The following is a 133,910-nucleotide window of genomic DNA, read 5'->3' on the forward strand; positions in this document are numbered from 1 at the left end:
CCTTAGGCAGTTAAAGGAAAGGAGTGATAAATATTCATTACTGAGGAACAGCCATTATTAAATTCTATTCTATTCTATTCCATTCCATCCTATGCCATTCCATGCCACTCCATTCCATTCTAAACTACCTTATCTTAGTAGTTCTTTTTAGCTCAAATTCCTCTTAGGCTTCCCAAAAGGAAAATTGAACTCTCTCTAGTATGAAGTATGTATTGTTACATCATAAGGCTTCATCTCATTTTTTAATGACAAGGTTTATTGCAGTGGTTTGATGAACTGAAACAAAAGACACTTATCTCTTTTTCGGCCACAACCTTTGTTCACAAATAAATTCAGTTGCGTCGTCTGAAACTTGAATATAACCTGGAATTGGTGGGTTAAGGAGTATGAGGAGGAATAGTTTATTTTCATTTTGAAAAATATGTTTGTAAAGAGAAAAGTTCTTATATATGCATGAACACACTCTTTTGCTGGGTGTATAAAGCACAATTTTTTTATAGAATTGTCAGAAATACAGTTTTCTTACCAAATTCAGCAATTATATGACAAATAATAAGAACCCATTTCATGTCTACAGATCCAGCTCAAAGCCACCTACCCCCAGCAGTGGTAACACTGCCAGACCACCAGCAGAGCTGTGAAAACTACCATACTGGGGAATTTTCCATTATTAATTTACCCTGAAGCAGCTGGATGAAGGCTATTGTTTCAGCATCCTTCCTGCTCCACGTGCGTAGATTTCAAGCTTCCCCCAGCCAAAAACCTAGCACTTTTTGTTACATCATGTCTAGACATAAGCCAGACCATGCCCAGTCCCCACAGGCAGGTACACATCCCAGTTCTCAGGCCCAGATGTCCCAGCTTCTCATCTGGGTGGGTGTGTCCCTGTCTACACTGCTCATCCTCCCACGTTTATCTTGCAAAAGGAGCCCATGCACCTGCCCTGGACAGGCACCATGCAGCCTCCACCAGCTGCTGAAGATGCATGACTCAGAGACCAGGACTCAGGGGACAGATGATGTTGTCAAAGTCAAGGTTATCAAATCAGATAGATTCATGAGATGCAGGGAAAAAGCAAGCCAAGCTGATTCAGTTGTCTGAACACCGGTATCTAGTGTCATTTCCAGTTACTTTTACAGTTGTGGATGACCCATGGGCCTAAGGAAAGGCATCTGGAGCCCAGGCAGTGTACGTTAAGGCCTCTGACATGCGGCTAGACACCCCAGCTAAATCCCTCAGAGTCATATCATAAAGGGAGGAAGGTGAAATGCCATCTTATTTTTTTTTTTTTGGAAGGCTAGCTAAAGTGTTTGCAAAATAAACAGTGAGTGCAGAAGGCATATCTGAAAGTAGTTGATCCCCTCTAGCTTGAGTTCACTTCCATATCTTGTTCTCGGTTCCTCCAACAAACGTACCTCAAACTCATCAGAGTAATTTTTATCCCTTACTTTACCATAACTAATGTGCACATAATATGCCACACATACACTTTTTTTTTCATTCAGTAAGTCTATACATATCTGTTGATGTCCCAGTGGCTCTGTGGACCAGCAAAGGCACACCAGTTCTTTACACTCAGCTATATGCACACAAAGAGCAAAGCAGCCAGCACCACATGTACTCACTTCCAGTCAAAATGGCTAAGCATCAATGCCCAGCTTAAACGTGGTGAGGTACATGTAAAGCACAGCATCTATGATGAGTAAAGTTAAAATTCTGTAACAAGACAGCCTTATCATTTTTCAGAGTTGTTTGCATAAATAGGGCTAAATTCACAGATCAACCCCAGGTGCTTTCCGCTACTCCACTATAGTAAAGAGACCAAAACTGTCTTAGCTGTCAATTACCTGCACTAGATCAGATCAATCAAATGTTACTAATCAGAGTTACTAATCAAATGTTACTAATGGCAGAGTCCGGCACAAAGTGTGCAGTGAGGTAACAGACATTTACATCAGGCTTCTTCTGCCCGAGCCAGGCATCTACTCTTCTTCTTTCATATTGTCAGAGCATGAGCGTTTCAGTTCATTCCTTGCTGTTGATCATTTATGTCTTGGGACTATGTAATGCCTTAGCAAAATATATATGCTTTTTAAGCAAAATTTGAAATGACTGAATCTCAGCCTGAGGTTACACTGCAGATATTTAGAGCAGGGTGTTGTTTATTTTAATTAACTGTATCTCAGCTTTTTTCAATATAAAACAAAAGTTCAAAATATAATAAAATACATACTGTTTTCTTTATCTTATTAATGACAATTTTTTATTAGAAATGTTTTCTACATGAAATACATACAAAGAAATAAACAGTAGAATCCTCCAGGTAAAACCAACATTTTAAAATTACATTTCGTTGACACACAACCTTAAATTTTTTATTGATTACTTAAAGATGAGAAAATCAAAGCTGAAGAGTAAACAATATGTTTCAAATCATCTGCATTATTTCGTTAGTCCCATCCAGCAGTGATGTGATGTGATGTGAATGCCCACATCTCACATCCCCACATCAGGCCACACATAGGAATTCAGTTCCTATTTGTTTCCCCAGACTGGGTCTAACATTATGGCTGTGAGCACAGGCTGAAGCTAGAGACAAGTAAACATTTTCCATCCACCCCACAGACCTATTCCTTTTTTCTAGTGTAGGAGGAGCAGGAAACACACTATGATGGCACACAGCTGTTAGGAGACTGTGTCAGCTGCCAACACAGCAGCAGGAGAGCTGGGGAAGGTTCAGACAGGGGCAAAAGACATCTTACACCTGTAGTAGACTCACATCTGTTTCCAGCACTTTTAATGAATTTACAGTTTGGTTCACTGTTTTGAGGTGAGATCTCCATCATAGAACATATGTAGCACTGTAATCCACTGTAAGGATCACAGGACTTTGAGAGATAGCAATGAAGAAGTGAAGGTACAGAGATACTGCCGTAGCGCTCCAGCACAAACCCTTTCCATAGCAGTGTCCATGAGGCAGTAAGAGATAAGGTGTTAAATGAGCTCCAGCTGACAATTCACTGTTCTAAAAAATGTGACTACCCTCTGTGAAAGTTATTGTAAAATAACATCACATGGTTCATGCTTATTGGGCCAAGTGCATTGACTGCATACTGAATGTATGTATTTTTTTCCTATCGCAAGTGCAGACAACTTGCAACTGTTAGCCAGGCTGCGTTAATTCAGGTTTATGTAGCATGGCTAGAAATGATGAGGGTAGAAGGAACTTAAGAATTCTGTGGCTAGCTCATGAGCTTCTGCAGGCTCCAGTTCTCCCTCCAAGAGATATCAGGTGTTCAGAAGGAGCCAAATCTAAGGAAAATGTCTCCTCAGAGGAAGCTGATATGATGCAGATCAATGTTTTTCTTTTCATGTTCCAGCAGTGAAGTGTATACTTACATCCTCAGAGTAGAGTCATTTGGCATCACGTTAAGTCGTTTTACTTGACTATCTGGCCAGGTAATATGAAGACCATTCTTTCTACAACCAGGACTGGAAAAGTAAAATGGATTCTGTATTTATTTCACAATACAAAATCTGGAGATATATACTCATGAACAACATTGTAAGAATGTAAAAACAGCTCATGAGTTGCCAGAAATAAAAGTAAAATGGCATAAAGAAGTATTGCATTTGCATTTTGGGTCTACAGTGGAGTTCCAAAACTCTCTGTTTAGTTTTGCTTAGAGGGGAAGGGAGGAAGGGAGGAAGGGAGGAAGGAAAAAAAGCTGTCACTTTCACTGACTGAACATGGTGTAATATGATTTGTTTTGGTGTAAACTCTGACATCTGTCCTGGTTTATATTTACTCTCCTATGTAATTATTACAGTATAATCTGAGCTACTTTCATTTGGACAGAAAGGAGAGCATAAGACTATGCACTGTGGTGTACTTTCCTCACCAGCTCTCCAGGACTAGAAAAAAGAGCCCGAAACAAGGCAGCTTTGTCCTGTTACAATTCAGATGTTATTTGGTTTGATGTTTGAGTTTTCTGAGGGGTTGTTTATTTTCACACTACGTTACGTTATTCTTTGAAGTACATAGTCACATGTATTCTTCTCAGAAAAAGCCAGTCTGAAAGAAAAAAAATATGTTGAGATTTATAATGATCCTTAGTTCCCCAATGACTTATTTCCAAATCCTCAGACTTTGCCAGGAAAGTCTTTAGTAAGTATTGCTTTGTGCAGGGAAGAAAATCATCAACCTAGAGATTTAGGGCAGCTTTTAGATATCCCTGGCCTGAGTCACTGAGTATTTTGATGAGCTCTTGAAACTGATGAAAAGTGCCATAGGAAGCCAGAGTTTGTCTGAAGGGCAAGTTTGATGTTGGCACCTGTGTAACTGAGAAGACATGCAATAGTGAACTGCATCATTTCAAATATCCTAAAAGCAAAAAGACTCATGCCCAGCTACTTTACATTACTGTAGTGAATACAAAATATTTTGAAGGCATGATTAACTACCTTAACATTCAAGTACCTTAACATTATTACACTATGTAACAAATATGTCTGATGCACAGAGATTTTTTCCCCTGGCATATCTTTCCAGCTCCTGACAGACAATGGGAGTCCCTGAACCAAAAGTCACATCTAGATTATGAAGTTTACTTGTCATCTGTGGATTTATCCTCCACAAAGTAGTTGAAGTATTTTTTGCTACTTTGACTTAGGCTTCTGCTGCCACAAAGGTTTCATGATTTAGCTGTTCATTATGTAAAAGGTACTTTGTTCTGTTTAGCTTATCTTCAGTTTATCAGCAACTATCTCTTTTAAAAAAAAAATCATTAATGAAATTAACTGTAGCAAGTTGTTAATAATCATACTTTATTCGTCTCTTTTACAGTCAGACTATGGATTGCTATCAAATCCTCCTAGTTATATTTTTCAACACTGCGAGTTCTAGTCTTCTATCTTTGCATGGATGCAGTTTCATATCTTTCATCTTTATTCTTCTCTGTACTTTTACCTGTTATAGTTGATAGGGTGACCTATCTTAACATGACAGAAGAACCACGGCTATGTCTAAACCACAAACTAAATTGACCAACCAAAGCTATATATCTTCAGACACATAAAAATAATTACTGTGATTCTTCCAGTGGTCTTGGCCTCCCATTCATTCCTGACTTGTTTTCCCTCAGCTTCAACCTGTCAGGTGCACCAACAGGTTCTGCAGCTTCTTCCCTCCTCCAGCTTTGGCTGTGGGAGCTCAAGACCAGCTCTGGCACGGCATGGCTATAAGCTTGGGTGCAGCTGCTGGGAAAGAGCTGTGGAAAAAAGAGGCAGAAGAAGCCTCGTTGCCTCCTGCCCACATCACCAGCTCAGGAGCTGCTTTTGGATTCAATCCTGGCCCATGGTTAGTCTGAGCTGCATCGTAGGGAAGCTTGTGCCCAGACTTGTGCTATGCTCATCTGTTGACTTGCCTTCCCAGCTTGGCTTCAGATCCAGTCCATCAGTACAACCCTGTCTAGCAACCAGGGCCGTTGCTAGACGGCCAGACCTACTCCGCTCCTCTTGTTTGGGTACCATGGGACAGGGCTGTTGTCTAGGGTCTCTGCCCTTCACTCCAGGCTCTCTTTCCCTTGCAGATCAGCCCCACAACCACTGCTCCCTGACAGGCCTGAAAATGTTGAAAGATAAAAGATAACACTACAAGTTCAAGATCAAATGTTGGAGCTGCAGGCCTCTTTTGCTGCTCAGAAGATATATCCCTCAAGGAATTACTGTAGTACACTACCCTGGATATTACTTCTCCTTCAGGCAAGATACCTCCTCATGAATACTGTTGAAAGCTTCTGAGAGACCTGACAGATTAGCACGGGTATCTGTCCACTGGTCGTTGTTAGGAAATTGCATCCTAAATTTAATGACAAAAAAGATGGAATAAATTCCATGAGATAAATTGATAATGAAAAAAATATTTTAAAAATTACATGGACATGTAAATGGCATTTAGCCAGCTACTTTATAAATTTACTGAAAAACAAAGGATGTTACAGGGGTTGTCACATGGCTAGAACCTATATAAGATTGGTTTCCCCAGCATTTTTTAGAGAATTCCTAGTCTTGCAACTTTTTAATCTTTCAGCAGCGGAACCTTACTAATAGAAGAGATTCTGAAGGAGTATTTACACAAAGTTAAAGGAAATCCTCTTGCCAGAATAGCTAAATCATCACAAATTCAAGACCCTTCCTCCCGGTATGGAACCTCACCTTAGTGAATAGTCCCACAATAGTATAAAAAAACAGTGTAAGACCAGGAAAATTGTCTGTCTTTTCTGGTAACCCATCTATAATTCAGGTGGACTATAGTAGATGCAAAACAACACCTAAATATTCTAAGCCATTCAAGAATCAGTCTAAATGTATACAGCGCATCATGTGTTCTAAGCCAGGAAGAAAGGACTGCTTTCAAATCGAAATACAGCATATCTGTTACCAAAGCTCCATACTCCCTGGTACACCATGAAAAGTACGGAGAGAGGAGAGGGGGGGTGTCTGTCTCTTCTGAAGGCAAGTTTCCATTATTATTCTTAGCAGCACAGAAGCAGAAAAAGAGCATTGTTGGGGGCGGGGGGGGGGGGGGGGGGGAGGGGAACTAGAGGGAAAAATCACATAACAATGTTCCCATTCACATTACCTTGGATGTCTAGACAGAAAATGTGATAAGTTATCAGCAGCACATTAACTTAACACATGGCCTTTAAAGATTCATATGCAAGCACTGAACTTGTTTTATATTTGTCCCTGGCACTACTTACTATAATTCTAAGCCAATAACTGAAGATAGACATCAGGTTTGCAAATATCTTTAGCATTTTTATTTTACTTTTATTGCTTGTCTTTTTTACCCTGCTTTTCCCTTTAGGAATTCTTTGTGCTTGTGGAAACTGAGAACTTTCTCCATGAATTCTTGCCTTAATACTGAACTAAGTATAATTTAAAAAGCTACAGACTAGACTTTTCAGGTTAGACTTAGTGGAGATTGTACAGCTCCTGGACATCTGAAATAGAAGGAAGCTTGCCTAAATTTGGATTTGGAGATTTTCTGTTGGAAAACTGTCCATTGACAGAATTTATGTATTATAGCTTCCCTGGGTCCAGAAGAGATAAATTAGTAAAAAATTACCCAGAAGGAATTTTATGTGTAAACAAGATAGAGTATGCTGAGCTGGAAATAGCTGTTATAGTGATATGGGGTGAATACTGCAATAAAGGCTCTTTCCATTACATGAACACACACAACAAACATGGTTATGCAAAAAAAATAGGGAAGTAGTTCCCTTATAATAAAGCTAAAACTTTACATAAAAGTACACAAATACATCAGGGATAAAGGAAATAAATTACTTGCTGTAATTGTCCCTTAAATTTATATGAAAGTAGTATTTTCTTCTGTGTAGCAGAATAAACTTAAATCTTTCAAACAGAAGCACATACTTGGAGACTGTCAGACAAAGCAGATCACCATATATATATATATATAATCTTCTGCTCACACAATGAAAGCAAACCAGAAAAGGAAAGTGCATAAATTACAGCTCCTGTTCATATTAATGACTATGCCTGAAGTGTGGGACAGGACAACAAAGCTTCTCCTTCTGACTTTCTTTGACCTCAAGACAAGATACTTAAACTCATACACAGGGACTTGCATACATGCCTTCATTTTCAAGGAAGCTGAAACATGGCTACCCATTTGAAGACTTACTTAAACTTCAGCACCCAAACAGGTTCTGCATTTCTCCTTATTTCATTTACTCACACAATAAATTGTTGTTAAAAATATACTTACGTGAGTCAGTAAAACATCAGTTTTATTTTAAATAAAAAATATGAAGTTTTACTATTACAGATTCTGTCTGCATATTTTCTAAGCTTTTATAGTAGATTATCTTAGTGGTGTTCTAAATGTCTTAAGCAAAGTGGTAGTCCAGATGCCTTAGTAGAAGGTTAACTGCTTTTGGATTCACTGCTGTTGTCTGGCTCGGCTCCAAAGTAGCTTATGTAATACGAAAGGAGACAGCCAGTAACTTCATAATTAGGAATCAAACTTCTTAGTCACAGCTTCATGTTTTACTGGAAAATGTGGGTTTCAGTTCATAAGAACTGGAATCTGGATTGATTCTGACATCTAACTAACAATGACCAATTCTCATGTAAGTAGTTCACTCCCACCTTCCTTCCCCACCTCACCCTCTTCTCTGATGTCTGAACTAGTCATGCAGTCAGATTGATGTCTTGCCACTGCAAGTAAGCAAAGTTTTAAGCTGTAAAAAAGAACAATTAAAATGATGGGGGCAGATTATGTTTCCCTTTTTTCCCCCCTACAGTTTACTTAGACACATGAATATTGTAAGAATGCAGACATATGCTGGGATTATTTTCAAGGCCATAGAATGCAAAAGAAAACATGCAAAAAAACCCACACCATAATCAGGATGACTCACATTAAATTGGAAAGGTCTAGGAAGTCATCAAACCTCACTATTCCCCACTGATAAATATTTTGTAGTATACTTCACACTCATCTGTCATATTAAGGTCAAAATATTGTATTTATTAACCAAAATCCTTTCTTAGTTACAACTTATTTAAGCTGGAATTAGTCAGAACTGGAGAAAAATTACTTGCTGCAAATGTCCCTTAAATTTATATAAAACTAACATTTTCTTCTTGAGAGAATAAACATAAATCCTTCAAACAGACACACATACTGGTAGACTGTCAGAAAAAAACTGATCACAGCATATATAAGCCTTTGCTCATGTGATGAAAACAAACTGCAAAAAGAAACATATAAATTAAAGCTTTTATTCATATCAATCCTTATACCTGGTATCTAGCTCCCACTGCATGATATGCAAATATGCAGCTGTATTGTCTGCTGCTTTAACACCACTTTTCCCAAAATGGGAAACATCACACCCCCTCAATGGGTCTTCTGGGGATGACCAAAACAAGGTGACATTGTCTACAATGGGCTGTATCCAAAGCCACATCATTCCACTCTGTCCACAGCTGGAAGCTGAGCATTTGGAAGACATCCCACCATTAGGGCATAAACCCAGCTCAAATTTTGATGGTGAAAGTACTCAGATGTGAGTCAGCTTCACAGAGCAGGGATACTCCCAAACCCAGCACTTCTGCTTATTCTGAAAATAGGCTAATGAAATCTCTTACCGACTACCCAGTTACATATTGCCTTTTCATAACTGCGTGCAGATGTTCACTAGCTTGTTATGATTTGTATTATCATAGTGATTAGAAGTTCCAGGCAACATGAAGGGCTTCTCATGGTAGATGACACACTAAAATGCACTATGAGTCAAAATCCCTGCTCTGAAGAGCTAAATTAGGATAGAAATGCTCTGGTTCCTGAGTGGAGACATCACAAAACAGGATTGCTGATGAAACTTCCACCCCAGAAGTCCACCTTGTCTCCAGCAGAGGGAAAAAAAGTGTTTAAACCACTTACAAATCACCCTCGGAACTGCTCCATTAAAGACTGTGGTATGTAAGGTAGATGAAAACTAGTGATAGTGACAGTTTAAATCATGACACTGCAATTTTACTGCCTCATCAGTTGATATATAGCAGGTTCAGCTGTCCTCACATGAGACACGGTGAAAGGAAAAGGAAGGCAGCCTCATTAGCCATCTTGCTTTTTTCTCCTTTCCTCATTAATTTAGGCTCAAAGCAGAACAGACTGACAAGCAATGGGAAGTAAGGTGGTTTTCCTGCAAACTCACAACAGTTAAAGACAATATTCTGAACCCAGATTTTTACAGTGACATCTCAGCTTTGTAGTAGAGAATCCTCCTAGAGCATACGGTGTACTCATAAATCTATTGATGGAAATAAAAGTTCTGCTCTGGTTAGAACTATGAATAATATGAGGAAGTGATGTGCATTGTTTCAAACTACTGAGTATACTTGTACCAGCTTTGGCTGAATAGGGTTAATTTTCATCATGTACCTGGTATGGGGTTACGTTTTGGATTTGTGCAGAAAACCAAGCAGCGCTTACACAGCATCAAGGCATTTTCTGCTCCTCATACCACCCCACCAGCGAGTGGGCTGGGGGTGCACAAGAAGTTGGGAGGGGACACAGCTGGGACAGGAGACCTGAACTGGCCAAAGGGATATTCCATACCATATGACGTTGTGCTGAGTATATAAACAGGGGGAAAAAGCGGCAGGGGGGTGGGATGTTCAGAGTGGTGGTGTTTGTCTTCCCGATTAACCGTTACGTGTGACGGAGCCCGGCTGTCCTGGGTATGGCTGAGCACCTGCCTGCCCATGGGAAGTGGTGAATGAATTCCTTGTTTTGCTTTGCTTGTGTGTGTGGCTTTTGCTTTACCTATTAAACTGTCTTTATCTCAATCCACGAGTTTTCTCACTTCTACTCTTCCGATTCTCTCCCCCATCCCACTGGGAAGGAGTGAGTGAGCAGCTGTGTGGAACTGAGCTACCTATCAGTGTATACCACAAAATACTGTTAACTACACTCCTCAGCTCAATGTTATATTGCCTTCTCCTCAGAAAACTACCAAAGACCCCAGACAAACTAAACAAGAGCAGTAGGAGAAAACATAATGGGTTACATAATTGGTTAAAGTAATCTCTGTGTCTCAGGAAGGGGTATCACTGTGGTTACAACAATATAAATTTTTTTTTCCGATAAATGTTGAAAATATTTTAATCAATTTTTTTGTTCAACAATATGAAATGCAAAGTCCTACACCTGGGGAGGAAAAACACCAGGCACCAATATATGCTGGGGGCCACCCAGCTAGAAAGCAGCTTGGCAGAAAATGACCCAGGTGTCCTGGTGGACACCAAGTTGAACATGAGCCAGCAACTTGCCCTTGCTGCAAAGAAAGTCAATGTTTTCCTGGGTTGCATTAGGCAAAGTATTGCCAGCAGGTTGAGGGAGGTGATCCTTCTCCTTTATTCAACACTGGTGAGGCCACACCTGGAGTGCTTTGTCCAGCTGTGGGCTTCCCAGTACAAGAGAGACATGGACATGCTGGAGACAGTCCAGCGAAGGGCCATAAAGATGATGAAGGGACCAAAACATCTCTCACGTGAAGAGAAGCTGAGAGGGCTGGGACAATTCAGGCTTCAGAAAAAAAAGCTCAGGGGGATCTTATCCATGTGTATAAACACCTGAAGGGAGGGTTTAAAGAGGACGGAGCCAGGCTCTTCAGTGGTGCCCAGTGACATGACAGGAGACAATGGGCACAAACTGAAACACAGGAGGTGTCGTCTGATCAGGAAACACTTTTTTTTTACTGTGAGGTTGACCAAGCACTGGCACAGTTTGCCCAGGGTGGTTGTGAAGCCCCCATCCTTAAAGATATTCAAAATGCAACTGGACATGGTCCTGAGCAACCTCAACAATTCTATGCTTCAGTGAAAATAAGCAAGTATATCAATAATTACAAGTGCATGCTCATCTGTAACTTATTTAATCTTTTCTTGTTCTATATTTTATAAAGTGGTTGTAAAGGATGAAGTGCAGCAGAGACTTATCACACCACACTGTCATACAGCCTGTCATGTAGATACTTCAAAACTTTCACTTTTTGTTAACTGTGAGTCTTTAGTACACTAAGACCAGGATTCATCGTACTTAACTCTATTTCTCTAGGTAACTAAGTAAATTAGTTTTCTGGGCTGCTGCTAAAGGCAGTAAACTCCATTCCATGCTTTGTCAATTGTGGTTAAATGGTACTTTCATGCAACAGCAACCTGAACTGCCCCCGGAATGGATGTTCCCACATTCCCCATGCTCCTGCATCCCTCCATGGAGACAGGTAGTATGCTGCACCCTGACCCTGCACATTCCAGCAGCTGCTAAAAGACACAGAAGGAGCAATGGGATGAATGGAGCATGAGAGGACACCTCCTGCAGCAGCAGCCCGGAGGCATGCTAACTCGAAGTGGCTCTCTGACCATGACCTCAGTCTACTTCACTCCATTGGCTGTAGAGGAATTTTAAAAAGTAGCTCAGACTAGGCTGTCTGCTAGACAGAAATTAATCTCTTCAGCTGTAATTAAATGCATTTCATATTAAATCTGATCAACTCAGCTGTGCCCCAGCCAGTGACAAAACCCTACAGTCTTCAGTGTTCAAAATCAAGCCTTGTGTATCTGCATGCAGTTCCCAGTGATGGAAATAAATGCACAAAAGAAAGGTAGAATTTTATTTTTGTTACTTCAGTCAGACACCTTTAGGTCAGCTGTTGGTATCTTAAATTTACTGAGAGTATGAATTAAAACCCCTGTTACTGGGATCTACACCTATCTAGTGTTATATCCAAATAAAAGTGAAAGTCAATGATAAATCTTCAGAAAGTACCAGCCTAAAAGTTCCAGTTAGGCACAGAAAAATAATTTCATGCATAGCATGATAATAATGAACAATGTGCTAATTACCAGGAATTCTACTAAAACTGAAACACACTGTCTTTTTGATAATAATGTGATTCACAAAAACTCTCCCAGAAGGAATGAGATCAGATTCCAGTAATTTTTCATCTGTTCATTAATCTAATTGCTTCATCATTTACAATTACATTTACATTAAAGATCTGCACATTTAACTCATTGGACATCTGTCTGTTGCTTTCAGTCTAGCTTGTCTGACAGAGTCATATAAACGTTCCCATATGTCAATGACTTCATTCTAGTAAACACAGAAAAGGGATGAGGGTGCCAATGAATATTGCTAAGCTTCTTCCAGAACTGAATCACCGTGGCACAAAAAAATCAAAGACTATAAAAGAATTACTAGGAATCAGTCATGAGAAACAGCTGCATTGTTCCCCAGACTGGATTAAAGCAACATAGCTAATGTTGGAACCTCTGGAGCTATAACTCAAAGCAGAAACAGACTGTTTGTGAATATTCAGGCTACTTCTGTCTTTGCTTTCACTGTTACACAGCAATACCCTGCCATCCTACTGCTCCAAGAATGACCTACTACTGACTGTTGTATGTCCAGAAATCCTAGAGAAGAGCCAGCTGCACATGTGCAAAGCTGTTGTACATACAGTCTGACTAATGCAGGGGACACAGGAAACTAAGCATCTCCACGTTTCTTCAGCTTTCTATCTAAAGTTCATTCCTGTTCAAAGAGCAGGCAAAAAGTGAGGTTAAAACAATCCTACCAGAAATATTAATACTTATCTGCCAGAAATATAAACATTTGCATTCATATAAGTGAACAAAGCTGCAGAAGCTGTGCAATACCTTTTTGAATACTGAAATCGCTGATTCATTACAGTATTTGGCCATGTTCTCAACTTATGTAAGCCACCGTGGATTTCAGTCTCTCCTGCTTACTCTAGTTCTTCTTATTGAATGTTGATTTTGTAATAAATATGACCATCAGAACCAGAAGATAGACATATCGCATACAGATCACATAACTTTAGACCACTATACAGAAACACTGTCATGGTTACAAAACAGATACTTCCATGTCATGGTCTATCTGTCTTTGATGAACACTCCAAGATGAGATAAATCACTTGAACCCTTTTAGGATTGATTGTTTCATACCATCGAGCAGAGATTTATCTCATTGTCTTTCAGCTACCTGAAAATTTGGAAACCCGAACCGAACAGCAAGGCCCCCCTAAGCAGTCACTGGTGAGAGAAAGGAATCTCCAGAGGGTAATACCACCCTGATATGGACACCTAAGTTATGAACAATGGCAAGCCACGGAGGAAAGTCACATCATTTCTTATCGTCATCATTCCTCCTAAGAGCATAGCAGCCTAGTGTGGTAACATCTTTCCATAATTATATATGAAGTCAGATGAAAATCAAATTATCCCACTATTTATATCAAAGGTGAGCAGTTCTGTCTCTTTAAGGGTTTTCCTCTAAACATAAAGAGAAGATAAACATGAATACCTAATTAATTTATATAAGCAATTAAATAAAAGAAGAACCAAGTTTTACTGTTGGGAAGAGTGGTTTCTTCTGTGAGACTTTTTTTTTTTACTATATTGGACTGTAATTCCACATGCAACATTGAGTAATCCATGGTACTAATGTTCAGAAAGCATCAACTCCACTGTTCTGCCTATCAGTCCTACCGGTGCTATCAGATTCCTCCTCTAAAACCACTCAGTCCCAGAAATGCATACTGAGCAGAAGCGCCAACTGAACAGTTCCCACAGGCAGGCCCAGGAGGCTCAGTGCTTGCTCTTCCCTTCACACAGGAATCTGAGTATGATCAGATAGTCTCTGAAATTCCAACAGGTCAAAAAATGAAAATAATATTAAATGATAAGTCTCTTGCTTAAGTTATAAAGGTTCATCCATTATCCATGTGCCTCAGTTCCTGGAGAAAATAACAAATGGATGGAAACAAGCTGCCTTGAATATAAACTAGGAAAAAGATGTCTGACAGTGATATATAAAAATAATTACCCCCAGTATCTTGTGGCCACACCAGTCTCAGCCTCAGTCAGGGACTGTAATTTCCTATAAGCAAGGCAGCAGAAAATCCAGGACTCATACAGATTCTTCACTACTACACAACCTATAGAGCGACAAAGAATGTCTTGTTTCTGTGGCTCATCAAAAGAATTAAAAAAAAAAAAATATCTGTGACACAGTGACTCATTCTGCAACCTCTGCCATTATGTTTTGCTGCTTTGAATCGTTGAACCTACAGTCATGTGCGGCTACTGCATAAACAGCCCATCCAAGTTGCTGGGGTCAGCTTAATTAATGACAGAACTAAGCACTGATACACCACCTCCATGCAGACAACTTCTTCACCTTCCTGTTTGCTTCTGCCTCAAAGCCAAAGCAGTAACATTAATTTAAGGTCCTTAGAGTGCTAGGACCTGATAGATGCAGACTGTTTAGCAGCTACCTAGATAATCTGCAGAAACTGCAGAGAAATGCCTGCAGGTAGGCTGCAGGACAAAGGTTTCTCAGTAATAAGCTGCCACATATTAATACAAGCCCAAATTTTCAGACGGTTTGCTAAAAATACAAAGCCCTATCATTTGCTAAAAAATCCCTCAGAATGAAAAAAAGAAGAGAGAAGAGGAACTCAGGCACTGAAGTGGAAAGCCTGGAACTGAAAGGAAGGGGGAATGATGCATCATTCTGTAAGTCTGTAACAATTCCCTTCCAACAAGAGGCCAAGCATGCTTCCATCAATAAAAAATTAGGCCTGTTTTAAACCTATTTAACTTTATTAATTATTAGCCTTTGTACCATTATTCTAGCAGTGCAAATGTATGCCGAATCATCTGCATGAACATAAAAATATATGTCCATGTAAGTTTATATGGCCTGATTTCATTTCTCCATTTAATTTGGCTGAGTTATGCCAGCAGCCCATTTTAGACATGCAACTGTGAAGAAGGTAGAAGCAGAGAAAAACCATGAAAAGGAACATATTTTTTTTTAGTACAATCCATATTTGTTATATAAAGTTCTTCATCTCAACACCTAGTTTGTCATCCAGGTTTTCAGTTGGCAGATTTGTTGCAGGTAGTCTTGGTGATACAGGAGAGTTTCAAGTACAGACCTAACGTGGCGAGCATGGGGATCTCCTCTGTTCAAACGACAACCTGCAGATTGACTTCCCTGATCCAGCTGCTACAACATGCGCCTCATCAATGGCAGGAAGACTAGTTTACAGTTTTACCTTAATTTTTAAATAAAAGATTCGTTTCATTCAAAAAAGACTTTCTTGTGATCATCCCATGGCTGTTTTTCCCAGTTTTTCACATCAAATTTCTTCAGCATATGTAATACATGGAAATACGGAAAAGTATAGCCTGCACCCAAAACAATTTCCCACTCAAACATGAAAACACTAAAACATGAAAAGTCAGTGAGAAAGCCATACAGTGACTCAGCAGGAAGCATGTAAGACACCGATGAATGTGAGTCAGAGACAGAGAGTTTATTGACAGTGTGGACTGCTATGTATCTTTCCAGGAGAAATATGTGAAATAATGGGCTCTGAAACATCCTGCTCTCAAACTGGAAATCTAAAATGAAGAACAATGCTTCATTCATAAGGCAATCTGCATGGATTTGTAAAGAAAAGCACAATGTTAGTTCAAATGTTATTATTAAATGTTATTAATACTCTAAAAGTGATGACACTGTGCGAAACTAAGAATGAAAGAAATGCCCTTCCAGCTTCAAAAACAGGTTCATTTGATTCCAGCAGTGGCCACTAGCACCTGATGTAAGGAAAAGAGCAGGAAAATCGAAGTATAGCGGGATCTTCTTTTAAAAATGTTTTCTTCATTCCCCAGTTTGTATCTAGACCACCATTTCTAACAGTTACGCAGACCATCTTTCATCCATTTGACTAATCAGAAATGCCCATTTTTGCTCTTTTTCTATGATAAGAAATCGTGCAAAGTCATTTTTTTACTCACCTTCTCTACCAAAATGTACTCAGAAAGCATAAAGATTAATGACTGGAAATGTCCTTTCCTCTTTTTACCACTGAATAAAAATGAGTTAGTAAAGTTCAAAGTTTTCTGCCACATATGGACATATTTTGTCTTTCTTCCTTTTCTTTTTTTTACCATTTAATCATTTTTTCCAATGAAGAGGTTCTAAAATTTACAGAGGACTAGAAAGGAAAAAAAAAATAGAGAAAAAAAAAAGCAACCAAAGAAAATAGCACAAATCTTACACGTTGCTCTGTTTCATTCTAATACAAAAAGGAACAAAGGAAAAAAGTAGTGGTGAAAAAAGAAACCTAAACCATTTAGTCCACCTCTTGCTGGGTTTTCAAGATAATTCCAGCTGGAAACCCTAGCTAGACTACATTCCAAGCTCTGTGGTTTTATCATTTATCTGTCCAAAGTATATCCACTATATCTAGTATGCAAGCCACACACTATTTGCACTGTGCTTTTTTTTTTTTTTTTTTTTTTTTGGGGGGGGGGGAGGGCAGCGGGTAGCAGGCAGAGGCAGGAAAGGAAAATCTATCAGCATCAAATCACGACATATAACAAAAGAGCGACATAATCTGGTTTTTTACTGAAACCTCTGCCATTCTTTCATGCAATTTTGAGCTTTCCATTTAAGTGCTTGGCTAACTTGCTTCACTTTTATAAGGGCTGCTCTTTTTCTTGAAGTGGGACGGATTGGAAAGAGTAGTTGTTTTTTTAAAAAATAACAACTGGAAATATGAAACAATTCTCTCTCGCTGGGTATATTTTCAACAGCTTTTTCTTTGGATAATTAGAACAACTCCGAAGCAGTGAAATGAAGAGGCAAAGCTTACTGGTCAATTCAATTTAATTATGTGTTTTATGTGTCATCAATCAGTTGCGATAATCACATTTCTTTTACCTTGTATTTCAGAACAGTCATTTCAGTACCACTCAGCTGTAAAAATAGAATACCTCGAGCTAATAAAAAAAGCTCCTCTCTATGCAATACTTTTGTTATACAGGGCTAGCTATGTCAAGACTAGGTGGACAATCTGTGTGAGGAACAGCATGTGACAATGATCAAAAAGGGGCAGAAGGAAAAATTAGCCTGAGAAACCCCAAAGAAGGGTTAGTTAAAATACTTTTTCTCAGTCACACAGGCAATTCTTCCTGACTGTAAAAATTAATACTGATAAAATTAATAGAGTACCAAATTACTGAAAGTGTGAGGAAATCTGAAAACAAAACATGCAATATTCATCAAACAATACAAAAAGCATACAAACTTTTCAAAAAACTTCTGTGGAAAACATCTGTGCAAAAAAGTGCATTGGTTACACAAGAGAAATCTGGTGCATGTGTGATGCTGGTTTGCTGACATCTGGAGAGCAGGCTGGCAGCAGCCAGAACTGCCATGTTGCAGGAGCAACACTGAGATAAAAACACAATTAGTGCGGCCGTGAAGACACCTCAGTTACAACACAATTCCTGATTACCAGATCATGCAACCATTCATTTTCTATCAAATCCTTTGTCACTCACTCCACACACACGCCACTAATGTGTCAGTGACCAACTGTGTAACGTTTTGTTTACTCTGTGTTCACTCCCATGCATTATTCTTTGTAGGCTATTCAACACTGCTCGGAAGACAAACCTGTATGTTTCTGGGTAATTTTTCATGGTTATTTATGGTAACTGAAATAGTACCTGTCTCGTGAGTGTATTGAGTGTCACGTGATAATTCAGAGAACAGGTCCCATTGACTTCCATGCAGCTGTGAGTCCTTAGCACTTCTACAAATGTAACCATAAGATCTCAGACTGCACAGCCATTTGTTGATGACTTATTGGCTACCAGAAATTTACTTTTCCAGTGATGTACCACAGCCACGAGAGATACACAGGATTCCCCAGGGCTGCAGTCATACATATAACTAATAAAACTAACTTTCTTCTTACAAATATTTTCTAAGAGAAACCTTCCTATTTCAGTAACAAGTTGTAGGTCCTGCAGGTTCTTGCAAATAAACCTCATTTGTGTCCAAAGTAAGTGTATTTGGTTAATGTGGCAAGGTTTTGGTACCAGGGGGCTGCGGGGGCAGCTTCTTTGAAAAAGACACTAGAAGCTGCTCCCACATCAGACAGTCACTTCTAGCCAGCTCCAAGACAGAAGCACCCCTGGCCAAAGCTGAGCCCATCAGGGGTGTTGGCAGTGCCTCTGTGATAACATATTTAAGAAAGGGTAAAAAATGCTGCACAGCAGCAGCTGGGAGAGAGGAGCTGGAAAATGTGAGAGAAACAACTCTGCAGACACCTGGGTCAGTGAAGAGGGAGGGGCAGGAGATGCTCCAGGCACTGTAGCAGAGATCCCCCGGTAGCCTGTGATGAAGACCATGGTGATGCAGGTTGTTCTCCTGAAGCCTATGAAGGACAACAGTGGAACAGATATCCAACCAGAAGCCTGTCGAGGACCCCACACCAGAGCAGATGGATGTGCCCTGAAGGAAGCTGCAGCTCACGGAGAGCCCACACCACTGCAAACTCCTGGTAGAAGCTGCAGCCTGTGAAGAGGAGCCTATGCTGAAGCAGGTTTTCTGGTGGGACCTGTGACACCATGGAGGACCCACGCTGGAGCAGTCTATTCTTGAGGGACTGCACCCTGTGGAAAGGACCCATGCTGGAGCAGTTCTTGAAGAACTGCAACCCATGGGAAGGGCTCACACCAAAGAAGGTCACGAAGGACTGTGTCCCATGGGTAGAGACCCCACACTGGAATAGGGGAAGAGCATGGGAAGGAAGGAGCAGCAGAGACAAAGTGTAATGAACTGATGACAATCTCCATTCCCTGTCCTCCCGTGCTACTTGGGGTGAGAAGGTAGAGAAGTTGGCAGTGAAGTTGAGCCCAGGGAGAAAGGAGGGGTAGGGGGAAGGTGGTTTTAGACTTGTTGTTATTTATCATTATCATACTCTGTTTAATTGGAAATAAATTAAATTAATTTCACCAAGTCCAGTCTGGTTTGCCCATGATGGTAATTGATGTGATCTTCCTGTCCTTAGCTCAACCTATGAGCTTTCTATTGTACTTTCTCTCCCTGTCCTGTTGATGGAGAGGGAGTGACAGAGTGGCTTGGTGGGCACCTTGCAGCCAGGCAAGGTTGACCCACCACAGTAAGACAGGAAAGCACTGCAGGACCGGATGTAAAGTCCCACAGCTGGTGAATAAACCTTTATTTCTTGTGACTTAGCTATGAGAGCACTGTCTCCTCAGTCTTCTTGTTTGCACTATCAAGATTCTTCCTACAACATCTTGGACTGTGAATGATACAGCACTGAGACATTGTTTGAGCGCTACCTGATATGGGTCAATTAGTACTGAACTAAATCTTCATCCAAACATTAATATAAAACCTGAATCTAAAGGTGTCTCTTCTTTATAAAGAAACCCAAACCTAGGCCCCCACATACTCTGACCACTCTTTATAAGTCTCTGAAGTCCAGGAAGGCAACCTTAATACCTGGATAAACTCAAACCAAAGCATTTCTTCTTACTCCTTACAATGCATTCTCACTCATTTATTGTCATGAAATGTGTCATTTTTTATATGATATGTGGTAAACGTTGCATTTGAAAGAGCTGTCTGAAATTGTATAAAACTCAGTTATTGTAGAAGACATTAGTTTCACGCAGAAATAGCAAAAGGCAATGCCAGAGGTTTCTCCAGCTTACAGCTGGACCAGCTTCAGAAACTGATTTCTTGTCTAGCAATTCAGAATATTCTTTGCTGAGGAGAAAAGTGAGGTTTTATAATTGAGCCTGTTCATAGCATCTGCAGAGCTGGATAGTTGCCGTCTACATCGGAAGAATGCTGGAGCGGCTTAAAAGATGAGGTTATGAAGTCAAGAGAAAGGACATCCATTATTTATTAACCCACATCATTAGATAAATTGCATTGGTGGTAGAACTCTTATTTAAAGCAAACAACTACACAAATGACACTAATTCAGAAGTCAATTGCAATCCCAAAATTGCAGTTAAGAATCACTTCACATAACTGAAATACAACACAGAGTTATACTTGGAAAATTACGTTACACTATTCGTAGGGCTTTTTGTCAAGAACATACAGTTACACAATCTGATTCAAATTTCTAATTAAAAAGTTTATCAATATGTTTAACTGTCTGAGTAGCATTGTGAAGTTAAAACAGTATTGATTACAGGACATAAAGTTTAAAACATATGTGCAAGACAAGTGCCCAACACTTTGGTCATGACAAAAAAAATCTGAGATTGATTAACAGAGAGGTGATTAGCAGGACAATGAAAGGCTGGAATCATTTTCAGTTTTCAAAGATGACATTTTGATGTTCCCTTACCAGATCTAGGGTGGGATTCAGTGGTCTTAAGAGAAATTTCCAGCAGCATGGACAGTCAAAAACACCCGCACGGCTATGTCACAGGACTTGCAGGAAAAAGTGGAGCAGCAAAGTCCAGGAATGCACCACTACCACTGAAAAGGACATTAAATTCACAATGCTTAGGAAACTAAATCTTCTTCCAACCTATATAATCAATTAAGCTTATAGAGTGATCCAGTTTATCTGAAAAGAGACAGCTGAATAGTCTTCTAAGATTGTTGGGCTGAATTCAGGCAACTGAATCCCACCCTGTTCCTGGTATTCATCTCTCATTGCTGTATCAGCATCTAAGGCATCTTGTGTGGATGTGGAAATTTCTGCTGAGACACAGAACCTTAGGTGTCTATATCCTGGACATTATTCCTATCTTGGGTTCTTGAAAATACAAATATTTGAATTATACATGCAAATATGTATAAGAATTTAAAATAGAAGTAACATATCCTATCTGGAACTCCAAGAACAAGTGCACAGAAATATAGGAACAGATGGGATGTCCTCAAATATCAAGTCCACTTTTCCACAGCTATAGAATGACATGCCCTAAGTAAGAAATATCCATTCCTTGCCCTTACACACAGCAGAAGCCATGACACACTTCCCGTTTCCAATATTAAATCTAATAGAATTAATGGAAAAGACCAGAAGCACCAAAAACAGCCCTTGACATATCAAGAGTTAGACAATAATTTAAAGCACCATTGAGTTGAGAATATACAAACTTGTATGATCTGCAAAGTCAAAAAGTGTGTTATTCCCCAGGCAGCAGTTTGTCCTGGACATAGTAGTTAACATTTCTAGCAAAACAAAACAAAGACAAAACAAAAGAGCCCTCACACTGTGGAGGGCCCAGTTTAGTGCAAGTTGCACTATGCTTATTTTAAGGTCACAGGCCTTGGGCTGGCCAGTCTCTTCAGTTAGCCTACTGGGCTGCACACTCTTTCAGGACTGAAATGGACTTCATAGGAAAAAGTCCTTAGAATGATGAGGAGTAGGTGTTAGTATTGATAAAACATTTTTTTTAACACATAAACAGAAATTACAAACCCATTTTTCATTACCATATGGAACAAATCGGCTTTGTTCATGTAAGAAAGGGCCAAATACTCTTGTTTTCAATATCAGTTCAAAGTTTTGGATTTATGTATCATTTACGGCATACTGTACAACAATAATAATGCATGAAAAAAAGAAAATAAAAAGCCAAAATGAAAAGGAAGCAAATTCCCATAGGAAAGCTTCCTGGATTCTCTACATAAAAAGAAGATGCATTGACTATTCTATCTGGAAAGCAACAAAAAGAAAATGGCTTTGAGTCAATGTTCTTCTTAACAGACACTCTTGAGGCTCATAAAGCTGCAAAGTAGAGGCTGCCAATAGCTGGAAAGAAGCATATATTCTCAAACAAAATTATAACCTGATATATAAGACAAAGTTACATCATAAGGATACTTGGCCTTCTCACCAGGTGATTTTTTCCATGCTGTGTCAGTTTAGCAATGTTTAATCTGACTTCTTTTCAGAACTACTGCTGCATAAAAATAATACTATCTATGTTGAATAGCATTTTAAATTGACTTCAGAGGCATATTGAAAAATTTTAAATTTTGAGGCATGCAAAGAGAAGTATAACATAATAGCTTTCTTTCTGGGCTTGAGAAAAAATGGAGGGCCTTGTTTTCAGCTATGTAATTGATCAATTATTAATTTTACTACGTTGAAATTAGTATTAAAAAACTTAATCCAGATTTCCCATAAGTGCCTGAGTCTCACTGTAGATGAGTCCCAACTGCCATTTCAGGTGTGTTAATACAAAGTCCAGCCCATCAGAGTCACCATTGGTATCTGTTCAATCTGGAGGGACAGAACTGTGCAGCTGGCCAAGTTTCTGATACCAGAGTTCACCTGTTGCCTAGAGTGCTGCACCTGGGAATTCTCAGAAGAAATGTACACCTGTCAGCTCTGAGAAGCTCAACGCCTGTTTCATGCATAAACCAGATTCAGTGTTCTTCCAGTCCCAGGCCTGTTACCTTCATGAGGTATGTTCAGAGCATGTGCAGTGGGTCAGTCTCTCTGTAAAGGAGAATGACCTGTCCCTCTTTTCATCATTAGTGGTTACACAATGGTTAGTGCAATTACCAAAGATGCAGATGATGGGCATTTAAGTCCACTCCTTGCTTGGGTGATTAAAGATACAGTTCTTGTTTTCCTGGGGAATTCCCTCCCCACAGCTTTAGGATGTTCAGAAAAATGTGCATTTGTAGCACAACACAGTGTGAGGGAGGTGGAGAAAGTTGGAGCTATTTCTCATAGCTCCGTTCAAATTGGACCAGTTTTCATGTACTAGAAAATGTTCCTCAACCTAGACATGAGAAAAGAACATAGAAGAAAGTGAGGAAAAACTCCAGAGAAAGGACAATAAAATTTGGATCTAACCTCTAATCATCTTTTGAGAGAGAGGACTGATGTCTCCTCAGTTTTGTTACAATGGCTGTACCTTCAAATGAATTGCTGGGTAGTGATTCTGCTGCAGAGAAAGGTGGGAAAAGTTATGGTTAACAACATTGCTGTTTTCAACAGTTTCAACAATGTAGCATATATGATTTCGCAGTCGGCACGTTGGCATTCATGAAACATCCATAGGTACTTATCTCTGCCTAATTTGGATATTACAGTATGTTTCTACTAGTAAAATGAACACGTCAAAGCACTTGCTCTGGCCCCCTGGCAAGTTGGCATAGCATGGCATGTATCCAGGCTAGTAAACTCAACACCTTCCAAAACAGTGGCCTTTTGCCAAATGCCAGGTAGGTAGCAGAGACCTGGGCACAAAATGTACCTCTCAGAGCTTTGAAGTTACCTACACACCTGTCTAGCATGTCATATAGGCCACACACACCCTCCAGACCCACAGATGTTCTCACACGAGCAGTTACTGAGCACAGTGTCTTAACAAGCTGCCTCTGGATGATCATGTTCCAAAGCTCCTATTGCTTTGAGGTTTTGTTACTTATATGCATATCACACAGCCTTCGTGCTTTCTCAGGCTTGCTTTCTTGGTTGGGGCCAACAAAACTGTGTAGTCAGCAGAGACTCCACAATACACGCATCCCACACCTGGTTCTGGGACTCGGCAACGCACCAAGGAAAACTGCTGTTGAGGCCCAGACCTTCCTGCCAAGGCAAATAGCAACATGGAGGGTCAAATCTGCTACACACTACCTCTCAAGAAAGAGGAGGTCTAAGGCCTGAAACACTACCACCCACTGACAAGACTGCATTGTGCTACAAGTGGGTTGAAGAACTTCCCCGTACAGAGGGCCACTTCTGAAACTCTCCATTGGAGAACTGGCCCTGGATATCCAGCCTAAGACCATCACAATCTGTCAGCCCATCCCAATGGAGAAAAGGACTGCCTCTCTAGAGCCTCACTACCCCAACTCTTGCCAGATACGGGGTAACCAAATTAGTTTCAGAAAGCTTCCGACATGCAGGAAGGTGTATGAGATTGCTAAGGCTATCAGCTACGTGATCTACACATGACTATGTAACAGCAATGCTTGGTATTCATTTACTTTGCCATTTATTTTGGCATAAGTAGTAGGACAAAGATGCACTGAACAGGTAGCTCTTCTTAAATTGGATGTCCTGAAAGACAGTATCATGGGAAAAGTGAAATGTGAGAGTCAAAAGGCTTAAAACAACTGTGGTTTCAGAATGGCAGTTTGGTCATACCGAGATACAGGGCAGGCCAGCCAGGCCTGGCAAAAAAAAACCCGAAAGAGATGACCCTGGACTGCCAATGTGTTATAGCAGAAGTTGATTAAAGTCTACAATAAAAAATAATCAATTTTTCAGTGACTCTCTTACAAATCACCTCACTGATTTATTTGTCTTCCCTGTCTACTGGAACGGCAAAACTGTCTTCCAGAAACAATGCTGCATCATGAGGCTGTTTCACCTTTGTGGGAACTGGTAGTGAACAAGCTCCACATACAGCACACTAAACTATACATTTAAGAAAGTGAAATTCAAGCTATGAGAAATTTACAGGTCATTTTAAAGTGTTCCTCTCAAACATGTTACAGAAAAAGGTCTCTGCCTTTTCTTGTCACAATATGTGTATCACCTGTCATGCTGATAGGGATAGATAAGTTTGTTCTGTACCATCTTCAAGCATTGTGAAGAATTTAGAAGAGTTCACATGCTTTTCCCAACTTCAGTTTACCAAGACAGGTTTAAAATGGAAAGCTGACAAATCCCAGCACATACTCGAAAGGATTTCCTTTGCTAGAGAGTACTGACAAATGTGTAAACCCATTACATTGCATTCTCCTGCGAATACTCGTATCAGAGATGCTCAGAAAAATAACAACTTCCGTTGTCCAAATTTAATCAAGTTCTACAAGTGTGATATTTCTAAAAGAATAATTGAGCCAAATATCATGGAAAGAATCTTAGTTCTTCTGGATAAATACACAACTGCATATGTGACATTTTAGATTTTTTACTTTTTTAAAAAATTAGGGAAGGAGTGAGATTTCACTCTATGAAAAAATGTTAAAAAAAAAATACTACCAGACCTGTCAAACCTCTCACACTCAATCTTCTGGCTCTGCCATGGTCTCTTCAGTCTGTTTTTGTGGCTTCACTGCTCCAGAGCCCCACATGTCCCATGTTACATGTCACCCTGATCTAGGATTTGTTGACTACTGGTTGGGCAAAAAATGGCTACTGTACTGGTGGAATGGCAGGAAAGCTAGGACCACAATCCCACTGCATGGCCCAACAAAGCCAGGAGCACAGCTCCACTCTGCATTACCAGCCCATTCCTGCGCACCCCAAGCACACATACCATAGAGCACACCTACTCCAAATGCCGGCGTGCATCCCTCCTGCACAGCAAGGGGCTGGTACTGCTGCCGTTCACCCCCACTTGCAGGCACACATCCGTCCAACAAGCAGACATCAATCTGACAAATGAATCCTGTGTGTCTGAAGTCTGGTCACTTGGGAGAAATGTTTTAGGTATTTTAGACGCTTATCTCATAGCAAACAATGCTAAAGGTCTGAGTGTCACTACTAGTGTCAGGACGAACACTAAACTCTCATCTGTTCCGGTTTCCTTTTTTTGTCACAAGGTGGAGTTAGCGATCTCAGGCTCATAGTCAAGATGGGAAAAAGAATGTCTCCTTTCATACATCAGAAGCAAGACCAAGCTCCCCTGTCTGCCTTCACTTGGCTTTGATATATACGGATTAAGTCAGTGTAAGTACCCCTTTTGTATAGGTTTGCCATGAGCTTTGTGGCTCTCTTTTCCTTTATCATGCATGCATTCAACAAAAAGGACACAATTAAAGAGCAGAATAAAATAATGTTAACAAAGTACCGATCATTTTATTCATTCATAACAAGACAAAATAAGTTCTTATAACCAGCAAGTGAAGAGCAAAAGTTCCCAACTGGGTGTCAAGCTATGAAATATTCTGTCAAAGACCTTGCCTATCCTTTGGATTACAAACAATTAATATAGCAACCTATTCCTTCAAAATGCAGCTAAGAAGGTTACATGACTAGAATTAACCCTTGTTCTACAAAACTAATGCAAAACTTATACCTGTCTCTGATCTTCTTTAAGTAGACACTTAAACAACCAGTGTATAAAATATAATTGCAAAGCTAGAAATAAAGCTTCAATAGCAATTACATAGAAATTTAGGGTTATATGGATTTTTAAATATTTGGTTAATTTTTTTTGTCATTGCTAAATCAAGCTATATGATTTTATCATAACCATGGGTCTGCCAAATAGGCCTACTTCACCAGTATAAAATACAATGGATTATTTATTAGTAACTGAATAACATATATAAAAATCATCTTTTAAATCTCTACAATTGAAAAGCCTCTGACAAAATTTTCACTTCTGGCAACATCTTAAGATTTCTTCCCAGCTGATTTTTAACCATCTACCTTAGCAGTACAGCCCTGACCTCTAGTGGGTTGAATGAAACAGTTGTTGCAGGCAGGATAACACGTTAACGTGGTTTCATAAATAATTTCATTTAAAGCTGGAAAATGTAGAAATTCCAGCAGAACCATACAATCAGACAATGACTAGCCATTTTTTTAAAACACATGAAAATTAATTACAGGCCAACAGCAGTACTGTTTGTCTGATGCCAACATTCATCTGATTGATGAGGTGTTTATGACACTCAGCAGATCAATGCTCATTCCCATTGGGAGCTCTGTATTAAGTAAACCCCATTATTAGTCTCTTAGCTATCTGCATAGTTTGGTTCACTTATCTTTTTTTGGCTAACATACCTTTTGCCCAAGAGATATCTAACAGTGGTTTCAGAAAAACAAATAAGTCGGGTTAGGAAAAGTACATTGCAATGTTTTTATAATCTAAGAATACCTGATTGATGCAAAGACTTATGAACCCCTATTACATTCAGTGAAAACTTAACACTTCCATGATGCGCTCCAGGCTTCAAAAATTAAGGATCTTAGGTTTCCTGTTATTTTGGTCCCACAGTGAAAATTAAATCCAGAGCTCTGAAAAGATTGCTGCAATGATTTTCCAACAAAATATGGGAGGCTTCCATATGAAGACTGCAGAAAATGTGCAAGACACAACATTGAGTTTAGCTGTCTTCATCCAGAAGGCCAAAGAAGGACACAAAGTGATGGGAATGAGGGCTGTCTTTCAGATTCCTGACACAGGGCAAATGATATACGGACAGTCTTAATAGCAGTGTAGCCATAGTTACTCTGCTGATCTCCTCCCTACATATCCTACAGTCTCCAATACAGAAGTGCTAATGAAAGCACCCATATAGCTGATTCTCTTGTATTATGTAACTACATTAATGTAAATATTGTTGTTCTGATTAACCATGAACTAAGCAAAAGGGAATCAGCTCAAACTGGACAGACAGAAATAACAAGGGCATCATTATTGGAATAAAAAATAATTCAAAAATGAAACAAAGTTATCTCTTCCAAAGAGTCACAAATGTGCTGCACTGTCACATCGTCTGTGTATGTTAAAAATGCAAATATGCAGATATGTTTTCCAGACCATGAGTACTGTGAAGTGAGGCCAACAAATCTGTTGTTTGTGAAGTCTGGAAAACTCGGCCAAAGCAGGTCATCCAAAAATTAATTATGTAGAAATGGTACATTTCTTTGCTTATTTATTACAGAAGCAGCTCAGTAGAAGATGTATTTTTTAATCTTTGAAGGAGAAGAAAACATCCTTTTTTTATCATCATTATTCTAGATTAATTAACTCAATATTTGTATCAACTTTGTTCATAACAGAAGTACATATATATTTTGCCAAATGAAGAAATGAAGAAGAGAGAGAAATTTGACAAAAATTTCTCGTGATTCCTGAGGCTGTCCTAAATTTTGTTGAGATTCTTGCATTCAGACATCATTGCCTTAATTAGAGGGCACCATTTTATTGTTCCAGCATGGTTTGCCATGGTAACCTCACTGTTTAGTAAAGCAAATTGACTACTACGATCTCTCATGTTGTACCAACTGGCACTAGACAAATTCTCTCCCTTGAAATACTCAGAATGTAAGAGATTGTTTAAAGGTGATACTCTCTTTATATGCTAACATATACTACAGTGCATTACATAAGCTTGGCATCATAGACTCACACTTACATTTCCAGCTCTATCTATATTGCCCTAAGTTCTCCTCAAAGTGCCCTCAGCATCAAACTCCTCTAACCACAGGTTCCCTGGTTTGTGGAAAGAGAATTACAGCTATCCCAACTCCAAACATAAGTGACATATTGATCTAACATCATGCCAGAATCCTGCAACATTATTTATTAAAAGCATGTTTTGGCATTCTCATAACAGTTTGTATGTAAGCACAGGGCAGAAAAAAGACAAGCCAGAATGGCTTTTCTATATAAAGTATAACCTGGACTGCACAGCCTCCTCTGACCCTAGCTCACCCTGAATGCCTGCCGGCAGATCATCAGGGAGCTGACCTACTCTGACTGTTGTCCATCTCCCCAGTTCTCACTTTCTTCTCCCTCCCTTTTCAAGGAAACAGAAAAAATGCATCCAAAAATCACTCCTAGTAACCTCAGCCTCTGGGTTGCTCTCTGTGGCCCATGACATTTTAGAGTTACCATCGGTCTGCTACTAAATCTTCTTGCTTTATTTGCTATCCTGAGGAGAATGTTGGTTCCTAAATTCAGTCTCGTATCTCCACATTTCTGTGTACAGAAATCCTAGCAAGTCTTCACCCACTTCATCTCCTATTGACCAGTTTGTGCTGGCCCCAGTAGGAGCTGTCAAGTTCAAGCAAGGGGGAAGCAATGAAGAAGAGATGGAAACTGAGTATTCCAGGCCAGGTTGCCCATCCTGCTCCTCCTTTGTGTCTGTAAGATGCTGGTAGGAGTGAGGCAGCCTTTTATGTAAGACTAGGAAGTAAAGTGTTAGAGGTGGAACTAAGTTCAGGGTAGAGCAAGATGGAGATGTTGAAGAAGTTGAAATGGTCTGCGAAACAGAGGTTGTCTCCAGGTGTCCCATACATCTACTATGTGAATGTTCATCCTCCTAAGGCTTCATAATGTCCTGCAATGTCGACAAGGCGGTCCAGCTTTAGGTAGCCTCAATGCAACTGCATTCAGAAGAGAAAATTCAAAATAAGGTTGGAACTGAGTAGCTCCAACTGTTGTATTTTTCTGATAGAAACCATAAATAATTTGCAATGATAAATCAATTTCTTTAGCTGTCAAACCAGAAACCCAACAAAGATGCCTAAATCACTGAGTGTAAGTCAGAACATTCTGAAAATCAAGGCTGTTTTTAAGGTGTCTCTGGGTGAGCATCCCAGAATTGAGGCACGACAGCTCTTTCAAAAAGACTGTTTGAGATGGAGACACATAATTTTAGGTGTCTACATGTGTTAATGTTCCCATAGTCAGAGGAGCTCATCAATGCAGCCAAGAAGTCCAAGAGAGTGACTCAGCTGACTGGCCACGGGCTGGCTAAAGACAGGGGTGTAGTACCATTTTAGACTCCATTAGGTAACCTCTCCAGCTGAAGAATACAGATCTCCCTCAAGTGCTGTGTCATATTTGTCAGTCTTGAAAAGTGTCTAAGAAACCCCAGGGGTATCACAAAAGGAACTAGATACTTATCTTCAAGCAACTGAAGCTTACCCAAGATACCTACTTTAGAGAGAGCTGAATTGATTTCTAGGCTTTACTGAGTATAACAAAGACCTATGCTCCTAGCTCACTTAGTTACTTCATGTGTCTTAATTATGTACTGAAACCTACCCCACGTCACTTCAAAACATTTACTCCACAGTATTTCATGTTTTCTTGACCTCTACTGCCTGAAAATAAATGAATGGGTTTCTCTGTAACTTTCTGTGTGTGCTTTCATGAAGGAAAAACAAATGTTCAGGCAACAAATTGAACATGAATAAGAATATTGTTCATGTCTATTCACCAACTGTAAAATTCTATTTAAACAGTCAAATTAGAAATATCTGCCTACAAAAGAATGGATGGTTGTACTTGAAAAGGTGTATCTGACCTTAAAAATAAGTAGAGGCTGTGCATCTTCAGCATGTGTGCAAATCATTTCAGTCCCAAATACAGATGTGCATACCCAAGGTAGGAAATGTTAGCCACAGGGATTTACAGCTGCCCACCCAGAAAGTCAATGACATAACTGAGCTAGAATTCAGGAGTTCATGGCTCTTTGCCCTAAGTTTTATTCACATGCCCACAGTCTGTCTGACTTGAACAAAGAGCTTTCTACTCATAGCATGCTGTCATTTTTTTTTCATCTGTACTCAAACAAGAGGGACATACTTGAATCACTGTCTCTGCCTAAGCATATAAATCTGACTCAGATTCATATGCCTGCATGCCACTTAATTTTGAAACAGCACAGGAAAATGAAAAACAGCTTTGCAATTTTGTATTGGCACAAGTGTATCACCATGGCTACAGAACTCTGGTAACTCTGTTCCCATGACTGCATCAAGCACACTAATCATGTAAATCTGTTTATAGACAGCTAGACATTACGAATGAAGGTTTGTTATTGTTAAAGAGTTAGATCCAATTTAGATAGATTAACAATGAGACTGACTTCTCACCTACACAGAAATTTATAAAGCTAGAAAACCCACATCCCGTCACAACACTTGGATCTGAAAATTCTTGCACTGTCCTTTCTGGCTTGTATTTTTATCACTAGATACAATCAGCAAAGTGAAACTTATGTGTAGCAAAAGTTGGTTTCTGTCTAAGAAATCTGGGGGAAAAAACACCCACATTTTTTAAAAATATAATAATAGATATCACAGATTCACAATCTTTGACCGATCTTATTATAGGCAACTGAGCTCACTGTTCTTTGTAATGTATTCAGTTTATAAACCAGGACATCAAAAGGCATAGCAGGTTTCACAGTGACTGCTCTTATGTAAAAGCCATTGGCTCATCAGATAATGCAGGACCTGAAGAATCCAACCTCCTGTTCATAGCAAGATCAGTTGTGCAGGCAGACCAGGTTGCTCAGGGTTTTGTCTAGTCAGGACAACAGGTAGCTAAGAAACGTAAGAAACTGAGAGAGCTTTGGCTCTTATCCCAAGAAGGTACCTGTGGCTGCATGTGCAGGAAAGTACCTTTACGAGCTAATGGATTAATTTTCTCTCAGTCTCAGAAGGGAAAAAAAGAGGTATTGCAAATACTTGTATCATAGTTTATCCTCTTATAGATCCCTCCAGCAGCAGAGCTCTTCCCTATTCTTCTGTGGGGCTGTGAGTGTAGGATCAACTAATTTCAAAGCTTAATTCAGTGAAGAAACAATGCTGAGAGAATTAAGAAGTATTCTCAAGTGTTGTTCTGCCAGTAGTACAGAACAAAACCAACTTTGCAGACTCGAGGCAGAAGAGCCACCCCACACTACAATTGAAAGGGACTAGGAAGGGATGGACCTTAAGGGGAAGTCTGTCTAAATGTAAGAACTCAAATGCAGTTACCAACAAACCTGGGTTATCGTTCTAGATTCACCTAAAGTCAAGCGCAGATCCATCTAACTGATGTATTTCCACCGCAGAGCCCTTCATGTAATAAAGCAAATTAGCCTGTAGAAGCATGGGGTATGAAGAGCTGAATCATAGAATCATATAATTGTTTACATTGGAAAAGACCTTTAAGATCATTGAGACCAACCATTAACCTAGCACTGCTGAGTCCACCACTAAACCATGTCCCTAAGTACTAACTTAGATGTATTATTGTCATATATGTGATTTTTTTGCCAGTCAGCTCCAGTGACAATCTGCAGTGAAAAGACTAATTTTCAGTAACATACATATGACTAATATATGCCAAGTAAAGCAGAAGAAGGTAGAATGACCATAACAGACTTAGGACAGACAATGGCAAGCATTCAAGATGCCATAATTACAATACTTTTTATCATTGCTTAAAATTTGGCTGTATGTTCATCATTTATTCCATCCGCATACAGTAAGGAATACAAAATTAATTTGTTTCTGATAAGGGGACAAAGAGGGCATAAAGAAACAATATGTTTAGAGAATACGCAAAACCATCTGTGATTCTAAGACATCTAGTTCTTCTTTTGAGAAGAAAGCCCATTTCCAAATCCAGCACTGAGATGCCTTTGTAAACTCAGGCTCACACTGAAGTAATAGCAATAAGCTGCTTCTCACCCACCACCGTGTTGTGTCAGGCAAGCTGGAACCCCCACACAAATAGGTGGACTGTGGCCAGATTCTCCAAACCAGACATAACTTGGAGGCAGCTCTGGAGGAAGGCTGCAGGCCCTCCAGAAGGCCGAGCATAACATAGGTTACTGCCTAGGTCTGAGAAGGCTTTTCTGCCTTGGATACAAGGTATTCTGGGGAGTCCTCAGGCAGGTGATGACTGTGCATCACACAACCCTTGAGAGGTTAGATCTCCTCATTCCAGCGTGATGGCACTCAAAGTGTAAGCCCTGGTGGTACAGGCTAAGAATATAGCTCAAGGCTCTGTCTTTCGTTTTTTATAACAAGACAGTGGATAGTTGAGAGCAAAGCAGGAATCTCTTTCACATAATAATAATATTTTTAGATGAACAGATGGGAAAATGTGATACTGGCTATATTAACTAAGCCTTTGGATAGGACGTCTTATGAAATGTGTAGCTCTCCTGCAGCTACGCAGGTCACCGTGTCTCCCTGTGGGACTTTGTGGTATTTGGCACATTGGCACAGAGCTGCTCTCAAATGCAACACCGCACGAGCCAGCCAAAGGCCTGCTCCGATGGGCACAGAGCAGTGACAGAATGTGCAGTCAGCTAAGGGTTGGCATCATGGTCACCAGGCTAGACCATGGCAACAAGAACATGTCAGTGTGTAGGTCCCTCAAAGAGGATAATGATGTTGCTGGGCAGAAAGAGGTTGCCTGCCTATTCCAAGTGAAATGTAAGGGAGTTTAGAAACACAAGAACTTTCCCCAGATTGCCAATGCTCCACAGCGTTGCTCTAGGCACCAGATTAAACTGAGATGAAATGAGATTTAATCCATGCCTGTATTTTGCCATGTTCAATTCTGACTAATCATATTAAAATACAGAAAATTAGAGACTTAAGCAGAAATAAAAAAAAAATATAATTAATCCTTTCAAAACAAAGCCTAGATAACAATTTAGCACTCTCACACTCCCAGTGTAATTCAGTTCACAGAAAAAAGTGACGAAAATGTCTTTCATAATGACAATTGCTTTCTGATAACTTCTGTACTTACTGGGTAATGTGAAGCAGATGGCACATAGCACAGAACTATACAAAGAATTAGGTTGAAAGGTAGTCCAACTGCCTGCTCAAAGGTGGGCCAGCTTCAAAGTTGGATCAAATGCAGCTGCAGAACTGCTGCACCAGGCATCTATTTGGTGCCTGGACAAGTCCAGGAAAAACTGTCACCTGCTCCTGGACCAGGATGGAGTCCTGGTCATCTTTTCTCTGGTGTCCAGGAACAATGTGGCCCCTAACAAACCATTAAAGTAGCTTTTCACATGCTGAAATTAAGTGCCCATCCTGTTTATCCCCACAGCTGAAGAACACTGATCCTATCAGAGGTTTTTGTTGCATGTACTGAGAACGTCTGAGAGACTGTAGGCATCATCAGCAATTTTGACTTCCAACATTCTGGCTATGCTCTGAGCATGAGACACAGAAGAGCTAAGAAGAATCCAGTGCTGAAGTCAAAACGGCGTCAACAAGAGTACCTGGGCCATCCTACAGAAAGCACTCCACTCTTCCTGGAGCTCCCCACGTCTAAATTTCCTTGAGTTTTCAAGTCACCCCTTGTCAGGACGTGTTGCAAGGTTAACAAAGGCATTGAAGGGCAGTGTTAGGCGTGGTCTTTCATATAGGACTGGTTGCTGAATCACGGAGTAGCCACATTTTCTCATTGCTACAAACAACTAAATTGTGACTCAGCCAGAAGTGCTAGAAAGGTCTGGGAACAACAGGTAACAAGTCGGGTAAGTGCTGTGCCCAGGGACAGTATGTGCCATGTATAGTGTAGATGTGCCTGTTAACGGATACAGGGAGTACAGCCCAACCAGGAACCAACCCCACAGGATGCCCATAGAAGCCGCCTAACAAGGCACTGTAGGTATCTCATGTGAACCCTGGAATAGTTAATTTTAATCACATTCTTTGACTTTCCTGTCCACGCTGAGGAATGATGAATTTAAATATTTTTTTCTCAATTCTTATTCTTCTAGGAATACCTAAATCAAACCTCTCCTAACATGATGATGTTTCAATCCTTTATCACATTTTGTCACATAACTCTGATGTTTGTTAATCTGTAACAACATATTATTTAACTTTGCTTGCAGACAGATCTGATCATTGTTAGACATCTGCCAAAAGCAACGCAGGCATCATTTAACTTCTCTGGAGGTAGAGGTGACAGTAAATTTCTTCTCAGTCTGCCTCCAATCCCTTTGTTGCTTACTATGTAATTCAAATAATTTTCTGATATGTACATGAACACACATATTCTAAATCTGCTGTGCAGTTGTGCCTTATCTATTTTGTCTGATTTTACAGAAATTTGAACATTGCAGAAAACCAAACAAACCCCAAAAAACAGGCAGTCATTTTTTCACTTTACAAACAGCAGGCTTTTAATGCAATTTTGAAATTAGCTTTTATCACTTCAAACTGATGGTTGTTTGCATAATGATCTGATGAATTACCTAGCAGCCCTAGTAAATTACCCAGAAGCAGCTGCTAAAACACTCAACAATAATCTGTTACAGATAAGAGAGGCTTAAATAGTCCCAGTATCATTCTTTAGAATAATTCCTGTGTGCCTCAAACGGGTATGTATGAAAATACAGGGCATTATGATTAAAATTTACATTCAGGTGCTGAGTTTGTACTAAGCAAAGCTCCCCAGCCATGTGACCACCACACCTTTCCCAAATAATCCTTCTCTATCTTTGAATTGCTGTCACTCGACCCACCACCCAACCTTTCCTCTCTGCCCTCAGAGAAACCAGTTTCCAAAACGTGCTGCTGCCTGGGAGTTACACATCAAAATTCTTCATATACCCTTACGGCATCCCAGACACACAAGGAAACCTATTCAGATCCTCACAAGGGCATTAAACCTCTGGCCTGCAGAGGTATCCAGGCGCCTTACTACCTCCAAACCCTAGGGCCTTGTCGGCCTCTGATCACCTCCCTCCCCAGAGACCGCCCGCCTCAGCCGCCCTCAGCGCCTCCGCGCAGGGGCGAGGCTTAGGAGCCCGCCTCTCCCGTCTCCATGGCGACGCCGCGAGTCGCTTCCCGCCCTCAACCTAACCCACCTTGTCGCCATGGCTACTGCCCCGCCCCTTCCGGGAGCGACTCGGAAGCGGCGGGGCGGAAGCGGCCGGGGGCGCTGCGGTGGGCTGAGGCGGGGGCGGATGAGCGGGCGGCGGGGGCCGCTGTGCGGGGGCAGGTCCCCGCGGGAGGCCGGCAAGGTAACGGCGTTCGGCGTCACGGGTCTCCCCCGCCCGCGCCGGGGAGGGGGCTGTGGGTCGGATGGCGGCGGTCCCCTGCGCCTGGGCGGGCCGCGGGAACCGGGGGCCTGGCCTGCGCTCTTTGGCCCGGCCGCAGCGCGGCCTCGCGGCTCGGCCCGGCCCGTTCCGGCCGGCTGCTGCGGCCGGTGGCTCCGTGCAGTCGCTCTCCGCCCTCGCAGGTAGGCCCGTGTCCGCGGGGGCGGCGGCAGCCCCGACGGGCGCGGAGGTGCGGTTGCCCCGGGCGCCTGCCTGGCGGGGCTCGGCGGGACGGTTACGGCAGGGCCCGGGCGGAGCGGGCTGCGGGACTTGCACCTGCCGCCTCGCTGGCAGGCACACGGGGGCTCCCGGTCTCTTGTTCCTGGGAGCTGGCTCTAGCGGGAGCTGGGCGGAGAGGCTGCTCGGGGAGCAGCTGGGCTGCGGGACGGCACGCATGGACACCCCCCGGCAGTCCGTGCAGGCTCCTTTTCGCCCACCTTGCAGGGAGCTCCGAGCCATTCTCTGCGGGTTGGTTGGTTGTTTTGTTTTGTTGGGTTTTTTTCCCCTCACTGAAATTGATTTCACGCTGAAATAGTTGAGTAAGGTTTAGGCGTGTGAGGTAGCAGGCCTATGTAATCTGAAATCTACGAAGGTGTTTGCCAAAGCCAAGGCTGCTGTGGAATATAGCTGCAACAGAAATATTTCTACAAATGAAAATTATGTGCGGTGGAATTTCTGAACTGAACGTTTCAAGCGTAGTGAGGCACTGTAATATTCAAATGTAAAAGTAAAAAATTGAATTTTCACATCTTTTCATTGGGAATGGTATGACCAACAGGACTTAAAGACTGTTTTTTTTAGCTGTTTTTTTCTTCATAAAACTGTAGCTGAATTTAAGAATGAAATGGCGTGGGGACATAGTATCTGAAGGCAAGGACATCTAAGGAACGTGGTAGTGCTGTACAAACTTCATTCAGTTCATAATTGACAGACTGCTGTGAGTCAGTATTACACTAACATCTCAAAATAGTGCTAGAAGGCACCGCTGGTGGAGGTGTTGTCTATGCAATAATACCTTAAGAAAAGCAAAATGAGAAACCTAATGGGGTATGTTAAATATTCTGGTTGCTTGCCGTTAAATGTTTTAGCCTTCTTCGCATCTGTGGACATGATATTTAGGGTGTCAAGGTAGACTGCTGCAATAGAGAGAAGCACTTGGCTATATAATGTTATTTATATGCTTATTGTTAGTTTACTGTTTAATATAACTAATGTAAAATGATTGTCCAAAATGGTAGTAGTAGTCATTAGAACAGGAACCTCTGCACTTAAACTGAATGGAACTTTTTTGTTTCTGTTTTGGGAGAAAAGGTTAGTATGCAAATGAGATTCAAGTAAAATTAACCACTGAAAATGTTGTATTTACATAAAATGCTTATTTAGTTTTAGTGACGCTTTTCCTCTCTGATTTTTTTCAGTACCCCAAGTGTGACCATAAAATATGATTGTTTGCCTGCTGCACCGAACTTAAAGTACTACTTTTGCCATTTCATCACCTGGCTTCAACTACAATGGTAAGTTCTGATTCAGACAATACATTTTCAGATCCTTTTGCTCCAGTCTGCTAGTTGGCTGGCTGATGAGGAGAATGCTATTCATGTTTCACATTTGCTTAAAAAAAAATTACTTTGCTTGTCGCTCCTCAGTTCTGATACTTCTTTTTTCAGCAATGTCTTCCTTCATAGCTTGTGAGTATTTATAAACATTTAGTCACTGTCTGGTGCATCATAGGAATTATCGTATAAAACTAATGGCATGTTTTCAGTCAGGACTGGTGTTAGATAGTTGAGTATGTATAGATCCAGCCTCCACATAGTATTCTTCTATTCACAGGTGATAATACAGTCATGGACTTTTACCTCATGTCAAGCATTCAGTGAATTGAATGTCTGAAATCATGCAGTTATCCACTAGACTTATATAGAAACCATGAGTATTTGACATTTTCTTATAAAATCCTAGACACCTGAAAATGTAAATGTTCTGTGGTGGCAGGTTCTAATGAGCAACAGCACATAATTAAGTGCTTTCCTTCCCCCCACCACCCCCTGAGAACAAGTAAGAAGTTTTGTATTGGAGACACTGTAGTTGAATGGTAAAAGGCCTGAGGTTTTTGGTGTGTATTTCTTTGTTGTTACTGTAATATGTTTTTCATCCCTGAATTCTATTCTAATGTATGAAATAAATGGTACTGCCACGTATTGGACATGGCTCACATGCCTTCTGTTCCTCAAGGTTTGAATAAAGGTATTTACTTTCACAGACAGCTGATAGGGACGGGTTAAACTGAGGAAACCACACAAACATATAAGTGGGAAGAAGTACCTATTACAAATGTTTCTAAGCTTTTCAGAAGGGTGGAGGATTCTCCATAACACTCCTCTGTGTCTTTTGAATAGCATAGCCCATTTAAAAGGTCTAGCTGTGTGGGTTATGTGTACATTGTTTTTTTAAGTAATTTTTTCTTACTGTTGTTAAGAGCTTGTCACCAATACAGTCTTAAGGAATTTATCCATCTGCCACTGAAGTAAATGCATTGCATCTCCTGACTTACCTGGAGCTGAATCAAGCCCTAAGCATTCTCCTACGAGCTTTGGTTCTTAGTATTGTCCTGTCTCTCCTCCCTGCTCCAAATCAGTTTCATTGTCTGGTTCATTTAGCAGCTGCACATTATTCCTGTATAAAGTAGGTGTCAGAGCTAAAGTGCCAGAGAAGGAACGTTAGGGGCCAAGGGAGACATGGTCTTTTTTTGACACTGGTGTTTGTTTATTCTGATTTGAAATACATGTCAAGTTTTAGTCTAAGAACTCATTGTTATCTATGAAGTTAGTTGTTCTTCTTGAAATAATGAAAATGTCTTCTTGAAGTGAAGGACATTCCAAAGGAGCAAAATCCGTTAAAGTAAATGTTACTGAGTATACTGTGCTATGGGATATAGATGAGCTTTTGCAGATTTTGGTATGTTGTCCTAGGTTTTGGCATACTTTTTTACCTGCATCGGAGGAAATCCGGAGTGGAGGCTGTATTTGTTTCTTAGCTGCATAAGGTGTTAGGTGTAGAAACAGTAAGAAAACCTTCTCAGGTTGTGCACAGAAGTTACATACTGAGCACAAAATGTTCAGTTCCATTTTGTAGAAAAATAAGTGTACTGATACTTAGGCACCAGTGTCTGAAAACCAAATGTTTTCTTCCTGGACAACCATTCAGGGATACTTTGGCTAGTCTTTCTGTTGAATTAGTAGCCAGCTTAAGAAATGAGAACAGATTTTCTACTTGTTATCTCTAATTGTTTGGGTTACTATTTATTATTAATTTTATTACATGTGATTTCTATTCCTACTTTTCTAATTGCCTTTTGTTGTTCTAAGACTTCCTAATTTAGGCAAAACCTTGCAAGTGTAGACACAGTAGTGGGATTAATTACTGTTGATGCAATTAAATGAATTAAGTTTAGTATGTGCTGAAGAATGTTTGAGCCCATCTTCTAACTATAAATTCATATCAGTAGTAATAGTTGTTGTGGTGGTTTTTATGTATGAGAATGTTACACAGTTAATAGACTTTCTGAAAGAAAACCTTTGTAATTCTTGCAGCAACAAGCTTTGGAACTGGCATTGGATCGTGCAGAGGTAAGGAGTAACTAAGTTATTTATTTGCACGTAGTATATTCGTCTCACAGAGTTAAGAAAATAACTGTTTTTATTTCTCCTGAAAAGCAGTGGAGAGGCATGTTGTGTAAATGCATATACGTGTATATAAATAATCACCCATACATGTAGCACTGACTTTGCAAAATTCTCACCAAAATTGCTGTGTCATGTATTTGTCTTTTATCTGTTGTACTGAGAACATCATCAGGTGCAATGATGATAGAGTATGCAGGACTTTGGTTTTCCTTTCAAACCAGCAAATCTGTGTGCTGTGAAATAAGCAGAGCTGTACAGAGACAGCTGGCAGAAATATATGGCAAAATCCTGGGGTTTTTTTTAAGAGTAGCCCAGTTAGAACGAAGAGGCAATGTCCTTCCTGTTCATGTTCTTTCATGCTGACATCTGATAACAATGGTCACCTTGAACCCTATTATGGGGAATATGTGTTTCTGAGGGAGAACCTCTCCATTGAAATTCTGAACTAAGCTGTTAATAAAAAGACATGAGAGAGTTGAAAAAAACTTGTTAGAATATAAGCTACGTTCAAGGTAGGATGGTATCTTTCTTCTTTTTTAATTGTAGCTTTAAATGTACATGAGTTTTCTTCTGTATAGAACTGTGTATTATAAATACAAGTGTAAATGCAAGAGCCAAGAGGGAAAATTAAACTTCCTGAAGCTGGTTTTATTGAGTACTTGATTTGTAAATGTTGTTGTACCAGTACACACGAATTTGATTGTATGTTACCATGTTAACTTCAGTAGCATTAAGTAGTACTACTTAGATAATGCTACTACAGTAGTGTTATCTACTACTGTAATTACAAAATAAGAATGTAAAATCAAGATTTTGTGTGAAATTCATATCATAGCCATGAAATGCAGTGTTTCACAGCTAAATTGAGCTGTCTTCTTGTTGATGACTGTAACATACACCAGATCATGTTAAGTAAACTTTTGAAAAGTTTTTTTTAAATAATTTTCTGTATACATAGAACACTGGTAATGATCAAAAGTTGCATGGTAGCTAGCATTAAATTTCTTTGTAATATATGTTATTTTTTGGTTTACTTTTCTCTTCTAGTATATCATTGAAAGTGCCCGTCAGAGACCTCCCAAAAGAAAGTATTTATCCGGTGGAAGGTAGTAAGAGTTTCAGTATGTAGTTTTTAAATAGCATTTCATTGGTTTAATTTTGGTTACATTTTAAGCTTTTTTCATTTCAGAAAATCTGTATTTCAAAAACTCTATGATTTATATATAGAAGAATGTGAAAAAGAGCCTGAGATAAAGGTAAGTGGAAATTGCCAAGAAGCTTTCTGAACTTGCCTGTTTAGACAGCAATGAAAAATACTTTTCTCAATTTCACTTAGTTCCTTTGTGGGGGGGAAAAAAAATAAACTCTAGTTACTGTAATAGTTACCTAAGGCTAAGACTACAGGAGTAATTATTATAACATTTGTGAACTAAATTGTGTTATTTAATGGCATCATTTAGTTCAGCTTGAAATAAAAACAGGGTGATGGGAGGGCCAATGACTACCTGGTAACTGTAAATCTGTTTTTAAAGGTAATGAAGTAGAATGCTGGCAGAGGGTTTTAAAGATTGTGCTCTTGAGATGCTTTTCTATGCATGAAAAGGAGAATTTCAACAGAATGAGAGGTGTATCTAACAGGATTATCGTTACTATTAAAATAGCGAGTGATAGAATATGAATAGTGAAGCCCAGACTGGCTTGAGTGACGTCCATTTTGACTTAAGCCTATGTCACTGAACTCAGTTGTGGTCAACCTCAGGGCCAGTGTTCATGCCACATGCATTGCTGTCAGTACTACTGTTTCAGAATCAATTGCTTAGTGTGACTGCCATGTGAAAAAATGTGGAGAACTTTTTATAATTTGTACTTTATTGTAAATTTAGACTTCTTTCTTGGATAACTAATGAACTACTAAGCCGTTTTCTGACATTTTTTCATAATGTTAGCAAAGAAGCTCAGACAGACTTGGCCGCAAATTAAGTTGTAAAAGGCACGAGCTACTGTGCTAAACTGTGAATATCAAATGGAATGAGAAGAGGAAGCTGTGGAATCTGCTGTATTGCTGCTTCCCAAGGAAGTAAAAACCAATGAGAAGACAAATGAGAATGAGAGAGCAGTTACTGAGCACCTGTAATTATTTTTTGTGATTCTGCTGTAGTTGGTTTTGTTTAGCATATGATGCTGATTCAAATCGCAAATGTAAGGTATGTTGTGGTTTAACCCCAGCTAGCAACTAAGTATCATGCAGCCACTTGCTCATTTCTCCCTCTCCCGGTGGAATGGGGAGAATTGGAAAAAAAAAAAAGTAAGACCTGTGGGTTGAGGTAAGAACAGTTTAATCATTGAAAAAAAGGAAAATATAGTAACAGTAATTGTAATGAAAAGGGAGACAAAAACAAGAGAGAGGAATAAAACCCTAGAAAACCAAGTGATGCACAATATAATTGCTCGCCACCCCACTGACTGATGCCCAGCCAGACTGATCCTTCAGCAGTGATCGGGGCCCACCCTGCAGCCATCCTTCCCTGGTTTATATACTGAGCATGATGTTCTATGGCATGGAATATCCCTTTGGGCAGTTTGGGTCAGCTGTCCTCTCTCTGCTCCCTCCTGACTTGTGCACCTGCTCACTGGCAGAGCATGAGAAACTGAAAGGTCGTTGATTTAGCTTAAGCACTACTTAGCAACAACTAAAACATCAGTGTGTTATCAACATTATTCTGGTACTAAATGCAAAACGCAGCACTGTACCAGCTACTAAGAAGAAAATTTACTCTATCCCAGCTGAAACCAGGACAGGTATTAGGTAAATTACAGGCTTGAAAATGTGTAACATGAATAGTGCGTGGCTAACAAAATATTTGAGCAGCAGGGAGAAGACTGGGCTTGCTAGACTGGAATCTAGAAAACCACAGGATTTTAATGTGATAATTGTTGCTAAACTAGAAGGCACTCGGCAAACTTACCCAACTATAATAAAACTAGTAATGACAGTTGCAATACCACAGTAGATTAAGGGAGTTATTGCTATCTAAATTTGAGTAAAAGTTTAAATTATTCTTTATTGAAGGATTGGAAGCTTATTATGAGCTTATCATGAGTGATTAAGAGCCCTTAATCACTGAACTAAGATGTGGATAGTTAGTAGATCTTTTGGTCTTATGTTATGGATTGTAATTATTGGAAATAAGAGAAGCTCAAAGACTGAGGTGTAAAGGTTAACAATAATAGTATTCTGAAACTTCATCCATGAATGTAGGACTGTTTATTTGTCTCTTAATTTGCACAAAAATACCAAAGAAGGAAATAATATTCTGACTAGAATTTGGCCAATGGCTTGAATGTAGCTTAAAGGTTTTAGTGTATAGAACTGTCAAAGTTTCTATTCCAGTATTGCACTGCTTTGATAGTACAGTTTGTAATTGTTATCCATTCAGAAGCAATTTGGAAATTGACACTGAATATTATTTTTGACTCATAACTTTCACCCTTCATCTTAGCTCTTGTAATACTGTATGTTCCTGTCTGTTTTCTACCCTGCAGTTGACTTGGTCACTCATATCATTTTTCTTGGTGTTCTCACAGGGGAGACCAGATTTTCCACAGTAATTCATGAAGTACTAATTAATTATTCATCCTCTCTTAATCTAGCCTTCCCAGCTTTATTAATTCTCAGTCTCTTGTATTTTTGCATATGCACACTACAGGAAGAACTGTGTTGAGGTGATTATCTAGTGCACTTTGTTTCATTTGGGCTCTAGTGTGCAGCATTCCTGTTGAAAGAAATAAAAATCAAAACAATAATTTTGGATGCAGTGTTAAACACAAATGTGGAAATAGACCTGGTGTGTGGGCTGGAAGGATCTATGCTAGACAGGTAAATCTGAGGAGCTCCACTACAAAACAAACAAAAACCAAAAACACCGATCAGTTGCCTCTTCTTAGTTGGTGAATTCTGACAGGTGCAGAATGCAGCTAGCGTCAGTGTGCAAGCGTGAAAACATCTCAGAGTCATCAGAGTTTCAGAACACTTAACAAAAGTCACTTGAGTTTCATGTTGGACTAGTGCAACATTAATAAAGCACAGAGGAGCACTTTTACAGCAAAGTAGCGGATGAGAGGTACACTGGCAGCTGTGGAGAATTAATAATTATGATACATGAATAAACCGAATGGTGCCAGATAACAGTGAGGTTTTTTTTGTTTGCTTTGGTGGGGTTTTTTAGTACTTGATTAATCTTTAATGGTCATGAATGATATGCAGGGTTGGATATATTTGGGAAATTGTGTAAAACGTATTGCATGTGTCATTCTGTTCTTGGAGAAAATGACTTGCATGTGTAAGGGGAGGAAACAACTGACTATAAGAATGCACTTTAAAGCAAAGCCCTCATAAGGGCGAAACAAGCAGACTTCCTTCAGACTACTGTATTTCTGAAGCTTGATCTGCAAAAACTTACCTTAGGTGTTACTTATGAAACTGAAATGTTTTCTTGCCTCCACTACAGCAGCTGCATGGCCCTTGTCTTTGAGCTGCATTAATGCTAGTCTCTATTGGAATGGTGGCCTGAAGATTGACACAGCCAGTTACATCCTAGTGAAAGTATACTTTGAGTTGCAGTCTTCTCAGGATCTGATTTCAGTTCAGCTAGGTCACAAGTGTCTTTAGGCTTCAGTTTATTCCTTGCATTTTTGTAACCAAAAATGATGCTTCCTGAAGTTGTTTCGTTGAGTTGGGGGTTATTTTTCCGTGAATATATACAAAATTCTGGTTTACTTTTTCTGTTTCCTGAAAGAACAATGCTTAACGTTGCTCATGAAGTTATGTTTCAAACAGTAGTTCTGTTGAAGTTGAGACAAAATTGTACCTTCTAAGGTGTATCTTCTATGCATTCGTGAAGTGGTGCTGGGATTAATGAAACATGCCCAAAGCCAAGGGAAAAGAACCTGAGGGGTTGGTTTAGACTTCTGTTTTACAGTGATACAGTAAATAGCTACAAGTGCTTTTTTTTTATAGAGGTGATCTGTTTATTTGAAGGTTTTTTATCAACTTTTCAGTCATAAACATAAGGAGGAAAATCAATTTAAGATGCTGCAGTGAGGGACAAGAAAAGCAGTCGTGATGAAGATAAAATACAATTTTGTGTAACACTAGTACATCATTGGAGGAGTAGGTATTAAAATTAACATTTTGCTCATAGCCAAGGATGGAGGAGTCAAAACCAGCATAAAATCATTACTTCAGTCTTGTTAGGAAAGAGTGCTCACTATTCTTTATTCAGTCGTAGTCATCAGAAGTCACTGGAAGCAAAAGGCATCAGCTCTGCATTCTCCGTGCCACTTCTCAGCCATCACACGGTCATTGCAGTGTGTGTTCAGGAGGGAGGTGTACTGCTTTTCTGTGGATGAAGTCAGGGAGGGTTAAGAGTTTTATCTGAGGTAACAGGGCAGTATAACTGGCTTGGTATCTGAAGTCCTGCAGTTTACTGTGAACAGTTAAGAAATGTGATATACTTCAGGCTGCTCCTTGATCTTTAAAATCTTTCCAGACAAGATCTGAGCTAATACTTAAATCAGCTCTGAGCCAGTATCTCTAATAGCCAGCTCAAAGGAGAAAGTTGATTTTTGTAGTCATAAAGAATATTCATGCTTAGTGAAATGTAACTTTGCTTATTGAAATGTTTGTACTTAAAATGCTAATTTTGCTTCAGTGTCTTGGAGAGGCTTTATATTTTAAAATGTGCTTAGAACGGGTCTTAAGAAGTTCAGGTCATATCAATGCAGTGTCAAAAATAATCTCTGTCCCTTCCTCTTTCCTTTACCTGTCTTCCCCCCTCAACATCCTAACCTCAAAAAATGTGAAATGAGCTGAGGTGGGAAAAAGCTTTTGCCAACTGGCCAAAGTTTTTACTGAACATAAACTAAAAATTAAAAAAATAATTTGTCATTCACCAAATAAATTTAAACTGGAGAGTGATGTGATTAACTCAATTTAATTACATTTAAAATTGAATTACCGTTATATATTTCACTGAGGTGTTTAAGGAGCAGAGGCCTTTCACAAAATAAATCTCATGGCTATTTCTTGCATGCATAGACAAATTTCTGGGGAAAAAAAGATTGTTTATTTAGAAATTCTATGAGTGGTTAATAGTTAATATAAATTATTCAGTGCCTGTACTTTGGATGGAATAATGCCTTTAATTGAATGATCCTTTTTCTTCAGCTCATGAAAATAGTAAAGTTGAATTAGAAATGTTAACAGTATTATTAGTACCAACTTCTAGAAGCAATGCTGATTCTGTCCCAATGATAGAGGAACAGAATTGTTTTCTTTTTTATTTTCTCTTATTTTAAAATATAATTTTAGTATGTATAATGAATTTCTTCTTAACCTCTCTTACATAACCTGATAATCCTTTTTCTAAATTAACTCTTAGAGAATTCTCGTATTTCTTTGTCCTAAATGCATTGCATATTTAAATATGAAAGTACTAATCTATACAACACTGGGAAAAAATACAAAAATATTTACATCAAAAGATGACAGTATCTCAGTAGTAGTTGAGTGTTGGCTTTGCTGTCAGATGGCATTTACCTCAGGCTGCATCATATTGTGTTGAAGTGAAAGCCCAATAGCTATATCCCTTACTCAGCGATGTGTCTGAAAATTGAAGCAGTGCACATGCAGTCTTGGGTTTTGGGGTAGATGTTGAGGGAGGTTAATGGGAATTTTAACTGAAGAAGGTTTTTCATAATAGACTGCATCTCAAGTCTTGTATGGGGAACTGGCTTTCCTGAGCAGTTTCAACCTCTGTTGTTGCCATGTCATGTTTTCCCCCATTCTCCCCTGCTCCTCCAGTTCTTTCCCCATTAGTTCTTCAGGATTTATGTGCTACTTTGTCCTTTTCTTTGTGCTATTTTCCATGATTTCTAAACTGTAAAAGCCAGTAAAATGTAGTCACCATCATTCATGATGTGTGAGGAAGAGTTAACTTTAGGCAATGGTTCTAAAACTAGATAGCAGGAGATGGAATATTTTCTCCTTTTTCTCTGTGTATCTGTTAAAATGATCTGTTGGATTATATTGCTGTGGGATTTTAGGGCTTTGGTTTTGGTCCTTTTCTCTTACTTTGTTCACCTGTAAGTAATGATTCTGTGTTCTGTTGTCTTTGTATCTATGGAAAGATACATTTGTTCAAAAAGCTATAGCTGACTACTACTTAGTTGCAGGTATATGAAATGAGTAGTTGGACAGGTTTAGTAGAGCACTAGGGTTAACTTCCAGTGAATGGCTCCACCCAGACCTGGTATTCAGCTATAAAATCTAGCCTCCAACCAGAAGTTGTAAAATTGTGAGCTCTAGAATTCATTGTTTTAAGGTCTAAGGGTTTTTTTAAAATGTTTAAATTTGTGGGACGTATATGGGGGTCTTTGAAACATACTAATTAGTAATAAAAATCTGTTATATATGGAGAAGATCATCCTTACAATTAAGGGAATAGTCTGTGCAGCTGCTGGATCAGATTTCTTAATTACATTGCCTTGTCTGTATTTGCTGAAACCTTCCAAATGCTGTAATTCAATATTTTAATTCTGGAAAGAAATATCTGCTTCTGTTAGGAATATTTGAGAGAACTAAATATTTTTATTGTTGTTATCAAACAATGTATAAATGATAGTATAAATTATGTTCATGTAAATCTACAGTGCAGTAGTTTCTAATGCTGTAGCATAGGGTCATTCTTATTAACTCTGGTGTCTGTGGACTTATAATTCAAGGTTTGTTTTAATTTAAATGAGTGGGGTTTTTAAAAAAAAATCTGTATCTAAGTATGGATAATAATACATAATGTATGTATCTGCTGAAATGCAGTCCAATTAAATTTAACTGGGCTTGTTCAGATACCTACTTCAACATTAATCTAAATAATACTGATTTCTAGAAATTGTTTTTATTTTTACTGATTAATTGATAGTATTATGTTCATGAGCAATGTTTACTTTTAAAGCAGAAGCTGAAGCGAAATGTGAATTTACTTGAGAAGCTGGTTATGCAGGAGACATTGTCATGTCTGGTAGTGAACCTCTATCCGGGAAATGAGGGTTATTCGCTTATGCTCAGGGGAAAAAATGGTTCAGGTAATATTTTTGCTCTTTATTTCTAAAAAATACTCAGAACGCTCTATGTTAAAATGTTGCTTATATTTAACTGTTTCACTTCTAACAATTCCTTGTGAAAAACCCAAAACTATATTTGAACAAAAAATTTACATAAAGCTGTGAGGTGCTTGGAAACAGTCTCTACTGGTGCAGCATAAATGAGTAGATAGAAGGTCTTTTTAATAGCCTTCCATTCTCTTATTTCCCCTTAGCTTCCCAAGTTGCTTATCTGCTTGTGTCTTGTTTCAGGTTCTGTCAAATTGTTTCTTTCACTGCTTCCTAAATCTAGGTCTGACTAAAGGCATCTGTGTTTCAGTTTGGTTTTGTCTTTATGCCACTGGTACGGTGATGTGCTATAAGAGCATACAGTATATCAGCTGGAAGCAAACATTTGGTCCCATTGAGCTATTAAAGCATGTTGCCTTTTGGGACAGTAAGAGCAAAATCTCAAGCTCTGGGAACAGAAATGGATATAAAAATCAATACTGTGAAAAAAAATTGCTGATTTGAGTAGGTTTCCACTGGCCCTGTTTTTTTCCTATGGCAAGCTTGTTTTTGATTTCACATTGTTAAAAGTTTGAACGTGAAGGGCAAAAGAAAAGCGATATGTTTTGTTTAAATGCAGATTCTGAGACCATTCGGCTGCCTTATGAGGAAGGAGAGCTGCTTGAATATTTGGATGCAGAGGAACTACCACCTATTTTGGTTGACCTTTTAGAAAAATCTCAGGTTTGGAAGTTTTGTTTTCAAAAAGAATTTATATTTTGTACCCAGATAGACCTTGATTTTTTTTTTTTAATACTTCACATGAGTGATTCCAACCACAAGATGTAAAACACTTGTGCATCTGGAACTGTAGTATTTAATGCCCCAAATAAATATTCTGTCGATATATAGGAAAAAAAATATATTGGGAAGAAAGGGATAGAAGAGAGATTGCTATGGTTAAGGCTGCCAAAAATCTTCAACTCTGTGCTCTAGCAAGGTGTCCTTTGTTCCTTTCTCATTATGAAATATTTGGCCTAGGAATTTCTTAAAACTACATTGCTGACTTATTAAAACCCACTACATTTGAATCTTGTATTTTAGGCAAGTCTAGGTATGTAGTAAAGACCACTGGTTTGACAAAATCAGTCATTTATTCATAGTATCAGTGAATTTTATATGATACATAACAAATGTCTTTGGAGGCAGGGACGGAGGCAGCTTGGTAAATATTTGTTTACAAATTGGTTTTTTTGTTTCAACTAGGTTAATATTTTTCATTGTGGATGTGTCATAGCAGAAATACGTGACTATAGGCAGTCTGGTAACATGAAGTCTCCAACATACCAAAGCAAGCACATTCTTTTGCGTCCTACAATGCAGGTAAGAAGTGTTTCAAGTCATTCCTCAGTGTTACAGTAGTTCCTAGACTGGATATGAACTACTCCTGAACATGTGTTAAGAAATTTTGATTATTTGGTTGAAAGCTAAATTACCATTGTGTCTTCTTCCTTAGACTTTAATTTGTGATGTGCATTCTATAACGAGTGACAACCACAAATGGACACAGGTGAGTTAGCAGTTATTTTAAAACTTTACCGTGAGGTAGTAAATACACAATAAAATAAAACCCATTTACATTATTTGTTTAATAAAATCTGGTAAAATGATTAATTTATTTTTAATTCAAACTGTCAGTGATGTGCATATTGGTGCATTGTACACACTCCAGAGACCTGTCAAATTAATACCATCTTCCCACAGGATGCCGTAGAAGACAATAGGATTTGCTAAAAGTTTTATAGAATCAGACCTTAACTTTTGGTAATGCAGAATGGCAGTACTGTAGTTACTCAAACTAATTTACCTTACTTCATTCATTATCAAAATACAGTCCCAGAATGATAGTTCAAGTCTAATGACACAATTGCTGCTCTAGTGTTATTTTGTTGTTGATACTGTTACAGTAAAGAGAATCCTAAGTAACTATGGCTGTACAGTTATAATTAAATGCTGAATAGTGTGGTGTACTCAGTGTGTTCATCTGTATTTCAGAGCCACAGTCATGCTCAAATCCATTTCAAATTGTAATCTAATGTCCCAGATCATCTTTATGGCAGTGATTCCCAGTCCATCAATATAAATCACTGACAAAATGGTTTTCATTGCCACTAGTATGGTGTTTAAAACAAAGAAAGAAAGAAAACACACAAAAAAAACCCCAACAGAACATGCCCCCTTCTTTTCAGAAAGATTTCTTTTCCTTTTGGAAATCCCACCCAATGCTCTGTAACTCATAACAATGGTTAGTCATACTTAACTGTTGAATATTTTCTGTTGTTGACTATCCGCACAGTTTTTTCAGTTTTCTTTAAGATGATGTGCACATATGCATAGGTATAGTCCACTTAATTAGTGTAAAAGTCTTCATATTTTCACGTTCATTAATAGCTGCGTGTATTACAGGAGGACAAACTCCTACTTGAGAGCCAACTTATTTTGGCTACAGCAGAGCCTTTGTGTCTTGATCCTTCAATAGCAGTGACCTGTACTACAAACAGACTCCTATACAACAAGCAGAAGATGAATACTCGCCCCATGAAACGGTAGGGTTTGAGTACGCAATATTGTACCATCTCAATTAACAGTAGATGCTGTAATGTGCTTGGTTTTGTATAACAAAAGAATGTGCATATATATTACTTTCTTAACATAATATGTTATATTGTGGTTTTGATTTTGTACTTTTTTTGCGTAATTCAGATGTAAGCTGAGTTGGTGATAGCTCAGTAATGTAGAATATATAAATGGATATATTATATATTGGTCTCTGATTTGTTAAAAGCTGTGTCTTAAGTTTATCCCTGAATGAGGAAATCAAGGGAATTATTTATATGCTTGATGTTCAGGCTAAACAGAAGCGTAGGCATATTAGAGTCTTAGGAAACTTAAGTGATGTGGAATGCAATACATTAAATTCACTTTTGTGCATGATTATTCACTTTTTTCAACAAAAGCTTGAAATGCTTCGTTTTTGTTCTACTAAGAGTAGCATTCACTCTGTACTAATAGTCTTTCAGAATTACTGAAGTATATAAAACTAGGTTTACATTGAAATACTATGCTAATGTACAACCAGTGGTAATGTCTAAAAAAAAAAAAGTATAAATAGTGAGATTGATCAAGCTGTCCTTAAAATTAGAGCTGGGTGGTCAACAAACATCCTACTAGAAAAACAGACAAAAGTATTAAATGAATGTCCAGAACAGCATTAATGTACCAATGGTTTTGGCATGAGACAAGGAATGTGTTTCTACTGTATTTATAAATTTATAGTTACATAAGCAATACACAGATCTTTTGACAGAACTGAAATCTATCATAATATACAAATATTTTAAGCTTGGCAATTTTTCAGTTAGTCATTTTGACAGTTATGCATTTCAAAACTAACCCCGTTCTTAGTGATGAAATGCATGGACAGAGTACTAGTATTTTTAAAAAAATACAAAATCAAGACTTCTAGTTGTACTGTGTAATCCAGAATAGCAATTTTAAATTAATATTGCAAACCCTGTCTCTTAATCTCAATATAAGTAGCATTTCCCTGCATATTTTTGTGTTTGTGGACAGGTAGTGGGAAATTCCATTTTGATGGTTTTACAAGCTTTTCTGTTGTTTTACCATAGGTGCTTCAAAAGGTACTCAAGGTCATCTCTGAACAGACAGCAGGACGTAGCTCACTATTCAACTCCACCTCAGCTTAGACTACTTGACTACTTACAGAAAAGAAAGGAGAGGAAAGGAGCCCAGCAGTATGACCTCAAAATTTCTAAAGCTGGAAATGTAAGTCTTCTGAGACATAGATGGGAATACTTCTATTTATTTAAAAAAATTAATATATTAATACTGTTTTTTCATCTTCCAGTGCGTAGACATGTGGAAACAGAACCCTTGCTACTTGACTGCACCTTCTGAAGTGGATGTAGGTCCAATTATTACCATTAATATTTATTAGCAATTGTATTGAATGTTGGGTTGTATGAAGAAGTGACTGAAGAGTATCCAGTATCAAAGAATGACCTTTAAAATAAACCACATCGGAATACATTGCAATTGTAACATGTTAGTTTGGATGAGATAAACAGTGCAAACAGACCTTCAGTATTCAACTGTGGGTTCAATAAGCACATGTCTGTTTGAAGTTGTCAGATAATACAAAAAAATAGAAAAAGAAATGAGGTGAGGAAATTATTTAAAAATTAGTTCTCAGCTTGGTTGCTCTTTTTTGAGGTATTATGAGATGATGGGAAATAATATTTCCAATAGCTTTATTATTTTTTTAATACAGAGAATTCTAGTTACGAATTCTTATGACCATTCTGTGCATTCTTCTCTCAGGGACATTTACATTCTTGGTTTCTGGCACTGCCAAGACACATACTACTAGCATACAGAAGGAACCCAGTAGACCAGACAAGATTGTAGCTTTGGACTTTATAGGGCTGGCAGGAGTGCACATTACACGTGAAGTGATGCTGTAAGCTTGTACAAACCTCCTCTCTCTTGGCCCTTCAATACTGTTCTATCTGATGTAGTTAGTCTTTAGGAGTTACTGGTTTTGTGAAATTTCTCCACGTTGCAGACAAGGATTTCAGTCTGTACTCTTAAGCCATATTTTGCATTTTCATTGTTTAACATAGCAAATACAATGTAACAGAATAAATGTAAAGTTCTGAAGGTTCTCCAGTTTGCCTTTTCTGAATGCGTAATGCAGAGGATGCTGTACAATGTATCAAACTATCCTTATTTGTTTCTTGCACTCACTTTTAAAGGCTATCATATTAGCCACTCCTAAAAACAAGAAGCTCTGCTAGAGTGACTTTGATTCTGGCCCAATATGACTGTTGTTCTTTCTTCTATCTTCATTTTCTTTAAGGTGGAAAAATATGCCAAAGTAGAGAAGTCTATCAAGCCTGATGATTCACAACCAACTGTCTGGCCAGCCCATGTAAGTAGTTGAGAACTTTGGCCAAGCTTCTCTGTTTAGTTTAAATGCCTCTTATTTCAACAAAATCGAAGTGATGTGGGAATATGATTTTCCCTCCGCAATTTAATTAATCTTCCATGTGTTATATAGACACAGAGAGATTACCACAGATACTTGTGACTTCATACAGTGCAGCGTGCATGTGATGAGTTCTGTAGTTTCCTCAGGTTTTCCAGAAATACAAGGAAAAGCAACTTTAATCTCCCAAGCAACATGTGGTGTTGCTGTTTAGTGAAGAAAGCATAAAAAATTAGAGGGAGTAGTACTCCACTCAGAAAATTGCTTTCTTTACTCAGATGCTCAAAGACTGAAGGAGAAGAGCTGTTAAAATCAAAATGCTAAATTTGAAAAGGGATTAAGAAATATTTAATACCTCTTATGAAAAGCTCTTTCTGCAATGTTTAAGTTGAATCTTAAGATTTCTGGCACAAAATATGTGATTTGATAAGTAGTCTTTTAATATAATTAGCCGTAAATAAATTCATCAATTCTTTTTAATTTTGGAGGCAAGATACAATCTTTATTTAACAGCAATGCAATTATTATGATGTCTTTGTTTCATATTGCCAAGAAGTAATACTTTCTCATAGAATTTAATCTTAATTTCCAACATTTTACTCGGAACGTTTGTTAGCATTGTCATAATTCATAAAAACTGTTTCCACATATGTTTACCCAGTCTGCCTTTCCATATCTAACATTGTTTAGGTTTGCAATATTTTTCTGGTTTTAAGACATGATAAAATTTTTATATCCTCTCATCCCTTTAGATAACTTCTCATATCACCTTCATTTTAGATAATGCACCCCTTCTTACAAAGTGTTACTGACCTTTCTTATAGGAGTGTTTCTTACTGCGTTGTGTAAACTGTCATATTTTACTAGCTGTTTCTGTTATCACTTGTTTAAGACTTGTTTAATTTCTTCTGTCTTCTTAGGAAATAAAAGATGATTATGTGTTTGAATGTGAAGTTGGTAATCAGCTTCAAAAAACAAAACTGACCATTTTTCAGTCTCTTGGCAATCCCTTATACTATGGTAAAATTCAGACACTCAAAGGTGATGAGGAAAATGACAACCTATTAACTCCATCACAGTAAGTGACATGATTTTTTTAAACTATGCTGTGATCTGATAGGCAAAGGAAAACAAACATTACTTATCATTTTCAGTCATAATAATACTCCAGAGCTAGAAATCTGATTTAAGTTTTTTTTAAAAAAAATTAAGTTAATGGACCTAAAAATTTTAAAAAACCACAAAACAATGTGTTCAGGCAACCATCATATCATACATGTACTTTTATGTTAAATCTGCACTTTCTTTTACATGAAAGTTATATTATAAAGCAAAAAAACCCACAAACCCAAAAAACCTCCAACCCACTCATTGTGGAGACACTGCGAGATATTTTTAGCGCTCTTTTTCAGTATTACTCATAATTTTAATTGTCAAAATTTGCCTGATGCAGTGAAAACATAACACTCGATTATATTATGTTTACCCTTAGGTATAGAAATTTAGGTTAAATAATTGATGAAGAAAAACATGCGCTCCTAAGAATCTTCCTCACTTTGAATTGGTTTGCATCTGCTGTTGTTGGCTGTGGTTCTACAAAGATTCTGTATTCTTGGCTCTTTTTGTTGTGTGCGCCGTGTACTTTGTGTGGAGGAACCCGTGCAGCACAGTAGACCCTGTACATTTCATTAAGGCAAGGAGCAGTGAGCCTGAGCAAACCTTTTAGTTCTGTTAATAAAAGTTATTTTTGTCTAGTATGTAATCCCTCTTTTCTATTAAAATCTTCTTAATACTCGGGGTGTTTTATCCCTAGACTGAGCTATTTACTGTTTGTTTCCATACTGTTGTGGTTTAATCCCAGCTGCCATTTAAGCCCCACACAGGTGCTTACTCACTCCCATGTCAGAATGCGGAAGAGAATCAGAAGGATAAAAGTGAGAAAACTCATGGGTTGAGATAAATGGGTTATTAAAAACAAATGAGTTGACAGTTTAGTAAGTATAAGCAGAAGCCACACACACAAGCAAAGCAAAACAAGGAATTCATTCACCACTCCCCGTGGGCAGGCTGGCAGGTGTTCAGCCATCTCCAGGAAAGCAGGGCTCCATCATGCATGTTACTTGGGAAGACAAACATTGTAACTCTGAATGTCCTGCCCTTCCTTCTTCCCCCAGCTTTATATGCTGAGCATGATGCTATATGGTATGGAATATCCCTGTGGTCAGCTGAGGCCAGCTGTCCTGGCTGTGTCCCCTCCCAGCTTCTTGTGCACCCCCAGTCCACTCGCTGATGGGGTGGGGTGAGAGGCAGAAAAGGCCTTGACTCTATAAGCACTGCTTGGCAGTAAGGAAAACATCCCTGTGTTACCAACACTGTTTCCGGCTCAAATCCAAAACATAGCCCCCTACCAGCTACTATGGAGAAAATTTACTCTGTCCCAGCCAAAACCAGCACACATGCTTCATACTGATCTGATCTTCCTAGAACAGCAGTGCTAGCTTACAGTTGTCTAAGGCTGAGAATGAAAAGGGTTTATACATGTTAGATACCTGGGGTTTTTTGGAAATCATTGCTCTAGTCCATTATGTTTCAGACATTACCAGTTGAGGTTCACCAAAATTTGGATACCTCCTCATTAGAAAAATTTGTCATATGAAGTGAAAGGTGCAGAAGACATTTTTGTTGTTCTGCTGTAAAATAACGACCTTTTTTTGAGCTAGAGAAACAGAAAAGGTCTGTAGTGTTTACATAGAAAAAACCCCAACCCACTGTAGTAAGTTTGCAAGCCATAAGTATTATGCAGAAGAGAAATGCTTATTTAGGAATTTTGTAAAATCATGAGGAGTAAGAATTTGCGTAGGTGAAATCAAACAGTGAAAACTAAATTTTTATTAAAATATTAAAGGTAGGGCTGTTTGTGACATAACCACAGGACTCTTAGGTTTATTTCAATGTGAGCATATCGGTATGTTGATTTATACATAACTTTTCCCTTGTACTTTGTAAAGTAGCAATTCTGTAGCAGTTACTTCAATTTTTTTGAAAGTATAAAATACAAAATCCATATTCTGCCTTTTGCTTTGTAGGTAACTTACTGTCAAAGGAGACCATATTAGATGATGTAGGTATATTGTATGTATAGTTATGAAGCCAAGTTTGTGTTTCAAGTACTATATAATACCCAGTCCATTAAGAGGATAGGCTAATAATACCCAGTCCATTAAGTGGATAGGCTATCTCGTATTTTCAGCAGGTGTGAAGAAAGAGCAGCACTGACGTTCATTTGAAGTTTTGTAATTAGAAAAACATGTCCTTTTAGTCCAGTTCATGACTGAAAACCTATTACACATTTTACATTTCAGGTTCCTTATTGGTTCGAAGACAGATGCTGAAAGGTAAATTAATATAATATGTACAACCATTTGACTTGATGCCAGATAATGAATTTTGTTCCTTCTAGCTAGTATGACTGTTAATGTTATGGTTATGGAAACAGAAGCAGAACAGAGGAAGAAAATAAGAGGCATTAATCATAACAAAAATGAGGATACAGTCTGCGGTTTCTATATTTAACAAGCAAGGAAGAACAGAGGACAGCAAATATGTGAATACAGCTTGTCCCACTACCTGGATTTCAAGCATATTGTTACAGTTATTTGTACAGTTATTCTTGATTGCATAGGTAACAATAAAATTCTGAGAGCATTTAGAAGTGATTTCATCTTGATATTTTTTATGGTAAATTAGCAATTATGGAAAATGTCCATTTGAACTTTAAGTGTAATTTAGGACTTAAGATGTATACAACTTATTTTTGGTGTGTTGTGCATTACTTGATTCAGCTTTCTAAGAGAAGCAAGTAGCAAAACAGTTTTCCAGTATATTGTAGTTGTAGAATGATAGGAGTAGCAATTCTGGGGAAACTGAGGCAGCAAAATAAGTACTTCTTCAAATATTTGTTAGTGTGCATCACATTAGATACCTGTGTTTCTTTGTGCAAGTGAGCACAGAACCTTTAAAAAGCGATCTGTCAAAGTCACTTGTGGTTTTGCACCTTCATAGGACACCTTGAGGTGATGGGAATGCCATAGCTCTTAACCCACCACCATTCTTCTTCCGTGCCTGGCAGGAAAGAGAGTGCTTGGTTTGGTTAAAAATCAATAATAATGTTCTTTAATAGATAATCTTGGTCAGGGAACTCTTAGCTTGTATTCTCTCCTGCCTCCTTTGTCATGATAGAGACTTGTGCTGTTTGTATAAGCTGAATTTTGGGGGGTTGCTTGGCTGAAAACTAAAAAAAACCCCACAGCAATACAGGGGTCTAGTTCTAACTGGGATTGATATCCTGATCACGTTTGTTACTGGGTTGCACAGATCTTTCTGTCAGAATAAGCAGTTGGTTTTCAGGGACTAGGACAAGAAAAAATGGTAGAGGAGGAAGGAGGGCAGGACCACCTTTTTGAGTACGTGGCATTTTATTACTCAGATTCCACTCTAATTTTAGGGCAGTCTAAAATCTCATTGCTGAAGAAAGTATATTTGCACCTCTTCCTCCGCCCTGTATCTCAGGGCTCTTGCTTATATCTGCATTAGTCATGTAACAGCATATTGAAACAGTGCTATGCCAAAATAAAGAGTACTTCATCGCATTTAGGTGTAAGCTAATGGGAATATTCCAGCAGTTTTTCTTTGAGGTTTAGTCTGCCAGAGTGTAAGTGACAACAGGTCTTCAGCTTGATTTTTGAGTCTGCAGGGTCACTTTGTATATTTAACTCAGGTTTGTGAAATTGTATTCCCTCAACTTAGTTCTCTCAGATCAGTAGAGATGTAGTCTGTGATTTGGTAGAACAGTATTTTAAAATTGTTTGCCTGACATTATGATGCTTTAAATTCCTAGATACATCACTGCTCATTGGCCTCATAGAATAAGACCTGGCTGTCCTGGTGCTCAAAGAAGGGATCACTTTTGCTATGATAACTGGTTCTTGGATGTACATTCAGTGTGGACCTCTTGGTTCATCTCTTGTTCTCGGAGTCCATGTCTGACATAGATCTCAATTTGAAGGGGGGTTGACTGTCCCACAGGGAGCATAAGCGGAAGACAGGGCACTATAAAATAATCTGGATGCCTGTGAAAGGAATGGGATCCCCATTCACTGTTATCCCAAAGAACTGCAATTGCTTTTGGGAAGGGAACTTGTTCTGTCTACTGTTTTGCATAATCCTCTAACAGAATGTTTCTTAAACTGTATTTTGCATTAGAAAAAAAAAAGACAGTGATTGGAAGAAAAGTTAAAACGGAGTAAATCTAAGAAAAGAGCCCAGGAACATAAAGTAGAATGATATGTAGATATATAGGTATATTCTATATATTAGCATCTCTATTATAGATAATAAAATTATATAATTTTTATATAATGTACACTTTACATAATGTACACTTAGTCGTGTAATACCTATTTTATATATATGTAGCATATACAATTGTGTGTTTACATATAGGTATCTACTTTAAAAGTTCCAAGTTGTTGATCATCTTCTGTCCTCATTGTTTGTTTCAGAGTGGTGAACCAGTATCAGGAGTTAGTACAAAATGAAGCTAAATGTCCTGTGAAAATGTTTCATAATTCAGGTGGATCAGTCAATCTTAGTCATCTTTCGCCAGGGAAGGAAGTGGAAGTGAGTTTATCGAGCCATAGATTTCTTTTATTTGCACTTGATTATTGAATTAATAGAACAATTTTTGCTGTTCATGTTTAAAATAACCTAAAAATTTCATTCTGAATGAATTTGTAAATGCTTGATTGTCATAATCATTTACTGTGAATATATTGGGAAAATTAGAAAAAAGCATTTTTGTTTTCACTGTTAAAATACTGTGTCCTTTAGCCATGTCTTTTTTTTTCAGTGCATGATATAGTTAGCTCCAAGGTTTTGTTGTAGCATTTTTCCCTTTTGCCGATGAACCTTTTGCGGAGCAGTATAGTAAATGTAGCTATGTTGAGTTTTATTTAATAGGTCAGTAAACATAGAAAGCAGAGGTAGTACTGAACTTTTTTCCTTTACCTTTAGAAATTATTAAAGCTTTTTTCTCTTTACTTTGATGAGCAAAATTTTCAAAAAAAGCCCAACCCAACACCAAAATCTTTAAAATCCATATGTTTGCATGCACACATCCAGCAGAAATTCCTGCATTCCCAAATTATCATGCCTGTTGGCATAGCCTTGTGTTCTATTTGCTTCTGCCTTCCTTGGTCAGTTTGAGTACTCTAGCAGTGAGCTGATTTTAGGCTCCAACTAGTAAATGATTTTTCTATGATAGGGCTATTTCCTTTACTACATCTTTCCCTAAATACCTGCTTTTAAACGGCAACAGTGTTGCTCTGCAAGAGGTAGTTAGTTCCTGGTATCAGCCAGAAGAGCATGAAGAGGCAGAAAGGAATATGGATGTTTCGGTATGTGTGTGTATATGCATACAGACATATGCATGCACGTATGTGTAAATATATCTGTGTATGTATATTAAAATCATAGAATAACTTAGGATGGGAGGGTACTTCTGTAAGTCATCTTGTCTGGCTGTCCAAGACCCCAGCAAAAGCTGGACCAAGGTTACTCGGGTTACCGTATTTAATGATCTAACCCCCCTTTTGAATGGGGGTTAGATCATTAAATATTTATTTTGAGATTGGAGAAAGCAGATTTTAATGGTACAAGAGAAAATCCTCTGAATTTTCCTCAAAAGATTCTTTTTTATAAGAAAGCAATTAGAAACATGTAGAGGGAGTGTCTCTTATTACCAAGAATCAATGGAAGCTAAGCTTTCTAAAAAGGTTCATTCTGCACAATACTGAATGCTCGGATTTGTGAGCACATGCACATCTAATTTAGACTCCAGCACTGAAATATTCCATTCACTATACAGACAGCCTCATTTTCTAGATTTAACAGTTTGTGGACCCTGTGTGTGTTTAGACACAACTTTCATTTGTGGGATTACCTGCATAGTCTGTGTTGCTTGGTGAAGAGTGGCTGGAAAGCTGCCCAAAGGAAAAGGACCTGGGTGTGCTGGCTGACAGCCGGCTGGACATGAGCCAGCAGTGTGCCCCCGTGGCCAAGAAGGCCAGTAGCATCCTGGCTTGTGTCAGGAACAGTGTGGCCAGAAGGAAAAGGGTGGTGATCATCCCCCTGTACTCAGCACTGGTGAGGCTGCACCTCGAATGCTGGTGTCAGTTTTGGGCCCCTCACTGCAAGACAGACACTGAGGTGCTGGAGCGTGTCCAGGGAAGGGCAACGGGGCTGAGGAAGGGTCTGGAGCACAAGTCTGATGAGGAGCGGCTGAGGGAACTGGGGCTGTTTAACCTGGAGAAAAGAAGGCTCAGGGCGGGGACCTTATTGTTCTCTACAGCTGCCTGGAAGGAGGGTGTGGGCAGGTGGGGGTCGGTCTCTTCTCCCAGATATCTGCAACAGGAAAAGAGAAAATGGCCTCGAGTTGTGCCATGGGAAGTTTAGATTGGATATTAGGAAAAATTTCTTCATTGAAAAGGACTGTCAAGCATTGGAACAGGCTGTCTGGGGAGGTGGTGGACTCTCCATCCCTGAAGGTGTTTAAAAATAAACACAGAGATGCAGTGCTTAGGGACATGGTTTAGTGATGGACTTGGCAGTCTTGGGTTAATGGTTGGAATTCAGGCTCTCAAAGGTCTTTTCCAACCTAAATGATTCTGTAACAGTAAAAGTGTTTCACCGTTGAGTCTTTTGACCCTGTCAAGTATTGGAATTATGCATGTAGAGTCTGCTGTGAGTGACTCAGAAGTATGGAATTGATTAGCTAAGGTTAATTTATGTTCAAAAAACCTGATGAGTAGGTTATAAAGAACAAGCAAAACCGAAGCACCTTTCCTGTAAAAAGATTAATGAAGTTCTGATCTCACTGAAGTCAATAGGAAAGTGTGTATTGATTTCTGCATATTCAGGGTTTTCTTGCATGTTTTTAAATTCCTACTCCCAGAATCAGGAAATCTGATCCTGTTTTCTAAATCCAATGGAAATGGCAAATATATACAGGTGGTAAATGAATAAAATGATGTGATTGTTCAAGTAGGACCAAATTGTCCTCTTATTTAAAGTGCATCTATCACTTGCATTTCTGAAAATTACTAAGAAGGAAGTCCGAACTGAAAAGTGAAACTCCTTAAATTATGTTTTACCAGCACTATTGAGCTGCTTCTTGATGGTAAGCGTTTTATCTGAATAGTTGGTTATGAATTACGTTTTAAAAATAATCTGAAATGTTTGAGGGGAATGTTGTCATGGTTTGAGAAGTCTAATGCAAATTAATTGAATTTTCTGTCAAATATGTGAAAGCTCGCATTATTGCTCTGGTAGTGTTAATTTCTCTTTCCTCCTAGCAGCCAGAAAGTATATCAGGCTCTGTTCAGTCTTCAGTATTGGGGAAAGGTGTAAAACACCGACCTCCTCCCATCAAATTACCTTCAAGTTCAGGAAGTAGCTCTTCAGGTAATTGTTCGACTCTGGTGTCTCCTTTTTATGTGTTCTGCCTGTTGTAAAATGACATGATATCCCTTTAGTAAAGATTTAATAAAAAAAAAAAAAGGCAAAACAGTATCTTATCTGTGAAAAGAACATTTTTTTTTTTTTATTGTTCACAAAACAGTATCCAAACAAATATTCAGGTTAACATGTACTCACAGGAGAGTAATATATTTTAATTATGCTTTTTCAGGTAGTATTTTTAGTCCACAACAGTCAAGTGGCCATCTAAAATCCCCAACTCCTCCTCCTCCTTCTAAGCCTCCTGGTCTTTCTCGGAAGCAATCTATGGATCTTAATCAAGTTAGCATGCTCTCTCCAGCTGCCATGTCTCCTGCGAGCTCTTCACAAAGTGAGTCACGACCTAAATTCTCCATTAAATCTTAGGCTTTTGCATAAATGCTTCCTGAGATAAACTTCTTAACCTGTGGAATGATGAAACTTAAGTGTACAGTGTACCCTAAATTGTATAAGTTGTGCAGCTGTAGGCAGGTCTCTTGTTCACTGTATGTATTTTATGTTTATTGTAACTGTGTTCGTTTTTTCTGTATATATGTATGCACCCTCTGTGTATACGTTTTAATACATTTTATGCAATTAGTATGATCTCATTTATGAAAGGCTGGTAGATGATGTGATGAGATAAAATTCCAAAGTGTAGATTTTTTTTTTCCTCTAGTGTAAAAACAGTATGTTAGATCAGTTTGCCTTTACATAATTTAAGCATCTGGTTTTTTAAATGTTATAGGAGCTGGTGCAGTTGTATCTCTATGTATGTATATAATCTGATCAGTTCCAAGGTGGTGATACAATAAACGATAAGATGATTTTTTAAAAACACTCCTACACTGTTTTACAAATCATTGCTGATTGCAAGTGTGGTGGTGATGGTGATGACGATAGCACCATATTGTCAGGTGTTAAAATGCAAATTTCAATAAGAAGTGACATCCTAGTTCAAGTATTTTCATTAACACTGACAGGATCATTGTAATCATAGCTATAGATCATAAACATTTTTTAAAATATGTATGCGTCTTGAGACATTTTGTGAACAGATTTGTACAAAGAGAAATGATAGCTGAAGCTTTTCAGGTTTTTTATGAATAATTGTATACTGCGCATTCCAGTATCCTGCACAGTATTATAATATGCTTTTTGCATTAAATAATTTAAAATCTGGATAGCTCAAAAGGTGTAACTTTTTCTGCCTTCTTGTTTTGCACAAAGAAAAAAAGAAAACTTAGAGAAGTTTTCTTCTAACATTTTCTCTGGTTTTATGTTAGTGCTATGAATTGTGTAAATCTGATGCACACAATTGTTATTTTAAGGCTCTGGTCACAACAGCTGGACATTCACATGTATTCCCTTTCTTTCTGCAGGACATGAAAGCTAAAAAACAAAAATCCACCTCAAGCTTTTTGGGGTTTTGTTTTTTATTGATAAACTGTGCTTACTGCATCCACAACAAATATAGCTATACATGCTACATCTAAATAGAAGGAATTACACAGTAACTTTTAAAGATGCAGTATTATCCTCTGGTTCTTAAATATTTAAAAAAAAATATTTTAGCTAAACTCACATTTGCCAAATTTTGATATCTGATGAAATTTAGATCAACCCCGTGATTACTGAAATAGTGTATGTTCTTTGTTGAATCTGTTGTTTTCCATGATATGTTTTTAACATGATGCTGTTGTGCAGGTAGTGCATATAGACTGTACATTTAACATTTTAGGACAAAAACATTGATTAGGATAAATGGTCACTAAGAAATGGTTTTATTTTAAGTATTTCCAAGTGGAGTTATGACTTAACGTATGATAAATTATGGAAGGACTTAGTGGAGGATACAAATTGGTGTATGACTTAAGGAATTAAGCATGGAGAATGGGTTTTCTGTGTGATTATACTGCATCCTTAACAATGAGTGCGTGCTGCAACACTCGCGTCATGTAGAAATTAACACTTGCAGTCTAAAAACTGGAACAAATTTTCAGTGCTAAATAAGATTCCATTAACCTTATTATACAAAAAAGGACTGGCCTTTTGTAACAAACTAGCACTTTTTATTTTTCTCAATGAGCAGGGTCTGGAACTCCTAAACCATCTACTCCTACTCCAACCAACACCCCTTCATCGACCCCACACCCTTCTGATGCTCAGAGCTCAACTCCTATTACCCCTTCTGCCACCCCTACTCCCCAAGATTCAGGCTTCACCCCTCAGCCCACTTTGTTAACCCCGTTTGCTCAGCAGCAAATGTCTCTGAGCCAGGCACTGCCTGTAATGACCATTCCTCTTTCCACCATGGTAACATCCATTACTACAGGAACAACCTCCACCCAGGTCATGGCAAACCCTGCAGGACTTAACTTCATCAATGTAGTGGGCTCTGTGTGGTAAGTTTTTTTCTTATGATGGTTTCTTAATTTGTCCTGGGTGGGTTGGTGGTTGGGGTAGTGGGGTGGGAGTGGTACAGGAATGTCCAGCATCCATTAGGATAGGTACTTTTCAGGATCTGCAGCACAAAAAGATCATTCACTTTGTAATTACAAAGTGAAGAGCCTCTAGAAACTCTTTGTATCTCTCAAATATAAGACACCTACTATCAGAATATTAAAAAAAGTCTGTTAAGACAGACCTTCATTGCTTTTAGCTTTTTGGATGCATATAGTTTCCATAAGCCTTAACCTCAATTTAAGTGGTTTCTGAGGTTTTGTTCTGTAAGTGTGAAAGCTGGTTTTTTTTATTAAGAGAGGAGGTGGCATATCATGCAGACAGCTCAAAAATGGAAAGATTTTATATTAAGGTGCCTATGAATGAAAGGTTGTACCTAAAATACAAGAAAACAACAAATCTGTTTTCTAACTATTTAATCAAACATTGAGGTTAAACATCTTTGATCATTAAAACTCATTTTTTGATTTAAAAAATAAAATCAATGCTGCTGTTAAGAATAGTTTGTATGCTATAACATGAACTGCTTTTTAGACTAAATGAAATCCTGTGTCAGTATAAGATGGTCAGTGTAAGACGTGTAGTTTGCTTCAATGCAAGTATTAGACACTTGAGTTGCTCATCCGAGGTGTTCAGCAGTTGATCACTGTTGATTAATTAGGGAGATCTTCTTTTATATAGTGCAAAAGGAAAACACAAACCTGTTCCTTAACTTTGTTATGATAGTACAACCATTTTGAAAACTGTTGATCTTTCAGTATTTCTAGAATAAAAGAAGCACTTGTGTTTTCCATAGATAATACCAAAGAAAAAACCCTGTATATGCTGAAAATGCAGATTTACATATTTGTTATGCCCTAGGTATAACAATTTCTAAGTTGCCTTGATGCTTTATCCCTAATTTAGTTACTCAGATTTACTTGTACCACTTGGGTTTGATGTGTTGTCTTTCCTCTTCTACAGTGGAGCACAGACACTGATGAGTGGTTCAAACCCTATGTTGGGATGCAACACTGGTGCCATAGCCCCTGCAGGTATAAATTTGAGTGGCATTTTACCATCAGGAGGTCTGGTACCAAGTGCGCTGCCTGCTGCAATGCAGTCTGCCTCTCAAGCAGGTTAGTGTGAATGAGTTGAAAAGCCACCCTTCAGATAGGGACAGTGTAAAAACGTACTGTGAGAACAATGGACAAAAGTGGCCACTGCGTGAATAAATTGTGTATTTGATGGCTGGAGCTCAGCAACAACGTATGTGTTTTTGCATTCAGAGTGTAGGCTATGTTTGAGATAATTTGAAATGTATTTTTGAGGCACTAGACTGGGGAAACGTACTCTAAACCTAGATTGTTTGATATGCTCAGTAGGAAGTTTGAGAGAAACTCCAAATTCAAGTGCAACTTTGATAATGATGACTGCCAGAAAAAAGGCATGACTGCACTTGGAAATAAGATTCACTTTTTAATTGTGTGGGGTGTTTTATTGTCAGCAGTACTACTTTAAGACAATCAATTAGTTCCTTATTGCCTTCAAGTATGAGTATATAAATCTGTATACATCAATATTAATTAAAGCAGGATTTAAATTCTTAGGGTTTTTTCTTTGTATGTTCAGAAAAAATAAACCCTAATGTATGATTATGGCATCAGAATGATAGAAGAGACTTCAAGATTTCCATCCCTTACACTGAAACAGTCAAATCTGTCTAAACCATACTGAACCAATGTTTATCTATGCTGTCTTTAAATATGTTCACTAAAGAAGATTCCCATCTTCCTCAGTAGCTGTTTAGAGTAGTTAGTTATCCATACAAAATGTTTCTTTCCAATGCATCTCCTTAATTGCAAATGAAATTATTTTTTTCTCCTGTTCCTTGCAGACATGAAAAATAGTCGTTCACCCTTTCTCTTTACCTTCTAAGTATCAAACATGCTGTCATGTCCCACATTTGTCTTCTCTTTCTGATAGGTCGTATTTTTCAAACCTTTCATAATCCTGTCACTCTCTTCTAGACTGTCCAATTTGCTTACATCCTTCTTAAAATGTGATAACCAAAACTGGACACAAGCCTGAGCTTGGCTGATTTACCACTGTGGAGCACAGCAGAATAAATGCATCTCATCTCTTTCACAACATTCCTGTTAACATTTCCTCAAATGAGGTCTGCCTATTTTTTATCTGTATTTTTTGCAACAGCATTACGTTAACGTAAGAATGGCTTTACTGGTTTAGGCCAAAAATCCATCCAATTTATATTCTGTCTCTGACAGTTGCCATTAGAGGGTACCTAGGAGAGAGTTTAAGATGAGGCAAAAGTGTGAAGTGAAACATCCCTTGTATACAACTGTACCTCTTCTGGCAATCTACAGCTTTGAGACTTTCTCAGCTGAAGACTATCCACATGGATCTTGGTGCTTAATATCCTGTGTTAGACTTCTAGTCTGTGGATTTATCCTAACTGGTTTTTGAACCCATTTATATTTTTGGAATCTGCGGCATCTTGTGACAGTGAGTTTTATAAATGTAAACTGCGTGAAGAGGTTCTTTTGTGCGTTCTGTAGTTTGTGATACGAACAATTTGGATATGTTTGTGCCTTACTGTAACTTCTCGTGTCCTTTCTTGCTGTATAGACACAAAACTAGTTACTCACAATTTTTGTACTTGTCCATTTGTCTTTTTTTGTTTTTTTAATTCAATGTTACTGAATTTCGGACCCTGTCTTCAATTCACTAGGATCACTTTTAATTCTAATTCTGTCCTTTCAAGCACTATCAACCTTTACCAGTTCGGTGTCACAGATTTTTACACGCTGTGCTGTCACCCACATAACAGATGGGAGTAGTGAGCTGAAATAGCCGCTGTTTTACTGGAGTGTTTGTATCTGCTCTATACCCACCTCATAGCTCACTACTACACGTACATCTGTTTTTTAGCACAGCTCTGAGGAGTGCCATGTGGAATAATGCCAAAGAAAGCAGATGTGTCTTGCCAGAAGCCCTTGAGTGGGTGGGCAGTTGCTAAGATTTTGGATGGGGTTGTTTTCTGTTAACGATTGAGAAGCTGAGAGCCTGTTACTTCATTGAGCCCTTGGACATTTCTAGATTTACTGTACAAACAGTAAATTTTTTTAAAGCCAGAAGACGAATCACTGAAGAATAACTGCCATGATATTCTCCACATTAACCTTTGTGTAAATGCACTAACAGGTTATAGTTTACAGCGTACAGCGTTTAGTAGTGGTACAGATTTATTTCTATTTAGTTAACTCTCTTTAGCTTTGAATCTGGGTAACTATGAACTTACCAACATTATGGAAAATACAGCATTGTATTAAGTTTAAAATTTACACTTGCCAGTTTTCTGACTTCCAAATGTTTAGAAATAATCCCAGTGGAAAGGTGTATTAATTGCAGTACACAAATATAATTAAGTAAAGACTTCCTACTAATAAAAAGATGTTTTCTTTAACAGGCAGCCCCTTTGGTTTGAAAAATGCATCAAATCTTCGGCCCTTAAATCTTCTACAGGTAATTGATATACTTGGACACAATAATAATGATAATTTTTATTTCTTTAAAGACATGTTAGTGCTGCTTACTGCATTGCCCCCCACAGATCTTTGAAGCCAGTTGATAAGATGAACCATTTACTGCAAATTTTAATTGTTTATTTAAAATGCTTAGAATAAGAGAAGAAGCTATATCCATAAAGATACCAGGTAGAAATGATATTCCTAGCTCACAACAAAGCAGCTAGTTCTCAGTAACAATCTGAAAATGCTGACATTTGAATTCAAAAGATGAATCCTAAAATACAGTCTTCTGTTTTCAGGATTTGCCTAGGCTTTTATTGCAAATCATTCTTTAAACTGAAGTTATGATTACTTTAAAAATACAAAACAGTACAGTAGAATCACTCAGAGGTTACACATGTAATGCCTAAAAGGTGAGCTCAACATGTACAGGTGGGTGCAGTAATAGCTTTAAAGAGCTTCCAGTAGTGGAGGTAGAATTTTGTGTAATGCAGGGAGTTTAGAAGGTCTGTAAATGTTTTCTTTCCACTAAGATATATACAAACAGGAGCAAAAATTGCTTATTATGTCAGTGTTTCATTTAGAAGCAGAACAGGGAGTGTTTGTGGAACTAGGTCGTGATCCTGGATCTTGAAGTCGGCTGTAAATTACAGGTGCAGAATTCCAGCTTCAGTGTTCCACAAATCTTGCACCTGGCTTCAAAAAGTTAACACCAGTAAAAGATCATCTGCAGCTTTGCTACTTCCTCTTCCCACTGCTGTACACACTCCAGAAACATGGAAAAGGACAGGCACAGGAGGCAGTTATGCCAGAGTAGAGCTCTACTATAAAATTAAATGGTTGTATTTCTGTGATTCCACATTGAAGTCCATCCTTTCAACCTACCTTGCCAGTTGTATAAGCCAAGAATAATTTGGCTGAAATCAATGCAGTTAAAGCTGGGGTAGGGGAGAGAAATCAAGACACTTACACATTTTCTGCACCAGAGCTTGCAGCTTGTTGATTTGGAAGCATCTATTAAAATTCAGTGGAATATTCTGAAAGTGAAAATAATACACAGTGCTTTTGAAGACAGGCCTTTAAATTTCCAGTATCAGTACAGTCTCTAGAATTTTAATTAGAAATATAAAAATATGTGTTCCTGTGGAAATAACTTGCTGTAATTTAATGCAGATTTGTTTTCTGAGGATAAGGCTTTTTCACAAATAGCAATTGTAAACAGATCCATTTAAAAAGATTTTAAAAGCCTAAACCAAACCTCCACGGAGTACATCATTGTCATGTTCATCCTAGGACAGTGGGGAAGCCTAGCAGTTTGAATGAACTATGCCTTTTGGTTTTAATCTTCTACAGCTTCCAGGTGGTTCACTTATTTTTAACCCACAGCAGCAGCTGTCACAGTTTTCTCCGCAGCAACAATCCCAGCAGCCTACAACCAGTAGTCCTCAGCAGCAGGGAGAACAGGTGTGTGCTAACAGCCCTCAGTCTGGGGTGCATGGATGAAACAGTTTCTCTTTACCCCATCTCTGCAAGTAAATGAGCCTTTACCCAACAGATCTGAAGCAGCGGGGGAGGAAAGTCCTCCTCCGAAACCTTCTCAAACTGCAAAGACTGCAGCGGCTTTGTTGCCATGACTGGAGCTGGGTTATGCTCCCTTATTTACATCCTGTATAGAGGACCTGTAGCAAGACAACTGGCTAAGCGTTGTCTAACTGTGACATGAAGAGAGCCAGCCCGCTGTAGGAGTAGTGTAAAATCAGCTTAGTGTTGTCCTCTTTATCATAACTAGCAGACACATCAGGTGAAACGCCAAAAAAGTCAGGGTTACTACAGAGTGGCTAAAACTTACTCACAGTGCTGTGAGCTGTTTTGTGGTTCTCATTGCGGTAGTTCAACAGAATTGTTCTCTTTGCACCAGACAAAGTAACAATTGGCTTTAAAGCTGTAATTTTAAGACACTGCTGCTTGTTAGTAGTGTTAAAGGCTTCAATCACTGAAGAAGTCTTGATAGATACCAATCTGCTTGTTCTCAACACATGAAATTTTGAGTGGTTGGTTCTACTGGTGCCTAAAAATCTGTACCAGCACTAATGCCACAGTTTGGGAAAACTAGCTGCTCTGCTTTTGTGTTCTTTGTCTTTTGTCTTCCCAGACGTGCAAGACTTCCGTTTACCAAATAGTCTCTACTGGATATTCAGTTTATCAAAATTTTGCTTGTGCTACTGTTGACTGTTCATAAATAAGGTGCCTCTTTCAAGTGTTTTTATGGTGTATAGTCTCCTGTGTCTTAGGCCTTGTTCTGGAATGTGGGACAGTTTAATGGGAAACTCAGATTTGTTCACAGAATCCAAATGTCAGTTACTCCTTGAATTACTAAAAAAAAAATAATCATGCAAGTTCATATTTTATTTTCTAGACATTGAACGTCAAGGGCATTTACAAAAAGGTTAGTCCTTTTTTTTGGCAGAAAGTTCTTCTGGAGGAAATCAGTCTCTCTGCATTGGCTTACTTGCCCTAAGGAACTTCTCTCTTACCACGCATTATAGAGTAAGACTAGGGTCACTAGCTAAATGAGCTATTATGAATACTAGATTCCTTAGTTTTCATGAAGGACAAGAACGTATGTGTTCGCGGTGCTGCAATCAAAATGCTTTGTGGAAAAAGACCAACAATGTTCTGTGCTGCCAACAGAATATATACGTTCTCGTCTCATACTTGGGGTTTTTTCCCAAATGGTGGTTCTGTAAGTCTTTCTTAGTCATCTTCATCGAGATGATGATGTTGTCTTAATGTGCAATCTTTTGGTCGAGTTTACCTAGATCTTAGTGGCATTGTTTCATGTGGTTATTCTAAAGAAGCATTGCGACTCTTGGAAGTGCACCAGCTCAAGTGCTTTTTATTTTTCCCCTGATCGGTAAGCCATGCAGTTTGCTTGAATTACATATGTAATACTTTATTTCCCCACCTTATGAATCAGTGCACAATTTTAAGTTCAGTACCCTTTGACTTCAGGAGGCAGTAGATAAGACTCCACCAGTTCCATTTGAGTGATCACTGTGAGAGCTACTCTGTTCTGAAAATAAAATTCTAAAAGCAGAGTTTTATTTTTTATGAAATTAACACAATATGAAGATGTGAATGTAAGTTTTAGACTTCTCACATTTCGATTATGGCCTTTGCACGTGGATTGTTTCAGGTATCGCCTAAAGACTTCAGGGTTGGGAGTGGGACAGGAAATTGTTTGAAGATTACAACCATAAACTGTAGTCTCTGCTGACTGCAGAGAGGTTGACAACTACATGGGACTTCTGCTTGGTCTAGGGCATGATACCATTTCTGCCAAAAACAGCTGTTTTGGGGCATTCAACATCTGTTTGTTCTACTTCTAATACTGACTACGTTATAGCCTGTATCTACATGCACCAGAAGATGTAGAATTAAATGTTTTTAAATGGCACTTCAGAAGTTTTCCTTCACACTGGCTTTATTTACTTTTTTATTGATACCAAAGTTTGGTAATAAGGATCAAGCTTTTCATTTTTGCTAGGGGTCTGACCAAGGTCCATCCAATCAAGATCAGGCATTATCTGCCCAACAAGCTGCTGTAATTAACCTGACTGGAGTAGGGAATTTTATGCAACCTCAAGCCACAGGTATGTGCTTGCTGAGCCTCCTTTTGTACTTAACTGTGTATGTTGATAAACTCACACCGAAATGAAGTTTGGTCTTAAATCTCTCTTGTGTTAAAGCAATTTACTATTTATTATCATCACGTGAATTACACAAGAAATACTGGACTTTCAAAGCATGCACTTTTCTGCTTTGGCAGTTAAGTGTAGTAAATTGATACCACACAAAAATAAGTCACACTGGAGACAAAAAGAAAATACAGGGAACTTCCATGCCAGACTTCATTGAAGAATGTTCCTTTAACTGTGTATTTAACGTCCAGTACGAGAAACCTCTTTGTGTCTTCACAAGCACTTCATAATCTAATTGCCTTCTAACAGAGTATGTATATTGTGTGTACTTTATTCTGCACTGTTTCCAATTTGACTCTGAAACTAATTCTCTTGATCCCCCTTTTCTGTTACACTCTGTTCCTATGTCTTCCTTCCCTGACAAACTCCACCTGACCTCTCTGACCTGCTTGCTTTCCCCTTCTCCTTTCTTAGTGTTGTCTCAGCTTGGCTCTGCCGTGAACAGACCTGGGCAAAGCCTTCCTCAGCAGAGACTGCAGCTCTCTTCTGCCTTACAACAGCAACAACAACAAGCCTTGCAGCAGCAGCAGCAACAGATACAAGTAATCCAGCAACTTCACTCTGACTGTTTACAAAAAAAAAAAATATTTAAAAATACAATTCTCAGCTCCAAAACCAAAAACTGCCCCTTTGACTTTTTTTTTTAAACTGATTTTATGGTCTTAAAAAATGAAAAAAGAAATATGAATTTGGCAAACTGTATCATGAAAGATTTTACAACTGTGGTTCTCTTAGCTTGGAGCACTGAATTTATTTTTAATTTAAGCCATCCACCTCCCTGATTTGCTAACATTCAAGGAGTGCTTGTGGCACGTATCTAAATAAGCTCTGCCAGGTGCCAATAGATTTCAAAATAGTGTTAATGTATGTGAGCACCTGTAAGTTCAAATGTAGCACTGCTACAGTCAGTACATGGAAGCAACAGTTCTGGCAAAGCATTCCTTTAGCATTCCATCATTCAGATGCTTTTTTCAACTTCATTTTTTTTTTAGCAGTCTCCTTTTTGTGATACAGACAGAAAATACATGCAGCGCATACACTGAGAAGGTATTATATTCAATATGTACCACGTAACCCAAACATTCACTGAAGTTGCTGAGTTACTGCAGTTACTGCAATGGAGAGAAAGGGCAAAGAAGCAACGCTGTCCCAACTACCTGTGTAAAATGTTAGATATGCCCTCAGCAGGCTTCTGTGCCACTGGTGCTGCTTGACTGTACTCATTGTCCCCAGTACATTGTGTATTCCTTTTGTCAGCCTGGTGCTTCCTCATTTTTTTCCTTTTATTTTTTTTCCCCCACCTTTCTCTCATTCTTCCTGACATGAAACATAGCTTTGTAGTCAACACTAACAAGCTTTTTCTCCCCCTTCTCCTTCATGGCAGCAGTTGCGATTCTTGCAGCATCAAATGGCTATGGCAGCAGCAGCAGCACAAGCAGCTCACCTGCATCATCAACAGCATTCAGGCAGCCACTCAAAAAGTAAGAGAGGCACACCAGCCCCTCCAAAATCCTGAGACTTGCTCCCCCCCCAATAAAAATTTGATTCAGAGGGGACTTTTTTTTTTTTTCCAAATTAAAAAGGAGAGTTTAAAATCAAATCAGTGTTTTATATTACTGGTGGGGAAAATGAACTTTTGATGTTACACTGAACTGGTTTTGGAAGCCAACCCTACAGAACTTAGATTTCATCTATAAAGCAGCGAGGGTCTGGCTTAAGTCACGTAGTTTTTTAACAGAATGTTTTATCTTGTATTTTTTACCACTCAACAGCATTGTACATAGTATAAGGGTGAAAAACATTTTAGAAAAAATGAACTTTGAACTTTGTAAATGTAGTATTGGTATTTGTTTATTTAGTATAAAAGGTTTGTGAACACAGTAACAAATACAGTTTTTACAAATCCATTTTTGAAAAGATCTCTCCTTTTGTTCACTTGGGCTTTATACTTTTTATTACTTTGTCTATCAGCTTCTTTACTTCTTTGTGTCTTGTAATTGCTCTAGTGATGCAGTCCTGAAGCTTGTCTCCTGTAAGAGGACTTCCACCTAAAAATTAAACAGACCAATTTAATTTTCTATGTACACTTCAGTTATGTATCTCTAAATCTGTTTTCCAAAGGAAAGTAATGCAGTAGTTCTTAGGACCAACAACTTTCACCTGGGGAACATGCATGTGCTCTAGTTTCAGGCAAGGAAAACCAAAACAAACTAGAGGTGTCACAGGAGATTCGCTGTCATGTACTGTATGTATGTAAGTAAAGCTGTGACTTCTGTTTGTACTTCAGGTGCACCACCTTTTTAAAAGCTAATTTCAAGCGCAAGTCATCTAATACTCAAGCAGACAGTCTTATCGTAAAGCATCCGCATTTTACTAAGAAAAGGTGGTACATAATCTTTTCCTGACCTAGATGTTATCATCTGCATAGGTTCTTGTGTAATAAACATGGAACTACCTGGTTTATGGACAGAACATAGCCTGCCTTCTTCATCAGTTACAACAGTTACTGTTCCGCTTGCTAAGTCTTCTTCTTCAGCGGTTGGATCGACAATAAGTAATGTGCTTGTAAAAGAAAAACATGTACAGAGGTGTTAGTATACATTGTTCCACTAACATTATTGCAAAATACATATTAACTTTTACTGTAGTCTTACAAAATACTTGTAGGTGGATTTAGTGCCCAGGCTTATCTGTTTTCTTATCAAAAGGCACTGATTTTAAAAAAGAAAAAAACAAAAAATGTGAGGAAATTCCACATATTCAAGTGCATACATCTGTTAAAATTACAGCTCTATGCCTAAGTCCTGTGGATTTGTGACAGCCACATATTGCAGGAAAATGCCATTAAACTGCTATTTGCAGTATGCGGTCATTTATTTCATAGTTATGCAAAGATAATGGCATTGTTTTTAGGTGTAGACCATGCTAATCTCTACCAGACCTTAAGGCAAAACTCATTTCCAATGGTAAAATCACCAAAGTAGTTCTCAGTTTCTTTTCAGAGAACCCTTAACACCGCTCAGAATTGTTCAAAGGTGGATTTACTAGGTTCCTTAAGGCAGCCAAAATAATCTGTCATACATCACATGGTGCACATCATTAAAAGAGATTGAATATTGTTGGTTCTGAACCATTTAATAAGTTAAAAATAGAGCAAGCCAATGGAAAGGGAAGAAAAGGGATCTGAACTATAAGCCAACTTTGTACAACAAAAAACCCTCAAACTTAAAAAAAGCCAAACAGCATTCACCCTGAAGTTTCTTTAAAAAATAATCAATAACACTCCTAGTACAAACAGTTGGTTGACAGGAAAGACATTAGCTGAAGTTTTCCTGAAGCCTCAGTTTATGCTGGTAAACTAGTATTTAGTAGTATTGATGCACTCAGACTATTTAGCTGGAGTACACCTATGCTAAGTGATGTGTATGACAAGTTGTGGCAGAGGGGAGGCAGCAGCAAGGCTATAGAGCCAGTTACACAAACAGATGGAAGGGCAAGAGTATTTCAATTTGAACTCATATGCAATGCATATTTAAAGGTTTTCTGGGTAATTTAAAGCTTCACCAGTAGTTTCAGATTGCCATTTAATAACAAATAGCGTAATGAAAACTTAACCCCTTAGCTACACTACTCAAAAATACTGCTATATTCTACCCACATGCACTGTGGGGTGTCACCCTTTGCATGACACAGGGGCCAGGCACACAGCATGGTGGATGGATCAGACTTATTTCTGTGGAGGCTGAGCCCACAGGAGCCAGCCAAGGAGCTGTGCAGCGCTCCACACCAGCGTTCATCGCCCATGGCCACACTACCCAGCAACCCAGAAGTTGTATTTATTCAAGCAGGCTTTTTAAGCAGAAAAAAAAGTGTCTCTGGAAGCCTGAGTATGTAAAGTGTATTATTTAGAGGGCTGTGTCAACAGATGTAGAAAAACTAATAAACCAGAATTAAAAAAACCAAAACAAAACACAAAACCCAAACCACATAACACCCAGGCACACCATCCCTCAATATTTAGTTTTAGGAGCTAAAGGGAGACTTCAGTAACTTTTTTGATGCACCAGTTGGTTTCAGTGAAGGGAGCAAAGCTCATCAGACTGTCACTGAAAGCTTTCTTCCAAATGCAACCTTTTTTGTCTACAGGTAAGTATGCGACTTGCGTGCAAATAGTATCCTACTAACAACTGTCTGCCTATATGATATCCAAGCTCTCACTTTCAGTCTACATCACAAGAACTTGTATTTAAGCAATTAACAGAAGCACTCTAAAGTACTGGTAACTTTCTGCTTTGATTCATTTTGGTAATCACTTAGCATTTGAGTTCAGTGCCCCCCCCCCCCCCCTCCATCTCATGTTTGAATGAAAGGACCCACTAATGATGTCTGCGAATACAGATTAATGTGCCACAAACCCCTGACATCTCTAAATATACTCAAATCTTAGCTTAATAGCAATGTGCGCATCATCTTCTCATTTTCTACTTTTCAAATGGATACCACCATAAATAACTGCATTTCTTACGAACAGCAGCAAAACACATACTTAACATACTTGGACTAACAAAGAGCCAGTACACAATTTCAGGTGAGAAGTCAAGGTACCAGATGTGATCATTTTGAATTCTTATTATCAGATTCTTTACCTACATGAACAATGACTTAAGAGTGCTGGTCATACTTTATCTTGGGTGATCGTGTTTCCAGTCATCCAGAGGTTCTGTTGTTCTACCTGGACCATTACTTCTTACTTCCTCTGTTGACTAAACCCTTAGTATAAGCTGTTCAAAAACTACCATCTTTTATATGCAATTTACGTAGGCTGCTGAAACATTAATTGCATTGGTAACACGCTTTTATCTCAAAGATACTGCAAAAACATAAGCCAGTACTTTCCCGTGCTTTCAAGTGTATCTTAGGTTGGGAACCAGTTCTGCTTTAAGGCACAGGAAGAAGCTGCAGACTTTGTTTTGTTCTGCATACTCATTCACATTGCAGAACTACAGGTCACTTCAACAAGAGGCTATGGATTTACAATGAAGTGAAACAGTGCTGCCTTACACCGCATGCTCTTCATGCACTCTCTTCTTTCACTTTTTACATACACAGTGGTTTTCTGAAGTACAAAACAGTTACAAACTTACTCATCGAATATAGCGAATGATGTGGCAACCGGATGCTTTCTGATGACCAAAGGATTCTTCTGTTTTAAATTAACTTCTGATAAACCAGTTTCTTCATTGATTGTAACTGATGGCAACTGTACTGAAGAGGTGAAAACAATGACAATGGTATCATATTAAACATCGCTGATTTTAGTAGGCCTAGAGATGCCCAAGACTACTGAAATATTTAAGCTGTTCTTTTAAGCCACTGAAAATCAATCAATACAATTTTGGTTACATTACTGGTGTTCTACACAAAAAAACCTCTTCAATCTGAGGAAAGTATTTAGCTTAGAGCTATCCATTCAAGGAACTATTTAGTTTTTCTCCTAAAGACAACATTCTTCCTAACAGAAGTAATTGTGTGCCATTTTGTAATCAGAAAATGCAATACTTTATAATCATATTTAACAAAAAGGGTTTTTTTTCCTGCCAAAAGCCTACTGGACATATAAAAACCAATAATATAGTCTAATCTCATGAATTTTGTGTATTTGTAGAAACAGTACCATGTGATTTTCAGATAACTCTTGCTTTGACAGCCCATACAGTGTTGGAGATGGGGAAATCATGAGCAAAGTAGATAAAGGAATTCAAAGGCAAGCAAGCCACAGTTAGAAAAGGAGGCCTTGCTATAAGCTTCCCTTTATACTGCCTCATGTGCATCCATAATCAATCCATGTGTTGCACGCATGAAAACAGTGTTTTCAAACTATAACACATTAAGCCAGGAATATTCTGTTGTGACAGAATATTTGTGTAAGCAAAGCCCTAATGACTGCTTCTGCCTACAGAACGTACATTAGCAAGGCAAGACCCTGATCTAGACATTAAAGTTGTTTATGGCCACTCCTGAAAGATTCAGATCTCTGACACAGAAGAACACGTGGCAGAATAGCTATCGGTCTTGTAAGAGAGCAGTAACAGGCATACAAAAAGATCCTGCTCCCCCAGGTGTTACACATCTATGCCATCCGTACCATCATTTCCACTTTGTATCTGCAGTTCAGTAATTTAGCATTTAAATGACAGGAAACAAGCAGTCTTAAGGAACTGTGAACCAGTTACATTAGTTTTGAACCATCATGAATAGGTATTTCTTCAAGCAACATTAATCAGAGTATGTCTCTTGCTCTAGAGAAGACTTACCATTTTTTAATGCTGCTAATAAAGCAAAGGCACTGGCATCCAAAACGTTTCCATCGTAGTCCAGACATATGATATCACAGTATAACACCCAAGCAAGCTATCAAAAAAGGTTTGCACATGTGAGATATTACAGCAGCTAAGTGAACGGTGCAATACCTAAGAAAACGCAGGCCACAGGAACAAAGACACTTATTTCTATCATACGACTTTTACACTTCAGATGTAAACCAAACTATGAAGACTAAAAAGCAAAACCAACAGAACAACCTATAACCCCAAATACCTCCTTTAACGTCTCAACACCGTGATCTTGTTAGCATGTCCCTCTTCATTTTGAGATACAACTTACCTTGCCGTTTGCAATACATAGATCTTCTTTCGCTATTATCTGTGAACTAAAATAAAATGAGAGAGTAAATCAGGAACCACAAAACCATCTTGCAGAGCTGTTCGTGTTTTAAATGCACTAAGATGGTTCTTACTTTTCGATCACATCTGCAATGAACTGGCTTGCTGCTTGAGCCTCTTCACCAGGTGGTCCAGAGCGAAACTTTGTTGAACAGAGGGATGGCAATTCTACATTTGGAACTAGGTAGCAAGAATCATTAGTCATAAACTAATGAAAGCAGGCAATGGAACATCAAGAATAGAAATAAGACAATACACACTCTTAATACCATTTTATGTACTTCAAATGAAAGGCAAGACCAAGAATTTTTCTATCAATCTTTCCTACTCCCCTCAAAAATAAAATTATGTGTGAGTTTGTATTAAAGAACTCTTAGTACTCTGTACTCGGAAACTACATATTCCATGGAGCAGCACACACTCCTAACTATCATTTTCTATTTGTAACCCTGCTATGAATGTCATGACCTCACACAAACTCTTCTTTAAGCATTATGCATTCTTAAGATCAAGAAACAAAATCATTTTCATCCCACTGCCTAACTTCACTGGTATGCTATCTGCTTTTCATCAACCATTAAAACCTGATGCTTTAGACTTGAAGCAAAAACATGCATAAACATTTGTGAGAAAAACCCAGGCATAACCAAGTTCACAAAGCCCAACATACTTTGGAGATGCCTTATAAAAAGGGGATTTAGTCTAAGCCCTCAGTTCCACGGAACTGTTTTATTTCAAAAGAAGCTCCAAACAGGAGTGAGGATGTACCCCTGAGACTTCTACAGTGCTCCAAGAAATAAACATTGTTTATTTCAGTGTTTTTAAGAGTTAGATTTTTTGCATACTGCAACTTCAAGACAAATGTTAACGTGCCTTTGCACAACCGTGCATGCCACAATCTTTTACAGATTAATTACCTTCCCCCTGCAGATGAACAACTTCCCCCTGCTGCAGGTTTGTTTTCAGCCTGGCCTGAAATCAGCAATAAGAAGATAGCTTTACATGGGAAACTCCCAAGCAGAGCTGGGGGAATTCTGAAATTTCTGAAGTACCACTGCCTATATGTCCATTTGGAAACTGATTTTAAGGAAAGTAATACAATTATACCTAAATTCATTCCTTTCAGAAGTCTTCACAACACACTCAAATCTGTCCCATCATTACAGCTTTTTAACTGAAGCAACACAAGATCTGAGTAAGATCCACACTGGAAAACTTACCAATATATCCCTTATTAGCAGAATCTACTGCAGGTGCAGCAAGTTCCTGGAGGGGGGGGAAAAAAAAAAAAAAAAAGACAAAAATGAAGAGCTGAATTTTGTACAAAAAGGTTTTCCAGCTTTTCTATATACAAATGGTCATATTCTTGCCCGTTATCCTTCCAACAAGATTTATAAGAGCCATTTTTCATCAGTCCTGGTCTGTATTTCTCCTATGGGAAAACCCAACACAGGGATGTGGAGTGATTTGTCTCAGTTCACGTCAGGCCAACACAGCACTTAATAGTCCAGCCAACTAATTACCAATGCACTTACTGATCAATATTCAGTAACTCTTCAACTATATAGCTTTTATCTAGAAATAATAGGCTTTATTTTTGTAACTATTTTTCCCCATACACAAAACACATCACAAAAATACATGTTCTAATATTATACAGGTAGGATTAGACAATTAATATATTAACTTTGTCATCTGAAAGTAAGTCAGGTGAAAGACTGTAATTGTGTCTGACTTACATATTATTGTAATTGCAGGAGATTCATTCTAAACATGAATGCACAAGTTCAACTAACAGCTAAATTAAATGAAAACCAACCATACCGCTTTAACTCCACAAACCACCGTAGTATTTCCTAACTTCACCAGAGCAGAACCATCCGCAGTTGTAATTGAACCTGAAGAAAGAAAGTGCTGTTCAATAAAATCTACTTTTTCACTCAAAGGGCCTTAATTAACATCCACCTTCATAAAGTGTTTACTTTCTACCATTTTATACTAAACACAGGCTAAGCAAAGTCTTGATGAATCCAGGGTGGGAACAGAATCTCTGTATTGAACAATCACACAGAACTGTTGAGGCTGGAAGGGACTGCTGGAGGTCATTGGTCCAATCCCCAGCTCAAGCAGGGCCACCTAGAGCCAACCGCCCAGGACCATGTTCAGACAATAGGATGGAGACTCGACAGCCTCTCTGGGTAACCCGTGCCAGTGCTCAGTCACACCCACAGTAAAGAAGTGTTTCCTGATGTTCAGAGGGAGCCTCCCATATTTAAGTTTCTGCTTACTGTCTCATGTCCTGTCAATGGCCTCGACCAAATAGAACCTGGCTCTGTCTTCTTTGTACCCTCCCTTGAAGTATTCATATACAATTGGCAAGAGCCCCCTCAGCCTTCTCTTTTCAAGGCTAAACAGTCCCAGCTTTTTCAGCCTCTCTTCACATGAGAGATGTTTTGGTCCCTTCATCATCTTTATGGCCCTTCGCTGGACTCTCTCCAGCATGTCCATGTCTCTCTTGTACTGGGAAGCCCACAGCTGGACAGAGCACTCCAGGTGTGGCCTCACCAGTGTTGAATAAAGGAGAAGGATCACCTCCCTCAACCTGCTGGCAATATGCAGCCCAGGATAACATTGACCACCTTCGCGAAGGAGAGCACATTGCTGGCTCATGTTCAATCCTACGTCCACCACAATTCCCTGGCCCTTTTCTGCCAAGCTGCTTTCCAGCTGGGTGGCCCCCGGCACATATTGGTGCCTGGGGTTGTTCCTGCCCTGGTGCAGGACTTTTTATTTCTCTTTGTTGAACTTGATGAGGTTCCTGTTGGCCCATTTCTCCAGCCTGCGGAGGTCCCTCTGGATGGCAGCATTGACCCCCTGGCACATCAGCCACTGATCCCAGTTTGGCGTCATCTGCAAACTTGCTGTGGGCACACTTTGTCCCATCATCCAGATCATTAATGAAGATGCTGAACAAGACTGGATGCAGTAACTGATCTCCAGTGTACTTTTTTACACCAGAAATCATAGATGGTTACTGTAAGCCCACCTTCTGCCTAACTTACAGCAAGACCTAAATGAAGACTGTGTTTTACAATGGAAGAGACCTGCAGTGTCAAGTCTGAGCAATAATCTGCAACTATTCCATGCTGGTATGCTAACCTGCGTTTTACTTTTAGAAATTATGAGGTGTAAGAAAGGCAGGTAAAGTGCTGATGCTCCCTGCAGAAAGGGTATCTTGCCTCTGCTTGAGACAGTTGCCCATCAAGCTTAGAACAAAGCAGAAGCCAGGAGTCACTGCCTATTTCAAGATGCTAGGGCATGAATTTTGTACTGGTTAGTATATGCCTAGACACTGCCTTCAGCATCTACAACATACACTGCTGATCTTAGAAAGAGACAAGCTTCCACAGCCACCCAAACTGTGCTGTGCATCACCAGCCCAGGAGCAGATTCAAATAATTACACTGCACACACCAGCCCAAGGGCACGACTGGATAACAGTGCTCAAATATATTACTGTACCATGAGTTCTCTTTTATGCCTGTTAAAACTATAAATAAAAATCCTTCCTCTTTCTTGTTTCAAAACACAAGAACCAAGAAAACTGATTAACAAGTCATTAAGGTCATTATTAAAATCTGAGATGAGTAATACCTCCCCCATTATTATTATTCCAAATAAGCACTTGCCTATGTTGACAGTAGTTGCCCGGAATTCGCCTAACTCCCTTCCATCAGGTCGACAGTTCTCTTTCTAAAGAAAAATTACAAATTTCAAATCAGAAAACTTATTTTACTAAATAATACACCAATATTTATGCTATAGGAATTCACATGAAATAGTATTCTCCTTTTAAGCAGAAATACGCAGCTACAAAAATGCTAGAGAAAACACAGTTATATTCTAGACATTTTTTTCATCAACTGATAAGTTAGCTTGCAGTTGTATGCCTGCAAAAAAACCTGTTTATTATAATTTATTTAGAAATTAAATATAACAATAGATTGACTGTCTCAAGAGTAAGAACTATAGGCTAGATTCAGAATATCATCCAAGAATGAATACTCACTGTTACCTTGGAATGAGAGTTTCTACCTGCCTGCACTGTCTATATTTTTTAGGCAATTCCCGACCCCCATCCCCACCTAGTGGAGCTCTTAAAATTAACAGTAGAGTGAACTAAAGGGTAAAAAAACCCAACAACCCAAACACCAATACAAAATCCAGCCCCCAAAAAACACCCCAACAGTCAAATACCATCAGTCAGAAACTGAACAACATCTGAACCTTAAGTTAGAAATTGCACCAATTCACCATCACACTAGATCTGAATTACTAATCGCAATTTCAACCTTCTCAAAAGCAAAGACTTTTCGTCCAATTATGAGAACCAAAACCGAATGCAAACATACAAACCCCATTTCTGAGTCAATACTATCTCAGTAATGGATAGACCAATTTAATATACAAAAAAACCCAGTGGTTTTCCTTCACAGTTATGGTGAGCGTGTTTAGCAGCAATATTCTCTATTATTTATTTTTAGTAGCATCTGAAAGGCTGGTCTGACATAATTTTGTAATAAACACAAAGCTGCATCACCATCTTGGTCAAATTTAACTCCCATCCCTTTCAAGGCCAACAGAAGCATTTACCCATCGAGTTGAACAGGGACACAACCTGCTACAGCATCAATGCCACTGACAGATGGAAAAAACATGTTCTGAAGCAAATGACCATTTTTCCCCCGGCTCAGCGAGTTTTTCTTTTTCCCTTATAGTTTCAGGTTTCCATACAGATGAATTAGAAAAGCAGAAGCAAGCAAGAAAAAACTGATTACAAGTAATTTACATGTGCATATCATGCTTTACTCACCAAAAATCTTCTGTAATATTCCAATGGTTCCACCATTCTAAAACAGACAGAAAGAGAAGTTCACATGCAAGCTCCCAAGTAGGTAAGAGAGCAGAAAAGATAAGCAAGCACTGACCTACAAGAACAAATAATTTGAGAATCAAGATGACTGGCAAAGCTGCTTAGCAACACAATTACAGAAAGATGAGGAAACTATGCTGATCTAAGACGTTTTCCGGCATTCACTTCCAAAACACTTCGTCCTTACAAGGAACCTACCTGCACATACACCTACAGAAAAACTATTACCTTCACCTCAATGATATTGACTATTGGTGTCAATTCCAAAGGCGTGTTTATTGAGACAAAAGTGTAAAATGTTTTTGAAGAAATGCATAAAGGGTAATTTTATTACAGTGCCTGAAATATCTCTTCATTCAGGGACTGCATTCAGATGTATAAAATGGTTTAAAACCCTTTCACAGTTGTGAAATATTAGTTTTTCTTAGAATCTTTTAAGAAAATATAAAATTAAGAAATATATTTCATGCAGTGCTTCAGTTGAGATTAATGTTAATTATTAATTATATAATATTAACAGCATTTGTGTATTAGTATTTTAAACAGAGAATGTGAAAGTAAGAAAAACCTTGTAACAGAGTTGTTAATGTTTGAACAAAGCCTTCTCAGTTTTGTTAAAATAAACATGGGAGGGGGAGGCAGGTGCAGGGGGGAAGGGTAACTGGAGAAGGCAAGTTTCTTCAAATGCAAACTAACATATAGAGGCATCACAACTCATGTTGGCAAGCATGAATTAGCCTCCATTGGTTCCCCATATATCGTCCTACTGGTTTTTAACACCAACACATGGCCTGTTCACTTCCAATTCATCTAACAGCATTTGCTAAACCTTGTTCCACACATTTCAGCCATAAATCTGGAAGCAAGGACACTGGCACAGGCTGCCCAGAGAAGCTGTAGATGCCCCATCCCTGGCAGTGCTCAAGGCCAGGCTGGATGGGCCTTTGAGCAGCCTGGTCTAGTGGAAGGTGTCCCTGGTCATGGCAGGGGGCTTGGAACGTGATGATCTTTGAAGGTCCCTTCCAACCCAAACCATTCTACAATTCTAAAAGGAGCAGCTACAAATGGGAAGCCACTGAATGCTGGTTTAAGCTCCTTGTAATGCTTTACTAAACATGTTCTGCCTGTACCTCTTCTCTTCAATACAACAGGCTGCCCTCATCCACTCCCAATGCCCCAGGAACCACGGGGCAGCCCAGGCTGGCAGAGCCTCTGGAGAGTGTTGGGTCCAACCCCTCACCCAAACCAGGTCCACAGAGCAGCTGTATCACCCAGGGTCTTGCCCAAGCACGCTGACTGTCCCCAAGGGTGGCGATACCACAGCCTCCCTGGTTAACCACCCTTCACGGCGACCTCCACCCCATCAATTCAAACAGGTATCTATTCAGAATCACGTTTCAACCTGTATCTACCTTCTCCACACCCCACCCTATTAAGCAGCTCAAGGCCCTACTGCTCTCTCTGCTTTACCATGCTTTTAAAGGCTGAACGAACCGGGCTCACTCTGCCCCTCCGCGCACATCGCAGGGCTCCCTCCAGCCGCCTCCGCGCCCCGGCCGCGCCCCCACACGCCTTCCCGCAGCGGGACCCCCAGAGCGGAGCGGCCGCCCCAGCGCCGGGGCCGTGCGGCACCCTGCGGGCATGCCCAGCGGGGAGCTCCACGGAGCTCCCCAGCACCCACCCGCGACGCAAAGCCGCCAGGGCGCTGCCGCGGCCGGTAACGTGGGGGGTGGGGTGGGGGTGGGGGCTACCGCCGTCAGCGCCTACTGCAAACGAGCCGGCTGCGGCTCTGCCGTGCCGAGCAGGAAACGGCACCGCAAAGGAAACGGGCACGGCTGAGGAGAACGCGCCGCGGCCCGCTCCCCGCCAGGCGCACGCTGCCGGGGGCGGCGCAGGGCCGCGGCGGTAACGGGGTAAAGGCCCCACCGGCCCCCCGCGGCACCGGGGCAGCGCTGCCTCAGCCCTAAGGAGCGGACAGCGGGAGCCCGCCCGCCACAGGGGACGGAGACAGGCGGGACGCCCCAGCGCTGCGCAAGCGGGAGGCAATGGCGGCCAGGCCCGTCACTTACTTGAAAGCCGTCGCCATGGCGGCGCTGCGGCCCGCCCGGATGTGCTGCCCCTCGTGACCCGGTCGGCCGGAAGCCTTGGCTGGCGGCAGCGGCCGCTGCAGCGGTGGCGATAGGGCGGCGGCGCAGGCGGGACCCTGCCGCTGGGGGGCGCCGGCGGCTTCCACCGCCACTCGCCGCGCGGCACCGCCCCTCTCGGTGGCGGGCGGCGGGGCTCTCGCTTCCGCGTCGCTGTCGCTGCCCGATAGGGCGCCGCCCGCCGCCCCGGGCCGCTGCCCTCTGCCGGCCGCGGGGCCATGGCGCTGCCCCTGCCCGCAGCCGCCGCCGCGCTGGCGGCACTGCCCGTCCTCCTCTTTGGCCTGGTGAGAGCCGCGCCGCGGTCACGGCGGGCCCAGGGGCTTCCAGGGCGGGGGCGGAACGTGGGGCCGCCGCCCCTGCGATGCGGGGCCGGGGCGCTGCCCGCCCGGGCCTGCCGGGGGGTGGGCGGCCTGCAGCGGGCCCTGGCGCCGCCGGGCGGCTGGGCTGGCCCGGGCCGCGCCGGGCTCCGTCCGCGCAGCGGCTGGTGGGGCCGGGCCGGGCCTCGGCGCGGGCTGACGGGGGGATGTGTTCGCGCCCAGCGTGAGGTGAAGCGCCCTGTAAACGAGATTAAAATGGAGCATTTCACCCTTACGGTGCATCTTGGAAACGCCCTGGTGAGGCGCTTTGCCGGCGAGCGCTCGGGAGCCCCGTGTACCTCTGAGCGGTTGGCACCTGGGGCGGGAAACCCCGGTGTCCCTCGGCAGTGCCGCCCGTGTGGTGCTCCCCGGTAGAAGTGCTCCAAACCCCAAGTTCTGCGCGTTTATTCCAGCTGTGCGTAAGGAAGATCAGAGCCTCAGCCGTGCAAGCACAGGGAGCTGCCCGGCCGCCAGTGGTGCCGTGGCAGCCGGCGGCCCTGTGCCGGATCAGGGGCAGCACCAGCTTGTGTGGCAGGCATCACCTGGGGAAGGGGCACTGGGGTCTGGACCACAGCTTTGGAGGCATCTGCATGCTTTGCAGTTGAAAACAGCAACAAGCCAACGATGCCAACAGTGGTCGGAGTAGCTGACGTGGAGTAATCAAACGGCACGAGAAGGCTTTGCGCCTGTGTGATTTGGTTAGTGGATGAAGTACTGCACTGCAGACCCACCTCACTGTGAAATACAGTTGGTTGCCCCTTGTAGCACATTCAACAGCTAGGCAAACCTTTAATAGATGCTCAACAATTTTTCTCATTTCTTTTTCATCACAGATTTGTATGATTGCTCATGTAACTGCCAGAAAAATACCAGCCTTTCACCGATATGAAGAGGAGAAATTCTTTCTAAATGCTGAAGGCAGGAAAGAATCTGTACCAAGTATAGATGATCCTGCTACAAAGGAACTCTCTGTTGTTGTGCCTTCATACAATGAGGAAGACCGGTGTAAGATTTTTCTTGTTTCGAGAAAAAGAAGAAAATCTCTCTGTTGTTACTCTAGTAATGCAGAGGTCAGTTTATGTTAGCAGTAGATTCTGGCAGGCCAGATTATATATCTGATTTTGGACACAGTTTCCAGAAAACAGTCCAAGTACATTGAATTTCAAAATTAAGACATTGTGTAACTTGATTTCTGCTGCTAAAAATAGCATGGGGCACTTCATTTTCATGAAGTCCAGCAGAATGGCTGCTCATTGCCCCTGTAAAGGCCATAAGGCAAGAAGTAGAAAAATAATTTTAAAATTTATTTCAGCGCTTCCTACTCTGTAAGCAGCAGCAGCAGCTTCAGACAAGTAGAAAAAATAATGATCTGTTTCTGTTTGGCTTGGCCATATATATGAGCACCTGATACTAAAAAGTGAGGTCTTCCAGGTACAAAAGGAGTGATCGAGCTCTAAAGTTGTTCTTGGGGTTGGCATGGTAGCACGCATTGCCATTCCTTTTTCTTGGTGACTGAAAGTTCTGAGCTGTTTGGGATTCCATTAAAAGAGATGTTGACAAATAAAGCGTATCTGGACACAAGGTAGGCCTGGCCCTTGCTGAAGTCCAGTGCATTCCTCCGTCTTGCTACTCATACACCTCTTTCCAGTAAACAAGGCATTGGTATGCTTCATGTAATATTGGTTTATGTGTCTCTTTGGAGATAAAATAATCACGTGAAATGGGGTCAGGAATGAACGTATACTACAAAGACACCCTCAGGTTGAATGTCTTTCTAGCCTGCAGATAAATCAGCTGCAAAAGTAGTGCCAGTTTGTTGGCTGAAGCATCACGGCTAGCAGTTTTAGTAAGAGAAGGCATGTTACGGACTAGTGTTAGGGATTTCCCTTGTTGCCTTTTATGTCAGCTTGCTTAAATAGATAGAGTCAGTGCTGGTTTGCAGGGTCAGTCATGGAGGAGGATTTTTTTTTTTTCCCCTTTGATACTGTGTAGAGGATTATGTATTTCAAAATGGAAAGTTGCTTCTTCAGAAGAAGAAATCTTACATGTGTGATTTTCTTCAGTGTTCTTTTTGCATTCAGAAAGGACAGGACTTAGAGCTGCAGGTACTGAGCTTGTTTACTGAAGGTGGTGTATGAAAGAAGCAATTTGCTCAGCTTTGCTTTGTGGTTGTTTTCAGCTTGCTTGTACAGATGTTGTGCCTTTTATAATCTACTAACCTGACCTCCTCCACCTTTTCCGTAGTACCTCTTATGATGGATGAAGCTTTGGATTATCTAGAAAAAAGACAGGTATTTTCATTTTGTGTTCAAAATTCCTTCTTTTTCTACGTATTATGTATAGTAAATCAGTGATCTATTAACTTTGTTATTTTGGTGTATGTTAAAACAGTATAACTTAATCACTTAGAAGTAACACTTCTGTCTCTTATCACAGTTGTTTTTAGATTTTGCAAATCAGTTGTTTTTAGATTGAATGCCTGGAAAGTATTTTTAACTTAAGTAAAAATTTAATATACTACTATGTGATGAAAAATCATTGTGTGCATGATACCCTCTCCAAGACAGAGATTAAGGATTAACCATACATTTAGATTTCTAAACTAAATCCTGGTTTGCTCCGACAAGTTTCTTAAGCATCTGTTCTTCATTAGGGTTTGTTTTCTGGGTAAGAAGCCCATTGTGAAGGTTTGTGGGTTTTGTTTTGTTTGTATTTTCTTAACAGTGATGTTGTTTTGAGGTTTCATCTTTTACAACTAAATTGATTTTTCAGTTCTAGATGATAGCTGAGGAGAACTATGACAAGCCGATGTAATGGAACACACATCAAATATGTAAAATTCTTTAATTATGCCATCTTAACAAATGTACTGCACCATATTGGTGTCTGTTGGCAACCATGAATGAGTTAAAAACTGCTAGAGAGGAAAGAATGCTGATGTTTGAAAGACCTACTACCTGCTTAAGAAACTGAATGAAATGCATTATTTCTGTTTTTGTTTTCAAGAAACAAGATCCGTCGTTCACTTATGAAGTAATAGTTGTTAATGATGGTAGTAAAGATCAAACTACAAAGGTAAGGAAAAGAAGCATTTTGCCAAGTAATCAGAGGTATGGGTTTTGTACTGCATTTGTGGAATATAACAATGTTTTGCATTTATGTTTTGGAAGTAGTTGACAATTAAAATTCATGTTTCTGAATACTTTCTGTAATTGTCCCATATGCGTTGTGGGTGTCGCTGTATTGGAGGGTGATTCGACTCACCTATTCAGGGACCCCCACTGACAGTGTCACTGAGTCAAATCCCTTATAACAACTATGCAAATCTCCAGAGATTTATACAAAATGAACTTCAGCTGAAGATTTTTATTATACAAAATGCAAGTTTGTGACAATAAAGTTCAAAGATCGCCCGTGATAATATACTGACTGCAAGCAAGTTTAAAATAACATAGTAACAGCTAGCATGCGTTACTCGTAGAATAAGGTTCTTACCCAACAGGCGTCCCTATGGGGGAGAAGCCCAGTAACTGATCCCAGAAGTTACAACGGAGGCTTCCCTAACTTTTTTCCTCCTTTGCTTACTTTTATACTTTGTAGCACATTGCATATTCATTATCCTAACAGGATTGGTTAAAAGTTTCTCACTTCTAATGCATGCTAATATGCATCCTCACATAGCGCTGCTGAAGTTTTTCACTAACTATGCATGCTCTCTGAGCAGGGCTTTGCTTTTTTGGGGGAATATTTGAGTTGGAGGTCGTGATCTCCCACTACCACAATTAACCTTTGTCCTACTTTCACCTTATCAGTTTGGCCAGAACTTTCTCACTTGAAGGCTTCTTTCTGCATAATTTAGGTAACTGTTCTTCTTTCAATCTGTTCTTTGTCCCCGAGGTTGACGTCCTTGGTTAGAAGTCCTTTCGTTCATCAGTTTTGAAAACTTAAGAGGGTAGTTCAACTTGACGTAAACTTTGTGCACAGAAATGTTTAACGTATAGTTAAACACTAAATCAGAGTTCAGTAATTGGGGAGTGTAGACAACAATTCTTCCCCTTTTGGACTTACTTCAGTCCAAGGCCAGTTGATTTTCTTTACATCTAGGTGGAGCTTGAGTGATTCTAGTCATACACATTTTTGTTACCGATTGGTATCGCGTGCCCAGTGAGGTGTGGTAGTACCTTGGAGGCAGGTAACTTTGGGGTGGAGGTGTGTGTTAGTATTATGATGAGATCATCTCATCTAAGGAAAGTAATTTTGCCACAATTACTGGCTCAGCAGCGGACATCTCATCTTATCAGCTGTGTGGTACTGCCAAGGTCCCATTCCTGCAGGGAGTACAACAGAGCCTGGCCACAGTGTCTCCACTCCGCTCCATCCTCCGTTACTCCTATCAGCATGTGCTAAGATGGCAGGGTTGTGTTGCTTAAGGAGCCATGGTAGAGTAGATTTCGTGTATGTCAACCATCCTGAAAGCAGTAACAATATTTTAGCATAAAAAAGCTTTCTGTAATACTATACTTCTGTTAGGTTCCAGTTTTCCTCCCCAGGTGATTTTCCCACACATGCATACACATGCAATGCTTCTGCAAATACTGGTATTCTTGATTGGTGGCTGTGACAGCCATTTTCCTGCAGCTGAAATTCTAAAAATTCTAACCTTATCTTCAAGGAATTTCTTATGAAGTATTCTACATGTGCATAGTGATGTGAATATGAACCTGAAGGAGCTAAAAAGCCTTTTAAAATAGCTGATTTATACTGTGATTGACAGCACAGCTGACATGTAGCTCTTTCCCGTACCCTTCATGGCATTGTTCATTTAAAAATCCCCATGCCAATAGTAGTATTTTCAAAATAGTTCTGCATTCTTCTGCTTTGACTTCAATGTATGTCACTGGAAAGAAAGGCTTGCCAACTTGAGAATTTTTTTACTACTCTTTGGAAGGTGTTTGACATGGCTACTAAAATGTAGGCTGCTCTTTCATTTACTTTCTTTAGGCTTGTCCATTAGGGATTGCTCGTATATATTTTTTGACTGCTTTGCATTCTTTTTAGCAATACTTCTAACTGAGCACGCTATGGCCATGGGCCTCTGGACTTACAAGGACTTGAGACAGCCTTTAGAAAAAATTAGAGGAGAAAACTCATGCTTTCTCTTCCCCACAACGTGGAACAAAACGTGCGCATCCCTGCAGTGTGAATGGGATTTTAGGTCACTGTGAAATTTTTGTTTAAAACCACAGATAGCAGTACAACAAGTGAGAAATAGGTAGCAGTAGCAGAAAATTATTTTTCTTTGATTAACTGTTGATGTTGGTATAAAAAGTCTGTGTAAATTACATTAGTATTGAGGTTTTTAGACTTGGGTGAATGTTGTTTAGAATTGCTTGGGGTAATATTCTGTTCTTATTGAACATGACTAGCTTCTTCAGTCTTCTTGTGTTGACTATGAACTGGTTTTTATTTTCCCAAACAGACTCCAGCAAACACTGGCAATGTGTCATCTGAAGTGCTTATAGCTCTGTGCTGTTAATTTATTTATTTATTTAAAGGGTGAGCAAATGTAAACTTCTACCTTGATTTCTGGTTTTGTTTTATGCTGGGTTTTTGTGTGTCTATCAGGTTGCAATGAAGTACTGCGAGAAATATGGAAGCGACAAAGTACGAGTGCTTTCTTTGGTAAAAAATCGAGGGAAAGGAGGAGCAGTCAGGATGGTAATTGATACTTTCATCTCCTTCTCTGTCTGAACTACCATATTGTGCCCAAATATGCAGAAGATAGAGCTGGGCTGATTGGCGTTTTGAATTTGATACATTAACAAAATGATTATCAGAAAACTGAGTACAGGTTCTATAAATTAAGAGAAAATCTCTTTTCAAAATAAGCTTATTTTAGATCTTGGAAACAGCATTTTGTTGCCGGGAAGATCAATAACAAAGAAATTTTTAATGTGAGAATTTGAAAGGAAAAAGAAGTTAGACTTGAATTTCATGTTCCTGTTAGTTCCACTTAGAAATAGGCTTGTGTTTAAAAAAGAAAACCAACCAACCAAAAAAAAAACCCAAACCAAACCCTTACAGATTAAAGTAGAGCTTTTGTAGAGAAAATACAGGTAAATCTGCAAACATTGCTTGCCGGGTCGTAGTTGTGGTTTTAAAAATGGCTAATGAACAAACAGTTATTCAGCAAAGTTTGTGTTCACTGAAGCCCACTGCTATCACCCACACTTGATAGTAGAACCAGCGCAATTTATGCTTTCATGTATTAATTTTCACATAGATATTATCATAAAATCATGTTCTAAAAATAAAATAGCTGTTACACATTTAGAAGGAACACTTTTTCCTAAGATGAATAACACCTTACTTTTATAAAAAGGGATGATGCCATTTACAGGTTATCAGTGACTGTCTTTATCTGTATTTTAAGCTCTGTCTTTAGTATGTCAATTTCATTTTTTTTTATAAAACATGAGTAACTAGCAAATTGAGAGAACATTACATTAGAATGTATGGAGCGTTTGTAAGAGATATAATGTTGAAGTTATTCCAGGAGAAGGAGAACAATTCTCTGATATATTTTTGTACTGCAGAGTGCAGAGAGGACGTATATACTACTACTTCCTTGACAGGTTTTTCCAAAGTCAGACGTGCTTGGTTGCGACAGTCCTTTTGGCAGACCTACTGCTAACCGCTTTCCTGTCTAGACCCCTTCAAAAATTGTCTGATCAATGATATGGCAAAACAAGCTGTGAGACCTGTGCGTCACAGATGTTTTGTAGTAATACTGTGATTTAAGACTTGTTTCTCAAAACTAAGATTATCTCTTGAATTCTTTTGAAACAGTTTAGGAAAAAATAGCACTGCATCCTCCTTTCCATGGCTCAGATGACAAAGAAACGCTGTCCAGTGCAGTGGCAGCTGCTAGTCACTGCTTCTTTGTGCTCCCCTGTATAGCTGACTAGCAACTTACTGTCTCTCTGGATTTTGGTTTGTAAAGCTTTTCATTTGCAAGCTTCTCTGGAGAGGGACTGTTAACCTTTCATGTTCATGCATTGTCTGTCACTGTGGGATGCTACTCAGTGTGTGAAGTTTCTAGATGTTATTACAATATAAATTGATAAATTGATGGTAGTAGCAGAATATTAAGACTCACCCTTTGTGCTGAATCTTTTGAGATTCCACTGTTCTAGTTAGTACGTTAGGTTTTTGGAGTTTTGCAGCTAGCTTAAGACAAATACAGATTTCAAAGGCAATGATTTTTATTGACTGTTTTGATTGCAGGGTGTCTTTATTTCTCGGGGGAAAAAAATTCTTATGGCTGATGCAGATGGAGCTACAAAATTTGCAGATATTGAAAAAGTAGAAGAAGGTCTAGAAAATCTTCAGCCTTGGCCTGTGAGTATAAATTATCATGGTTTTAGTTTAATACACATGCATACAGATTGATTTTTATCATTCTCTTCAGCTTGAGTTTTTTGAGATCTGGTTGAAGACCTAGGTGTATGCTTAGAAGCTGCAAGAATGGGCTGTCAGAAGGTAGCTTCCACAGAGTTCTTACTTCCTTTGCATTCATTGTGCCTATTTCAGTGCAGTACTATGTAATGTTTTATTTATCATTCTTCCTTTGAAGTTGTTCTACTCTGTATAAATACTATGCATTGCCTTCTCAGTTAAAAAATCAATTTTTTTCTTTCTTAAATGTTTTGTATTTTCTTTTTATCTGATGTCATCCTATATACCTTTAAGGATGCATCTTAATTTCACCCTGTTTTATAGATGTTCTCTCTTCTCAGAGTTGTTACTTTTAATGACAATATTTGGAAGAACTTTTATTGTAAATAAAAATTCAAAAAACCTGTGGAATAAGAGTGAGCTCCTCCCTGCATAGTCATTCTCTTTTGGATGGTTGACTTGAAAGAACTGAAGTTTATTTTCTGCTTAAATGCAGATGAGTGAGGTATTTGTAGTTAGTTTCCCAAAGTGCCAGAAGTGATGTGCAGCCTTTCAGCGGGAGCTGCAAGGGATGCACCTGTGTGAAGAGCGCAGGACCACAAGCACAGGAACAGCCAGGCAGTGGTGTTTCCCTGATGCTGTCTACTACCGCGGTGGCAGCAGCTGCTGCTTCTCTGGCATCAGTCACACACTCTGAAATATAGTAGATTTGAGAGATTTCAGGTGGGAAGTAGTAGCATGAGAATAATTTTAAACCTTTTGTTTTGATCACATTTTTTGATTTAATTTGAGGTCATATTTTTGGCTGATGCCATGGCATTTTATTTGTTTGAACGTACATGAGTGCAACGAGTACTTTATTCTGTCAACCCTTCCACAATGCAGTATTTAGGGAAAACATATTTTATAACAATAAATGTCTGGGAATGCTGAATGCTTATCTGTGCTGGTTAATACATTTACTGTGTGTGTACCTCAGAGGAACAATGTAAACTAAACCAGACTTGAATAAATTGCTACAGTTTGCATGCAAAATGTAATAAACTTTAGGTGAACTCTTAATTGTAGAAAAGACTGATTTTGGCCTCAGAATCTAGCAGTAGAAAAAGTGTAGCTACAGGAAACAGAAAAATATGCTTCTTTGAAGTCTTCTATTACACAGTTCTCAACACAAGATTCCACTCATTCAGAAAATGTTAGTTTAAGTAACAACTCTTTAAATTGTATTCCTGTGCAGAACCAGATGGCTATTTCCTGTGGTTCTAGAGCTCATCTGGAGAAGGACTCAATAGCAAAGGTTTGTCTCCATTTCCTGCTGTGTACAAATACTTCCATTATTTGATTCTGCTCTACAGATTTTACAATTAAATAATCAATATTTGTAAAAGAATGGAAGCTAAAAAATAGGAAAAGCTTGTCATAAGTGTAGCATGTGCTCCATCATGTACAAAGGATGTGATCCAGATTTCAGGCACTCTGAACTGCTTTCAGTTAGTGTTCCAGTTTATGGATTTAATTTTCCTAGTTGAGAACATCTTACAAGCAGAGCTTCTAATCCCTGACAGAAGTGGTAGCTAGTATCCAGTACTGGGCCTGGAGTGGAAGGCAATTGATGAGTTCACTTTTATTGATTCCATTCCAGTGCAAAAGCTTGACCTGCAGCTCTTGAAACCTGTTTAAAATGAGTTAGCAATAATTAGCAGCAAACTGTTCGAAGAGTATCTCCATTTGTTGGGAAAGTACTGTGATTTTTCTGTATTACTGGTAACACTTGAGTCTTGAACACAGTACTGTTCTGTGTGTGGCTCTTGTGGAATAAACAGTGATGCATAGGCACACAGTCTTATCTTGCATCTGGTTTTCTGATGTCTTGGCAGACAGTAGTTGACAAAGCACAGGCGTGGAACTTGTATTGCAACAGACGCATTGCTGAACTAATTTTTTCAGCATCATTGGATGTGCTCATCATGTTGAATGTTCTCAAGAGTAAGCTTTGTTTATACTGATGTTTAATACTTTAAATGATTCTAAAACATACACACAACTACTCAAATAGTTACAAAAGTTCAAAAGAAGTTCCACTGGTAATGTTCAGCCCCTGGTAGATCTTTAATTTTTTTTTCTTCCAGTTTATCAGGTAGTATTGGAATAGTTCACTGGAAAAAGTTTTTGTAAATACTGCTGCACTTATGTTAGCATCCTCAGAAAAGTAATAATAAAAAAAGAAAACAAATCCAAACCCTTCATCATTATCAGAAGTTAGGATACATCTTTGACATGGTACTTGCATGCTTGTGGCACAGAATATCACATTTGCAGTTACTTGTTAGCTGTGCAGCCAGTGTAGCCTGGAAATGTTGCTACTGCAGGGTGACCATGTAGCTGACAAATCTGTGCTGAAGTGCTTCGTAGTGTGGTCAGGTACTGAATATAGATAAGCTTTCTTCAGTGTATTCATATTTCTTGTCACCTTTGAAGGTCTTGCTACATGAGGGAGAGGAATTGGAACAGGACTTTATCTTTAAACGTACACTACACTTTTTAGGATGTGTCCTGTTTCTTCCCATATTTCCAATAGAGCAGTACTACCAAACCAGCTGGTGATTCCTTTACCAAGAAGTTACAGGTGTCCCAAAGCTAGAAACTGAAGAGTGCCTTTACCACATTGGAAAGAGACTCTTGTATAGTGCAGTATATATAAAAAATTGTTCAGAACAGTCTTTTAGAAGTTGGGATTTCTTTCTGGGCTTAGTGGCATCTAAAACAGTAGAATGGATCTGTGATAAACAGCCTTGTGGGATTTATTAAGACGAGAATTTCACCCTTAAATGCAGTCTCACAACATAAGTAATTCTGTTCTGCCTCCAGAATTGTTAATGTACTTCATTTATGCATCTCATACTACAGATTCATTAATCTTGGGAGTGATGAGTGTAACCCATGAACTCCTCTTCGGGAAGTAAGTGCAGTTTCACTGGCTGGCAATCATGCAGCCTCTTAGAACTTCCCTTTTGGGGCTAGTAGCCTTGTATTCTTGGTCATACAGTGGTTCACCTTCATCAAAAGAGCCAAAGAACCCACAACTAGGTCCACCATTAATCTAGGGCTAGAGCACTTTGCTGAGGGACAAGCTATGAATTTGAATTTCCTTAAGTCAAAGCCTATACACATAATAAAGTTGAGCATCTTCTCATTTTTCAAGTGAGTTTGAAATTATTAGCTTTAAGGGCATCTATTATCACCCAGAGATGCTTAGCAGTTAAATTGTTGGCTCCTAAACATTTTGTGTGGTATTTGGCTTGTAATTGTGGATACAATCACTCAAATTGAGCTTAAGACCAGCAGTGAGTTCAGAAGCGATGTGGATCAGAGGTCTAGTTGTTTAGGAGCTATCTTGAATACTAGACTAGAGGGGACCTCTGCAAGCCCAGAGTCCAGCCTCTGGATTCCATGGACAAACTTATCTGTATGATTATTATGTCAGGAACATAAGTGTAACCAAAGAGTAGGCTGGGAGAACATTTACCAGGAGAATGAAATATATTTGTGAAAGCAAAAGAACAAAAGAGGAGACTATGTTACATTGCTGGAAATACAAAATGTAACATTATCTTGCACAGCAGATGTTACTTTAGTCCTGATTTTTCTTTTGGTCCAGCATTTACTGCAAAAAAAAGCGCATTCTCTAATTGCATTCCCTTAAGTGCCTTAACATGGTGTGTGCAAACTCAGTCTTGAATGAAACAAGTGGGTGGCAGACAAGAGATGCTGCCATTTGGGGGTTTTTTTTGTAATATAAAACATTTTCATTTTTTTTATTATCGTGTTAGAGTAGAGCTGGAACTGGTTTAATTTTTAGTGTGCATTCTTAGAAGTAGCAGTCTTTATACAGTCCTGCTGGCTTATTCTCCATTGTTTGTCCTGGGAGCTATTGAATTTGTGGGACCTGTTCAACCAGGTTTTAGGAAAATGAGGACTAGACAGAGGGGAAAAAAATATCTTGTAAATGCCCGGTGGAGTAGAGCATGTAGAATGCAACACTTCTTCTTTGTTCACTCTTCCTGGGAGAATTCCCTGAGAATCATGCAGAGATACTATGGCTGTCACTCATTAATTGAAGTCCAGGTGCAGGTTCCTGCTCCACTTAATAAGGTATTATCAGGAATGAAAAGCTGCTCTGAATTAAGGAAATCTGGAAGAACTTGGACTTCTCATATCTTAGACTGGTGCCTGACGGGCAAGTCTTTCTTCTTCAGCTGAAATTTTGTTTCAGTGTAAAAACTGAAAAGTTCTGGTCTCATTCCAGTGCAAAACAAAAACAGGTTACAAACTTAGAAAAGCTGTCATGGAGCAGGATTTATTGTCCTGTAAGCCAGCTTTTTTCAGCACTTTGCTCATCACTTAAATAAAACCATCTAACTTCTTGCCTTTCGTCCACAGCGCTCTTACTTTCGAACTCTTCTTATGTATGGGTTCCATTTCCTTGTATGGTTTCTCTGTGTCAAAGAGATCAGGGACACGCAGTGTGGATTTAAACTTTTGACCAGAAAAGCTGCCTCGGAGACTTTCTCAGCTCTTCATATAGAACGCTGGTAATTTCTTTCATTTTTTGTTGTTGTTTATTTCCTAATTGAACATGGTTTTGACAAAGTAATTTCAGTATTGCAGCTACTATGAAGCACATGATGTCTGTAAAAATCCTAGCTGCTCAGTTTAACCAATTACAGTACTACTTGCATGGCAATTTAGATTTCTTGTTATGTTAAAATATCCTGGTAATTGGTAGGAATTCTATTTTATTAATGCTTTAGGAAATAGTGGGGTATTTAATTTTATTCTTTCTTCTCATGGTGACAGGGAGAAGGGGAACAGATGGTCTTACTAGGTTTTGATTTTAAAATAGCATTCAATGTAAACTGCAAGAAGGATTTTAAGACTATATTGCTGAGATTTTGGGTGGCAACAGTGGTCTCCTTCCAAGTCCATTTTCCTTTGGCGTGTGGTATATAACGAGCCATGTAATACCAAGTGGGACATTTTGGTTTTGCCTTGTCAGAGCAACTGGTAACTGATTAGGAGAGGGGAGAAAAAAAAAATCCCAATAACTCTTTTCTTTACTGCTCTAAAAAAAATTCCAAACAAACAATTTTTGATTGTGTTGTAATCCGCAAACTGATTCTGAGGGTCCTCTCTCCTTTTACGGATACGAGCCATGCAGGCAGAGTAAGAAATCAAGAGAAGCTCATATTATGATAAGGACAGTTAAGAGTTATTAATCCTATTGAAAAAAAATTATGCATTACAATTCAGTGCTGCTTAGCCAAAACATTTTACCTAAAATCCTTATCTGATAAGATGTTTGTATTTGCTGATGGCTAAAAGTGGAAAGAAGTGCATACTCTTTGCTTATTTTCTTGCTAGAATATTTCATGAGGACTACTGATATATGTCATTAATTTAAGACAGTAGAAAATAATGCATAGTTTTTGAATTACTTTAGAGCTGTCTTTCGTTGTAATTTAGCTAGAACAGTTCCCTTATGAGAGTAATACAGTCATGACTACAGTTACGGAACTGAAACACTTTTTCCACACACATACCGTGATCTTTTTAAATTTCTTACACTACAAGTACTGCTAAAAAGGATGACTTAATCAAGTATAATAAAATATTTTCTAACTATTGTCTTCATCCAAGAAAATCTCTCATGGGCTACTGCTTGCTGACAGGGGACGGAATTACTGAACAATGTTCCTGTACAAAAATGTGTGTAACGCTACAGTCCTAGTCAATTCCAATACATCTAGTTTTAGGTTGAGCTTTGGCAGTGATAGTTGAGCTGTATTTGCTCCTCCAAAATGGGGTGGCAAAAGTAGTGTTTGGGCACACAGAACTGGTGAGGAACGTAGAGCTACTGTTGAACTGAATCTGGAATTATGAGCAGTCAGCATTTGGAAAATCACTTTCCTAGCTGAGTGGTTTACTTATTGCCCTAAAAAAACCTGTGGCTGAGCCAGAAGTATGATTTGTGCTGCTACCTCCAAAACCAAACTTGATCTATAAAATTCTGTAAATTTCATATACAAGGGTTTTCTAAATACATGGTTAAACACATATGTGAGGCCCAGAAGTACGCACCTCAAAATTACCTTATTTAACTTCACTTTATAAATTACTTCATTAAGAAATACTGGAAGAAATTAATGAGGATAATCACTTTAATCTGTAAAAATGCAGTGTTCAATCTTATTCTGGTTTAAACTGAAGATTTTGGTTATAATTGTACTTACTGGTTAGACATATCAAGTGTTCATTTTTTTATGAAAAAAGTCTTAACAAGCTTTCTTCTGCCACTCAGATTCTCTAGCAACAAAGAAGTAAAAATAATTGTGCTGTACCCCATTACCCAGGAAGAGAGGCAGCAAAAAAGGGATATTGCTAACTTATTTTATAGTAATTATATTGCTGGTGTGGAACACACCAGATCTTCATGTCTTGGTGTGTAAATTCATTGTGTTTGTATGTGCTGCTATAAAATTGCATATATAAAAATATAAATTCTATTCTTGCTCTTTTACTTACATTAATTCACAAACTAATCCCCTGAATGTTTTCTTATTTATCTGAAATGTACTGGTTAGTGATGAAGAACATCTGTTTTGTTTGCCAAGAAAATTCATTTCAAATTCTTCCAATAAACAGCTCTTCAGATACTTCCAAGTCACAGATGTGCCTAACACAACAATACGGGTTTTTTAGTTTGGTTTAATTTTCTGCCAAAACAGGCAATATATGGCCTATTTTTATCCTCATCTGTCCTTCAGCAGTCTCTGTGCTTTCCTGCCTTTATTTTCATACTTATTGGCTAATTTAAACAAATTTGACAGAAGAGTAGAGACTTCAAGACTGAAAGCTTTGGCAAGTTTTGTAGGAACTGAAGCCCCCATAGAGGAGAGAAACTCAGATTATTGTCACTGCTGAAGAAAAAACTACAGTAAGGACTCAAAAGTTACTTATCAACTTCACAGCTAGCTATTCAGCATATGTAACTGGAAGATAACATGTCAGTGCACAAAACAAAGTACTGTCCCCTTCCCAGTGAATATTTACAAGATCTGGAAATAAATTGGGAGATGGGGAGGTATAAGTGTGCAGGGAAGGCGGGTGTATTAACGGAAACAGTAGTTATAAGTGAAATATCTGCCTTGTACAGACAGCTGCAGTTGGAAATTGTATAGGGATATCAAACATCATAGAACCTTACATTGGCTTCCATTGTATGTAATAATTTAAGAATCTGAAATAGCCCACTAATGGAAACGTCTTATTTTAAACAGAACTGGCCCCTGATGTCTTTCCATTGCATAATGTAAATGTGTGTTAAAAGGAAAATAAAAACTGATTAGACATTGGTCATGGATGTTCTGTACAAATCATTACTATGAAGAAATAAGAGGAGGAAATAGTAGTCAGTATCCTATTTCTGTTGACTTGGAACAATGGGGAGTCCCTAACCAGGTAACAGAACTCATTCATATGGACACCATAAGCAAGGGGTTGCAGAGAAACCACTATCTTGGTATTGGACAAAAGGCTGTGAAATCTGGGTTTATTACCACCTCTGCATCACTACACTGGGGGTATTTGACATCTGAAGAAATTATTTGATGTTTTCTGAATCTTAAGATCCCATTGAAGAAGTGCAGGTCTGTTAGGTATTGAAAGAAGAATTCAGTTCAGTTCAGTATGGTCAGTGCTCAGATATTCAGGTAATAATGGAGGAGAATGCTGGAGAATATTCAACAAACAAGCAGGATTTATTAGGATAAAAGCTGTCTGAGAGCCAGCACCCTAGCCATTGAACCTTCTAGGGCTCCCCAGCTGCTGAACTGGGAGCATGTGGTAAGCTGTTGAAGAGAATGAACGTGATTTGGTTTTTGCAGGAGCCTCATCTGTCCTGTCTGCGCAAGTTCTGTCAGGCTCAGATTTTTTGAGGTATTTCTGTGTTAAGTGAATTCTTAGGTGAAGGCATAATAAATATTTAGACTAAACATTAATACACAAGCTCTTTCCTCATGATACTAATATAAAACTACTACAAAATGGGCTATCTAATAATTCCTGCCCTGAAATATTAAGCTTACTGCTTGGTTAGAATATAAGTACACATGCACGATGGACAGGATTTGCTCCATTGCTTCTATAGAGTGCGTCTACTTGTCACCTAGCATCCCTTCTTAGACCAATAGAAGGGACGATTTTAGAGTATAATTAACTTCATCCTAATATAAGCCTCTAAAAAACGCCAGATGAAGTGCAGCCAACAAATGCCTGTTTCCTGCCCTTGACTATAAAGGGACTCCGGGCGATTTGTACAGAAGGTGTTATCTCTGCTGTAGATGACTGAAGTTCAGCGGGGTAAATTTGACTCATAGTATAGTAATTTGTAGGAAAAACAATGTGTTAGGTTGCTGGTGCCGCAGCTGCGTAAAAAGAATAAACTATGCAGTAAATCCTGAAAGTGGTGAGTTAGAATAAAAACTATTGAAGCAATTTTGCATCAAAGGCAGATGGGTTTCTGGGCTGTGTAGGCAACGCCAGTTGTTTGTGTAGACAAAACAGACCAGAGAGTTCTTCGCTTTGGATAAAGGAATCCAGTAGTTCCTTTGCATTCAAGAGAACACGAGTGCTGAGTTAGCACTGTGCAGCAGGAGACTGCCCTGAAGTGCTGGATGTTATCAATACTGCTCTAAAAGGTAGAGCCGTATACACTCAAGAAATAATACAGATTTTATTTCTGTGTCTCTCAGCAGGCTGATAACATACCTCAGTAAAGGAGCACTAGGAACAGAGTCTCTTTCTTGGAAGCTGAACAGCTTACACTCTGGTAATCAATATGTCAATGTAAACAACATAGCTCTCCTGCTGCTAGGCTGGACAGGCTCAAAGATTTTTAAGTTTCTGTACTTAAATAGCCGTCAGAGACACCAAAAATTAATGCATATGGTGTTTTCAGTGTTTCACCACCACTACCAATAAAAGGGAGTCTTGTGTTTCCATATTCACCTTTCATGGGAAAAAGAAGGGGAGAGCATCAAGATCTTCCTTTATACAATCTTATGTGCGTTTTTTAGAGTTCCAGTATTAGTTTAATCATAAGGAAGTAACCCAGCGTCAGCTGCATTAAGAACTAAAAACTGATCGCTTAGTCCTCCTTCGCTTTTTGCTGCTTTCTTCTATTCCAGTGGACATTGAATTGAGTATCACCTCTTCAATGTTAAAAATACCAGAAAATAGACAACAGTTTTTTTTCTTGCTGTGCTGAGTTTGATTTATACATGCTTATATTTAAGAAATCTTAAAAGCAAACTGAATATACAAGTAAAACAGTGTTTTATCATTGTGGTGATAAGGATAGTGTAACACTTTAAAGAGAGACCAAGATATTTCCTAGAATATTTTGTTAAACTACCCCTAAAGTTTAGAAAGCATTTTGAAAATTAATGGATACTGGAAACTGTTTATACATTTTTAATATTAAGAAATAATGCTTACTTCCTAAACTAGGTTGGTTTTTTTTGTGAGTGTTCTCATTGTCTTTTTTATTTAACTGTCCTTTGGAGAGCTGGCTGCGTATATATGAATACAAACCAAACATTCTTGAAATTTACTTTCTAAATACTGAAGTTTTGACATTAGTTTGAAATGAGAGCAACCTTTTGAACAGGGAGCATATGCTTTGCATTTTAGGTTCTGAATCTGATTACACCACTAATCTATTTTTCTGAAATGGATGGAGCACATTTTTTAAATTAAAACTTGAAAGAAAATTAAAAGGGATATTTTAAAAACATAATAGAGACAGTTGGAATTACTCACTTTCAGGCTCCAAAAGAAGCTCTAGTTCTGCATCTACAGTCTTGACCTGAGAAATGTAACTGTTTGTGTTAAATTTTAATGCATAGGAGGAAAACTGGAAAATTAAATGCTTTCCCTGGCAGAATTTTCCTATCCTAAATTTGGCCATTGATCTCTTCTGACTACAAAAAAACCCATAAATTTTCCTTCAACCAGAAAATGTCTTAGTCTCCTTACCTAGGAGAACTAGACATAGCAGCTGTTACTGTCCTACCTGGAATAGTGATAAAATGAGAGAAAATTCAGAACATAGTTGTAGTCCTGGTTTGATTGACATACTTTTGTAAAGTGGCAATTTATGATACTATGCAACTCAGCAGATCACTGATTAGATCAAATTGTTGCTGTTACTGTTGTCTATAAAAATTGCCTTGTGCACTGAACAAGCCATGCTATTTCACATTTAAAATTCAAAGGCTTAATATAAAAAAAAAAGGTTGTTTCTCCAGTTTGCCACTGAACTGTAGATCTGAGTCTCTATATAAAAATAACAGAAAAATAAGCGTTCATATTACTATAGGGATTTTCTTCCACTTCTTTTGCATTGTAGACCAACACAAGCAGTGGAATGAATTGGTTTTTCCTGGTTATGTGCATGACAAGTAGAATTGTTTATGAAAGTCTAATCAACGCAAAAATATTTTGCTGTTATAACTATGTCTGGTTTAGTTTGTGAAAAGTCCCACTCCTGGCAGATGTGTGTGGACTTTCAAAAGCCACAGTACAGCTAGAGCAGCAGTGGCAGTCCAACCCTCTTGGCATCATTCTTAGACCTCTTTGACCATTGAAAGTTTTCTCTGCCCATTAAGAGTTTGCTGGAACATGTATCTTGGGTAGAAAAGTCATAAATTCCAGTTAAAACAGAAGGCCTGATTTTGAGATTTGAAACATGATACTGGATGAGAATAAAACTCAAAGAGTCCTAGTGCAATTTGAAAATACAGAATAATTGTGCGGGATATGTATTTCACAAGCTGAAGCATTTTAAGAGTTCAGTTTAAAACAGTTGAATTCAATTAAATACCTACCAACTAGGTGTTCAACTGAATTTTAGCCAGCATCATCTTAAATTGTAACTTAACCAAAAGTACTCTTTAACGTAAACACAATCACATGGCGATGTTCTTTTCTTTTTCTTTCATATAACATTGTTTGTGTTATATAATATGTAATGGAGCCACTATTAGAAATGGGTGGGGAAGTTGCTGATGTATTTTTGGGTGTCTAACTGTGGGTACTTAGATTGGAGCCTGAATTCATTCAGGCTGGAGCCAAACTATAGGTATTCTGAGCTGCTTCTCACCACCCGAAAGCATCTACTTTCACTGTCTGCAGCAGGATCCGGTGAAGTACACAGTGTGAATAATACCCAGCTATTTCTAAGAACAGTTCTGTCACATGTTAACTAGTCACAAATGGCTTCATGTCAAAACACGTGTATTGCACTTACCAATTCATCCACCAGTGTTGCTTTGATCTCCTCTAGGGCAGCCTGCACCTAACATACCCATGTTTAAATCCTGACTATGGAAACTTCTGTATGGTTCTTCTGTACCATCTGGATCTGGTGTTCTGCAGAATGAGTGTAATACTGTCAGTGTATTGAACACACTGCGGTCTGTATTCCCCAGTTAACTACTCTAGTATGCCTGCGAGGTGTACTGAAAGGTGGTGGGGAACTGGGGAAGAAAAAAGCTATCCCAGTGGTATACTAAGGAAGTCATTCTCCTTTCAGCTTCAAATAGTGTTTTTTTAATTTCAGGATTCTTTCACTGTTATCCAAAAGGCAACCACATGTAACAGTGTTCAACCCGATTAATTCCTGTGTTTTTAATCCTTAGAGCACTGTAGTTCACCAAACTATTTAACATTATTATACTGCGTGATGCATATACTGACATTCCAATAATCGGTTGTCCATAGGAATTGTTGCAAATGATAGTTCACTAAGCTAATACTTTATGTAGTAATAGTTTTAGAGCAGTTTATATAGTATAATTCATCAATCTGTCTCTTAAGATTTTTAGCCCGTTAAGGAATAAGTATTACAAAATTAGATTTAATCTTAATACACATGACTCATAAACATTCAAAGGTGAATACATGGGGGTTTTGGCATACAAATGTAAAATGTCAGCAAAAAATTTAATAATACAACTTCAAGAGAAGACACCATGGCATAATTAATAAAATAATATTCAACTCTCATTTAAAGAAAACTGGAAATGGCAAGGCTGCTTGGAGCAGATTCAGTTCACTGAGGTAAAAGAAACCCATTTATTCCTGTAACTTTTTTTTGTGACAATTAAAAGGCCTTTGTCCTAATCAAAATCAAATTTACAAAGCGGTTCTAAATTCTCTATACACAATAACTGTAGTCTCTGCAGATAACCTCTGTTTATGCTGCCCTTGCATGTTTTAATGCTGTCCAGGGTGATATCAGTAGCTCTCCCGTAACATACACGTACAGTGTGAGTTCAGGTTGATGCATGTTTGGTAACGATTTTGCCAGCGAGCCAGTGTGCTGTTGTTTGTACTTCAGTGGGAACCTACATGTATGTCATACCTAAGCGCGCATTTCAAAGTGCCTTCTGTTGTTCCATGCATTAATAGTTTTGGAGAACTGCACTGCGCTGCTTAAAAGGAGTGGGTGGCCTGAACCAGAAGGAAATAACATCTAAAATTGCCAAGCTACCTGTTAAAGTGTCTTTTTGCCTGCTCTTGCTCACCTGTCTGTCCCTTTCTACCCTTTCCGTAGTGTTAAATGGGATTACCAATGACTTGAATTCAAGCAACCCTTGAAGCGTGAACGAATAATGTTATTTTTTTATTGCATACATTTTCTGCAGTGGCAAAAGATTATATTTTTTAAAAAATTTTCAAAAGAAAATTGTCTTGGACTTAGCAATGAGAATTTAAGGAGATTTTAAACTTAGGAAGTTATTGAGAGAAAATGCAGACTAGTGTTGAATTGTACTTGACTGCCTTGCAGCTGCATTTTCAAGACCTATGTAAGCAGGTTTGGAACATCTGTTCCAGTGACTTCACACTGGAAACCTTACCAACAGCTTGGCTAAAACGTTTCTGGTTCCTTAACCGTCAAGGTTTAGTTCCCTGGGGAAAAGAAAAGTAATCTGTGTTTGAATATGTATTGAGTCTAGTAGAAATCAGATGTGGATGGCCATTGACATTTTTCTCCAATACAGGCTAGTATTTTAAAAAAAGCTTTTTATTGGGGGGTGAGGGGAGGGCTCTTTAATTTAAATTCCAATTACTAGAACTCGTTTAAGGAACAAGAACACCCCTACTGGCATTTGAAGACTACAAAGGTGGGAGGGAAGACCCAACAATCAATAAATCTAAGAAATCTAACCAAAATCACCAGAATCTTCATAACTGTGATTTACATTCACCCTTGTCAATAGCAGCTACTGGTAGTTTCATATACCAATTTTTACATGAGCATTACAAGCTGTAGTTGCCAAAACACTTTTCTAGTATCAGAAGCCTCAATATCTCAGATCCAGAAGGACCACCTGAGCATGCATTTGCAAGAATGAAACACGCAAACAATTCTCTGTGCGGACAACCGAGAGTATTAAAATGTATTTTAGACAAACTGGGCAGGGAGGAGCAGCTGACTTAGAGCAGGATCACTTACCCGATTCATTTCGCTGCACAACCTCCAAACAATTGTGCCAGCAAAAAAGACAGGTCTCTTAAGAGGGTTTTTGTATTGTACATTAAATGGTCACTGGGTAAAGTACGACTGCTGTTCAGGTTCTGTTATGCACAGTAACATAAATTATTTCTCACTTTTGTGCTGCTGCCTTTATTCTTGACTTGGAAAGTACAAGGAGAAACCATGAGATCAGTGTAAAGCCACAGCAGGGAGTTGTCCCCTTTGGTGAAACTACTAGAGATGTAGACTGACACTGCATGTTTGACTGCTTGGTTTATAAAAATATTTAAATCATGATTGTGGCAGAATGAAAAGTGAGCAGTGGTCAGAACACAGCATGACCTATACCTTCAAAAACAGGCGCAGTGAAGTATTGTCGTCTGTTTATTGGCTATGTCCTAAGCCAGTCAGTCAGGGAAACTGATTTCCCTTTCATGTGCATCTGACCTGTAGACCATTGGTATCAACTTCGTAACTGAACACCGACCTCCTTAAATCAGGCCAGGGATTTAATTGACAGTGCCACCATCTTTCTTCTGGAAGTAAGTGTGACTGTATTTGCTCTTTCCTGTTCTTCTTCAGGGCCTTTGATGTGGAACTTCTTTATATAGCTCAGCACTTGAGAATACCTATAGCAGAAGTTGCTGTCAACTGGACCGAAATTGAAGGTGGGGAAATTGTTTATATTCTTGCAAGATTCCTTATGTGTCAATCCAGAATAAAATATGGGAAGACCCTTGGATATTTTACCCAATTTTGATAACACACAGCCTTCTTTCCATACAAATTTTGAATTTCATATCCTTGCCAGCCTTCTGCCATGGCATAGTACAGGAAGAGTAAGTGAAGGGTTAGCAAGCGAGGGAAACTCTGCACCCCCACTGGAAACAAAAGTAGGTAGTTATAGGGCAAAGCACTACTTTGGCATGCCCTCTTGCTGTAACGTGTTAATAAAAATCTTGCAATTGTAAAATACTGTGAAATAAGTCTGACCGTTGTTTATTGATTCAACTCCATTTCACTGTGTCTCGCCTTCAAAAATTCTCAGCCCACCTATTAAGGCCTCCTCTAAGACAGCCTCTCATCTTCAGATGTGATGTTCCTTCAGACCTGTAGGGAGGTCTCTGTTACTGGGTTACTGGGAAGTATAGCTCCTTACATATTTCTTCATGGTAAAGCCAGCTTAAGTGGTACTGCTTGCTTCTGCTCATTTCCTTCCTCTCGCATCAAATGCAGCTCCTTCTTTTTTTCCCTTTCATGTTTTTTTCTTTTTTTTAAATCTGAATCTCTTCTCCTCAAAACAATCCCTGGACAAGAGAAAGTATAGTGAACTGCAATGGTGATGAAGGGTGCAAGTAGAGAACATCGTAAGCCAGCTTTACTAGAAAATAAATGTGGGGTTTTTTTCAAAGCAGTTCCACACGTACATTGTACCTAACACAAATGTTAGCAGAGGTGGAAGGGGACTTGGTTTCATAGTGTGAGCTCCTTACCTTGTCTGAAGATTGGCACATCCATATCGCTGCTGTAAGATGAATGCGGTGGTCTTCTCCAAAGTCTTAAGAAATCATTTGCTTAAGTATTGGTGTTCAGGTTCCAATTTACCTGATCAGAACCTTGTCACAGAGAAGACATCATCTTCATCTGCATCTTGTGACATACGTGGAAGTACTGTGCTGTTTGCACACCTATGCTATAATGTAATTACTATAAAGCAGTAACTTTCACCATATAGATTTTTATTAATGTTAAGCTCTAGGTTGTGGGGCTGAATGTGCTGAGAATGCAGAGGTTCATGACTGCTTAAATGTGTGTCTCGCCAATGCTCATTTTTTCTAACAATGTCCTTCTGATTTTCTTCTTCATTAATCACAGGTTCTAAGTTAGTTCCTTTTTGGAGCTGGCTGCAGATGGGCAGGGATCTTCTTTTTATACGACTGCGATATATGACTGGTGCCTGGCAGATTGAAACAAGAAAATGTAATTAGGTTATTTACATTTTCCAAATATATTATTGTACTTAATGGAACACAAGAACAGTTTCTATCAAGTGAAGTGATGAAAGCTGAGGTAATTCTTCATTGCTCCTGTTGTATGTTTCATTTTTGCAGTATGTATGTTTTATAAGATTGTCAGCAGGGTATTTGTACAATGCTTTGAAAAGAGAAAGCATTTCCAAAAAGGTTTTCTTACCTGGTGATCAGGTTTTTATTTCATTAAATAGTAGCTTTAACACGTCTTACAAATACACTCAAATAAATTTATCTGCTTTTGTCTCATCATACCTTTGGAATTTCCTTAGACATATTAAAAGGAGGCACTCTGTTCTGCATTGTGCAATATTGTGTTGTGAATGATCACAACCATTTGTGTATGCTGTGTCTGGAATATGTGGCCATATTGCAGCTTGGAATTATCCATCGTGGTTCACGCTAATGCATGTTTAGATTTAGTGTTATGGGAAACAGTAATGGGTTTTGCTGAGTTACAACAGTAATGTTCATAAGGGTGTTCTAAGAACTTTCAGTAGTCTCTTGACATTCCAAATGTTTTTGTCTGAAGCTGAAATAGTTGTCTGAGATCAAACTGCAAATCATCTCCAGACTGTAGAAGGTCCAAAAGAAAGAACATTTCATTTTAAAATGTGGTTTATAAATACGTTTGCTTCATACATGCTAATTAATACTGCATGCTCAAGGCTGGAAATTACCGATCTGTAGTGAAAAAGGTATGGAAAGCTAATTCAGAGCATATAAAAATGAGACCCAATGTATATTGGGGGCCTGTGCATTAGCAATGCCAATCTGACATTGTCATGCTTCAAATGACACCAGGGAGAGAGAGAGGAGTCTTCAGTCTTTCTTAGTAATGGCATACTCTGTTACAGTACACAAGTTTCAACAGCGCTTTCAAAACAGTTGTGGGTTGCCAACAAACTAAGCCAATCTTTCTTTTGGAAACAGGTACAAATTTGAACAGATATAAAGAATGAATGGTACATGGTTGTACTTTCACATATGATTTCACTGTAATTTTTCTTATTCCTTCTGCAATATTGAGTCGCGTTTTTCTCCTGTTAGGGTTACCTCAGTTTTCTATCAATTGAAGTGTTGAAATAAATTCTCAAAAAGTTTCTCAAAAAGTATCTTCAGTTTTATTTTGCAGGCTTTATTCTCTTGCCTAGTCCACATACATCTCTATCACTTCTGCAGAATCAGTCACATGACTTCTCATTACCATTGCTAGCATAAAATACCAGCTTCTCAGTTTTTGTAAAGTGAATTTCCCTGATTAAACGTGGACAATGATAGCTCTGCCTATAAGTAAAGTTGTCAACCAGTTTTCAAAAGCAGATTCCTAAACTTTTCCTCATGTCTTACCTTAAAATTGAGCTTATTTGAAATTTTAACCAAAATAGTTCATCTTTTTCAAATGATGAGGCTTAGGTCATGCATTATTTTCTGCATGATAAGTGAACATTCGGTGACATCTTTAAAAAACTTCTGCTTTTGAATTGGATGCTAGAGCTTGCAAGGGGTGGTGGTGGTAAATATATGATTTTGTTTTAATTAATCTGTGCATTTTCTATAAAGTTTTTTCAAAACTTTGCAGATGAACTGTCCACTAATCTCTCCTTATTGAGCAGTCTCCTTTAGCAGCTGTACATATGTCAGTCCAACAAAATACTTGATATCTTCTACCTCAGAGATGCAGAAGTAAGGCTACATTTACCATCTTCGAGCTTTGTGGGGTTGAATCCTAGAACTTGTTGGCAGGGATTCTCATGTTTTCAGTGGATTTGAGCCACGGGTAAAGGTCACTACATGTCTTCATAGTCCAGAGCCTGCTCTCTGGCTCTGAGGTTGATAGACATGGCACTGGTCACATCTGTATGCCTACATCTCCCTTCTCAGCTGCCTTTCAGGCCAGGCTTACTACATCTAAACTGTCTGTTGGAGATAGTCCTTGACCTGCACTGACTGCCACACTGTGCCCAAAAATATTTTGACAGCAGGAAGACAGCAGCGGGTCACCTGGCATAGTGTAGTTTACTTGTATAGGTGTAGCCTGACGTGTTCCGTTGCAGTGGGGATAAAAGCTGAACTGGGATGAAAAAAAAAAAAAAGGGAGTAAACTGGGACAGAAGGGGAAGGGAGAAACTGAAAAGACAACTGATCTGGAGCTGAGATTGAAAGCCAGAGAGTGAAATGGAAGATGGGAAGTACTGAGACTGCATGAGGAATGGGGGTGGAACAGCAATGGAGTCAGCAGACACTGGGACAAGGGAAGGAGACAGTTCAGTTAAGGATGGAGAAAAGGGAATATTGCTAATGGAGGAAAGGGAAGCTGAAGGGGCTTGCTAAACCGAGTCCTCCACAAGAATAAGGTTAGGACAGAAATTATCTAAAACAAATTGGGACTGAGGATATAGTGATATTCAGAGGCTGGGCTGGAACCCAGGACTCCTTTTTCAGTGAATTCCCAAACTTCTGCAAATCACTTAAAGGGACATTTGGACAGTTCAGTGATGCAGACATGGCACTATCCCTATCTTTCAGCAGTTCAGAGTTAAAAAAATTGAGTTCCAAGTCTACCATAGCGTGTTCTGGGGTTGAAGCATTATTGGTTGCTTTTCAGGGAACTGTTTTTCTTTGTGTGGAGTGATCTTGGATCTGGAACAGATACCTGCACTTGCTGAACCCACTGCTTCAAGCTTTCTTTGAAGCAGAGGCAGCAAAGGAGGCTTCTTACTGTAGCTGAGAAAGATGCTTATCTTTGCTTTCTGTCACTCATGTAGTGATCAGAAATCTTCTGGGTGGCATATTCAACTCCTAGTATTTTCAGGTTATGAAATACAAGACACACAGGCTGTCACAGGAGACCAGGACTCCACCAGGCACATGCTGTAACAGGTTAGACACATGCTTGGTTTAAGGATTTTGCTCACAGAGAGTTACCAGCATCCCTCTAAATGTGTGTGGGGCAGGTGCATGTAAACATCACACACTTGAAGCAAACGTGCACCTTCTTTGTGGACCCCAACAAGGAGGAAATAAAAGATTAGCAAAGAGTGGCTTTTCACTGTCAGGGCTAAAGTGCATAAGAACCTGTCCCTAGTGGAATTTAGTACACCTGAGAAACTTCAAAGCTGTGGCTTTTACATATCTTCATGTCAGGTCACAGAAGACGGAAGGTTTTGAACACCAACAGATTTCAGTTTTGGGTCAGAGGTCTTAAATCCACTTGTGTCTTGAGCCCTATATCAGTATGTAGGTCAGCATTTATTTAATCCAAACTTTTACTCAATGCAGAGAAAAGGAAGCACAATGACAAGAATGCCCTGAAAACTATTAAGTGAATGTGAAGGATAAAAAGCAGCTATATGCTATGGCTATGAATTACTTTAATAAGAGATGACCACATGGCAAAGACCCCAAATTATAGTATTAATTACATAAACAGCAGCCTCTGGGTTTTTTTATAGTTGGTTTTATAGAAATGTCAGAGGCAGTGATGGGAAACATAACTCATTTAGAATTGCCAGAAATCAGATCCTTTAAAAGTCAAGAACACAACTAACAGAAGTCTTTAGCTGTTAGAGATCGGAGATGTCCTGTCTTTGTATGAAATATATATCCTAACAGTCATTCACATCCTGGTCTTCCCCAAGATTTTACCTTATAAGGAAGAGTTAGCTGTTCTTGTTAAATACATAAATTTGTAGATACTTTTTAGTTACTCAGTTTAGTTTATTTCCAGGTTTATTTAATTTATTACCATTATTTTTCTGTATGGCTATCCAAACTAATGGGAAGTTTGGAATCACGTATCTTGATTTTCCCATGAAGATCACATCAGGTGACAGAGGTTTTGGACCAGACCCAGTATGTGACTTCAGAAGTTAAGCATCAGGTTCCCAAGTGCTTACGTTTAAGGCTATTGGACTTCAGAATCCTGAACGAGGCACCTTTTACCTGCATGAAATTCTACACGTCCCAGGCCAACCTGCTGGCTTTAGTCAGAGTTGCCTAATGTCAGCCTGTTCAGCATGCGGGGAGATCTCTGTCTGCTCATTGCACAACCCAGAACCAGGAGTAGAAGCCTTCCAGAAAACAGATCTAAGCTTCCCCTTAGCAGAACAGGAGCGTGCTTACTAGCCTACCAATTCAAATCTCCCCAGAATGGGGGACCAAGAGCAGATTCCCACACTGGAGGGAGATCAAACCCGTATGTGCCATGGGGTGTTCTCTAACTGCTTTCTATTAAGCTGTTCCACTGTGCACTGATGTGCATAAAGCCCAATAGTGAAAGATAACTGCCTTATTTATCATGGCACTTACCTGAGGGTGAGGAAGACCTGGGTTCCAGCCCTTCTCTTCTGGATATTTACTGTCTGTTATTTACTGTACTTAGCATATCCAGTGATAGGTTTCTTGAGAACACTACTTTCCTCTGTGTTCCTTCAGGCCCAGCATATCTCAACTGTTGCACGGCAATCCCAGAATCAGTGGAAGATTCTCCTAGGTACCATTTCAGAAGCAGCTGTGCCAGTTTAATTGCATGAAGCCATAAGGAGTGTTCCTGCTCCCTCTACACCTGTTCTGGAGCTGCGTGGGGTCTCCCTCAGGCCAGTTCAGCTCACCAGAGTGACAGGATGCCATCTTCCACTTGTTTGGGTTTTTTCCTTTCTTCTGAGATAGTTTCCTGCCATTTCAATGATGTGAAATGACTCACTGCGTGGTTCAGCAGGCACAGGGTGCAGCAGCAAAAGGACTTCCCCTTTTGACAGCTGTGCACTCACCACAAGCTTAAAGAATGACTTGTCATCTGGAGGCTAAGACAATTCTGTAAGGTAGGAAATGTGAATTTAAATTCTTCCTTTTTTAAGCCTAGACAAGACCTGAGGTCTTGTTTGTCTCCCAAAATGAGGCCTTTAATTACAGAGCTCCAGCAAGAAAGTCTGGCTCCATCTCTTGGATGTATTCCAGAGCCCCTGCTTGATTTTATGGAGTGCCACAAGACAGAATGGAAAGCTTGGATGGAACATTTCCTGGGCATTCCTACCAGAAGAAAGGCTGATTGAGTCACATTTGATTCAGTCCTACTAATTGCAGAGCATGTGTAGAGAACCAGCTTCCTCTGAGCGTATGTAGGCAAGTTCCCCGATCACAAAGCCTGTCATTCAAACCAAAGCTCTGCCTAACTTGTCTTGACTCTTCTCTTTATACACTTGCAAAGCTACAGAAGGTCTCCTCATTTGTATTTCAGTGGAATCTCAACCTTTACTATTGCAGAGGTGACCCATGGAGATGTGTAAGTCTTCTAGATTACTCACTGTCCTCCATGACCGAGCCCTCCAAAGACACATCAAAACAAAGTAATCTCACAGACTTTGCAAAGGAAATAAAAACAAATAGAGAAAATCTACACGGTAATTCTGCAACATCCTTAGCACCATCAATGCCTGTGTAGTTAGTGCTTTCATAAATATAGATTTCCATTTAAAAAAAAAAAAAAGATATTTCTGCATATAAAATTACTTTTCTGCACCACTTTACTAACACTTCGTAAGATACTTTTTCAATAGGCTACTTAATATCAAAGAGTTTTCTTTGAAAAACACATGCAAAAACCCAAGTAACTGGAAAAGGTTCAGTAGGTTACACAAATTTTCTTCATTGTTACCATTTTTATCACAACCCAAAGCAATAACAAAGCAAAATCCCCTGATACACACTTAGCTTTTATCTTTACAAGCCATTTTTTTACTCACATTTTAAATATGGATTGGAAAAAAACAGTTAAAAATTCTCTCTTTTTACTTTCAGGCCTGTCCTACTGATGTGCAGTATGTTTTCTGTGATGACTCTAGCAGTTAATATCCTGAACTGATTTCAGTGACACTGCAGCATTATCACAAAGCAGGGTAACTCTTAAATGAGTAACAACACAGCTTTAATCAGTTTCGATCTATGTAAAGTACTCAGAGATCACTCCTGTGAAGTATAAGCAGCCAAACACAGAAGACAGCTCTAGTTCATTCTGCAGAATAGTGTTCAGTGCATCAATTTACAACTCTCAAAGCTTCTGTGCAAAGCCTTCCACCACCAACACCAAAGAGGAGTGCAAGCTAGTTTTTCACCATGGGAAATGAAATTGTTTTCATATGTATAAGCACAGCAAATCTCCCAAGCCACTGAATAGTCCCAGCCAGTATTTAACTTGAGTCCGCTGCTAATGTTTTAAGGCTCTGGAGACCTATACATAATTATTTACGCACCTATTGTCCAAGTGTTCCTTGAGTTCACAGTCATAATGCTGACTGCAAACTAAAAATAGTCGAAATGAAGAGACAGGCAAGGACAAAAGGCTGCAATGAAGTTTCTGTATCTCAGTGTTTATTACTTAAAATAACATCTAACCTTATTTACGATCCGTGTATGTTTCTTAGGGATGCAGTGGCATGTCTGTTAGAGCTCAAGGGGCACAAATTAAAGTAGTGTTGCAGCATTGCTGAAGGCTGCACCCTGCCAGCTGAACCGTAAGTTATCTACCTCTTTGGGATAGGGATTCAGAGGTTAAGAATTGGATGCTACTATGTCGTGCCTATTGCGTTAGCCAACAGCACATAAGGGAGTCTTGAGCACACTAGCCCAAGGGGTCATCTAGGCTCAGGGGAGAAGCTACAGACAAACCTTTGTTTCTTACTGGGAAAAGAGATGGTATTTTTATATGACCAAGCTTAAGTAATAGTTGTGAGATCATAGCCGAGAGGCATGTGCTAGAATATTATTTCATTTAATAGATCCATCAGAAAAGAAAGACCTAACTAGCCTCCCTTTTTCTGGATATCTTTAAATCCATTTTTCTTTATATTGTTCATCAGTCTGTTTAGCTGCTCTAACTGCATAGTTATATATTTTCCTGGTGTAGAAAAAAACCCAAACTTCTCCAGTCCTTGTTGTTGGGCACAGTCTTCCAACTACCAGTACACTTTGGCAGGTAACAGTGAATCAGTCTATCTGCCCGATTCTTATACTACACACATACACACACAGAGCCTTAGTATGTGCATGTTAGTGTAAGGGGTAGATCTTTTTTTCCTAAAGCAATGTTCTCCATGTCTCCCTTTCCACAGGAGATTAACTCTTGCTGGATATGGAATGCACTGGTAATAGCACTTCATACCTGACAAACGTAGAACACACATTTTAAAAGACAGACGATAAACTGTCGAGCCCATTTCAGGCCAGCAGCCAGGTCAGCAGTAGCTCTTTCATGACTGCAGTTACTGGAAATAATCTGACTTACTTGAGGCAAACAGCAGCAAGCAGGCTGCAGCAGCACAGGGTGTGGGTCACCTGGCCGTGCTGGCCAACTGCAAAGTAAGATTTATTACAACAGTTCACCAGGCCCAGGGGAAATGCTTCCAGGTTCTCTTGAGGAAAGCCCCACTAGCAGGGAGCACTCCCCTTTGGACTTCCTGCAGCTCCCAGGTATTGCATCAAGGCCTCCTAATTCTCATACCTTTTGTAAGGACACAGCCTGCCATCAGTGAACAGTATTGTCGTAAGCACTCTTAACAGGCTGTTATCCTTTGTCTACATTTACTTTACCACACTTCCCAGCACTCTCATGCAAGCAGCAAATTATATAAATAACTTACTCATACTCACAGTCTCTTTCTACATGTACACTTAGTATTCAAGGAACAGCTGCAGACCAGATAAACGTCCTCCCCAAGTGGCTTAGCCACAGGTGACCCTTCTTACCTACATGACCTTAACTCCCTCTCAGGTGCATGCCTTTGCATCAGTCAGGCTCTGCCTTCCTTGGGTCTTGGTATTCTGCTGCCAAGATCACTTTCCTCCTTTGAACTTTAAGCAATTTGTTGTTTTAGTAGAGTGAACTTCAGTATCTAGACTGAATCCAAGCCTTTGTCACTGGCATGTTCTATACAATATTCTTTAAGAATAAGGTGACATTAACTCTGGAATTCCCATGGTTTTTGCCATGTTTTAATGTTTCATTTAGGGTTATTCTGAAGCTGTACAAAGATCCCGTTACAAAACAAAGGGAAATATTGAGTGTCAGCTTTTGGACTGGAGATCAGAAGAGCTGTTTGAACCACAGGATGATGAAGAATCATAGAGTTCTGCAAACAGTTTTGGCAAATTCACTTTGCATGGTCTCTGGAAAGCAGCCTTCCACATGTGGGACAAATCTTTATCTTCCTATCTTTGTAGAGTAGAGAAAGGTTTAGCTAATTATGTCAAGGACAGGCTTCATCCTGTAGCCACATTACAACCTCAGTTGCACAGGCTGTCATAAACTACCCTGCTGCATACTCTCAATCATCTGCTGTCAAACTAGGAACTAGGTCAAAACCACAAGGAATTTCTAACTCTTTTTGGCTGACTAGGTCTGATGCCATTTAAGGTCTCAACAACAGAACTGCTGATAACTTTTGTATCTTGTTGACAAAAACCAAAAAAACCCCAAAACCATATCCATGGCCATCTTCCAGTCTTTAAGCCAAGTCATGAGTTTTGGAAATGGTAATCAACTGTGTCAGCTCTTCCTTTGGTAGTTTTACAAGTCTGGCTAGGTTCTGCCTGATAGAAGGTTCTGTGATAATGAGAGCCTAAGCACAGATGAGGTTAGAAAAATCTTTACTTTTTTTCAGTTGAACAATAAAATTCTGGTCTCACAAAAAAGTTTTCTGATGTTATGCCTAATTTTAGTATCCTTGACAATTTATTTTCTCAATAAAATGCTTCATAAGAACAGGAAAAGAAGAAAAATAACCAGTTTTCTGCAGGAGCACTACAATGGCACTACAAAAAGGACCAATTATTCTCAAAAAGGGGACAGCAAGCAATTTCATTCCAGTATTTGCAGGAAAGCTAGAAATAAAGAATGATTGACTGCATAAGAATGTATTACATTTAAGCAACTTCTTTGCGCACTATTCATGTTTACATGCATTGCCTCAACTTCCATGATACTTCTGAAATTATTATACCCACACCCATATCTGCGTATAGTGCAAATGATCCCATTGCAAAAAATATCTGGACCTTTTCAGTTCACTTATCAAATCAATTACTGGGAAAGACCATTTGCCAAAATGAATAAGTACAGCTAGACAACTTCCTAGAGCCATTCATCTTTAAGTGGTAAACAAGGAATAAGGAATGCTGTGATTTGTCACACCCTACAGAAATACTGCAGAGTAGGGATATTATTCACCATTTTGTCTGCATGTGTGATGTTTGTCTTTCACATACTTGCCAGTGCCTTCCTAAGCCTCACGCTAACCAGGGAAGAGCTAATTTCATATTCCAGATGTTGCCTCCTCCAGACAATAGAAAAGGATCATGGTAAAATTCCAAACACAGTGTCACTGCTCAGATACCCTAGAAATTAATTACACCTGAACAGTCACTCAAAGGAGAGAGAATGTGGTCGCATCTTACACTGAGAAGACTAGGAAGGAAGGAAAATTCAGTGCAAGGCCCACCCCATTCCCTGAAACCGTGCATGCTCTGTCTCCAATACTGAAACAGTTTTGGAGAAACTAGCAAGGGAAGGTTATTCTTGCTGCATGCACCCTCCCCCATCATGAAGGAATTTCAGGAGTGGCTTGAACAGACCTGCATGTTTAAGGGAATCTAATTTTACATGTACTGATTTCTCTGGGTTGTAAAATAATGAAGCATTCTTTCTGTTCCTGGCTACTTCTGATTTACTCAAGATTATACAGTACATCAGTCTAGCCCTAATCTGGTAGATGGGCATGATAATTTATTTACCCTCAAAAAACCCCTACTAAATTTTCCAGTGGTAGGGCAAAAGATTTTAATAGGTTAGTACAGAAGCTCCTTGCTGTGAGCAGCAAACATTCACAGGGGGTATGAAGTCATTTTGTTGATTACCTAGGACCCCAGTTACCCTGTAGCCTGGCTTTTTAGCTCCTTTCCTCCTAAAATATTCTCTATTAATGTAAGCATTATGCATATAGCTCTGTAGGTGTGCAGTCAACACCAAGCATTGACATTCCCTACTTTAAAGCAGTTTTATTATGCAAAGTGATTACTTTGGGGAGAACGCTATCTTTGCTACTAAGTGCAAACCTAATGTATAATATAGTTGCACAAGTTTGAGCAATGTGCAAGAGCTTTTACTCATGCATCAAGCCAGAAGTTTGGGGAAAATATTTGCAGAATGGTCATTCATAAAGCTACTGCTGCACTCAGTCAGATACTTAAGAACTAGGAAAAGTCAGCAAGCACGTAGACTGCTATTCTCAGCTGTGCCTAGATAATAATTTACAAGGACCCTAAAAGTTTCTGAGGAAACTCACATTCATAGGTCTGCAAAAGGTTCATTCTTTCCATGTTTGTCTTGCAGACTTGTCAACATTTTGCCCCTAATTTAATCTGCATTTTTATTCACTCACAGTTGGATCCCATACAGTACTTCTAGATAGGACTGTGTCCTGTATAGATTAATTCTTCGTTTGCAGAAAGGAGAACAGATCAAAGTGAGCAATGCACCTAAGATGGCTGTTGCCTTTGTAGACAGTAAGACGCTAAAGAGCTTCAAAATAAATTGGCTCACATTTCCTAGGGCTTTGCTTAACAAAGCAAAAAAACTTATAGGAAACATTCACTGGATGTAAAGTCAGTGGCAAACATTATCTTTCATATCTGAGAGATAACGTAATTAAATAAAAAAGATTTATTTGCCATTTTGCTAAGATGCAAACCTGATATCAAGATGTTATGTGGCAACACACCGTTTGTGTTTGATAAGCAACACTAAGTCAGAGGGAACAGACCTTCAGGTAGAAGAAGCGTTTGCAGCACAGAAGTTTCACACAAGAAACTCGCCAAATGCCAGAACAGAGCCACAACATGGTAGTGCTAGCAGTATTTTGTTTTCTACTGTGAGGCATTATACGTGCACACAGTATTTCAAATATAGATGTCATTTAGTAGATTGATTACATTAGTGCAAGGCTTCTCAAGTTTTATGATGCCATGGCTTTCTCAACAGCAGGGAACAGTCACTCTCACAGATCTACTACATTTTTGCCAGAAAATAAAAAGGCTAATGACTTGAAATATGAGTGCCACAGTAAGGCACATGATTAATAGCCACTGAGTAATAAAATCATTGCTGACAAAATATGTCCAATGAAAAGTTTAAATCTTTTCCAATGAAAAGTTTAAATATCCCCTTGGGAAAGGAGTCCTCGGTCTTGTTTCCAATGCTGCAGAGTCAATGGCTTGTCAGGCAAGTGTTGTGAAGCAGTTCCCAGTACATGGACAAGAATCAAGACTTCCCATTCTCAGACACATTTCTCTAAAAAAGGAGGCTGTGTACCTCTCCACTTAGTCTGTGCCCTCAAGAGTCTTGCACTCTTTGCTGAACAGCGGCCCAGTTTCAACAAGAGTTCAATGATCTCATGCTAGACCTTCCCATAGCTCAGTGGCTATTTCAGAAAGGAGGTACCACAGATTAAACTCCTTTAAGCCAAGGAGGACCCAGAACCTCCCTGCTCCATTTTGCTGTAACCACTATGCTGCTGTGGTAACATAGTCCCTACTTCATACCTTCCTCAGAAGGTGGTCTGGTGCTTACTGTCCTACAAAGGGGTGCAAGAGCCCTGTGAAGTCCTGAGCCAAGTGCCTCTTGAAGTAGACATTTCAAACGTGTCATGTTTTCTAGCAGCTGACTCCAAATGGCTTTGCTCCCACACGCATGAAAACAAAACCCCTAAGTGCCATGCAGAGGCATATAGAGCCCCCATACCGTTGAGAGACAGCCATGTCACTAAGCCTACATAATGTTCCCCTGCTGCTGTAAGGTGTGCTCTTGATTTTCTTAAAACAAGAAGTTCTGTCTGAATATGAGGAAAAACTTTACCTTGAGGGTGACAGAGCACTAGAAGAGGCTGCCCAGAGAGGTTGTGGAATCTCCTTCCCTGGAGACATTCAAAACCTGCCTGGACACGATTCTATGCAACCTGCAGTAGATGAACCTGCTCTAGCAGGGGGTTGGACTAGATGATCTCCAGAGGTCCCTTCCAACCCTGACCATTCCGTGATTCTGTCATCCTCATCTTTCCTTCATGTCACTAGTGCACAACCACACCTACATCAGCATGTTGTCCAGCTGAATGCTAACACATTTGACATGCTTCATTTTCAGCTGGACTTTTTACCCATCAAGCTCTCCCCATGGAGACCCAATTATAAATGCCTGTATGAGAGAAGGGACAAGAAGGCACAGCCAGGGAAAGTGGGATGGTCCCTACTGATAGCAGCCCTACCTTCATCAGCTGAAGACCGTCATGGAGCTGCACACACACTTCACTGACCCCACTGTGGGAGCACCTAGTCTAGTCCATTACAAAGAGCCCAGCCACCTACTTCACGCTGTGAGAATCACACCGCTGTGAGCAACCACCTACTCTTATGCCCAAGAGCTTTCGACTGAGGGGCTAAGGCAGGCATGGAGAACTGTTACAATTGCCATCAAAACTTTACCAGAAGGGGATTATACAGCCATGTTGTAGAAATAAGATCCATTCCCCAGCTCTTCATTAAGGCCTAATTAATTGGGAAACCATTAGCATAAGACTAAAAGCAACAGAATGATCAGTTACTTCTGCTAGAGAAAATTAGGAGTATCACAGGAAAAGAAAAGAAGTTGAGCAAGGAAATTTTTCAAAAATATGTTCAGTCCATGGTCTCACTTCTTCATCCCCTAAAGAACCACTGTGTGGTAGTTGTTTATAGTAGTCGGTCATAAGTTTTGTTTTCACGAGATACGCGGTACAATACCCTAGTAAATGGCACCAGACCTCTGGAAGTGCCAGATAACATTAAAGAAACCCAAAGGGAGAAGCTGCTTCAGCCAAGGGGAATACAGGCCACACGACAGCCTCCATCTCATGGAGTGGCTGCCCCCACTAGCAGACTCCTGACACTGTCACATAGGTAGCTGGAACACAGCCCCCTAAACCAAGGCAAAGATCGGACCTGACATCTGGAGAGGGAGGGGTACCACCACCACATCCTGGACCCTATCCTCACTCTTTTCATGTTCTCAGCATCCTTGACCTGTGCCACATCAATCTAGGCCCAGCTAACCGGGCTATAGAGGTTTTTGTTTTCCACCTTTTCTTCTAAGGCTTTTGATCATTCTCCTTGCTCACATCAGTTGGCCTCCTGGTCTTCATACAAGAAGTACAAGCACTAAGTGCCTGCCCCTCATCTTCCCTACCCATCTCTCTTCCCAGCAAAGCCCCATGAGGCTACACATACCCCACTACCTGTTAAGTGTAGTGCAAGCAGCCCAGACAAGAATTACTCCTGGATCCTCATTTTTTTTCAGAAGATCTCTGCAATCACAATCACTCTTATTACTGGGCCAAAACCCCGCAGCTGCTGCTGCTGGTCTTCCCAAATCAGGATCTCTGAGTCCTTATTTCCCTAAACTGCAAGCTCTCAACCTGCATTCTTCACCATCTGTAGGCTGCTAGGCAAGACAGCAAATACCTCACGCATTCAGGTGAAGAAAGTCTTAACTGTTTTTATCTAACCCTGCAGAAGAAGATAGCCCTATCTAAATACCAGTAGTGTCACAGCAGGCCCTTGCCCCATTCACTCAGAGATGCCATCCTTCCAGGCAGCTCTCCATTTCCCAGGACTTCCTCACACAACCTTCAGAAACCAAGTAAACCAAAAATCACCCCCCAGGAAGCCTTTAAAATCTGCTGACTAGGACATAAATTCCTGTGACTATTCCTTAACACCTGCAACCTCGTTTTCTCACACAGCTGGGCTGCCGGTTTTCTAGATCGTTGAAGGACCTAGATGCACTAGTGCAGGCATTTCAATACTGGCTAGCATACACACTGAATCAGGCATACAGTCCTTAGCACAGCAAAGGGTTGTTGTGGCAACATAAAGCAGTGGCACTGCTGCAGTGTACATTATATATAAGGCATCTTTGCCTGGGACCTGGTATTTTATAGAGTGTTGTGATTTGTTATCCCCACCAAGGCAGAGATGCCCAGACCACATCACATTTTCTCTCTCACAACAGCTTAAGAACTCTGGCTTCCCTAAATGTAAATGGAGAGTTTGAGGAAACACAAGCCTTTGATGTGTGTGGGGAGATGTAATGCATTTAGGCAGAATATTTTAATTATGTGGATTACAACAGGACAGCCTGCTCTTTTTCTTTTTGGCATGCTGAGTCATTTCCACTTGGGCTCTGCAAACATGGACCCATGCACTGAGTTTTTAAGTATTTGGAATAAACTATTAATGCGGTGCTCTAGGTTTCACAAGCCTTAAGCAGAAAAAAAGAAATCACTCCCTTTGTTCTTTATTTCCCTGTGCTTGTTAGTGCCTTTTTTGGAAGACCAGAGCTAGCTGAATGTCCCAATTTGAGATATGCAGTGCCAAGGGCCAGTATGCTGAAACTATCTCAACCAGTTCCCAGGGACTGACTTCTGAAACGTCTGAGGCTTTCAGTTGCCATCCAGTCTCATTTGTGTACAAAATATGGAGAGATGAGTCAGAGTAATTTCTTGCCCTTTCTGAAGAAAACCTGATACCTTGTGCATAGTTGTGGTATTTCTATACAAAGTTTACATACTTGTCACCAACCCAGTTTTATTTTTCTTCTGACTCTTTTGATTTTTTCATACAGTAATTGTTCTGTTGAAGTCTGTAGCTAAATGAGGTGTTTATTCAGCATCTGTGCCTTCTAAATATTTACTAATGAAGATCTTTTTAAAAACTTTTTCCCCAGCCTGTTCACTAGGCAGCGTAACTTTTTCCATTTCTTTGATCGTGAAGCCCCCCTTATTTTTAATTATTCTTCTCTTGGCAGATGAAGGAAAATGTGGCAATATATACCAAGCCTTTCCCCACCTCTCCAGTTAACAAAGATAGCAGTTATAGATCAAAGAGTCCATCAGAACAAACTGCTTCCTATGCAATAAGCCCTCTGTCTCTGGAATAAGCAAGTTTATCTTCATTGTGCATTCCGATAAGATGTTATTATAGTAGTGACTTTAATTACATTTCTCATTATTACATTAGTGTGCAGTAACATAGGGTTTCACTGAATCTAAATGTGTTAGTTTGCAGAATATGGTGCCTTTAAGTCTTGTGGTGGAGGGAAGCAAAACTTCAGAAGCCACAAAACAACAAAAAAAAGTCCATGTTATAGTTGGGCAAATGTCCCCGTGGAAGAAATGAGGAAGTTTTTCTGGAATATGGACTGGAAAGCAGAGCAAGGTGAAGAGACATCATAAAAAGGCAACAGTATGTGTACCACTGTACATCCCTATAATGCAAATGTGGTGAGATTCTAGAAAATAAGTAGGTACTTTAAGACTTAAGGAATAAATATTTTCTCATCTGAAGCTCATACAGTGATATGCCTAGAGGTATATTTTAGTGGCACATCTTGAAATGTTGGTCTATTTTCCTCCATAGCAAAACAGCTTCTTCTTCTCCTAGTTCTTCCTTTATGGTAAGGCTAAAAGCTGTAAGACTAAGGCGCTATCCCAAAGTATTTCATTTTAGACATTGAGTGGGTTAAAAAAATGTTTGTAGGTATAAAAATATTCTTTAAGGTTTGTACATTTTGGATGTCTAACAAATAGTCACTGAACAGATAACCAGTAAAACAGATTTTCATGTAACTCAGCTTCTCTGATAACTTGATTAAATGTGGGGCCTAGTATTTGGTGCCAGGTGGTTCCCAGGGGAGTGAATTTATCACATGCTTAGTCTTGCAGTCCTTACTCAATAACTGCCTGATCTATAACTTATTGAAAATGGTAGTAGTTCCCAAGAACTGCAGTCACCTTTAAATCAGGGCATAAATTATCGAATGCGTCTCCCTTTGAAAGGCACAGACGTCCAAACAGACCATTGCTACTAGTCCCATGAAGTAGTAATAACTTCACGATCTCCAAAACAACTGCTATTAATGTATTTGCAAGGACTGGATTGGAGTGCAATGGTTTTCTTCTTGGAACCCCTAGGCAAAATATTCAGTCAGTACCCAACTTGTTTTAAAGCAAACACATGGTAAAATCATGCATTGCTTGACCCCTATTGCTTGAAGCAACTGTACATTTATGAGATTCTTTTTACTTCTGCCAGATAGTGAAAATACAGATAAATCTGATCCATATAAATCAAGTTTTTAATTAAAATACATTGAGTTTTCTAATACAAATGGCATTTTCCCTTCTACTCACTGCATCCTTCTTTAATGCCAACACTGAACAAATAAGCTGTGCTTATCAGCACAATGTTCTTGTCTATCAGACATCATTGAGGGTTTTTTTCCCCCTCATTATATTTTGAGTTTTAAATAGTCTACTTTATGAAGATGTCTTTCCCCCCTCCCCTGGAAGGCATATATACTGTCTTTGTTTAAATCATGGGAGTGTTTTAACATAAAACATTATTAAGGAGATGTTTGCCATCAACATTAATTGTGAACATCTTTTCATGTTTTCATCTGGAGAAGGAAGGCTGAGGACACGATTTAGTGAAGAGAGTTTCAAAAAACATGCCAAGATGGGCTTTCTTGGAGACATTTGTTAATGACCTTGTAAGTCCATGAAAAATAAAAAGCGGGGGGGGGGGGGGGGGCAGGGGTGCAGGGCAGGGAGTTACTGGCCTGTTGTGACCATTAATTTCCCTTTCTACAGCAATTATATGAAGAAACCACTTAGTACATGAGGATACAAATAACCATGCCATCTAAATAAAAACAACATACAAGGGCTTTTTAGGGATTACTGCTGCACTGTGGCTGGTTTATGAAGATAAAACATGGTAAGAACAATTAAGCTGTTCACAGGTGACTAACTTAACACTTCCATATGCCCATCCCTTAACATTATAAAGACAAAAGTATTTTGTTTCTATTTTGTCCCAAACTTCTGTGGGTGGAACTGTTTAGGATCACTTTCAAATGGAAGAAGTCCCACAAGAACTGAAATTAGCATGTTAAGATGACTACACTCTTAATATTTCAAAAACATGCTGATCTTCCTCATACATATATATATATAATGGCCAAGCGAAAAAAATCTCTCTACAGACCCACTTTTAAAGGTACTTTCAGAAAAGGAGGAAAGGTATCCTGTCAGGTCAATAATTTCTTGTGAAAAGTTCTGCTCACAAAGGATGGGTTCCCTAAATACTTTATTCAGAAAAATTTCAGCATCTAACATGAAAGTAATATGTGTCAGTCTCAGTTTCGACTGGTAAAGAAACCTGTCAGTAAATTAAAGAGATTGCTTCAGTGCAAGGTATCATGACTTGATCGCATTTGTGTGTGACCAGGAGATAGTTCAGACAGATAGACATGTTCTTGGTCATTTAAAAAAACCCCAAACAATCTGGTCTCACAAAGCTCTCTAATAGCTTTTAGTTAAAAGCTTAATCAGCTGAAAAGCAAGAAAAAGCAAAAAAAAAAAAATAGAAAAGGCAATAATAATCAGGAACTGCTTAAAACATTCTAGGAGATGCTTTGGAAACCACACCTAACTGAGAACGGGGGCTATTCTGGTTAACAGAGAACAGACAGACTCAGAAGGGATCTGAATGCAAATACAGTCTATAAAACACAGGGGGGGGGGGGAAAGAAATAGTCATTTTAGAAAAAAAGTAATAATGGAAACAAAAGGAGCAGAAATCCATGGCTGGCAGAATTAACAGTAACAACGGAGTTAAGCATCCCAGGAATTAAAGTAATTCAAACAATTATTTGTATCAGTACCAGGTGAAAATGATAGAACTGTGAATAATAAAGACTTCAAAAAGTATCTGGAATAACAAGTTAATTTATACATTACTTGTACGGCAAGGTAATAACATATTTTCTATTTTAACGATAACTGAAGATGATGTTAAAAAGCAAATCCTAACTTTTTTGTTAAAAACTGATTTTGAAATCATCAGGTCCTGACACTTTGCTCTCAAGAACTGTAAATATGAGCACTGAGGAGCTCTCTGACTGATGCACACTGCTTCAACAGATTCTGGAAGGCTAGGAACATTAAGGTGGAAGACAGCTAATATTACGCCAGCATTTTTAGACATATATGGAACAGGTGGAGTAATTAGAGGTCTTTCAGAGCTCTAAACAAATTGCAGGTAAAACAGTGGAACAGTTTACACAGGTCATAGTTGCTAAAGAATTAAAGGAGGACAATGTAAGTATCACCAGTGAACAAAAGTATCTGGTGAAATTAAAATCGAATTAAAAGTTTAGCTGGTAAAGGAAATGGGTTTGATATTACAGACTTTTCAGAGGTATTCAGCTTCACGCTACCTGACATTTTAATTAGGAAATTAATGTAAGCTGTATTGAATTTGTATTATTCTAAATTGATTAAAAACTAACTAGATCCTAGGTCTGAAAATGTCACCACAAATGGGGAAAATTTTATCAACTTGATGGGCTTTTAATGAGGGCTCAAAGAGATCATGTCTTGACCGTACAGTATTTAACTATGATTTTACAATGACACAGAACAAACGATGGAGGTGTTACTGAGAACTTTGCCAATCTCACAAATTATGGCATTGTTGAAAAGAGGAGAAAAAATCAAGGAAATTATGTAGTTAGATTGTCAACAGGACAGGTGAGGACCTCAATGTCACTCCATTTCCCCCTATTTGCAAGAACAAAGCTGTTCTGACATATTTTTGCCTAATCTGCTCTTCAGGGGGAGTTCCCCCCACACCCATAAGGAAGCTATTGCAGTACTTGCTTGTAAGCCTGATGCAAAAAACTCGCATGTTCCTGCACGCTCACAGTAAGGTGACATGCAGGAGTGAAGAACGTTTTCAGTCCAAAGTATGAGATGGGAAGTCTAACCTGGAATCTAAAGAGATCTTGGGCATCATCTCAGCAAGAGCCAAAATTTTATTAAAATGCTACTGTGATCTTTATAGTTGAACTTAAGTCATAATAAACAAGGCTAACAAAGTTGGCTGAGCTCTGTGTATGTCCCCTGATGTCTGGTCGAGCTGGAGAACCTTGGGCTCTTGATGTCCACAATTCAAAAAGGCATTGAGAATTTAGAAAGTGCTCAAAGGAGACCCCAGTGACTCTTAAGATGATTTAATCACCTGATACTTAAGGGCCATTCTCAAGTGTATGAAGGAAGAGGTAGCATAAGTACAGACTGTGAGCTTTTAGCCTTGTGTATAAAGATACAAGATCAAATTGCTAGAAAAATTCAGAGCGGACAAAGCCATTTTTCTTACAGCAAGGATAAGCCTGAACATGGAACAACTTAGCAAGGCTTGTAATGGATTTTCCATCACTAAAGATTTCAAAATCTATTTTTCCAGAAGATTTGCTCTAGCTCAACCATAGCTGTTGGCTTTGATGCCAAAGTTCAGGGAAATCCTGAGACCTGTGGGTATGTGTGAAGTCAGAGGACAGTGGTTCATTCTTACTGTTTATGAATCTTTTCATACTGTTTCTCTTCATCCAAGCAAATCCCCAACAACAAGAAAACTTTTCAGGTTGGTAAAATAAAGAGTGGGGTTGTATAAAATGGCTGACAGTTCATCTGATTCTTCCCAACATTAGGTGTGAAGTTCAGAAGGTGAAGTGAAGGCAGGGGATTACAGCGGTTCTTGAACTAATGCCAGCTGAGACTGAGGCACATAAATATTTCAGCCAGGGCAAGCAAAGAGCAGGCAAGTGATTTATTACACATTTCAGCCAGTGCTGCCTAAAAAGAATGGAAACAGAATCCTTCTAGACTTTACCTTTGAAGGTTTACTAAGTCATCAACATTGTTACACAAAAGGAACAAGAAATGCAAAAGTAGGTTGTCTCTGTCCTTCTTCCTCCAACCAAAAGTAGGTTGTCCTTCTGCTTCCACAGTTTTGAGGAGGAAGCAATAGACTGTCAGCTGGAAGATCTTGTACTTCAAACTAATCTCAGCTAGTCTTGGATCAATCCACATCTCTTGAAATAAAAAGACATCCCAACAGCCATATTGTTCTGAGCATCTGTAGCAGAGAGCAAACTCAGAGCAAACAATGAGACAGGTAGCTGGATCTCAGTGCATTAAAAACTTCAGTGGATTAAAGGCAAGTCTTTGTATGTGGATCAAAGAAAAGGAAAAAACCAAGTGAGTTTGAGTACAATAAGATGATGACAAATTTCACTGGAATTACTGAAAATTTATGTTCTTGTAGCTCAGAGCAGAATTTGCATGCAAAATCTTTAATCACAAATAATATGACTTCATTCTTGTGCAGCTGCTTCAGCAGGTACTTACATACACACAATAACAAAAATCTTTAGCTCAATTACAGTGACGAGTAGAAAATCATAATTTCCAATTCTAAAAACTGTAGTAACCTGGCCAGTTCAAATGTTTTCCTAAGTCCTTTTTGGTTGGTAATTGAAAGTTACCAAGAATGTTTTAAGTTCATTTGTCCATATCACAGTGTGCTCATTCACTTCTTAACACCTCTTTCAACTCTGGATGAAAAGTGCCATGAAGCTAAATGATAAATTTTAGCTCTTACTCATTGTCTGACTGAAAAGGGATTGAATCCACATTCAGGTGGCAGTACACGAAGCTACTCATCCTGTTCACCTCTGTGTCTCCTATAATTTCTGAACTATTGCTTTATGGTCTTCTCAGGTGCTCCTTGTTAACATGTCCATGCTACTGCTGATTCCCTGTTTTCCTTCTCTCCTTTTAGGCATGCATCTCCAAACCTGCCTGCCTACCTCCTTCTTCTGCCTTTCTGAATTTATAGCTTCACTTTTAGAGTCTGAAGCGAAGAGTAGTGAGATGAGCAATTCTAATGCCTTTGCTGTGACAGAACAGAGAGCCCAGCTGCCCAGCACAGCCTCTGCAATGCTGCGTTTACCAGCATATTGCACAAGATTGCAGCTGCTTTTTCCACCTGTTTTTCTTCTGACAATTAGCATCTTAAGTCACAAACACGCAGGAAATTGATGTGAGTAGCATGAAACATGTTTGTATGGAGCAAATGTTTTATCCTGCTTGTGCTGGAAAAGATGTGTGACAGAAGGCTCCCTGATGGTTCAAGTGTTTATTGTTAAATCTGAGACAGATGTGTCCAAACTGTTCTGACCTTAGTTAGGAGATACCCAGACCACCTGTGAATAAGCAGCAGGGTAAACTGAGCAAGCTCCAAGCTTCTAGGCAGCACAAGCAATGTCAGGTGTAGCCACACCCAAGGGTGAGGGGTTGGGACTGGCCCGGTCCTACACCCAGTCCTGCCCTGAGAAGGGGAGCAAAAGGCATGGAACTAGGCATCCCGGTAGGGTTTGGACTCCTTGTTCATGCACCCACTGAGAGAGTGAGATGGTGTGGTGGTGTGCTTCCTGCTCCCCACCCCCCAAACTTTTGTTTCCGTGACAATGCTCAAGTGATAACCACCTGTGGTGGTTGTGATGGGTGTATCTGGGTCGTGATGGCCGTATCTGACTCAAGGTGGATTCAGGGGAGACAGATAAAGACACAACAGCCAGGGACTGCTGTGAACAATGTGCCCACTTAAAGGTGCTGGTCAAGGTCCCACTCAAGCCAAGCGTGGAAGAACCTAACTTCTGTAGTCGATACTCCCATATGACCGAGTCGATTATCTTACTCCGTAAATAGTGGACAGCCCAGAGCCAGTCGAGCGCTCCTGCACGGCAGCGGGCTGCACTCCGGGATCTCCCCTTGAGTAGGGATGCCTCTCAAGGATACACCTTGAGGCTGAGAGATTCCTTGCTGCAACAGATTCTTGGTAAGTGATTAATAGCATGCTAAACTGAAATCTTAGCTAACTGGTATAAAGTATTGATTGTGCACATATAATCCTTTAGAAATAAACCATTGACCAAGTCCAAGACTAAGTCTGGATCTAGCCACGCCTAAACTCCCCTCTGAGAAGGAGTTTAGAGCACAAGGGGGTCCTTTCTGAACCTCAATGACTCAATGGGAGGGTCTCCCTGACAGTTTTGTCTGACCCTGTCCTTGGTGCAATAAAGAATTAAGCGTACCTTGCCATCGAATCTTGTTAAACCACTGTTGCATTTGCTATCAAACTTTGTTAAAGCTCTGTTATATACCAATAAACATCTTGCTACTTCTCTGAGTGAAGTGTGTCACTCCATCTGCGACAGATGGTGATTGCTGCTGCTTCAACAGTCAGCTTCTCCTTCTCCACAATGCTGCCCTGCACGTCTGACTCCACCCTGCCACACAGGAACAGCCCTTGCTTTCCAGGGCTCTGGCACAGGCAAAGCGGGCAGCAGAACCACAGCTGTGTTGCTGTTCCCAAGAATCTGCTGCCAGAGGCGAGTGCCTGCTGCGTCTTTGCCTAGAGAAAGCCCATGAGGAAAATGTAACTCACACAGCAAATCCATGATACTGTGGCTAGAAGTCTTCCAGTGCCAGTGCCAGCACACTTGGAGCCGTTCGAGGTATCTCCATCACGCAGCATACGACCCTGCTCTTGTAACAGCTATTTCTTGTTCAGTGGTGGACAGTGCCAGTATTTCACTGGAGCCCTGGAGCAGTACATACAGTCGATATATTTACAGCTCTTAGGAACTTGCAGTTCCCTCCAAGTGGAAAATTCATGTTATTCTATGTGTTTCACACAGTTTCAGCGCTAAAAGAAATTAGAACCCTTCCTTCCCTTTTACAGCTACGTCCAGTCTTTACTATTTTCTACATATCCTTTTACTGATGATTTTCTTTACAGAGCTATCCAGCATAAAAAGACAAAATACAGGCCAAAAAAAAGGAATACTCTCAGATCAGGGTTTGGTTTCTAAGTACAGAAGGTTGGTTGGTGTTTTACAGGATGGGATTTGAGCAGGAAAGTTACACCATGTGCAGGCTAAGGGAGGGTATCTGCACTTATAAGGGGGAGGATGGGAAATGAGGCACTCGAGTGGGATAACGGCAAATGAGAAATGGAATCAGCAGAGCCCAGGCGGTGCAGAGGAGTGACAGGTGATGAGTCACTCCAGCAGGAGGAGGGGGCAGTGGAGCCTTTCAAGGAGGACACAGGCTTTGGAAGCCACTCGGACAAGGATTTGGACGCAGGGGTGGGTCTGAAAGCGTGTCTAGTGAGAGGGGAAAGGAGAGCCCTACTCCTGAGAAGATACATAGTTCAATAGGTTTAGCAGGTCACAGGTAACATCAGCAGATAGTCAACCATTGTAATAAAACAGCTACACGCATGTGCCTCATGATCTGAAATACAACTGTATGCAAAAAAACTCTTCCCAGCTGTACAGTCTGCAGTATAACAAACTCTAGTAATATATAGAGCCATGTGATCTCTTTTAGCTAGGCTTTTTTCAAAACGGTGCAGTTAAAATTGGCACCACACAAATATGAATGCAATTCAGTCACGTCACAAAGAGTCTATGCCTATTTAACTTGCAGCTACTATCAAAGTAAAGATTTGGGAACTGCCTATTAAATCTATGCGGTGGCTCTGTTGCTATCCCCCACTAGCTAGGGTATCTCCAGTAGCAGAACTGACATTTTAATTCACCCTGCTAACGAAGATGGGCTGGAGATAGCACATGTGCACCGAAAAAGTGAGACTATACACCCACCTTGTCCTGCCACGTCTTTGTTGGCTGCAGCAACTGTGAGCAGAGGCACGAGAAAATGGAGGTTTCAACACCTGAAAGAGTTGCAGTGGGACACAGCAGAACGTGGTATAAGATCCCTCAAATTCATAATCAAGAGCCATGCTTCGGTAAGTTACACACCATGCCACAGCCTAGCCACGCTAACTATCCACATGTATAGCATTTGCAGTGAAAATCCTAAGTGCGTAAGTTAAAACTAAACAGCATTATGAATATAAAATCTCAAGTCATGCTGAGTTAGAATGTATGATTAGCATTTTATTAGTGTTTACAGTGATTTATAAATAACAGCATGTCTTCTGCCACTTGTCTGTTGAGAAGTTTCCTATATGGTAAGGGACACAGTAAAGTGGGGAAGCCGCTGATATTTTTAAGACATTTTGGGCCAAAGTGAGGAACAGAGGTACTTGAGGCATTACATTGTATATCCCTATTCCACCACAACCCTGGCACACGCATATGCCCCGATACATTTGCGCCATGTAGCTATAATTCCATTGTGGCTTTTTGATGTATACTCAAACAATGTTAGCTTTTCTGTCATGTTTTACAATGTAAAAAATTTTGGTGAAAATGTCAGCAGGATGGTATCTTTAATCATATTTATTGATTGACCTCAAAAGGCTCAGTGGGATTTAACTGGAGCCCCTCAATGCAACCAGGGTCAAGTTCAGCCAGAACCTATTCCTAGCGCTGTCTAGAGCCCCAGTTTCACCCAACCTTTTATTTCTTGTGCCCTTGAAGCCACTTGACTTCCCTGATATTTCTCTTTCAGCCCCTCCTTATTACAGCTAATGCAATATGCTCCGTAGCTAGAAATAGTTACTCATAGGTAATATGAGGGTTTAATAGGTAATACCTAGAGCCGTAAATGCATCTGCTCACCGGTTACAGCTGCAGTTTGCTGTTCTCTGACCAGTCCCATGAACTGAGGGGACCATTCAAAAACCCTGTGCAAGTATTGCTAATCCTGTTTACAAATGATTTGTTTTGGTTTGTTTTTTGGTTTTGCATTGCAGTTAAAAGCTAAGTGGAGGTCCTACGAGCCCAGCTCATGAAATTGCCAGGAAGATCTTAAGGACAGCAAATTCAAGATGCGGACTCTGCAGCCAGTGGGAGCCCAGCTGGCTGCCATGGCCCAAATACCAGACGAAGGGGGTTTCTGTCAGACACCCCAGGCAGGTGACAGCTCTGGTGTGGGGTCCAGGCAGAGAAGCCGAGCGTAACGCCCGGGGAGAGCAGGTGGCCGCAGCACAGCGCGGTGTAGGAAGGCGCAGCCGTACCCCACATCTCTCTGCCGTTGTCCAGCCGCCCCAGAGAGATATCTTCCCAGTCTCTGCCCATAGCCGGAGTTTGTCCCCTGTGCCCAAAAGCCTGGTCAGCATCGCCCCGGGTGGTGCAGGACGGAGGTGAAGTGGCCCCACACCCCGCTTGGCCACTGCGGCCATCACTTGTGTGAGGGGCCACAGGCGAAGGGCGGGCTGCGGTGGCACCGGGCAGAGCCTCTGCCCCGGGGCGGCCCCGGCGGCCACATACAAAAGCCTCGACGACCCCCCGCAGCCCCAGGCCCGGCTTCTCCCTCCAGCCTCTCCTCGGGCCCTGGGCCGCGCCGGGCAGGGCAGGGCGCGATCGAGGCGCCCCCTCTACCGGGAGCCGCGGGGCGGGGAAATGGCGGCGCCCGAGGCGGCGGCCCTCCCGCGGGGCGCCGGGCGGGGGGCGAGCGGGGCGGGGGGCGAGGTGGCTGTGAGGCGGCGGGGTGCGC

General features: G+C 39.6%; 3 protein-coding genes across 21 annotated transcripts; 2 read left to right on the forward strand and 1 right to left on the reverse strand.

Moving 5' to 3' along the window:
* Positions 1-35,800: 35,800 nt before the first annotated feature.
* SUPT20H (SPT20 homolog, SAGA complex component) lies at positions 35,801-73,296 on the forward strand. 13 transcript variants are annotated; one of them, XM_055802924.1, is made up of 24 exons: positions 35,801-35,926; positions 37,420-37,515; positions 39,595-39,630; positions 40,735-40,793; positions 40,877-40,943; positions 47,700-47,829; positions 48,476-48,579; positions 49,102-49,218; positions 49,352-49,405; positions 50,302-50,441; positions 51,525-51,681; positions 51,764-51,820; positions 52,775-52,846; positions 53,824-53,981; positions 56,266-56,298; positions 58,465-58,582; positions 61,315-61,423; positions 61,650-61,808; positions 63,549-63,861; positions 64,883-65,037; positions 67,389-67,444; positions 69,866-69,895; positions 70,997-71,102; positions 72,595-73,296. In XM_055802924.1, the coding sequence occupies exons 2-24, from the start codon at positions 37,513-37,515 to the stop codon at positions 72,693-72,695; spliced, it is 2,334 nt and encodes a 777-aa protein (XP_055658899.1). In that variant the 5' UTR covers positions 35,801-35,926; positions 37,420-37,512; the 3' UTR covers positions 72,696-73,296. The 13 variants fall into 13 exon arrangements, with proteins under 13 accessions (XP_055658899.1, XP_055658903.1, XP_055658908.1 ...); XM_055802928.1 differs by having other exon boundaries at positions 72,598-73,296; XM_055802933.1 differs by having other exon boundaries at positions 63,792-63,861.
* On the reverse strand, positions 73,044-85,046 carry EXOSC8 (exosome component 8). The gene is made up of 11 exons (XM_055802942.1): positions 84,935-85,046; positions 82,806-82,842; positions 81,622-81,685; positions 79,757-79,830; positions 79,153-79,198; positions 78,007-78,112; positions 77,874-77,919; positions 77,525-77,621; positions 76,355-76,475; positions 73,666-73,772; positions 73,044-73,258 (listed from the first exon to the last, which is right to left on the reverse strand). The coding sequence occupies exons 1-11, from the start codon at positions 84,949-84,951 to the stop codon at positions 73,143-73,145; spliced, it is 831 nt and encodes a 276-aa protein (XP_055658917.1). The 5' UTR covers positions 84,952-85,046; the 3' UTR covers positions 73,044-73,142.
* Positions 85,047-85,114: 68 nt separating this feature from the next.
* Positions 85,115-108,705, forward strand: ALG5 (ALG5 dolichyl-phosphate beta-glucosyltransferase). 7 transcript variants are annotated; one of them, XR_008747024.1, is made up of 11 exons: positions 85,116-85,293; positions 86,199-86,370; positions 87,610-87,656; positions 88,372-88,440; positions 90,991-91,083; positions 92,653-92,766; positions 94,061-94,120; positions 97,264-97,415; positions 101,634-101,710; positions 107,006-107,091; positions 108,299-108,362. XR_008747024.1 is itself a non-coding variant. In XM_055802939.1 (10 exons), the coding sequence occupies exons 1-10, from the start codon at positions 85,228-85,230 to the stop codon at positions 104,263-104,265; spliced, it is 888 nt and encodes a 295-aa protein (XP_055658914.1). In that variant the 5' UTR covers positions 85,115-85,227; the 3' UTR covers positions 104,266-104,314. The 7 variants fall into 7 exon arrangements, 5 of the variants coding, with proteins under 5 accessions (XP_055658914.1, XP_055658915.1, XP_055658916.1 ...); XR_008747025.1 differs by having other exon boundaries at positions 101,637-101,710; XM_055802939.1 differs by lacking the exons at positions 107,006-107,091; positions 108,299-108,362 and adding an exon at positions 104,228-104,314 and having other exon boundaries at positions 85,115-85,293.
* The last annotated feature ends 25,205 nt before the right edge of the window (positions 108,706-133,910 follow it).

This window comes from Falco peregrinus, chromosome 4 (genome assembly GCF_023634155.1).
Source record: "Falco peregrinus isolate bFalPer1 chromosome 4, bFalPer1.pri, whole genome shotgun sequence".
Lineage (NCBI taxonomy): Eukaryota > Metazoa > Chordata > Aves > Falconiformes > Falconidae > Falco > Falco peregrinus.

Excerpts from the sequence above, each read along its gene's own strand:
- SUPT20H (XM_055802924.1), top strand. Across the intron at positions 40,944-47,699 it reads AAAAAGAGCCTGAGATAAAG|CAGAAGCTGAAGCGAAATGT; the intron begins GTAAGTGGAAAT and ends TTACTTTTAAAG. Across the intron at positions 49,406-50,301 it reads ACAACCACAAATGGACACAG|GAGGACAAACTCCTACTTGA; the intron begins GTGAGTTAGCAG and ends CGTGTATTACAG.
- EXOSC8 (XM_055802942.1), bottom strand. Across the intron at positions 78,113-79,152 it reads TGCTAATAAGGGATATATTG|TTCCAAATGTAGAATTGCCA; the intron begins GTAAGTTTTCCA and ends CTTGCTACCTAG. Across the intron at positions 77,920-78,006 it reads ATTGCAGATGTGATCGAAAA|TTCACAGATAATAGCGAAAG; the intron begins GTAAGAACCATC and ends ATTTTATTTTAG.
- ALG5 (XM_055802938.1), top strand. The coding sequence starts at position 85,228 with ATGGCGCTGCCCCTGCCCGCAGCCGCCGCCGCGCTGGCGGCACTGCCC. Across the intron at positions 88,441-90,990 it reads GTAAAGATCAAACTACAAAG|GTTGCAATGAAGTACTGCGA; the intron begins GTAAGGAAAAGA and ends TGTGTCTATCAG. Across the intron at positions 92,767-94,060 it reads AAAATCTTCAGCCTTGGCCT|AACCAGATGGCTATTTCCTG; the intron begins GTGAGTATAAAT and ends ATTCCTGTGCAG.